This window comes from Phoenix dactylifera, chromosome 2 (assembly GCF_009389715.1).
Source record: "Phoenix dactylifera cultivar Barhee BC4 chromosome 2, palm_55x_up_171113_PBpolish2nd_filt_p, whole genome shotgun sequence".
In the NCBI taxonomy this organism is placed as follows: domain Eukaryota; kingdom Viridiplantae; phylum Streptophyta; class Magnoliopsida; order Arecales; family Arecaceae; genus Phoenix; species Phoenix dactylifera.
Window position 1 is genome coordinate 398673 of NC_052393.1, and position 116711 is coordinate 515383.

Genomic DNA, 116711 nt, shown 5'->3' on the forward strand with positions numbered 1-116711 from the left:
AGATTAATCAACTGAAGGAGTCGATCAGGTTAATATTGGCACTAGTATGGCGCATCTAAAGTAAAAAAAAAATGTAAGGAACTGCAGTAAAAATAGCAGAAGGGTCGGCCCCTGAAGAGTTAGGATCGATCCCTGAAGAGCTGGGTCGATCTCTGAAATCGGGCAGAGAAGCAACTTTCTGGAAAGCCTGAGAGAGTGGACTTGAGCTAAGCAGGGGTCGACTTGTGTTATTAAGGGGTCGAGTCATGGATTACAAGAGTCGACCCCAGGTCGGGCCGGTGATACAGAGAGAGAGCGGGAGTTGACTCGAGCTGTGCCAGAGTCGACCCCAGGCTTGCGACAGATTTAAGTAGGGACAGAAATTGGTCTCCTACTTGTTTAAGGTTTAGGTATTTTGAGTCTTAAGGCAGCTAAACATTATTTGGGCTAGGTTTAGGCTCAAGGAAGAGAGAGCATGCAAGTCATGGGTGTATATGGGCTTGGGTTGAGTGCTTTCTCATATGGTTTAACCTAGGAGAGTTTTTGGATTTGGGTCATATTTGACCACATATATATATACTCTTGTAATTTGTGTATGAGTGGAATGAAATCATTGAAAACTCTTTCTCCCTGAAACCCTAATCTCGTTTCTCTCTCCCTCTCACACCATCATCCCTAAGAAAAGTTAGGGCACGCTACCATTATTGAAGAAGAGCCAAATTCCGCTTAGCTCTTGTCCTCCTTCACCATTAAATCAAGGGCCAACGCCTCTTGCAGTATAGGGGACGCCCTAGGTGCTGTGGTTTGATGCGCACGTATCCCACAGTTAAACCTTCCTAATAATTGTGCTCGTTAGAAGAGGATCGAATTGAGCCGAATTATTGTACTTTGGGGATGGAATCACCACAAATCCTCATGTAGGGGGCGAATCATGTTCTTAGGTCAGTGTATATCACACATCTCGATGCAGACAAGTTCTTTTCAATCTTCTGAATTTATAAAATAATAATATGGCAATTTTTAGGCAATAGTTTTTCAATAGTCTAAGAACGTAATCTTGGTTGTACTAGAAATTGCTATTTGATCGTTTATCAAATTTAGTTCCATTGTATATGAGTAAATTTGGTTTTAATTATATAGAATTAGAAAGCTATAAAAGTTTTTTTTTTCTCTCCTTACAAAAATCAGTCCTTTTAAGAAAGTTATATTGCTATGAAAATTATGCAAACAGATTTCTGTAACTTTAAAAACCATATAGAAAATTTTCTGCATCTTTGAAAATAGTGCAGACATTTTCTGCATAATAAAAATCTATGTAAAAAATTATTACAACTTTAAACTCTGTGCAGTTTTTCTACAATTTTAAATTCTATGCAATTTATTTTCTACAATCTTTAATTTCTGTGTAGACTTTTCTGCATCTTTAAGATTCATGCAGAAAACTCCTGCACTTTAAAAGCAGTATAAAAATTATTACCGCTTTAAAAACTGTGCATATATATGTCAGCTATTTTCAAATTATATATTGCTACTTTGAACAATGTGCAGAAATTACAAAATTATATCACTTGTTATATTTTTTTAATGTGGTTATTTAATTTGATTGATATTATTGCTCTTTATTGTATTTATTCCGAAACCTAGAATCTAGCATAAAACCTTATGAATTGAAAGAATACTAACAAAAAAAAGAACCGACATACCCGGATTCGTCATAAATTTATAGGATAACTCAAAAAGAATAATGTTATTTTCTTGAAATTTGTCATGTCTAAAAAAAACTTGGCAGATTATTTAATCAAAGGTTTATCTAGGAGTGGAGTCCTAGATTCATCAAAGATGATGGGGCTTGAGCACACTATTTGGTCACCGATAGTGGATACCCAACCTCTATGATTGAAGATCCCATGAAGGAGGTTCAATGTGGTAGAAAAGAAGCCGAAGGAGTGATCGTGTCAGAATACATTTTTCAGAGTATATCTCCTCCCATCTCTATGATGAGTGCTTTTATCAGTGACAAAAATATATATTAGAAAGGTTGAGTTGTACTCTTAATAAGTCCAAGATAGGAATTCTGCATGATATGATGTCACAAATATCCTTAGAGGACTTACCAATGTGAAAAGTGTCGTATAGGCGGCGACTAGGAGTTTGGGCTAACCCTAATAAACTTCTTATAAAAAATTAAGGTACTTAGCGCAAGGCCTTTAAATGGCGCTAACCACATAAAGATCCAATTGATCTTTACTGTGTGTGTGATAAGTAGAAATCTAAGTTAAAGGACCTAGTTCAAGGTCTAATCCACTATGATTCCCTCAGATAGATACTATCAACATTAAGTGGGGTTTAAATCCATAGGACACCTCACCCATTGCGCAGTATAAGTTGCCTAGATATTCTACTATATAATTTTCAAAAAAAATTAAGTCTTTTGTGAGGGATTGTTGGAGTCTTAATTAAACAAAGATTTACATTTTTTTTTAATCCCTAACCTTTAGTTATTTTAAATGTTTTAAAATACTCTTTTGTGAGACGTCTCTTTCAGAAGAATTGCGACTCTTTGGAAGAGAACGTCGACTTTCGATAAGATACGGTGTTTTCGAAACACTACCTATCTTCAGAACCATCGCATCTCTTTGGTCTTCGAGTAGAGTCTATAAATAGACTCCTCCAGGATTAATCCTAATCGAATCCAATCTCTCTTTCATTGATACTTTATCTTCCAAGAGTTTCTTCCACAGACATAGTTCTTTTAGTTTCCCACTTTCCACTTTCTATATTCTTTTATTTTTCAGGGGCAATTGAAAGAGTCGATTGGGTTAAGCCTCTCGAATGATCGTGCTCGTTAGAGAAGGATTAGACTAAGCCGGATTGTTGTACCTTGGAGATGAGATCGCTACAAACCTGCATGTAGAGGGCGAATCATATTCTTAGGTCAGTGTATATCACACATCTCGATCCAGGCAAGCTCTTTTCAATCTTCTGAATTTATTTTAGTAAATTATTTTTTTATAAAATAATAATATAACAAGTTCTAGGCAATAGTTTTCCAATAGATTCTTGTGATCTTCCCCAAGTTTTCTAGTTGTTTGCTATAAAAGAGGCATGGTAGAGGTTTAAGCAAATTAAGGTAGAGGTATTTTAGTGATAAAAAGAGCCAAACAAGATGAAGAAACTTCAAGAATTGAAATGCCTTATCTTCGTAACTTCAATTCTTGATATACTTGAAGGTCTTGAAGGTGATCGGGGAGAGCAACTGCTTGGCCCCACTGGATTGACAACAATATTGATTTCCTTTCGGGCTCGTTTGGTTCGCGAGAAAAGAAGGAGAAAAAGTGTGGTAAACAAGAAAATAATGGATGCCTCTTGTCTGGTTGGAGTTTTCAAAGGAGAGAGATTGAAAAGTTATATTCTCATAGGAATATGATTCTCACATTTCATGAGAAAGTCTTTTCCATGAGAAACATAAAAAAGTTATTTTTCCATGAACCGAAAATCACTCTATTTTTATTTTTTCTTAAAAAATCCTTCAGCATTAAAGAGGCATTAAAGACCTAATTTTTATTAAGGGTATAATAAGAATTATACATAACTTTTTCCGAAAAGTGAATGGTCAACCAAACATAAGCACTTTATAAATTTGTCACTTTTCTATGGTCAACCAAATATGCTAAGAGTATTTTTTCAGGCATTCCCTTCCTAAGAATCTGCTTCTCCGGAATCATATTCCTAGAAGAAAAAATGCTTTCCGCGAACCAAACGAGCCCTTCGTTCCTTCAGCATTTTCATTACATCTGGCATCAAGCCATTATATCACCTTTCCACTGCTCATTCAGCTTGTTTTAGATTCATTCAGTTAAAATATTAGGTTTTAGCTTCAGTTTTCCATGCCAGTTGAAAAAAATGTTTTCCATAATCAAATAGCACCGGTAATTTGTTTCACTGTTGATCCCATGCTGCCATTGCCAAATTGTTAGAATCATTCGATTATGTAACTGTCTGAATCACCGAGGTGATCTCCGACAGAATCACCGAGGTGATCTCCGACAGAGTCACCTTATCGAGATTTGAACTAGAAAACATCTTCCCATTATGATGAGCTGAAGGTCGATAACAATTTTAGCATTTTAATAACAAGTCCACAACTTTGACAATTCACCGCAGCAAGCCATGAACAATTACATTCTCACCAGTGCCCACTGGACTTTCTAACCTGGAATCACAGCAAAGCTATACAATTGTCATCGCACGCAATCTGCAAGTAAAATTATATCCACAGGATCGCTGGTAAAAACAATCACCAGCAGGTGGAATTAAATGATTTCTCAATCCTGAAGAGCCTCAATATTTTATGAGACATATTCTCAGAAGATGAACAGGGATGGTGGAGAACTGCATGCTCATGCTGCAAGACGTTGTGACAGTACCGGTTTCAAGTCCATTAACAAGTGATTTCAGAGCTGGGAACTAATAACAAAATAAAAAAAAGCCGGTAATTGAAAACCATTGTCCACCAGATCCAAATGATTTTGAAAATCAGAGCACTTAGCAACTTGGAATAATTTTCTTTCTACTGTATTAATATTCAATATCCTCAACCCGAGTTACTGTCTATACATATGACAGGTCACAGGGTCTTCTTTAGTGATTTACAAACACACAAAAAAGATAATATGGATCAAACTGCTAGGTGCAATTAATAAAAAGAAAAATGTCTCTTTTCTTCTCATCGAGATGCTAGTGACCAAAAATTCAATAGAAAACTTGGGAAGACAGCAAACCAGCATAGGTAGGCCATTGCCGTGGCAGTCTCAAAGCTTGTGCAGTGGTTCCCAGCACATTTGTTGATATCATTACTGATAAAAACTGTGATGCCAGCAGATGCACAGGCTGCTGTAAATGTCAGTGTGGAAGTGATCTGCATCAGAAGACAGGATCAATGAATGGAATAAGGGCAACAAAGCACGACAGTTTCAATGAAGACATGATTTTCCCAACAAAGCTAAGGACAACTTCATTCTGAGACAGCATATCTCATGATCACATTTTCAAATGAAGAAGTAATAATCTTATCGTACTACCAACAAGGAATTATATAAGGGTCGCTATACCAATCTATCTTTATCCATGTAGGACAATCTTCTTTATCTTCTTTTATCATAATGCAGTATGGGTTATGACCATATCCTCAAATGAACAACCATATTTTCAAATGAAAATAGTGGTAATATTGCTGGATCACCAAAAGAGAATTTGATAAGGATCGTGACTACGGGTAATAATTTATAATTTAAAGATCTTCCACATTCTGTACCTTAAAAAAGATCTTCTATGCTAGTGCAAGCGTCTACATGTACGCCCGCATGCATGGATGGATGCAAGCATGCATGCTCAGATACACATGTTGGTGGTAAATGAAAAAGTGGTGAATCAGTCAAGCACGACCAATCAATTTAATGTTCAATTTCCTTCTATTTCTTGACTTCATTATAAAGATTTAAAGAGATAAACTGATGTCCCAAAATGGACTCACCTTGGTACTAACAGGGAGCTGGCTATTTTAAATAAGGACGAGTTTGACTGAGAAAAAGAGTAGCAAGGAAGGGGGAAAAATTCATATGACTGGTCTTTTCCTCTCGATATGTTCCCACTTCTCTTTCCTGCACTGTCTTTCCCACTTTCTTTTCTTTCCTTTACTACTATACTCTTTCCTCTATTTTCTTTTCTATTAAACGCCGTAATTATTGAAGCTGAAAACCCTGATCTGAATACAGACCCAACCAATATCTGGAAATATGCCATAGATACTCCCAAAAAGGTCAAACTATTAGAAACCTCAGAAATTCTTAAACCCTTTTTTTTTAATGTCATACAGCAGAATTGTCCTATTCTGTCCAAAACAGAATCCAACACAGCAGGCCATCAAGCAATTATCAATCATCTCCCGATTCTCTTCTCTATACCCTAGCACACCACCACATTTATCTATCGCGAAGGACTACCAATTTGACTCCAACAAGGGTGTCTTGTCAGGTGCATTTGAAATATCGAAGGTTTCCGCCCATATTATGCAGCATATAGGATTCAACGTTTTGCTTGACCAACTTTCTTTAGTTTTGAGCCTTTTTCTTATGTGCATGCACATGTGTGCATTGTACAGAGTTTATCAGACATCAACTAGGCTTAGAGTAACTGGGTAAGTTTGTTCCTATATGCATGACCATGCAAACAGAGACCAATATCCAGATCTAAGCATAGATTTAAGATAATTTGAGACAAAATACCTTAAGCAGCATGAAGGATATATAAAGATGAAATCAATTCATTAATAGTACTCAACACTATATATATATATATATATATATATATATATAATTTCTTAATCTCCTATCATGTATTAAGTATACTCAAGAATCTTTTTACCCCATCACCGATGGTGAACAAGAAAAGCACGGAGGAGTTCCGCAAGCAACGTTTGACTAGAAGAGCATATAAATCCACAAAAGCTAATAAAAGACTCCACGAGCATTGCAAGATGACTGCTGCCACAAAGTAGCTGCACCAAATAATATAGGTTAATTCAGAAGTACATAAAATTCATTTATGATCATCTTCCTATTAAAAATTGCAATTGCTAGCAGATCTGCACATAGTGAGAGTCTTATACAACAAGAGATGCTAAAGAAATTTTAATATCCCAGAAAATGACAGATAAAAGTTAGGATGAAGACAAAAGAGTAAAAGAACTAGTAACTTTTTGAATGTTTGAAACATGAATCAAAAACTTAGAATGAGAAAAATGATTCATCAAACCAAGTTAGCCTACCATGGAGCTTCCAATGCATGTTAAATAATGCCAAAGAAATTCTGGGGGTCATAAGCAAAAGAAGATAATTTGAAATAAACTGAATTACCCAGACTTTTTGGTATGTAGTCTACTCTCTACCTACATATAAAGCCACTCAATTTTTTTTTGTTTTTTATAGCTCTATTTCTCAAAAGAGAAGGTATCTAGTAATGGCACCTCCAATGGGAAAATGAGACTCCTAAATCAACTTGAATACTAACTAAAATATCACTCAACTTAGCTCTTGAATCCTACAAAATGCACCATTCCTACACATTTTCGTGATGTATTGAGACTCTGCTAGTAGTATCTATTCACAGGGCTGTCTAACAATAGCTACCTAACCAAATAAAAATTCTATAAGCTGCACAGAACCTTCCTTCTTTTTTTTTGATTTCTTAAGGCTAATCCTATAAGATGGATGGCTGGCAGCACTAGTAAACAATGTTAGTAGTCATCATTTTTATTTGTTTCTAAGACCAAAGTGGAATAATCTGCCGCCTCCACAAATGCATTTAATTATCTCATGGCCCCTGCATGGGCAACAAACCAGTGTGCCCATGCCTGGTTTTAAATTTAATTAAACTAAAAAGTACTTAAGAGAAAAAAGGAACCTGGAAAAAGGTCTAAAAAAATATTTCCCCGCTAAGTCATTTTGAACTTAACTATTAGAATGAGTTTGAAGGAAAATCATGGACACATCGATTCTTTTTGCTGTTGAAGAGCATCCATCTAGTAATATTTCAACTGGCAAAAGAAAAGGAAAGAAAGAATAAAACAAACTAGATATAGTTTGTACTATCCCGATAATCATATTATTGAAGATATGCATGCTCTATGCAACCATGGAGGTTCTCTGCATGGGTACAAAATTATATTTTAATACACTTATGCATTGTACAAATCAAGATTCGCCATTCATCCATACAAACCAGTACAAACCAAGGTACGTTTTCTTGGTGCCCGACTCTATATCGGTGCTATCCTACTGCTATTTCGGAATGCTTGGTACGGGGGCGGTTCGGCATACCGAGTGTCGGTACACTCCCTATACCGCAAATCAGTACGGTACGCTTTGTACTGTCTAGTTCAGTACGATATAACGTACCTTGGTACCAACCATACCATACCATATAGGTAAGGTACTGTATGGTAACAAGATTCAGTTCGGTATATGAATCAAATCGGTCTATACTAGTCCGAGCCAAGTGGAACTACCTTATACCACCTGGCATCATCTGAAACCAAGGTATGCATTGTACTTTCTGACTTGTACGCTCAGTTTCGAGCAGTACAATAATAAAAGTGAGAACAAAGGGATCGAGTGCTATCGCAGCACGGTGTGCATACCGTACCATATTGGTCGTATTATACCGAACTAGTAATGTACCGGTGTGTTGTCCAATACCGAGATTGCAGATATTGGTATAAACATATATTGCTAAATGTTTTCATTATTATGCACCCTTCCAAGTTGAGGTGTATATTATCGGATTTTTTTTGTTGGTTTCATGAGATTAAGCTAGGAACTATAGTAAAAGTCCCTTTAAATGGTAACATATTGGGCAAAAAACCTTGAGATAAGAAATTTTAACTGGCAGTCTCATGTTTAGAACAGAATTCTCCAAAATCAGTAGAGTTTTCTAACAAATGGATAGGGTTCTTTGGGTAATATGACAAGAATTCTTTTCTAAAAGAGTATCTAGTGGGGTATCCTGGCTTTGACTTCCTAATTCCTTAGTTTCTTCAGTATTGATTTAGAGAAAGATGTCTGTGTTGTTCATAGTGGAATGGGAGTGACTAGTAACCTAAGATTAGGATAATGTGCCAGAAGATACTGAAAGCATGTTGACTTGTATGGATCAAATAGCAATGCAAAATATTAGAGTCGCAGATTTTTGGAAGGCGGAAGCAAACATGGAAGAAGTCTAGGTTTTTAACTATCGAAGTTCTTTACTGATTCTTTTAGCCAACCACATTTTTACTGGGAGAATGTCTAGATAATGGTGTCTTTATTGATCTCGTAATTCAAGGGGATTGATTTCTAGTTTCATGAAAGGTCTCTGGTCATTTTTTGCACCTCCAAAGATGAGTGAGATGTGTTAGTTGAAGGGTGATCTCCGATGCATCCTCTTATATGGGTTAGTAAAAAAGATGGTCTTGTTTGGTTCCACTTCAGAAGATGTAACAATTCTTTGAAGTACAGAGGATTGTTCAGAAAGGGAGAAAAAGAAATTGAAAGATGTTCTTCCATGGAACCAATGCTGATGAACATCCTTAGATTGCTGATGTCCTAGAAATGATCCAGTGTTTCTCTATAGAACCCTCTTTTGCGGTCCATGCTATACAATACTTGTTATCTTGATACCTAAACTAGCTTTCGGATGCCAACGCCAACTCTCTTTTTTGGAGCTTTCCCGTTCTTGGTTCGGATTTTCTCCCTCGTCCCTAATAGTGCAAATTGGTGGAATCAATTTAAATACAGCTTCAGAATTGCCCCTTTTTTTAATGCCAATCTGGACATACATATCAAAACAATCTCGACTTGGCAGTTGCAAGTCTAAATATCTCCAATAATGATTACAAATTAGAAGGTTCTGACTGAGTCCATTATCATACGTACAGATGAGGAAATCAAACTTTAAAAAGCAGAGCTGAATCCAAAGAAAGTTAGCATGCTCAAAAAAAAAAAGAGAGAGAGAGAAAATAATAGAAAAGGAAAGAGAAAAAAACAGAAAAAAGGCATTTGGAGGAAGAAAGGGCAAGGGATACCAGAAGGCGGTGACGGAGGCGAAATCGGCGGTGGTGAGCATGAGACAGAGGGCGGCGGCGGCGAAGGAGGACTGGGAAAGGCGGAGGGCGAGGCCACCGGGGGTCCCTGGCGAGCCTTGGACGTCCTTCATCCGCACCCTCAGGGGGTTCCCCGCAGCCTCTGCCTCCACCGGGTGCACCGCCGGGCGGCTCCCGTTCATCTCCTCTTCTTCCTCCGGCAGAGACTTCGGATCGATCATAGATCCACGCCCATCAAATGAAATCAAGAATTATTTCGTGGACTAATGGATCCAATTCGCTCTCAGAGCTCTTAAGTTCAAGTAAAGAGCCGAGCAAGGAAAGAGCCGAGCAAGGATAGGGGAGAGCAACTACGGCCGGGCCCTTTCATGAACAGGAAACAGATTTTTTTGATCGCCTGATTGAGATCAACGACGTCAATTGAAGCGGGTCCCACTAAAAACGGGCGTATTAGAGGGGTTCGGGTCGTACCTTGGGTACGAAAGACTAATTGATCTTCTTTCGCGATGTGGACCGTTGGATAGCGCTACACACAGCTCTCAAAGCATGAGTCGACCGCTGCACAGCTTTGAAAGCACCCATTACGAAATCTAACGGTCGATGCGCCCGAAAGAATGTAAATCATTCCTTCGCGCCAACGATACAACCCGCGTCATATTGAAGTTGTCATGTCATCATTTGAGCATGACTCCTCCGGCAGAGTGATGTACAGCATATGATAAACTAAGATCAAAAGGCGAACGATTATCAAACATAACTACCTTACACCATATACATGATGCATTTTATTTAATCCACGTCCATCTCTTGATGACATGATACTCTGAGGTAAAAATAGCACACCTTAGAAAATCCTAGATCAAGTTTTTTAAATGTTGAGAGGCTATTTTATGCTTAGGGTTCGAGTTGTATCTTTCATGATAACAATAAAAAAAATTAATTTTCTATCTTGATGTCGATTATTAAATCATATTCTGTATTGATCTCAAAGCACTTAACTTCTTAATTTATCTACATACACAGATCTTAAAGTAGCTTTGTGCAGTTCAATAGTGAATTATGTAAAGGAAAGAGAATTCTTTTTTCACATGAAAGATAACAACTTTACCCTATGCTTGGAGTGGGAATAATTTTAGAGCACAAATCCTCTTTGTGGTGCATGCACGACATCGCAAAATGCTGTTTAGTCGTGGATGGCCACTGTCAAGAGATGGACAGACATCGACCAAAGGTGGTTCGCATGTGCCATGGGATACACAATGTATGTTCTTTGATGGTCATCCATCTTTTGACAGTAGCCATCTAGGGATGCACAACACTTTATGATGCATGGGTCACACTGTAGAAGATCGTATTAAAGCCCCATCTCTTCCTCAACTCCTTGCAACGACGTCCACCACTCCATCGATGCTCTAGCAAAGCTAGCAAAACCAACAACACCTTTGCATGGGTACCTCTCTCTCTCTCTCTCCTCCCCACGATCCTTCTTTTCCTTCATGATTGAGTCTCCTCCCTTTCTGTCTTTCTATAAAGGCGTGTCTGGTTTGCGACCGGAATCCGAATCAGAATGAATCAGAATAACTATATCTCTGATGTGTTTTGTTTGTAACCGGAATTAGAATGCAATTTGAATACTAAGGACGAGTAAGGATTGTATTTTGGATGATTAAGATAATTCTCGTTCCTCTATGGAATCGGAATATAAATGAAACTTTTTCAAACAAATAGCTGAAATAGAGGTCACTCATTCATATTCCAAAGTCTAATTATTTCCAACCAAATATGTTCTAAATTCCTCTCAAATTCTTGGCATCTCCTTTTCTTCTGTTTTGAGAAATAAATACAGAGGAATGGAGGGAGCAGCGTGCTTGACTCGGACTCAAACTTCGATTGTGACAATCAATCCGCCAATATCATTTTCATAAAAACAAATTTGTGGATATTGTGTACAAATTTATTTATTTATCTATTCTTTATTTTTTGGTACATTGGCGGCTCATATGTAACGGATCTGAATGCGACCAACAAAATAGCAAAATATTACACTGGTACCGGCCCGTGGTCTGCCTAAGTGAAGCCTTTCGAGTGGTGAGCTGCATAGGAGGCCACCTAGTCTGCATCATCATTGCCTTCCGGTAGACGTATGCAAATTTGTTTAGTGGGAAAGCCTTCTGAATTAATTTTGTAATTTTTCGGTGGATATTGGTTGGTAAGAAATTTTTCATATTTATTGGCGCAGCCTTCTGAATTAAATTCGGTAATTTGTATATTAGTATTGGTTTGCAAAAATTTTCTTCCATTGAATGTCCTATAGATTTTGGTGTTACTTATTTTTATCTTATTTTTTATTATTGTTTTAGTAGTGTGAGGTAAATGTCCGAAGGTTAAGATTTTATGTGATGCGGACAAGTCTTGCCGTAATGGTTGTAACTATTTTACACGCAACCGCTTCAGTGCTATTTTTTTTTCCAACGGACGGCTCGCACGTTCCTCCAACTAAATTTAGGGTTTTGATAGGGTTTTCCTTCTCCTCCTCCTCCTCCTCCTCCCCTCCCTCGGCTTCCGCTGCTTCTAGGGTTTCACCTCCTTCCTCTCTCTTCCTTCTTCTCTCTACATCCTCAGATGGCCCGTGGCTCTCCGCCTCCCTAAGGTTCTCGGAACCAAGAACTGGCCGACCTGAGGCTCCTTTTTTCCGCCAACCTCGTCGCTCTTCCGCTGTTAGTGCAAACCATTTACGACCCGTTTTTCCTTTCTTTCAATTTTATTATCTTTTAGCTGCTTCTAATTTAAAGCGGGCACTACCAGCTTCTCCCAAGCATCTCTTTCCTGGAATCTTCATGGCAGTTTTTTTACTATTCCCTTCAAAGTTAATACTTCCAATCGATTTGTTCCTTTTAATATTCATATCTTATCATTTGTTGCATATGGTCGCTAATTTGTGGATTTGTTGATTGGATAGTCTACATGGATTAGTGGTCTGTGGTTTTTCTCCATTTTTTTGAAACTTTTTGCATAATGTCAGTGGCTAATTCGCCAAAATCTCCCCTTTTTTCTTGGCAGTGTTTCAGTCATTACCATCAAGACGCGTGCTTCTTGCTAGTTAAAGAGCAAGGTATGGGCTTTATCCCTCCTTTCTTGTTTTAGCCATATTCCTTTTCAGTTTAGGTGTAATATCAAGATCTTTCATTTCAAAGATTATTATTACTGGCACTTGAATGCTTAATGGGCAACGCTATTGTCCAGGCCTTGACATATGGAAGTACTAAGGGTTTTTTTAGCGTGCAGGGGTAGTCGAAAGGAATTGAAGGATTCTTGAAAATGAGAGATTTGCAGCTGCCACTGAACCAAACCCAGAGAGTAAGGCTGCAAGCAGCTCTCCAGCAGCTTCAGGACCTTGCTTCTCAAGCTTCTGCTTCTTCCTTGGTCACCGTTGCGGACACAATCCCTGTCAACAATGAAGATGGTATTCTCAAGTAAGATAAGAAGCAACAGTTTTCTTTTTCCTCCTTACACCCCATGGTAAATTTTCATCCTTTTTCTAATTGCATGTTCAACATCTCGAGTTTTAAACAAAAATTCTTTTAATTAGAGTTTCTAATTTCATTCTATATGCATCTCTTGCTCTCTTTCTGTCTGTCATGATTTGTTTGGACATTTTGTGGTTCTTTTTATTATTCTTTTATACCATCTAATGGAAACTGAGCAGAGAATATTTTCCCTCTTGTTAGGTTTCTCGCATATGATCATTCTCTATATTGTTTGTTTTCTTTTCTGGTGTCTTTGTGTGATTATTTGTTATATCATTTTCTCTTTGCCCTGTACTTTCTGTCTTAATTCATTCTTGCAATGAACTGACACAAAATATGGATATTTTCCTATTAAATTAATATCTTTATTATGGGAAACCTGAATGGTATTTTCTTTCAATATCTTTAAACTTTTTTCCTGACTATAGTGATTTCCTTTATACTTCCACCTTGGTAATGTTTTCAGATTCATACTATTTTTTCTTAACATATTGACTTGTAATCTCATCCTTTCTTCATCTCCATGATGTGGGCAGGGGACATGGGACGTCGGAACTTGATGGTCAAGTGGTTGCCACTTTGTGTGGTGTGGTTGAGCGAGTAAACAAACTGGTTTATGTACGCTCTCTAAGAGCCAGGTACAAATACATCCACACCCTTCGAAATCAGCTTCAAATTTATTATTTCTAGGTTTTCTAAAATTGGGTTTTAGGTTTTAAAATATGGAATGATGCACCAATCTCTGTGGTCAGCATGTTTGAGAAAGGGATGAAATTTTTCTTCTTGAATGCTCCCTATGCCTGAAGCTGATTTCTTATGTGAATCTAATAATACACGCTGAACCATTTCATAGAGCTTCAAGATGCAATGACTTTGAGAGTTTCAACTCAAAATTCTCTCAACATCTTTGCTGAGATACACCCATTTTCATTTTGTCGACTAAATTAATTTCTTTCTCCTAATTTGTGGTCAGACATGGTGTTCAAATTTCCCTTTCAACCAAATACTTTCAAGAATTCTAGTTCTATCCTAACTTTCATTTTGAGTCATATACTTTGGGAACTATTTGAACCATCTTTCCCTTTCCCTCTACAAAAAATATACACTATTTTAACTCTGAACCTTGAAATTTAATTAAGCAAAATTTTCATGAGACTGATGCCTGTGTTTGCAGGTACAAGCCAGAGGTTGGAGATATTATTGTTGGTCGTGTCATTGAGGTCTGCCTTTTATGCTATTTCTAGTTCCCTCCTCTCTTAATAAATTGAAACCATGTGCTATTGATTTTTGTGTTATTGGTGGTAATTGATGCAAATTCATCATGTTTTTCTGTTAATGCTTTGATGGTCTGTTTCACTTTTTGCTTTTTTGAAGATTGCTCCTAAACGTTGGAGATTGGAGATTAATTTCAGTCAAGATGCAGTATTGATGCTTTCATCTATGAATCTGCCAGATGGTATCCAGGTAAGATTGACATCTTATTTTCTTTTTCAAACTGTTCTTGTCTTGGAATTAAAAAGACAAAGCTTTTCTAAGAACGCCAATAGACACAAATTGGAATATAGATCCTTTATGACAAGAAACTTGGAAACTATTAGCTAAAAGTTTGATTGCATTTTGACATGTCTGAGAAATCAACAACTAAATGATAAAGAAAGTTCTTTCATCATGCTGAACTTTTAGTATTCCATTTTAGTTTGTCTATGTCACTGGAGCTCTTGAATTGTTTAATAGCATGACCTAGGAAAAATTCCAAATACATATTTTGAATACTGAAGCTGGAGGTTGTGGAAAATACTAATAAAGAAAAAAACATGCAGATTATAATTGTTAGATAAAAAGGAAGATTAAAATAAAGTTGAGCATCATATTTTGAGTTTATTCTTTAAAAGATCATCGAAGGTTGAGCTATTTCATAGCTTTTAGCCCGTGGTTAGAAAAATCAGGCGTCCAGGCAGTTCAAATGCATAGCCATGAAAACGAAACACACCTCTGAACCTGTAACAAAGCTTATATAATTAAAACATAAATTGTTATCTGACGCGGAGACTTATGCTTCAGTGTTGCTATTATTATTATCTTATCTTTTGGAGAAAAGGGGTAGAATCAAGGAAGTGAGAGAATTTTAAGAATACTTTAGGAATGTGAGAATACATTTCAATATAATGCCCTGATGATTAAGGGAATTTTAGCTCTTTGGGCTAAGTTGATGGAGCTAACAATTTCCATACTTGCGAAGTCTTGCTCATGATCAAACTATGTTTGCTCATTGGTAATGTAAGCAAATTGTATCTCCGATGTCATTGCATTAAAGAGATCATCAGTTATTCCAATTTTTATTTTACCTTATGCTATTGCTTTCGATGGTTTCTTTCCAAGTCACTTAATATTTTCTATTACTTTGTGAGGTTAATTAGTCTTGTTGGTTACTCTGGAATTATTTCAGTCTCTTATGATTGCCCCGAGCTGATTTTATTGTATTTTCTTGTGCAACTTTTAGAGGCGGAGAACTGCTGTTGATGAACTCAACATGCGCAGTATCTTTGAAGAAAATGATGTAGTTTGCGTAAGTATTGATGTCCTTCGCTTTCTATACAAATTTTGCAAATTTGTTTCTTTTAATCTATCATACTGCATATGTATACAAAATTGTTCCATATGCTGGAAGAGAAGAAGCACACTTAACTAGATCTGAAAAAAGATGATATTTTTCATTGGTTTAAGATGGTATTCTTAGTGTTAATGTTGCTGTAAGACTAGCATTTTATTGTGCTTCTGCTTTGTTTAGTAATTGATACAAATCATTTTTCCTGTTGGGATACTAATGTCTTAAACAGAGTTTACTAGGATTGACTTTTATATGATTCCATAATTTAATTTTAATGCAAATGCACTCCAAATTTGACACAAGGCGTTGCAATAATTGAGTCATAATGGTTCTTCAGAGTCATGCTGCTTTGATTATAGAGCAATATCAAATACACTCAACTATCCCAAAACACTCTAGTAGCACTATTCCATGCGTCCCATCCTGCTATAATTATATATTTCTTCATCTTGATAGGTCCATGATAACAAAATGATCATATTAAGAATTTTTATGCCCATTAATTTTGACTAAGATCTCATTTTCCATTGTATTTCTATGAAATTTACATACCGTATACTTCCTTTCATTTATACAGAATTTAGTATGTTCTATTCTTTGAAGGATTTATTGCGATAGCAAATGTCGCATTCCATTCGATTCTAACATTATCTATCAAAATTATACACACCATAGCACCTTCTTTTGCATGGCGACAAAGCCTTGCAATATTACAAACATAAGGTTGAGCTTTATGGGTCATAAAACTAAAACTGTGGGAGTGAACTAACCTGATCTCATCGTTTAGTAGGTTACTATGTCTACATTCTGGTCCTGGATGTGAACGAGTTCATACCTATAGTGCTAGATCCTAAGCAAACCACAAAAACTGCAACCATATGCAGGGTCATATTACAGACATTTCATTGCAGGAATATCATTGGACTGCTAGTCAGGATATTTTGTTAGGATTTCCTATGAGCTACTGATGTCGCTTATAATCAGTATAATCAGGGTAGTTGATTATCTGCTTTTTCTTTTCCTTGTTCATACATAACTCTCAGGCTGAAGTTCGTGGATTCCAGCATGATGGAAGTCTGCACCTTCAGGCAAGAAGCCAAAAGTATGGAAAGGTATCTTCTCCTTTTATGTTCCTGTTTTCCTTTTTCAAGCTCAAAACTTTTCCACAGTATAAATTCTGAATATGGTCTAACTCTTTTGAGAAATAAAGCCACAACATTAAAAGAATGGCGCATTCTTATTTAATCTGCGCAGAATGACTTACTAGGTTCACATGTATTATGGGAAACATGGTAACAATACACATATTAAACAGGGATGGGATATTGTTTATATTATATACAATTTTCTTTGATGGAGGAACATTTGTTGTAATTTTTTCCTTGATATAAATTTATGGAGGATTCATTGAGCTTGTCCTGTATAGTTATGGGGTGGCTGTTAATTATATCTTTAATTATATTTCTCTTAATTAGGATGGGGATTTTCAGTTGTGCTAAGTTTTAGGTGGTGTTTCAAACATTTATGCTTCACTCAATCAGTAACACAAGGAATGCTTCATGAAGTTGCTTTCTAATGTATCTATGTAAGCTCCCAAAGCATATACTTTTCCTAGAGAAAATTTGTTCTTAACGGAGCATTTCATGTCCGTTTAAGAATGCAATATGATTTTTCATATTATTTGTTTGGACAAAGAAGGATTTGATGAAGAATGTGGAGTGAGAGATCACTAAAATGGAACAGAAATGATTTAGTAATCAGAAGTCTTGAAAAAACCAGTGTGCAATGCCACACTTTCCTGTTGCTCCTTTTTAATGGACAGACAACGTGCCAAATAGTGTAGCAATAGGAAACTGCCATATTGACTGAAAACCGAAGGGGGCTAGGTGTCTAGGTAAGTAACTTAAACTTCACTGTTTTCTTAAGCTTCAAATAGGGATTAAGACTCGCACAAATATGTACAGAAAGTTTATAGCAATATAATCAAATTACTGGACTATTTTAACAAAACCTAATTTTTTCTTAAATTCAAATTTGCACCTGTGCTATATAACAATAATGAAAAGAAAAAGGGTGTGGCACTTCACTATATCTGTTTCAACTAATAATTGAGCACTAGAATTAAGTACCAATTCTTTCACTAGAGTGTTCTTAGATAGGATGCTCCAATAAGCCAGGCCAAATGCCAAAACTTCTTGGGGATATGTGAAGGATACTTCATTTTTGGGGAACCAATAATTTTTGTGCTTTGTCCCGTCCACGTGTCTAGAAGTGTCATCAGTCCAAACATCCTAAAAACTGAAGCTTCTTACATAACAAACATTGAATTCCATTAGGAGTATTGGTGGTTAAACAAGTAAATTATTAGTTACAACATGCTTGCAGCAAGAGCCAGCACTAAACTCATAGATTTTTGTAGTAGTAATAAATGAAATCGCCACCACTCAGGATTCCTTGCCAGATGTCTTGTCTGCATATATAGTACTAATTAGCGAGAAGGGTATAATTTTAGATGGCAAGGAGAGAGCTTTAGCGGATAACAGCCTGAATATCATTTGAATGATAACATCCATGTTTTTCGATAACGGATTCCATTATATTTTTTCAAAGCTTACATCACTATTATCATCCCATAAGGAGGATCAAATCTTCATAGATAAACCTTTTGGTTATATCCATGACCAAACAAGATAACAGCTTAAATTAATTGCAATTTCAGTGGAGGCAAAAATGTAAGGGCTCTAGTCAAAACTTAGACAAGAGGACCTGCTCTGTTACTTGGATTGGTTAGGTAGGGCTCGTGGATGGAGAGAGGGGCTTCCTGGGGGTTATATTTGCTGTTGCATTTCTTGGGAATTTAAGGGGGAACTTTGTAAGACAGCAATGGGGTTTGCAATATTTATGGCCAGAATAATCAGCAAGAAGGTCCAAGAAAATAAGATGAATGTGGTGAAAATGAGAATGATTTGTGTGTGATGGAACTAGGGATGATTAAAAAAAGGGTCAGGAATTAGTATATAGGGAGGTGCATGTCAAGAAAGATTTCGAGAAGGCTCTGACTTGGAGAGTGAGAAAGTATGCTCAAACCTGTCAAAGGGATAGAAAGCAGAGGGGAAGATGTAATCTAACATGGATCAAAGTTGTGAGATTGGGTTTGGAAAAGCTCATAATTGGTGAAGGATTTATAAAGCCAAGCTCAAATAGGTGGTACCAGGCGTGATATCTATGTTTAGGTTTTGTATGCATATCTCTATTTTTTTTTCTCTCCATGATGAGGGGTATGACTTAACAATTCAGTGGATTTTTCTGCTACATCACTTGTGCTTCAGGTGTTGAAAATCATGCTTAAGGGAACTGCATTTGCCTGGGATCAAAAAAATTCACAGTTCCCACCTGCTTGACCTGAGCTTGAGATAACTGCAGTTTCTAACTGTGGTGGAGAGGTTGATTACTTTATGGAAACATGATCAAGACGGTTGTGCTAAAGACAAGTACATAATAATTGTGCATACCAAGACTATCATTTCCAATGCATCTTGGTTTATTTTCAAGTCTTCTGCTTCTAGCATTGAAAACTATGCACTTCCTTTATTATTGGCAATCTCTGGAAATACTAGCATCATTATGGATACATGACATTTACTATCTGTCTTTGGATGCATGAAGCTCTTGCACCATGTTTAGACCACATTGTAGTGAGTTTGCTGAAAAATTATTAATTTTACCTTAAGTTTGAGTAATCCATGATATTTCTAGTAATTGTTTCTTTATCAGTTCTTTTTTCTTTTGGTTGAGAACTCTATGTGCTGGTGATGGAACTTTCTTGGGAAGTAAAATCTAAAATCCAATGATTTGGTGATCACATTTGTTGCAGCTTGAGAGGGGTCAATTGCTTACAGTCCCAGCATACCTGGTGAAACGGCGTAAGCAACACTTCCACCGTTTAGAGCAATACTGTGTCGACTTGATTCTCGGATGCAATGGCTTCATCTGGGTGGGCGAGCACTTAGAAACCGGAGAAAATGACATGCTTGAAGACCGAGAAAAGAGACCAGAAATTAGCAAAACCAATATGATCCATGAAGAGCAAGAGAGAACTTTCACTCCACTGGAAGTAAGGCGGCACATATGTCGGATTGCCAATGCTGTCCGTTTGCTTTCTGCGCTGGGCTTCATTCTTACAGTCGAATCAATCATAGACACAGTTGAAGCAAGTGCCTCTTCAAATATCGAGATAAAAGACATGCTAGGACCAGAATTTTATGTCCAGACTGTGGAGAGAGAAGTCCAACGCAGAATATTGCTGTCAAGGAAAAAGGGCTAAAATGAGTGCAGGTTGAGACTAATGCACTACGTTTCATCTGTTGTCCTGATTGCTCCTGTAGAAAGGAAAAATACTCCTTTAATTTGAAGCTTTCTGCTTTATATGGAGTTCTATAGGTGAGAAGCGCTCGATGAATTAGAGAGAACTGGATAATTTTCTTTTCACTATGGGAAATAGCATTCCCATATGCATACTGGGGAAGGCGGGAGGCTGATGTTGTGTAGCATTAAATTCAAGCTGAAAACTAGCAAGGCTGACAGGTTAAGTGATCAAATCAGCTCAAGCGAACAGATGGATTTATTCTCAGAACTGTTGCTGGATTCATTTTCGATGTACCATTTCTTTCTCAGCTATGAGCCACTGTCTATCAGCTAACACATGCGTTTAATTCTTATCAAAAGAAAAGAGAGCGCATTTGACGTTGGGATCTTTTTCAGCTCTGTTATTTTATTGCAACAATAACCCCAGTGGCGCTGGTGGACGTTTGTCCCAGGCTTGGTGGGTGCTGAGGCATTGTGTCACATTAACCTGCCATGCGGCTCTCTTACTTTCAAAAGTTTAACCCTTCTATGTTCACCTGCTGATATAAAAGGACGTCCCCGAGGCTCCCACCATTATAGAATGATCAGATATATGCAGGAATCAAGAAGGTTAAACATGCATCATTTTTTCTAACAAAGAAATCAGGACTTCATCATTTCTAACCCCAGCTAAACATGCATCACTTCTATTTTTCAAGAAGGTTAAAAGCCAAGCCGGGGCCACCAGTGAATCGAGAGAGAGAGAGAGAGAGAGAGTAGGGGGGCCCAAGAAAGGGAGAAAAACGAGTTCCCGCCAGAGGAACAAGTTCGTCATGATTCAATGCGATTCGGCCGCTGCAAGAGGCGGAGATGCCGTCGTCGGGGTGCGTCATCATTTCTTTCTCTCTCTCTCATCCTCGCCCATATCGCATACTTCCTCATTTCCCTGTCACAAAGAAAAGAAGAAAAAATCGAAGCCCGTTCATTCAAATTGCATGGGGTATCAATTAGATTAGATCGGTCGGATTAGTCAACTGGAATTTCAAGATTTCATTTTGTTTCTTTTTTTCTCGTTCTTGATTTTTCTTCCTGTTTGACATCGGCTAGAAAATGGAATTGCTGGTGGTTGGATCGTTTTTATTTTTATCTATTTTCCTTTCCTCGAAATGATTTCTTTTCCAGTCGGGTATCGATTAGATTGCTCGAGTTCCTTTTCTTTTCTTGTTTTTTTTTTGTGGTTGAGATAAGCTGGAATTCTTGGATCTTTTGTCAGCATTCGCTGGATTACTTGAATGTCTGCTTTCTTGTGATTGGGCTGAAGATAATTATGCTGCCAAGGGTTGAAGGAAATCATGTATTTAGACTTCTATTATCTGTGGCCCGAGTTAGTTCGTCAGATTTATGCTGTCGTGTTTTATTGGATATTCTTCTGTTTGGAGTAGTGAGGGTGATCGAGAGCTCGGGTTTTGGGGGGTTGCTGCCTTTAGGTAAACCTGCCCTTTTCTGCCCTTCAATTTTTGATTTTCCATTGGCCCTTTTTTCAGGCTTCCAAAGCTGATCTTTATGCTCATGCGATCGACCGATGGGAGTGAGTAGACTTGTAAGATCGAGAGGAGTCATGATATGGAACGCTCCCTCTTACTTAGTTGAAACCAAAGTATGGTGTCTGCTGGGTCCTGGGAGCTTAATGTCAGAGAGAGATCCCCTCTTACTCTTGGAAATTAGAAAATAAAACCATCAGAGCAGAGGAGACTTGCCATCCGAGCATCGGAGAGTCGGAAAAAGGGTAAGCCCTCCACCTTCCAATTCCTGTCTCTCCTTTAATTCTATTTTCTTCACAGTTTCTTTTTCTTTAAATCCTCCTTGCCATGTTCACTGAAAATTCTCTGACCTCTGTTTTGCTGCTACCTTTCTACACGAAATGCTCTTTTTTTCCCACTTTTTGAGGATCTAATAATTTTTATTATTTTTAATTCAAGGGCTTGTTCACTAATATTTTTATCAGAACAATGAATGACATGGAAATATAGAGTTGTCAATAGGCTGGGCTCTGGTTGTACTTTCGCAAAAGGATGATTGATCATCTTCTGCGATGATTGATTGCATCCTACACAGCTTTCAAAGCACTTGAACTCCGTCTATCGGCCTACATAGATCTCGAAGTAAATATTGCACAATCCAATGCTGGAATCATGCGGAGAAAGATGAATCCAAAGACATGAATCCTTTTCCTAATGGGCTGCCCACTACAGATTAATGGACTGACTAATTTGCTGACTGATTCAAGGAGTTATGTTCCTCCTCATATCAACAAATTTGATTGTTTAGGGGGGATCTACTGACCTGACGAAGCTGACGTAATTCTATCCATCCATAGCTGTCTGTACCACTACCTCTATCCAGCAGATCCAGCGCCAACCGATCTATATCTAGCTTTGGCCGGCCGGGCCAGATGATTCACTCTAAACAGGGTGCAAGAGAGAACAGCTTACGGGTGGAGCATATTCTGCAAAATATGGTCTATTTGATCTTGGCTGTCCAACCAGTGAGAAATTTGTTAGATACATTATGAATGCATATAAATGATAATATATATATATATATATATTGGGTTGCTGGGGTTCTTTCAAGCTAAATTTGTTCTGCAAGTTGACGATATACTAATTTATAGGCTTTTGTCGAACAAAAATTTAATTAGGAAAAAAATAATATACAAAATTGGGTTGAGCTGGGCTAGTGTTAGACTTGAATAGCGCAGAATGATATTTACCTTAACAAGGTTTTTGAGTATAGCAATATGACTAGTTATGTTTTATGGTACAAAATATTGAGCATTAAAAAATACCATGCGCACAAGATAGAATATAATCCAAATAAGAAGGTTGAGGTGAACATGTGATAATACAACAAAAGAGAATAAGAAATGAAATGGAAATAGTATTAATTATGGACAAATTGAGAGGAATGATTTAAATAATTTTAATATATATAATGTAGATTGAAAGATGTAAGTAAAAATGATTTGATACATATAGAAAGAGGGTAGAAATAAACTGAAAATCACATAGAATGTAGTAATAAGAAGACCTCGACATCTCAGCAGCTCCCAGAAATATTAACCCTAAATCAAGCTAAGAGAAGGAAAAGGATTTATATATCCGACGCCAACTAGTTTGCGACTAAGAATTAAAGCTGTAGTGCCAACCCAAGCTCAGTTTGTTGGCCCAGAAAACTAGAAAGCATGGTCTGCATCCAACCTGTTTTTAAGAGGCTTGGGCTAAATTTAACATCCTTGCCCATGGTTGACTCTTCTACAGCTTCGCTATGAGCAACATCATATAGTCAAAGAAGCTTTGATGAGGTGAAGATGATTGTTTCTCAGCAATATGCCAACTAATCTGATGTGACATTACCATGTTTTACCCTCTATACCCTCCAGGCCTCTATAGTTAAAACACAAGCATTTTGTATTGCTTGCACTAAGGTTCACCCATGTAACCAAAAAACTCAGGTAACAAGGCTTCATTCCCATCTGAACATTATCTTGTTTTGTACAAGAAGCAATCATGTAGCAAACACATGTTATTGAGCCTTCTCACAAGAATAAGGGGAAACAAATTCTCGCAGCTTGCCATATCAGGGTGTAGAGACAAAATGGCATTGTTCTGGTAAGGTCTTACTGTTGCACAAACTTGTGAAGGGCCGATGTGTCCAGAGCTGCAAACTCTTTCACGGCAGCCAGAACAGCAAGCCCCAACTTCACAGCATCCTCATTGCTTGGAGCCTATAAAAACATGTTTAGATGGTGAGCATTCTCAAGAGTGATAGTCCATCATTGGTAAGTCCGGAAAAAGTAAGAGCTTGCCTCAATGTTCAGGGGCAGAACTGGATCATGAAGTGAAAGCCTCAGCAGGAACCAGCCACCATGGCCCGAGACCCTAACCTGTATAAGCATCATGAACAGATTAAATTTTTCTTTCACATATGTATGTTTAGAACCTGATGAATGTAAAGCAACCTTGAGCTGGTTGAATTTGCAGCTGAATGTTTTCATGATCAACTCAAGATTGCTAACGAAGAATACCATAACATTGCTGAATGAGGCTGTGGAAGCTAAAGGTTGGCTGTTCTTGCAGATCATCGAGCATGAATCAATCCCCAAAAAGCATCAACATGAAACTCCTAAATTTCCCATCTTAACATCCAGCAAGAATTGCTAATCTCATTTAAGGGCCGCTATTAGAGCTATCTACAATGTGAATGCTTGTGAATGGTCCATAAGTCCCAAATTGTTAGAACATTCTCTGTGTTTCCGAACCAGAAGGAAACCATAAATTTGAAAGATGCAACACATCAGGGTTCTAAACAAATGCTTACATGTTATGCTTAAAGTTTGGTAATAATTCTGACCAGAAAAAAGCTTGGTAATAATTTAACGAGGTTCTTAAGATCATCACCATGAGAAATGAATATATAAACACAAGGGATTACTACAAAACTAACTTATGCAACCCATGTGAACGGCAAGTGGTCTATGTTCATGTGACCAAGAGAACAAGGCAGTTATGATGGTTCTAGGCATCGACTAACTCTTAATTTACTACAGATAATAGCATCCGGTATTTCTTAAAAGCAGAAACTAAAAGATACGACATACGCCTTCATAGTTGATGGGTGCTTTTTTCAGCTTCGGATCTGAGCTAGTTGTGTTCTCCAAATGTTTTAGCACTGCTTCTCCATAATCACGGAAAGATCTGGAACAAGCACCAAAACAAGAAACTTCAGATTGTTCACTCTATTCTCAAGATAAAACACATTAGGGGCTATAGAATTATAGACTGAACTATTTGTTATATTTTCAAAAGCATGTTTAGCAAAACAGTACTAAGGTCTTTTAGTTTGAAAAGTCCACGCCTTTCAAACATTATGCTGCTACACTCGAAGGATAAGATTTTGATAAATCGAAATTGCAAATATTTAATTACTAAGCATTATATTATCCTTGTTCAGCTTCTTCAGCAAAGAGATTAAGTGTCAATGTTCAGAAAAAGCACTGGCATTCTTCTAAATTCTAGCAAGAGAGACCGGAATAAAAAGAAACATACCAAAAGCACTAGTAAGAATCTTGGGGTCCAATGGAAAAACGGACTTCCAGAATACAAGGTTTCAGCCATTTCCTATCAAGGAAAGGAGGAAGAAAAATGCATCAGAAATTACTGTCTGACGTACCCTCCTTTCAGGTCTGCATGGTTCTGATCAATCTTCAATCTTAGTTCCACTGCCACAGCAGCTTCCTCCAGGCCCTCTATCAAGTCAGTCAGAACTTTGCTACCACTACCTGAACCAGAATTTCTGGCAGAGGCAAGTTTGTTTAAGAGTTTGACCTGCAGAAAATGGTAAATCTTACAAAAGAGAAGGGAAACTGGCCATTCCGTTTGTTTCGAAAATCGTCGAACTCGATTTTGATGAACCTCGTTTTGAGGAATTCGTGGAATAATGAATTAAGGAAGAAAAAATATGACTATACCGGCTACAAATTCGTTGTATGATGATTGGGTTCCATGCAGGAGGAGACATCTAGAAATCATTCAAATAATTGATACAAGAAATGTAGAACGGACATGATAGATTATGCTTATACATGGCGGGAGTGCACGTCTATGAGGAAATAATAGTAGAAACAGTTACTGGAAAATGAAGTCTAATTGGCTGGCCTTATTTCATGGATATTGCTCATTTTAATAGATTAATTATGAAGCAACAAGTTGAAATAATTTTTTATGACCAGTTCTCAGTCTGATGCCAACCCGTCTGTGAGAGGATACTAGCCAACAAAGTTCTGGCAAAAGAAGGGCCTGAAAATAATAACCAGGCCCTATTGATGGGAAGGAGACATGCAGCTTAAGCTCAAAAACCAGCAAGCAAATCAAGCAGAATTTAATGAAGAGATGTCAATATGTGGATGTATAGGTACCATATATCAAGTAATCACAAGGCATAGTTAAAAATTCCCCAGTAAATAGTGAGATACCCACCATGAGGTATGCTCCATCATCAAGCCAGTGATTCTCCTTCAAAGCTCCATGACCACTAGTTTCAATGGCCAAATGTGACTCTTCACCAATAGAATTCTGCCATTGTTTTACAATTAGTTAGATCATTCTGCTGTTGTAGTGATGGTTTAATGGGCTTCGATTCTTTTAGGGGAAAAAAACAAATGACAGTCAAATTTCAAAGTGAAATGAATTGGGTGCTGACACAAGAAAACATAATAAGGAAAGTTGTTTAATGTGATCTGAATCGTCATTGAAGTACAATCATTTCAATAATCCTCTATTCCACTTTATGAGATATAAATTTAGTTCAACAATGGTGAAAAGAAAACAAAAGGAGCTCATGATCTTGACAATATCGTATACCTTTCTCATTGAAAAACTATATATTGGGATGCTAATAAGTGCATGCATGCATGTAAAGTAGCTTTTACCAAGGTAAGGTAGACCAGGGAATTTAAGGCCCAACTTGCTTGGCCTGATGTTGGGAAGGCCCAGAAATAGGTTTTGGGGTTAAGTCATTTTGCTGCGCTCAAACTTTGTGATCTGACAGAATTTTGATCCAGATCCAAGCAGACTAAAAACTACAGTGGTCGGAGTTGGCCTGTTATTTAACATCATAAACAATCATAAACATAAAATACTATTATGTTAATATATTATATACTTATTACATATAAAATATATAGGTCTATAACACAAATTTCTCACCCCTTTCTCATCTTCTCCCCCTTCTCACTCCAGTCCTCCCCCCCCATCCGCTGACCTCCCTAACCTCACCATCCCCTCGTCTCCATGCCCGCTCCACTATCTCTAACCTCCTTTGAAGATCTATGAACGTTGTCATGTGACAAATTAGCTATATTGTCCTCCAAAAGGTTTTAAATTATCAGCACCAGACCTCATATACTTTTTTTCATTGGAATGTTACAGTATCGATATGGTACCAGTACCGATGATATGGAATAAAACTAAAAACACTAAAAGAATATAAATTTGTTGATACCAGTTGGTAGTCAGCATTGTACCTCTGATACCATCTGTACGGACTGGTATGGCTGGTTTATTGGTGCTTGGACTTTTTTGGTGCCCTAGCACCCCTACAAGTGTGTTTTGCATCAAAATGATATGGTACCCACAGTACTGTCTCACCTTACCACTTTCCCCATCCATCATCACCTTCGATACCTAACCATTCTCACTTGGTCATCAACACTGTCACACCCATGCCATCCATTCAAGAACTTCTCCCATTCTTTTTTCTACAACAACCTTGGTAGGGAGATTGATCATGCCCTAGATGTTTTTAGATTATGCCGGGCCATTACCAAGCTTGGGGTCAAATCAATCTCAAGCTAGTATATTTAGGCCCGAAGCTGGGTTAGGCTTGGCTTGGGCTACAGTATAGGATTGGCTCAAACCAGTCAATGCCTAGGTTTAGTCTAGACAAGGTTTTAGCTTTATAATCTAGGGTCTACAGGTCTAAGGGCCCTATGGTCAAAAGACTCAAAACCCATTGAATAATAAAGATGATTTTATATTTGCCTCGTTAGGACTAAACTAGTCTAATAGCAAGTATATGAAACATAATTTATCGATTTATCTTGAAATATGTACCATAATTCTTTATCCAAGACATCCTTCCCTAACTTATTTTACACGTTCTACTTATGTGTTAAAAACATTCAGTTAATCCTTTTAAGCACAAGGCCAAACCTGAGTTTGCTTAATTTTTTTAAAGACCAAATTGGTCTAGACCAAACATATGAAACAAGTCAACTTAATTTTTCAAAGATCAGATTGGTCTAGACCAAATTTATGAAACAACCACTTAAACATGTAAGTGGTTGCTCAAATAGCTATGCACTATCAACATGTCAAGCCAGTGTTTTCTTAATTGACTTGACCATTTAAGCATCACTTGATATGTACAAGTGATGGGTTAGTTTGCTTAACTACAAATCAATGTTTTGTAACCTAGAATAGAAACCTACCTGTTTTGTATTATGGATAGATGTGGTAATGAATCGAGTCTAGTTGCCTCGCTATGAGACCTTGGTCCACACTCAACATCAACTCAAGATCCTTCAACTTAAGGTTGCCCATATGTTGAACCCAAAATGAAACCGAGCCAACACTTGACACTCTCAATGCCTCAATTCCAAGGTGCACAAAACAAGTGGCATTAAAAAGAGATCAACCACTCTTGGGGGCTCGTCTGTGGCAAATCACTCTGGGAGAGTTCTCTGGATTGGTGAGAGAGAGCTGCCTAGAGCGTTCCAAGACTTGTTACTTTTTGACTCTTTTTGGAGGTATTCACACTAGACTTGTATGAGTTATCCGTTGTAGCAAAAAAAAAAAAGAAGAAAAGAGATCAACCACTATCAAAGTCTTTACCCCAAGATCATGACTTGACCAAGTGTTCTAAAATGTGGTGCATACTACTGCAGCGATTGCATATGCATGCGGTTCCTTGACCCCATTGTATTTTCTAATATACAATACTATATGCAGTTATACTACATATGGACCAAAAGGTTGTCCACTTAGATTTGCACATTGCATATGTGACCAGCTGAGTAACATATAATTGCATATCTGAGCTCACCTAGCATTTCAAAGCTACAAATACAGTTCACTCTTATGTGGGCCCATATAGGTGAAGTGGGTTCAAGCTGATGGTTAGGTTTGATATGGGCTCTAGGTGGCTAATATGGTTGTGTGGGTACTAATAGAGCTAAAATGTTGATTATGTTATAGGTATTACTACTAGATATTAGAAATTAAATAACAAACATTAATTCTTAGTTGTCTTTGTTATTAATATTGTCATTATCCATCTATCAAAAAAAATATTATCATTATTGCTCTCTTATTGAGTATTTTCAACTAGTTCAAAAATTACGCAGTCCCTTGGCCGCCTGAATACCACAACCGCTTTTAAAACATTGACTTGACCTAACTAAGCCTAGCCCAACCCAAGGAAAACTCTATCCTCATGAGCCAAGATAAGTCAAAGCTCTAAACCGTATTGAGCCCGTTAAAGCCCGATCAAAACAATTGACTTATAGTCCAACCTACCATAAAGAGAAAAAAGAACAAAAAATCTTGACCCAAGTCCAATTTAAACACAGTTAGGTGGGTTGGATTGGATAATGGATCCATGTTTACCACCCAAAGTCATGTGTCCATTGTTCAACCTTGGGTTCAACCATTAAACCATGACATCATTAATAAAAATTACACATGCTCCAACCAATAAAATATCACAAAAAAATAATTCTCCCTTTGGTGGACAAAGTCTTCCTCTTTAGCAAAAAGGAGAAATTTCATTAGCTACGATAAGGGGGGTTGGCTCCTTAGTTGCTGGAAATGGAAGCAAGTGCAAAGGTGGATTTGGATGTGGAAATTGGTCTCCAACTCTTTCTTTCTTGGCTTGAGAATTTGAAGGTCCAATTTACACATCGAATATGGTAATGACAAGAGATTGTTCTATATAGATTAATGTCTTGTTTGGATGGTAGGCAGAGGACAGAGAAGAAAAGAAGGGAAGAGAGAGGAGAGACTGAGAAGGTGGGTTTGGAGAAATCAGGGATACCAACTGACAGAAATGAGGGATGTTATTCTCTCACTCTCTTCCCTCCTCTCCAATTCTCTCAGTCCGAATCTAAACAGTGCTAAGGTTTGAAGTCAAGTAACCTGTAATATAGAACTTTCTCACAACACTACCACTATATAAACTTCACACGACACTAGCAGCATGAGCAAACATATATTTTGCGTGTGAAGTAAGAAAACGGTTGTTCCCCGTACTTCTTTATCATGAACTTTGAGTTATTTGTCTCATTAGTGTCAAAACAAGGCTATGCAACAAGGAATACAGAACCGTCCGGTTTGAGGCATACCGAGCCATGCCGGCGGCAGATCAGGACGGTTCCGGCATTCAAAACAGCAAACCGATAGGTGGGGGGAGAGGGTGAAGGAAAGAAAGGAAGGGGGGGGGGGAGGAAAAGAGAGGGAGAAGGAGGAAGGGCCACCAGAGGCCTCTAGAGGGTGTCGAAGGAGCCCCGAAGAGCCGGAGCATCGGTTCCGCCCTTCAGACCTCTGTTTCGTTTGGGGCCCCTTTTTTTATTTTGAAAATTTTAAGTGAAGTCGCCCATTGCCGACTTCACTTAAAATTTGGGCCTATTTTTTTATTTTGAAAATTTTAAGTTAAGTCAGCAAACCCTAAAGCCGACTTCACTTAAAATTTTTAAAATAAAAAAATAGGCCCCAACGGGCCTGTTTCGTTCGAAACCGGGGTCTGAAGGGGCCCCTGCTCCAGCCCTTCGGGGCCCCTCAAGCGGCCCTTGCTCACTCTCCCTCTCCCCCCCCCCTCTTTCTCTTCCTCTCTCGTTCTCCTCCCGTTCTCTTGCCCTCTCTGCTATGTCGATACGGGCCCGACATGAGCATATCGAACCGTGCCGCCAGCTGACCGGTACGGGCTCCGGTACCGGCACAACAGACCTTGCTATGCAATGTTAGTTTATATGACAATTTACTTCAATCAATCTACACAAATATATAGGACAATTTATGAAACTATATATTTTTAAGTTTATTAAAAAACCAAGCTCATAGGTTTATAACATAACCTGCGCTAATATAAAGCAACTAACATTGATCTATGTCGAAAGAATTGGATAACACAGTGTATTTTAGCATGTTTGTTGCAGAACCTTTTCAAGGCTAGCATATCCTTCTGCATCAATGTGTGCCAAATTGCCAATTGTTGTCCCATAATGGCAAAATACTCCTACATTGCGGACCCCGCAAACAGGAGCAAGCATAATTCATGATACTATAATCCTATCAAGATTAGAGTAGGATAATTGCTACTAACATTTTAGAAACTTGCCAAAACAAACATATGGCCATACGTTCACTATATGTTTAAGGTTTATTAAATAAAGTTTGTGCTAGGAGAAGAAATGTGGTTAGTGGTTACATCAAAAAAAGGGACCAAGCCTTGCACCAAAACAAACATATGGCACACTTTTTTTTTTAAAAAAAAAAACATGAATAATGCTTAACAAGTTAAAGTCTTACCAAGCGAACTGCTTCATCAATGACATTTTTGTACCCTCTTTTGAACCGGTGATGCTTTCCTCCTGTACGATAACAAAAGAAATCAGTACATTACCATATTCACTATCTGAAGTCCTTATATAACACTGATTACTTACCAAGTTTCTTTTCAATAAATGCAGTCAAGCCATCTGAAGTTGCGCTGTCAGTAACAATACTAGTTCCTGGATGCTACTTGCAAGATGACAAGTACAGAGAAGTAAATGCCTACTGTCATAAACATTATTCAGCATATGAAATGCACAAGAGAAAAGGTTTCTAATTCTCGATATATCAGTTATCACAGTGACTGGCCAAGACTGGATGAATTGGGACCTTGGTTTATCTCTGCCAATATGGGAAGTGGGAAATTTTGGAGGGAACCGAGATTTTCCCAGAGAGCCAATATTTTTGGGCCGAGATATCGAAATCTCGTTCGATATGATAAAAATCCAGGATTAGGAACAACATCTAAACACTGATTTCGAGATTTATTTATTAGGAAAGTCTATTTAAGCAAAATAGTAACTGAAAAATATTGGCCAATACGGACATATTGTCTCAGCCGATATCTCAAGTTTTATCGGTTCAGCCAAGATAATAGGACCAAGATTTATACATAGATCGAATTGGGAGGTGCCCAATACCGATACAAACTAATATCTTGGATGAGATAAAATGTTTGAGAGAGAGAGACCTACTTCTTCAAGTACCAAAGCCGACATTAAAGCAATAAGTCGATTACGGTTGAACTCACGACCAGTGGAATCTACTGCAGCAGATCTGTAGGAACTATTTTATTAATGACCAAGTTTGCATTATGACAAACAGCAAGATCAAGATATGCATCACCACCTGTCAACGTCCGTATCAAATATGATACCTAAATCCGCCTTATTCTCCTGGACTGCCTGGGTTATTGCTTTCATTGCAGCTTTATCCTCAGGGTTGGGAATATGGTTTGGAAACATACCTAATACCCCAAAAAATAAAATGATACATTCAAACCATTGCACCATGAGAAACAGTATATTCAGACAAATGCAGTCAACTGTTTACCATCTGGCTCCAAAAACTGACTGCCAGTAGTAACTGCGCCCAAAGGTTCAAGTACCTTTCCCTGATAAAACATTAACATGAGCATACAAAACTAGCAATGTACAATCACATGCCTAAGTTGCCCATGAATGAGCTGATGATAGTTTGAAGCCATCAATGGGACTGTTTGATACTATGGCACAGAACATATAAACATACCATTGAGAATTAAGAACACACAGGTGAGAATGAAGTGACTATATGCTCCTAAAAATGTATAATATGCATCTGTCCATATATCAGATATAGTTTGAGGCGAGACTGCATAATATGTTAACACATTTTGGTTCATTTTGACTAAGGAAACTGCCATCTGGTTAGTTTCTTGAGCAGTAATTTAGTATCATGATTGTAGTAATGGTTAGACGTAACTTAGATGCATTTTGTTTTGTGGTGATAGCACCAATGTTGGATGAAAAGAAGCTGCATTACATTGGATGCCACACATACCACATTTGTTCATTGCATTAGTATCTCACATGTATGATAAATTGGAATCACTAATTAAGAAATCTTCGACAAAGAGTCATTTGATTGAACAGATTTATTTACACTTTTCTGTATGTGTTAAATATGATAAGAGAGTATACACAACAAAGAAAGCTGATTAGACCAGTCATATAACTTGATTCACAGCATTATTCCTCACATTACCATGGATTTACAGGTGGAAGAAAAAAATGAATTCAAGTATCATTAAGTGATTGACTAGTGGACATGCAAAGGAAGCAATGTGTAACTTCGTGTTATAAGTTGCTAGTGTTTGGCACGTGCCTTGCACATGCTTTAATCAGGAGCTGCAATAGTAACTCTACACAGAAGCATCTGGAATATAGTTATAGAAAATAATTTATAAAAGAAAACATGGGAAGGTCTCAAATTCCAACAAGCATGCTGGAGTCTGAGCTTTCCTTCTATATATAGAAAGATTATTATCAACCTGATATTTCTTTTTTCCTTTTTTTCTTCCTTGCACAAGAGATGTGTATGGCAACTGGTGATAGAGCTAAAGATACCTATCAAGAAGACAGAGAAATTGAAGAGTACATGAATATCTTAGATACAATGTGAGACTACCAACTTCATCCTCTGCATGTAGCAGGTTATTACTTAAACCTGGTGGTATGATGACACAAATTTAGAGCTTTGCATAGGGACTGTATACTTGCATTAAAATAACAGTTCCAAGCATTGAATCAAATTTGATGATAATTAATAATTGTCAAATGAGTCTAACTCTGTAGATGCTTTTTAACACTGCCTTCAATTTTTTCATCCGTCTCATATGCCATCAAACATTATTTGCAGTAGTAATGATGTCTCCAAATAAAGTGGGTATGTACGTCCTGGCAGATTTTTTAACCTTTGCAAGGCTATTCTTGATGTAAGACTACCCCCAACTTTCAATCCAACTATCTTAAAAGATAACACCTTTTGCTTTTGCTGTAGCAGCAGACAGTTTGTACAGGTTTCAACTGCCTATGTCAGAGGACTATAACACCCCTAAAGCTAATTATAAGTGCATGTTTACAACAAATACATTTTCCTCTTGGTATTATTCTGAAGAATGATTTGTTGGATTTCTTACAACTCATTCCACACAAAAGATTCTTTGCCATCTTCCCTAATGCATTCCTGTCCTGAGTAGTGGTCTCATTGCCCACAAACTTAACTTCATTCTTGCATTCTAATGACCTAATTAAGCCTACAACGTAGAAGAATTATTAACAACGAAAAGGCAAAATTAGGTAGATTCATGATATGACAAACCTACAAATGACCTAAAAGTTTCAGTGTCGATGATAGTAATATGGATTCTTGACTTGAAATGACTGTCCTGAAAACTTGAGGTCATTCCTGAGTATGTCAACTCATGAATCTGCTCTTCCTCATTCTGCCAATGATTTTTTCTGCATCACAAGCTATTTTCAACCAAAAGATGAAAAGCAGTAGTTAATATTGAGGCTAATGAGCTTGTTACTTAGGTCAAAAATGCTTTGGATATATGAGACTGGTGTAGAATGATGTTGAAGAAAGCACTCTATCAAATGCAACAAAGGCAAAATATATCCATCATATATAGAGCTAGTCATCAATTTTGGGGATGCTACAAAGGCCTACAAGTCACTCTCATAGGCACTAGAAACCTTGTAAAGGTTGCGAGCTGCCAATCGCAGAAACAAAAGGTGTTTCTTCAGAAAGTTGCTTTGGAGCATAAAGGTAGCCTTACAAATTCTGACGTACCACTATGCAAGGGTTTGAAAAGCTATTGCACATATGTACTTATACACCACTAACCATTCAGTTGTATGTATGAAAAACATCAACCCACTTTATGAAGATATCACATACTTTGCATAGAATGTATCACAAAATATGAGATAATCTTTCCAAGAAAAATGATGGTAGTCTTAGAGGGTCCACGAAGTTAATATCACTGAGTTTTTCAGAGAATCAAGTCGATAAATTCAATATTTATGTCTCACTAGACACTATGGTGATAATGACCGGAGATAGCATGAGGGAAAAATAGCATATGTGATGTATATCTTGTGTTATTTAACTTTTATGTTATTTAGCACTTTCAATTCATAAGGGCACTAAAAGTTTCTGTAATAATACTAGGCAATGCAAGCAACACTAATATAATAACAACGATTTTGAGTGATAAATTTACCATGAATAGAGAACTTTGGGAATCTGCATATCAACTAAAAGTTAAGATTTATGTATGTACCCCTTCAAAATTGAAAACCACGCATGTAACCTCCAAAAAAAGGAAATATGCAGCAATATCCTTCTAGTTTAAGAAACATTTGCCAGTGTCAAAATTCAAGAACTGAATTGTTTACCAGAATACCCTTTCCATCATTGTCTTCCAACTTCAAAATCCATCTTCTCTAGGGATGCCCCTGCATCCCTCTAGTTTGGGGCTATAGAGTTATTCCACGTTATGTTTTTCACATTGACAAAATCTTTTGCTCCCATCCAAGGTTTCCTATGATTAGATCGTTACATCATCATGTGTAATAACTTAATATCTTGTCCATCTGACTTTTTTTCTTTTTGGTGGATCTACTTTCATTATCAAACATCTATGATTGGTGAAAAGTTTTGCTCATTGGAAATATTTTACTCAAAATCACTCTATTTTTGTGTTGTTGATAAAAGAAATTAATACAATAGCTCAATAATTTCTTGTCATTCATCATCAAACCATATCTCAAAATACTTCTAGTGATAGCGAGTTTTCGCTGTCATCATTTTGAACTTCTTATAGCTAGAATCCTATTGTTATTCTCATGGATTTTGTCTGGATGCATGTTTTCTTTGGATTCATTACATCTTCAGTGCTACATTTCCATAACTACAGGAAGAAGAAGAACTTACCGCAAAAAATCCACCTGCTCCATTCCCTGCATCCACAATTATATGAAATCCCTCCAGTGGCTTCTCTGAAATTAACGATTTAAAAAGATCAGTAAATCAGTGGCAAATGCTAAGAGGAGATTTTTTCCATATGAGTTTGACTGTGGGTAACAAGTCCTTAATATGTGATCCAACACATGTAGAGAAGCTCCCCCTCTAACGAAAAATCGATATTTTATGAGAATGGGAGTAAAAAGAAATTAGCCTACAATAGCTGTAATAGATTATCATCTCTGCGCCCCCCCCCCCCCCCCCCCCCCTGACGGGAAAAAAAAACCATAATTCCAAATTCCAAATTGTTGTCTGAGAATCAAACAAACAAAGCAATTTTTATGAGAAGCATACCTATGTTCCCTGCAGCTTTACGAACTGCAGCTACAAGATCAGAAGTGTAAACTGCCATATAATCCACCTTTCTAACAGCTGCATTTGTGGCTTGTTCTGATTTCTTCAGACTTTCATCTGTGAACTTCTCATATATATATGCAGCACGCTCCAAGATGTCTTTAATGTCAGCTTTTCCAAGTCCACCAGCATTAGTAAAAAACTTAAAGCCATTGCGATTATAGGGAAGATGGCTGGCTGCACACAAGAAAATCATCTCCATAAACCTGAGTAAGCTGATTGACGTTGCATAGCAAGATCTCAGGGAATAAGTTAATTATCAAATAATAAAATATTATGAAATGAGATGACGAAAATCCTTGAGATGGCATCATTTTGAAAAAAGGTTAGAGACTTTTAAATGGATTTCAATTAAACAGGTTTCAAAGAGGAGAAAGACAAGAAAACTAGATAGAAATGATAAAAAAATGATTTGATGAAACTCAGAGATAATGAAATGCCCTTGATGGGACTAGGTGGAGAAGCAAAACATAAAAAAAAACACACAAATAATGCTTCTTAACAATGATTATGACAAGGTTCTCGACAAAATCCAAAAAAAAAAAAATCTAATAGCTGCGCCTGGAATGCAGGTAGATAAACTTATTTCAGCTGGTCTTCAGCAATATAATTCCTGAAAATACCCATGTGACAAGTTGTAAGATACTTATGTGCAGCTATGTGTCACAAACCTAATTTATTCAAGTTCTGAATCTGTGCGGCACTCTCTATCATGCCCCTTAATGCACGAGTCAGCTATACCCAGTTTGCACTTTCTAAGCCTTGACAAGATGCAATGTTGTCAGAAACTAAGGTTCAACCTATGGAGAATACGACATCACATAAATCCAAAAGATAGTCAATGACTAAAGCTCTCTATAAGCAAACCACCCATGCTTGATACACAACATGGACTATATTATATTGTCAGATGTCAGAGACAGCCCATGGTCTCTTGAATTAGTCAAATGAAATCCGGTTTCAGTTTAATAATTTTGGTGGCTTCAGTAGTTTTTTGGCAATTCAGCTAAAACACAAAAAGAAAAGAGAAAGAAAAAAAAGAAAGCATTAGAAGAGGATAATTTAACATGTTAAGAAAACAAAGTATAATATATCAGGCAAGGTCCGCCGTACCGGTACCGGTCGGCGTGCCGGTGGCCAGCCGGACCGGTACGGTACCGGTCCGATCCGGTACTTACCGGCCGGTACAGCGAGCCAGAAATTTGAATTTTTTTTTAAAATGTTGTCTCGCGCCTCGTGCTGTGGTTCCAAAAAAAAAAATTCGTACCGGTGCGAACCGGCCGGTACCAAGCGGTCCGTACCGGCCGGTTCGGCTAAATAAACGGAAAAATACCGGTTTTCATGTGGTTCTGGTACCGGTCTAGGACCGGACCGATACGGCATTCCATGATATCAGGGTTTCAAAAAATGGCTGCAGTAAGTAGACGATCAAGGGACTGCATAGCACATATCCAGTATGTCAGCAACACATGCAGTTACTAATTTTGAACCATTTAAATATATATATACAAGTACAAATAAAAACAACAATGGTAATATTTTAGTGGATGGATAATAGCAATATTAATAACAATAACAACTAATAATTAGTGCTTGTAAATTAGTATATAATATTCAATAGCGATTATTATGCCATAATCAACATTTTAGTACTATTGATACCTGTATAGCCATATTGGGCTCACCCTAACAGTCAGTTTGAACATGCTTCACCTTTGTGAGCCCACATAAGAATGGGATGCATATGTAGCTCCAGAATACTAAGTGGGTTCACATATTGCAGCGGCAATATCAAGGAAGCAGTATGGAAGAGTTTTATTCGAGAGAAGGTAAAAGTTTCTATTTGGTTATCAATCAACAATAGATTACTGACAGCTGATAACTTGAAGAAGAGGAAATGGAACTGTAATGCTGTTTGTGTTGTCGTGGACAAGATGAGGAGAAGATAGATCATCTCTTTCTGAACTGCCCCCTATAGCTGGTATTGGAGGCATTTTTGGCACTCCTTGAAAAAGCTCTCTCAGAAGCCATCAGCTATTCAGCTTGTTCAGATTTATGGGGACATGGGAGATTAAAGAAGATAAAAAAACCATAGTGAAATGTTTCAGATATGCAGATAGCAGCAGTATGCCAGAATGTTTGGTTAGAATGCAAACATAGAATATTCTGAGGCTGCTCTACTTCAACCCTCAAACTTATCCGGAAGATAAAAAACACTATGGAATCCTGGTGTGTGTTGATCCCTGAGAAGAAGCTAAAGGCTGTGTCTCACTTCTTCAAGTTGCTTAGAGTAAGGGGAGGGGTAAGGGGTATATGAGAGTTGTACTGCATTGCTGATGGGAGGAGATACTGTCTTTGTAGTGGTGTAATCCTTTCTTTTCCTCTTCTTGTGCCTACCTTCTTAATATCATCTAATAAAATCCTTTAGGCAATCAGTGCCTATTGTTATCACAAAAATAATATAATAATAACTAAATAAATTCTAACATTATTCTGATTTTCCCATTACTATCATGGGCTCAATGTTGTTTTACCACTTTCTGCCATACGGCTGCAATATCTAGATTCATAACAAGCTCGAACAACAGAAAAACAGAAAGCATTTGTTCATGTCAATTATGTCAGAATACATGATACCAATCAGTGACTTTACATTGTGTAGGTCTTCTTTTTAACATTAGAAGATACCTGTTATCATTATGGATCCATCAACTGGACAAAGGATACTTTCATTTTCTGTAAGTGTGCTGCTGAACATTGCTGGCGTAGATGCCAATCTGCATACAGAATTGACACATATCAGCATAGCCTGTGCCTCATATTTATTCTCTATTATATGTTTCAAGAAACCTAGAGAGAAGACATCAATGTTTTTTAAATGACAAATCAAGTAATAGATCATACATTTTCTTAAGAATCATACTTGATATCTTGGCTTTTCAGGAATTCAGACAGTGAAAGCAGCAGTTGACAATGAATAGTTGACAATGAATAATTGTATTCTATTATGGCTATATGTATGCCATCTAAATGGGAACAGATAATGGAAAGGAAGGATAATATTTCAACTTACCCATACTGAATAACATCAACTCCAGCACTACAAATTCCACGAGAAACTGCATCCTGGAAGTTGACCATTAAATTTCAGTAATCAAATAATTAGCTCAGAATTGATGTGGATTGAGAAGATTAAAATGTTAAATACAATATTAATTTCTTAGCATTGAATAAGTTGAACAATTAAGAGCATCATGCCGACAGGAGCATAAGCTACTTCATCATTATGAACAATTCTTTTCTTACAGTTCATTCTTAATGCCATATAAATGAAATTGAGAAGAACCATATATGCAGCATATGAACTCTGAATTTCCAGTGACTTAATTGTCTGTAACAAATGGATTATGTGCAGAAAACTAACCCAAAAGAAGAGGGTTGAGAAAGATAAATGGCAGGGCAAACAAGGAAGACACACAGATTTAACTAAGAAATGTGTAACAATTAGCAATGCTTCTCCAAAATAGTCAGTGAGTTAAGCCATTGGTGGGATAGCTTGCATGTCTTAGTCTAATTGTAATTATTGTATGTTCAGGATCAAATCTTTTGAACCTAAATATTCAAGTCGAAATTATCTTCTAGAACTGACAACATGCTCAATAGGCATTTTTTTTTAAAAGAAAGACAATAACCTGTAATTTCTGAGCAGATATTCGTGAATCATGTCCAATGGAGACTCTTAGGCGTTTTGATTCAGCTGGTTTCTTTTTAACCAATAACCAATCAGCAAAAGCAGCAGCTATAGCTTCTGCAACAGGTTCAGTAAGACTGACAGGTTCCCCGACAACACCAGCAACAGCAACACCTCGAATATCACTGGAAAAAAAGAATAACAAAAAGATGATCTTAGCTAAACGCCAAAAAGAGATAAAAATAGACTGACAGAAATGGCCATCTATCTGATCAACTGCTAGTAGAAAATGCAACTTATATACAGGTGAAAGAATAGACTATCTGCGGCTGCATCATGTAAGCCTTCCATGACAGACTCAGTGTCAGGCCTGTTTGGTTGCTTAGGAAGTAAAAGAAGTTAGTAAGAAGGGAATCTTACTTCCTATTATTTCTTGAGAACAAAAAGGAGTAAGAATAAGGTGAAAGTAAAGGGCCAAAATTTACTCCAATAGTTCTAAGATGTCGCCTGGAAAACTTGAGAGAAACTTCAAAAGACAATAAAACAGGTCAGGCTAACTCTCCTATATACTGATCACCTTCTCTAAATATTGTGCAGATTTCTTGGTTCAATAAAGCGTCTTTAGCAGAAAATAATTTACCAGATATACTACCATTTATGCAATGCGGATACATGAAGAAACAATCTGAATTAAGAAGAAACCACTTTATCATCTCAACCTATTCCTAGTGTTCAATATCGACACTTAAGTTGAGATAAACTAAACTGTACAAATATTTTACATATTGATCTAAAGATGTAATAATCTAGAGAACACAATAGTATTTCAAAAAAGTCTCAAGATGACGTAATTTCAATACATGAAACAATATATATTGACAACAATGAAAAATCTACACCTCAAAAATATATCCTTTAAAATGGAAACCATCTTTTGGAAACAGTACTAACTTATCTACAACACTACAGAACTTTAACTTGCCTAGCTCACATCATTTGATGTTTGCACAGAGTTACCACCTTTTCATAGTTCAGCACATTTTGGATAACAGATAAAGCTAACTATCCTGCATCCACCCTGCAGGAGTCCAGATCCCCCTTCTGTCTATCTGACAGAAATAGATAAGAAAACAATTTGGATACTATTTCTAGGACCTTGTCATTGTCAGATTCAACAGGTATAACTTAAAGGAAGACAGTTTTCCTAAGAGTTACAATATTCAGCTTAGTTGTATGGTTGGTACCTCGTACCTTGCAGGACATGACACTACAATATAATGATGTCAAAAGAGCTAAAAGTTGTACCTTCCATTTTGAAGCTTGAGAAAGTCAACTTTCTCAGAGGACGAAATAGCACTTGTAAATTGAGCAGCTGCAAGAAAATTTATTAAAAGAAAAAACATGATACAATTAAGTCAAGCATAAGAAACAGGAAATAAACAACGACCAACAAAGATAAATGCTTTTTCACAAAAATTTGTGCTACCGGAGACCTAGCTCAACAACAATTCTCCATATGAATGAAAGAAAATAAAACATATGTTTAAATACAACTAAATGCAAAATAGATCATGAAAGAACACTATTTTGCAGTTGGGAACCTATAGTTACACTTAAGGTCAACCTGAATGTTGAGAGCCTAGAACAGACCATTGCAATAGATACTTGCTCGGTTCCCAAGATCGGTCCTGTGTGCTGCTAAGGTATGCGACCACATGGCTGATTTGTTAGGCCATGCCAATCTCCACGCCTGCAAGGGATGTGTGCTGTGGATGCTAAGAGAACAAGAATCGCTGGGAAATCTGGGGTTTAATTGCCTACTCCGTTGACAATGCTGTGCCAGAAATACATTTTGAGCACAATTCCCTGATACTGCTGCACGAAATTTGAAAATTTATTAGACCCATATGTTATGTCAATCAAACATGTAACATCAAATGAGTGGTTTTTGTTGATAGATTAGACATTAAAGTTTTTTCAGCTGAATCTTTTTGATAACTACAGTTATTTTGTTATTAAAACTTTGCTAATAACAGATAGGAATGGCAATAGAAATAAATTTGGTGAATTAATATGTAGAAGGTAATGACTCCCATAATAAAGACTAAAACAATTCCAACACTCCTTTACCTGTTAATAATGTTACATACCATCATAGAAGGCAATGCCTTAGTCTATGATCCAACATCACTAAAGGGTAGCAGGATAAAAGAAAGATCTGTTAATTTCCAACAATTTCTTACAACGAGTCCAAAAAGTCAGCAGCCAAAATCTCTTTTTTATGTCTAGGCCCTCCTAGGAACCCTTTTTGGATAAACTTCTTTTCATGTAAAGGCTTCTGCTAAAGGCTTAGAAGTTAGAATAAAAACTAAACTTCCTAAGGCTCTCCCATTTAAAAGTTGACTGGGTAAATCCGGCTAGCTGACATTACCTCCCACAATAAAAGCCACAAAAGGTTACCTCTAAAAAACAAAAGCTATATGATGATTTGAATAAAAATTTATCAGAGGGATGCTCTATATACTCTTCCAACGAACAAAATAATAAAAATCTGACTAACCAAGTAATTAGTTCGTCTATTGCTGTAAGATTTAAAAAAGGCCTCAAATTTATTACTCCTTGCTTAGAGATAAAAGGCTTGGTCCGAACTCTTAATTCTCATAATGGAGCAGAAGTTCGCATTCTAATCACTATATTGAATTTACCACAAGATCAAAGCTCAAATATGGACTCCACTTAGAAAACATAACCATAGAATTTTTTTATGTCTGCCAGCAATACCATAAAAGCCTCTGTCATTGTAGGTCTGCTAAAATATCATTTACGCAAAAAATATACTAAATTTTCCCGTGACATAACAACTCGAATTATAACTCCAGTGGAATCCATAGCAACAGAACAACCGCTTTCTTAACTGATCAAAAGCATAAAAACCACGAAAATCAGGAACAATATCCATCCTATATATCATCCACATGCAAAGAAATTTCATTAAACAATCCAATGAACGGAAATTTTGATGATCCTTTTATAGCATGAAGCCTTTGCATCGCTGTAAAAGTCGACAAGGTAGCCATAAGAAACCATAAATGAACAGGTTCTTGTACAGAATGAGGAATTTCTATGGTTTCGAATTAGTTTAAGCAGCCAATATCCAGAATTTCCGGGATTTTCGCACGGCCAAATCAAAATAACTACTACAATATCCCTCATTACAGAATCTTGATACAAAAGAATAAAAATTCGTAAATCCAACAAGAAATAGGGTCCAAATATCCTAGTTGCATCAAGGAAGGACGATCGAGCATCAGAGAGGTGGCTCGGGCAGCCAAGATTGGAAAATCTAAGATGTTAAGCACAAACGGCACAGAGTTACCCTACAAGATGATCCCTTTACAGAGTTTTGCTGAACAAGAATTTCGAAATCCCTGAAACGATCCATAGAAATCGAGTTTTAAGGATTCGCGATTATCGAAAGAGAGTGGAGGAAACGAGAGAGAAACCTGCCATCATATCCAATCGGAAGCGAAGGAATCGACTGGACGGCACTTCCTCGGACGAAGGAGAGGAAGGGAAGGGAACGGCTGACGAAAATAAATAGAGGAGCCGAATATTTTGTAGTTTGTCGGGAGGGTGCCGCTCGTGAGGGTCCAATGTGAGGGTTTATATCTTGAGCATCCGTATAAGTGCGGAACACGTGGGTAAATATTACCCGTAGGATCGCTGAGTCCTTCTCAGAAAAGCGCATGCTCGGTTTCGCGCAAGCAGCAGCGAACTCGGATGCTGGTGACTCGAACGAAATAAATAATTTTTTTTTGCACGTTCTAAAATTTTAAATTTATATAAATATTTTTTTAAAAAATTATTTATTTTTATATTCATAAAATGCTATTTTTTTATCTTTTTTAATAAAAACTATATTTATTTTAATTAAAAATAAAATAGAAATTTGAAATTATTTTTATTTTTTATCGGAATTGTCTTATAAATATTTTTTGCACATCTACCAATATTTTAGTCATGTTAATTTGAAATCATTAATTTTTAATATAAAAACAAGAATAAATAATAAAATAGCAAAATAAGTATTTTATTAGGATATATATATATATATATATCAATTTGAAAGAATATTCATACCATCGAGGTGGTAGCATAGTTGGAACGGGGCTTTGTTTTCAACGGAGTGACTCACGTTCGAAATGCGTAGACGTTGATTAATGCTGGGGTAACGTGCTCACACGTAGGTTCGCTCATGCTGGTAGAGAGGGTATGAGAAACTTTCTACCTGCATCAGATATTCTCTAATGGAAGGAGAGCCCAGTGGAGGCTGCTACGCGGGTGGGGTTAATTTTCCTCCCCTCCTCCCTTTTTCTTGTCTAGCAATAAAAAAAAAACATTTATACAAAATTTGATATTTAGGATGGTATTTATGAAAAAAAACTTAATAAATAATCCTCCTCAGATTTTTGTAGTAGTCACGGCGATTGAAGCGCAGGAACTGGTTTAAAATTTATACGGCACCGTTAGTGCTGGTTAGATTATTCATAGTGTACGAGGTGTTATCCTGGATATTGGAGCTTCCAAAACTTTCTAATGACAAACTAGCTAGCAGCTAACTGGACAATTGCCTGTCTTGCTTAACGCGGTCTGCAACCTTCAAATGAGATGGATGTAGTCCACGGAACGTTCATGGGCTCATGGCTAATTTAATCGCGAATGCAAACCTATATGCTTGTCACCATATGATATATTTATGAAAATGTTCAATAACTTAGCAAATTGTGCTGCTTCCTATGCAACCTAGTATGGTCACATGATGGGATATATCGTGGATAGCTAACCATATATGCCAATGTCCTTGGTCGGTGTGACGTACTCAAAATTATTACTTGACATGCATCCATGAAAGAGTATTGCAATAATTTTTTTAATAAAAAAATCGATAAAATACTGTCCCACCCATTTTAGGAGACCATGGTTCTCTGATATCTAAAAAGAGAGGCATGTGTATCAGAGCTCATTATATCAGAAATAATATGTCACTGTGCACGTTTTGAGCTATAGAAGTTTGACAGCACTGGCAAACTGGATTTTGGAGAGAGAGAGAGAGAGAGAGAGAGAGAGAGAGAGAGAATATGAGTTGGAGTGCTGTTGGCAACAAGATTGAAGGATGAGTTGTATGTTGGTTTTAAACATGTGTTTGATATTAAAATCATATAGAAGTTCTTACTTATTTTAATTCCAATCTCCTTAGTAAATTAGTTATATTGACTCGAGCACAAATTTAATGAGCAATAAAAGTAGCACCTTACTATTACTCATAGGTTATTTATGCCAATTCAGTGATTCTCTTGACAAGACTTGTTTAAAAATCTGGATACTTGCAAAAAAACCCTCGTGAGCTGAAATACAGGGTATTCTCAACTCAAAAGTAATGTTTTGCTAAACGATATCACATATACCTCCTATAAAAGTATTAACGGGGTGATGATCGGTGCTGGGTATCCAACAAATTTTAATATACTAGATCATCATTAAAATCTATTGCTTATATAATAAATATTAAAATATCCGGCCATCATTAAAATTTACTACTTAATTTGAAAGAAAATATAATTATTCAAACATTCTATTTATTATATTATTATATTATATTTTAAAAAGTAAATAAGAAAGGAAGAAAAAAATCGTATCTGTGCATTATCCATCATGCGAACTCCTGTTTCTGTCCAAATACTTCATCATTGGCATAATATAATATCTTACTTTCAACCATATCCCATAAATATAATTTATTATATTACTATATTAAAAGAAGAAAAGAAAAAAGATTAGTAATAATCTCACAAGATAATATTGTAAATCAGAAAAGGCCGTTGGCATGCGACGCCAGCCTCGAACGATCCCTGGTTCTAATTGCCCTGGGACCACGGTCCACACCGAGAGCGATAGGGGCTAGGGCTAGGGTTTGGAAGGGGCCGATAGAAAGAGAGGAGAAGAAGAACGGGGAAGCGAAGGGCGAAGGTCAGCGAAGATGATCGAGGTGGTGCTGAACGATCGGCTGGGGAAGAAGGTGCGGGTGAAGTGCAACGAGGATGACACGATCGGCGATCTCAAGAAGCTGGTGGCGGCGCAGACGGGGACGAGGGCCGACAAGATCCGCATCCAGAAGTGGTACACCATGTACAAGGACCACATCACCCTCCGCGATTACGAGATCCACGACGGCATGGGCCTCGAGCTCTACTACAACTAATCTAAGGTCATCTTGCACGATTCCTCATCTCATCTCTCATCTCCGTGGTTATCTATTTTTTCTCTGAATTTCTGATGATCTATTGTGGGTGGATGACTGGATTTTTGAGAACTGGGGCTTGAGTATCGGAAGGCTGGTTTATTGAATTAAATTGGCAATCCTTCTAGATTGTTTTCGGCTTTTTTTTTCCTCAAGAATCTGCTCTTATCTCGTGCAATCGCATGCTTGGTTGATGGATAGACTGGCTTCGACAGGTGACCAGAAAATTGGGTTCGTGAATTATTTAGCACTTCTTTTAGGGTTTTTTTTTTTTTCATCTGGTTGTTTTGAGGTTGTTTTAGATATTACTTGGTTCTGGTTTTTATCTTCTGGACGGGTGCGCTTATCTGGATGATGACAACTTGACTGGGTTTGTGAAGCGGCTTGAATATGGTGTGAGGAAAAAAGAGTAGGAATTTGGGATCTTTGAAATTAAACAAGCAAAATCCTGAAGTATGATGAATTGTTGTTTCAAGTAATCCCAATCGTGATTTTGTTCTAAAACAAAATCAGGGTGCTCCAAGGTGTATCTAGCAAAGATGAAGAGAGTAATACATAGATGTCCATGCTAAGAGAGATGCAAGGAGCATAGTAATTGGAAGAGTGCTATATAGTTTGATTTGCCTAATTAGTGATAGTTTGAGGGGGGTAAATTATCATTGAAGAAAGTGTAAGGGTTTACATTATCGATCATGTTAGAGATTTCAACAACTAATGGAAGAAAAATGGATTTTTTACTTACAAATTTCTAATTATTAGTATCATTATTTTTCTAACAATTTATTTGTATATTTTGGGATCTTGTCCCTTGTAGTTTCATTACATTATTTGAATGGTGAAACTAAAATGTTTTCATGCTAATTTAATGCACTTAACTGATATTGATTTGGTTTTGGCATGTCGTATTCTGTTAAGTGGAGAAGCCATGAACATTAAAAGATTAATTCACCTGGTTGTTTTCTTAGGCTTCAATAAACTACAAGATTGTCGAATCTTGAAACGTTATTGACTTCATACGGTCTAAAGGATTAATTGAGAGGTTTGGGATGATTTTGCAAGTTGTATGCTGGTCTGCCGCTTGAACTCAATAGTTTTGTCATCGAGTGATTATACTGCGATTGGAATTGTGGTCGGTTTGGTAGCTTGCGGATGCTAGATTAGCCTTATTTTTGTTGCTTTGCTGCTGCCTGCTTCTAAGTTCTTGTGGGTAATTTTTGGCCAAATAGCCGTTTGTTTTGATCTCCTTAACTAGAAACAAAGAAGAAGATTTTATTTTTTTGTGATAGGAGCTTTTGGATTTGAATGACCTTTACCACCTTATAGCTGGTCTTGTTCACATATGAGCCTTGCAATGGTTAATTTGGAATTTATTGCCATTTTTATATGCTTAATTTGTTGTCTTGCATTACTTAGTAGTAATTTTATGTTTTAACAATTTTCCTACCATTGACTTTGGCAATCCCTTCTCCAATTGCATGTGGTTATAGCTATCGCCTTTCCATCAAAAGGAATAAAAAGATTTGACTATGAAAATTGAACTGTTTCAATTCCATCTTCATGCTACCGGTGCTTTCTGTATATAACCTCAATCATTTCTGATATTCCTAATGGTAATCTAGAAAACCATCTATTTTAGGCACCATTTTAGTGTAGGGTAGTGGCTAACAATCCCATCTCTAACTTATGTATGACCAGCAACTCAAGCCCATATTTGCTAGAATGTACTTGAGGAGATTCCGGAGGATCACCCATTGAATGACATGCAACTAGGTGTCCTTTTAGTCTGTGTAAATGTATTGTAAATGAAAGTTATCAGCAAATACATTTCCAAACAGTGGCATGCCATAGTTAACCGTTGATCTTTGGCCCAAATAATTGTGTATAATACGATATCCTGTAGAATCAATACGGCAAATCTTGAGAGCATAGGACGAAATATGGTTGGTATATGATAGTAAGTCATAATCATCATCATCTAACCTTTTTCCAATTGTTTGGGTTCGACTTAAATTTATCAGGGATCGAAAGGGCAGGTTGAGGCCACACAAAATGGAACCCCCAACGTCTTGCTTAGGGGCCAAGAGGCGGTACCATCCGAACTAAGCTTTGGTGGTAATAAGTAGTTCTATGTTTCGCATGCATGTAAAAGGATATCCATAAAGCATGATATGTTATCAAAATAACATAGTTTATACTTCATTCTGTTCAAAACCTTTTTTAAAGATATATGATCCTTAGAGGGTGCCATCTGGAAGAGTTGGTAAAGTCTTGCATTGGTGTAGATGACATGGTTTGACACCATCTTCACCCCAATTTTAGGCTGGCGTCTACCTTTCCTAGTTCTAAATTTTCATACATATGTATATACATACATATATATACAATTATATGTATACATACACATCATAAATGTTATATATATATATATATATATATATATATATATATATATATATATATAAAGTATGCATATATGTACATATGATCCTTAAGATTAGTATCCAACATTTCTTCTAGCCATATATGTTGAAGACTGATACTGCTCGCATTTCATATGCAAATTTGTATCCTAGATTTTGTTACATAATTTACGGTCCTTTTTTATTTGTAGCTTGTGCACTTTCTCCAAAGACTTTTGTTTTTCTAATTATTGTTTGAAAGCCCGAAATCTTCTCCTTAGTAGATTTCATACCTGGTCTTAATTAATCAAGTGGGTTAGTTTTGTTGCTCCAATGGAATTTACCTATCAATCGTATCAAATGTTTTGACAACTTATGTAGGTCTACAAAAGCTCGAAAGGAAATGCTCTCTTAATTTTAAGGACTACCTAACATTGTAATTTTTATGCCTATATTGCTTTGTGATTAATTTTTAGCAAACACCGGGAAGGGCATCATTTCCTTTGAACTTGAATAAAGTATATTATGCTCGATTGGTTTGGATGTATGTGCATGTATTGATTATATAAAAAGGCGGCGGTTATAATGCTCCCGCCTTAGCAACTTTTCAAGTTGCTCCTAGAGGTGTGCACGATTCGGGGTGGGTCGGTTTAGAGTTATTTTTGGATCCGAACTGATTGAAATCGATTTTCTAAAATCGAAACAAAACTGAACCGACCTATTAAAAAAAGGGGTTCAAATCGATCTGAAAAATTTAGTTCGGTTTATTAGGTTGATGTTTAATGGGTTGGGTTACATGGACTGGGCTAAGTCCACTCATAAATATTTTAGTTTATATAATACTGATGTTCGATAGGTTGGATTAAAGAGACTGGACTAAGTTTAAATATATAAAAAAAATTAAAAATTGATATACACACATATGGGTCGGGTTAGGTCGGTTTAAATCAAGGTCAGAGGAACTGGTACCGGACACCGTACCGATTCTCCGGCAGCTCGAGTCGGTACGGGCCATGCTGAGCCTATGCTGACGAGGGCACGATACCGTGGGAGATCCCAAGAGAGAGAGAGAGAGAGAGGGGGGGGGGAGGGTGACGGATGCTGGCGAAACAGAGGTCCGACCGTGGCTAAAAAATTTCGAAATGGGCCCGAACCGGGCGGTTCCGCCGACGTTGGTGTAAATATATATACTTACATATACATATGGGTTGGGTCGGGTTGGTTTGGTTTGAATGTATATATATATATTTATATATATATATATATATAATATATATAATATATATATACATATGGGTTGGTTTGGGTCGGGTTAGGTCGAGTCGGTTTGAATGTACATACCTATATATATATATATATACATATGAGTTGGGTTAGGTCAGGCTGGTCGGGTCGGTTTGAATAAATTTTTTGAAAACTCAAATCAAAACCGAACCAAATTTTTTCGATGCATGACTTTCTCAAATCGACACCAATCAGTTATTTTTTTTTTTAAAAAAATGATACAAATCGAACCGAAGAGACCGGTTTGGGTCGGGTTCGTGGTTTGGCCGGCTTTTTGCACACCCCTAGTTGCTCCTACTGGCAAATGGTAAATCTACCCTTGTCTTATGCTCTATATAACTTTGCATGCATGGATTATTCTTGTCATTTGCTCTATGCCATTGGTGCACATTTTTCAATTTTTATTGCTGCAATGATCGATTCACTTTTCGTGCATTCTTGACATGGGGCAGATGACACAAATATCCTTGTGCATGTATGGTTGTCTAGTGCAATAACTAGGCATAGATGTGAATGTATATAATTATATATATATATATGGGCCGGTTCGGGTCGGGTTGGGTCGATTTGAATGTACACACCTTTATATACATATGGGATGGGTCGGGTCGGGTCGGGTCGGATCGGATTGGATCGGCTTAAATTGGTTTTCTGAAAATTCAAAACGAAACCGAACCAAATTTTTTCGATTCAAGACTCTTAAATAGACACCAAATCGAATTTAAAAAAGAGAGGACATAAACCGAACTGAAGAGACGGGTTCAGGTTAGGTTCATGGTTTGGCCGGTTCTTTGCACTCCCCTAGTTGCTCCTACTGGCAAATGGCAAATCTACCCTTGTCTTATGCATGGAGTATTCTTGTCATTTGCTCTATGCCATCAGTGCACATTTTTCAATTTTTATTGCTGCAATGATTGTTTCACTTTTAGTGCATTCTTGACACGGGCAGATGACACAAATATCCCTATGCATATATGGTTGTCTAGTGCAATAAACTAGGTATAGATTGGTTATTAACCAGTAGGAGCAACTTGCACAATTGCTTTGATTGGAGCATCATAACTGCGGCCTATATAAAAATTTACAAATTAAGTTAAGTGATGCATGCTTCTTAATGAACTACTACGAAAAAAGATGGATTCCATATGAAACATGTAGATCATCTATAACATGATTTGCCAAAATTGACATAATTAATCCTTAAAGGAAGCATATCAATTGATCTATCAAAAAATAAATCCATATTTACCCAAATTACCATAACCATAACCATCAAACCTCATTCCCATGATAGCTACTCGTAATGTTATCGTAGGTTCTATATAATCCTCTCTCTTAACTTCCATCCATGTCACCTTTTATCTTCTCCTCTTCCAGACTATTCCTATAGAGATTTAAATACCTCTCTTTACCAAAGCTAGAACTTCATTTTTCACATGTCCATACCATTTTGATGGTTCTCTATTACTTTGTCTTCAATTGGGGTAATTCTTTCAGCTTCTATAATATTCCTCATTTGTCAAAAAAATCCTCATTTTATCTTTTTTAGTTTGATCACTTGTTTATCTTGAAATTCTTATTTTTGTTACACCCTTTGCTATATATCATCGTAACCTGAATTGACTTCTATATTTTTTTTTTGAAAGTTGCCAGCATATGCATTGACTATATAACAACCCAAAAGCTTCTCTCCACTTCAACAATCCAGCTGTAATTTTATGTATTCCCTCATTTCTCTCTCTCTCTCTCTCTCATATACTAGTTCCTTGATCACAAATCAATCAAAACTCTTTCTATTGTCATTTGCAGCCGTATATACTTTTTTATGCTTGGCTGAGTCTAACCTAAAATCCTTCATTTGGTTAGGGGAGGTGGAAGTTAGTGTCTCTTGTTTGGATGGTTAAATGAGGAGAGGAGTAATGGAGAGAAGAGGTTGCCCTCCTAACCTGCCTTTTATCTCTCTGAGCCATATTTGGGTTGAGAGAATCCTAAGAGAAGGGAGAAAGTAAGAATTCCCATTTTGTTAGGGAGAAGAGAAGAGCTAGTCAGTTTCGCTTGGTTAATTAGGATTAAGGAGAGAAAGAAGGGCATAGAAAATTGGAATCCCTTGTTGGAATATGCAAGTCAGGAGAGTAGAGAAGAGAAATCGAGAGAAGTTGTTTCTTTCCAGACCTTTTAATCTCTCTGAATGCGGAGAGATCTGGAGAAGAGAAGCTCCCTTCTTTTTTCCCCCTCTCATGTGTAGAGTTCTTTTCTCTTCCTTTCTCATCTCTTCTTCTAGGTCCAAAGTTCTCTTCTCTTTCTTTCTCTTCTCTCTCTTTCTTTTTCTCTTCTCTCATTTTCCTTCCTCTCTTTTCTCCAATGTTTGAAGTTCACTTGCTTTCTCTTTTATCCTCTTGTTCCTATATCATCCCCAGATAGTAAATACTATGATGCATCCTCTTGGTCATCAGGAATAAGTGTATATATATGACTAGCATAAAGATTTGAGCTTAATCTTGACCCTCAATATAAGCACCCTGTGTTTGAAAAAGCACATGTTGTAACTACTACTAATGCTTTCCACTTTTCCAACATGAATGTCCTTGATAATTTAAATGTCATAATTCTGCGAATTCAGGTGGTTGACATACTCTAGCAAACATTGCATGTACTAATAATATTGGAGTTTGCACCCTTCATATGCAATTATCTAATCACTTCACTAGCTGTTCTATGAAGAGATTTGAAATCCTTTTACTTTGTTGCATTATGCAACCTCAAAAATTAAAAGAAATATGTTAGAGTCACACAATTGACTTTGTAGGAACCTAATCCAGGATCAACCTTATGCCTGAAACCAGGTATTCTCATCCATAGCACACATCAAGCTTTTTTTCAGGTTACAGTGTCCAACTTATACAGCATACTTCATCTAGTACGTTCTGATGTATTTACAGGTTCTCAAGAAATTGTTCTCTTTAAGGAACTGTCTTTTCATGAAAGCAAATTATTTGCTGAAATAATGGATCTTAGTTTTGACTTTTAGTCTGCCCACAGCTTAACAATGACACTTTAGTTATTTATTTATAGGCCTGTTGTCCTCTAATGTTAAGAGTTCCATCATCCTAAGTTGGCTTATTAGAGAAATGAGTGCTCAATTAATATATTAAGAAGGAACTTCTTTGTGATCATGTTTGTTAAACAAATTGATGACATCTCCAGAACATGAAATACTTTTTGCAAGTATTTGCTAGCATTAAAATGAGAAAATGCTATTCAGTTTGCTAAGGAGAATGTAGGTTTATAACATTATCAAAATCTTGCAATTTTTTTTAATAGCAAGCTCTACCAAAAAGGGAGTCCCAGGACACTATTTTTGTGCTGCTTCACTTTCCTTGCAATTGTCAATAGTCTAAAACTGAAAGATGAATTACCAACTAATGTGTCAAAATTGTTTGCTGGAAGATCTGATATGCATCATCATGTATGGTAAATGATTGCCAGGAAACCATTGTGAACATTATATGTTACAAATGTTGTTATCTCATCTGAAAATAAAAAAAATTACCAATTCTAATTTCTAAATGTTCTTGCAAAGGAGAGTTATATACAATAACGTGTGTGTGTCAATACAATATTGTTCTTGCAAAGGAGACTTATATAGACACAGAAACACACGCCCACAAAGGATTTAAATACCAGAGTTGGTTCCAATATCCATCCATTGACCAGTACAACATGTAGCGTGGTACATGCCATAAAAACAGGGCGTTGGCTGGCACCTGTCTGATCAAATGAGGGGGAAAAGAAGAAACTAAAAAAAGGGTGCACCGAACCATATGGGCCAGTACATGTTCAGCACAAGTGGTTTGCTGCTGGTCACCTAGTAAACAGTGCTGGGGTTATGGGGTCCTTAGTTGGTACTGCTTGGACTGGCCAGGAGTGGTTAACAGGGTGAGAAAGCTGTGTCCAAGGATGGAAGCTGAGAACAAAAACTGCTTGGAGCAGCCCCTCTCATAACATCTAGGTGTTCACTTAATCACTTCTGGTCTTCATGAGGAATTGTGGAATGAAATGCCACCCCCCCCCCCCCCAAGTTCATCTTGCATTCTCACCTTATTTTTGACATGCCTATAGTTCCAGCCATACTGTCCCAAGTGTCTCCAGAGTTGTCATGTCCCGAACTAGCTGGGCGTAAGTTTTGATCATGTCCTCTTTCCAGGAAGATGAAAGGACATCAAAATTTGAACGCTGTCTGGAGATTTTGAAGCTACAGTTCCTTCCAGATCCTCCTAACAAACCTGCACTTAAGAGATAAGCAAGCAGCCATCACCTCTTGCAATCCATGGATGCATTTTGGATGGACTTGAATGTTTCTCTTTGAAAGATTTATCCTTGTTCTGCACCTTGATTCTTCGCAACAATTATGCAATAAAAATTTTGATGATCCTGAGAGCAGTCTTAGCCTTCCAAATAGTTCCAATTGCTTCTCTTACCACCTTCTAGAGCTTAAGGGTTGATGAACATTGAATTTTCTATCATTGAAATCCAGTTGCAAGCATGTTATGATTTCCTTGGAATTTTTGGGTAGCAGAGATTGGCCATGAAATAGCCTGTGTTTGAGCTTTGAGTTCCTAATTAAGTGTTGGATTACACTTGTTGAGAGCAGGGAAAGTAGAAAAGTTTTAAGGAGTGGCCTCTGTCCTGAAGTATTATCTCAGTGAACGCATTCTTATCTGCTAAAGACAAAACCAGTTTGTGGCAGCTCTTGCAGGTACTGACGGATACCTCATTCTGGGTTCAGAACTCCCCCCCTGGAGTTTCTTTGCTGGTTCGAGTTGGATGCCCTTTGTGTCTTGTTTTCCTGTTCTTAATTCCTTTTGGGGCTTGCCCCATTTGTGCTACCCAAAGAGAGAACAAAATCAGTTGGGCATTAATTAATGGGAACCAGTCAGGCTTGATCTAGTGGTTCTGTACCATCCTCATGGAGGATTCAGGATGTCAGATTGAGTGCTTTCATCAACAGCTACTCAAATAAAAACCATGTCTGAGTAGGTCACAGAAAGAGGACTGAATGGCAGAGTGCCTCCATTCACAAACTCCCTCTTGGGGTGTGATGATTAAATATTTCTCAGGATTTCGAGGTTTAGATGATTTGCTCAGCACAGTATGATTTGATGGTTCAGCATAATTTAGATATGTATTTTTGAGATGGTGTTCTGATGAGTTTGAAAATAACCAAGTGGAGCAGCTGGCATTGATGTTGATTTGAATGGTCTAAAGAAGTGTGAGCCGTGGATTGAACATCTAAAAAATCTCCTTGGGCTAGGGAAAGTTGCGTGGCTTGCATCAGTGAAATACCAAGAAAAAAAATTCTGTAGAAAGGGAATTAATTCACCGACCAAGGGGCAGTTAGGAGATTGTTGTGATGATTGCCAATAATCGAGACTAGCGATCTTGGCCCTGTTAGGATATCTCCCTGCTACTTACAAGATGCCAAAGCTTTGAATGTTCACGTTGCTGCTTGTTTTGATTGAATTATCAGCTGTCAATATATAAACAAGGCATTACTATGTCTGCTGCCGGTTGATGGTGTGGTATTGCACTACACATGTAAAATTGTTGCGTATGGTTGGTCTTATTAATTCTTGATCTCCTGCTTGCCATAAGATTCTTATGTCAGGAATCCATAGTGTTCTGTGATCACGACTGCAATAGTGGATGCTCTTTGTCATCATTTGTGCTCTTCTTTCTGCATTAGCTTGAATCTGTTATCATAGAATATGGTCGGTCAGCCTTGGGGCAAGGCCAGCGGCATGATATAGGGCTTGCTGTTGGGAAGCTTCTAATTTCTGGTTTTTAAATTTCTTACTACTTTAAAAGTAAATTGTCTAAGGTTATTGATGTGGTTTCATTTGGCAGGTTGGCTGGTTGATCAAAATGCATGCAGGTGTGGCCTGCGGTACAACAATTAGATATGAATAAATGTGTGTAGTTTAATAAATGACAGAGCTATGATATTAGTAACAGTGACTGATGGGAACTTCAGTGTGTAAATTCAATCTGGAAATATACTGCTGTTAAACATATGATCAATATCTAGTTTGTTTGTGGACATGGAAGTGGATGGTAGTGTTTCTGGACAGTTTTTGAGACATTTTGCTAGTTTGCTTGTGGAAAAACATGGAATAGGTTTCTTTATATATATATATATATATATATATATAAGAAAATGATGCTGTCGACGTAAAGCTGCTATTTTACAGTACAAACAGTAGTAATTTTACAGCTTTACTGTCCCATTCACAATAGAATCAGAAACTATAAATTCCTTGTCGCCAGGTTGGTGTGCTGCTGCCCCTTGACGTGGCTGATGATGAGATCAACAGCTTCGAGTTGAGAAGTCGGACGAAAACTGGTGACCGGTAAACTTCCCTGCCATAATCATTATTGGGTTGAAAGAGGATATGAGTCGCTGGTTACATCAGCTTGTGCTCATGCTTTGAGGTGGCTTCTTTGCGTGATTTCCGGGCTACGTTTCTTCTAAAAGCTATCTTCTTGGTTGGAGGATGGCTCGTTTCCAGGCTACACTACTGCAGGAGCACCTCCGTGGATTAAACTTTGGAGCATTTAGATGGACCTTGCCTATCTTCACTTCGTCTGATTCAATGGTACTTAACCTCATGCAATCGAGACAATCAGGCTCTAGACCTAATTTGATCTAATTCATTTTAGTTTGTAGACTGGAGTAGAATCAGCATGGTTTGTGCATGCAATTTGTTTGAAACTGCAGTCCAGTGGATCATACTTTCCATCACTTCCTGTACTTGTGCCAAGATTTTCCAATCCCTCGTCACCGTTATTACCTTCAGCATGCAGCTTTTTAGTGTAATCTTTGCCCATTGCATTATTGGATATTATACAAGATGCACCTAGCCACGCTCTGAAAACCTGAAGGGAAAATGATGAGCACTAGCACTTGGTGCGATATAAGGCGATCCCTGCTCTATACCGCTAATTTTTCATGAATTGCATCTATCCTGTTTCTAGGATCAATAATATCCTTGTGCCATGAGGAGGGGAAGCTGGTGGAGGAAATCTTTGAGCAGAAATTGTAGGATAATACGGAAAGCTCATAGCAAAACAATATTTTTAGGTAAAGGTTGTTTCACTCTCAGTCAGCCATACGAAGTGTATATGAAAGGAAAATAACGGAGGTGGTTTACACTGAATCTATGAGCCTTTTTGGTTAAAATAAGGAAGCGGCGTTTCTATTTTTACAAAAGATTGTATTGAAGTTGAGCTTTTGCTTGGATGATATCATCTCTTACTACTTAAAGGGTTCGATCAATTCAGCTTTCAAGAACAGGATACGGGATAGAAAAATTATCCCCTCTAAATTTTTAGAACACCAAAAATATTAGCTAGCAGAATGCCAGTGAATCACGTCGGGAAAAAGAGGGCAATCGAGAGCTATAGAACTGCACGAGTACGACGCGTGGCCGGTCACCTCCAAAGCTCTTTTTTCGCTTGGAGGGGGTCACTACAACTGCCGTTTTATTCGCTTCTTCGAGCACTTGTCGCTTGCGCTTTGGACTTTCGCTTGGTGCACCAACCGAACAAAAGTTATATGAGGATGGGCATGAACAAAAAAAAAATCACACTTTCGATTTTGTCATATTTTTTTTTGTGTGCATCTTAAAAAAAATTTATAAATTATAAATTTTTTCTACCAACAAAGTCATTAGTTTTATAATTAAAAAATATAAAAAATTGCAGAGCGTATTATATGGGAATATAATACATACCAAACAAATTAGTTATTTAGCAAGTCAATACACATATCTAGATAAATCGATATATAATTTCTAAAATATGGTGTTCACTAGTATACAATATACGGTCAGATAATGCACACTTAACAAATTAGATATGTAATAATTTAATACACACTTTCAAGTAAATTAATATACAATTTCTAAAATATCATATTTACTAATACACACTACATGGCCGGTTATAAACATTCATTGACTTTCTGATACATACTATAAGCTTATCTAATACACACCTAGCAATGATGCAATACATACTTTCAGATAAATTGATACACAGTTTTCAGAATACGCTTTTTATCAGTACATACTATATGGTCAAACAATACATACCAAGCAATTAATCATCTCGTATTTATTTTTTTTTAAATTTACAAGATTGACTAGTAACAGAAGTTTTATTCTTATTTAACTTTAGAGTTTTCTTCTTGAGATGTGCGCTAAAAAAAATATGGCAAAACAAGAGCCAGAAAATAAAATAATTTTATTCGCAGCAAACATGCATGTAAAGAGGAGGATGGTTACTTTGCTCAAGCTTTGTTACTCATAAAACAACTACATTTATCAAGGGAAATGCAGAATTTTTTTTTTTATTCTAGATTGCTCTTTATACGAACGAAAGAATACCATGAAGGCTCATCGACTAAATGAAAGAAGGAATAGCCGTTCCCATTTCGACAATTCCTTATTCCAAAGCCAGATGCGGTCATCCCTTACGATATGCTCATCCGCAACTCGAGCAAACTGAACCCAAGGCCCATGTCTCGTGAAAGTTGGATCTCATCCAAAATCAGAGTTCTCTCTGTTTTTCTTATTTTTTGTCGCAATAACATAATTATCTTTGTCGGCTGGTCCTTGTTTTCACAACAGATGGCAGATGGATGCGTCAGCCAAATAATATTGGAGTTATCCTGATCATGAAGAGATTTGGTGTTGGTCATCATGCAACTTCCCCAAATAGATGATGAGATCAGTATGGATGGCTCATTTGATCCCTCTTCCCCAAGAAAAGCTGGTGTTGAATACGCCATTAGAGATTAGATAGGAAGATATCTTTGTACAGGAACGTCTTTTTTCTTTTTTCCATTTCTCTTTCTTATAAAAAGAGAGACAAGGAAGCTCTAGCTTTGATAGCCATCACAAATCGAACCACATCTAACGTGATAAGAAGTTTCATCAAGTATGGCTGACACGCTTCACTCGTGCATGCAGACCTTTTTAGCACTTGTAATATTTGATCACGGGCGTAAATATTTTGTAAGGAGCCGGAGGAAAGAGATTAATTATGACTAAAATGGAAAAGGAGAGATTAATAACGAGTCCACGCCATTGGAGCTTCGGCGAAAGAAAAGGTGGGTACTGACTGAGTAGCCTTATTTGCCGCTCATTATTTGAAGGGCTTCATTTGAGCGGACTACGAATCTATGCTGCAGTTTTTATATAATTTTTTGCTTTTTGATCTTATTGGTCATATTCATGACCGTCTAATGTGGGCCGCTGTTTTAAGAAAAAGAATAAAAAAAAAAAAAAAGAAGAAAGAAAAGAATGAGGTGGTGGGCTATTTTTGCGGGCCGGAGCGAGTCAAAGCCCCAAAAAGCGGATCGAGAGGAACCGGACAGCAGCGACGCCACATGCCTTGCCTGATCGGAGTAATTGCTGGGGATGCACAAAATACTTTCCCTTTGAAAAACTATTTCATGTCTTGTCAGCTTGAACAAAAGATTATAGTCTAATGGGTGCTGAAAACAAGGAGTCCTTCTCGCCACTCCACTTCTCGGGAGGGTGGTAAGGTTTTTTCGAGAACATTTATTATGTTGCCCACTCGATTGTTTAATCTCCAAAATTCTCAGTGGTTCGGAAGATACCGAACGCTTTTATGAACCGGAAATGAGCTATATCCACCGTTGGAGCAGCTGAAATAAAAAGTCCGAACTGCTTTGAGATCTATATTAAATGCGATCCGATGATCGGTATTATAAAAGAAGATCAATAATTTTTCCATGAAAATGATACAATCCAAACCCTTATGAATCATCTGTCAATCTCAATACATTCAATGTAAGAGGATGAACCTTTAGGAATCAAAAAAAAAAAAAAAAACAAAGTTACATGTCCAATAGGCTATTTCAAAAACCATGCTTGAGCTTATGCTTATTCTCAACATTTTGCTCTGCAAAATCCAGTACCACTAAGTAGACAATATGGCACCGGGTATGTCCATCTTTAGTTTATTCAGCTTATAAGATTCATGCTCTCCAAAAGTCATGTTTCAAGGTACTCAAGTCCACTCTTTCAAGAATTATATCCGGGTCACACCCAATCCAATGCTTGATTCCATATGGTGCTGCATTGTCTAGCATACCATGTAGGGAATTGCTCTCACTATAGTAGATTAGTATTTTACAAGCTTGTTATTGAGTTTGGTCCAATTATCTGTATCAATCTTAATCTATTTAACTTAAAAGCTTAGGCTCAAGCCATATTTTATCACACTTGAGTCCATTCTTCCGAGGACCATGTCTGAGCCTATACTTAAGCCAAACACCTGCTTTACGTTAGATAGTGTTGCATCGCTTGGCATATCGTGGCCACCAAAACTACTTATCAATCGGAATAGTACCCTTTTTTGCAATAGCTACTGTTACTGGTGGTCCAAACCGAGAACGATTGGCACAGCGGTGTGAACGGGGTTCCGTTTGAGTTGCCTTGGTTGGTGTTGATTGCGCTCCACCTTCCACCGGGAAACCTGCAAGCAAGTCTCGCACCACCACTGGGGTAGTGGGGGCCCTCCGACGATCAAATCAGAGGAGATTGGAGGAGAAGGAGAGATAATAGTAGCAAGTAAGAGAATGCTCTGGAAGTTCTTGCTTACCCTCCCTCCTCCTCCCAGCCGCATATATACCAGGCTGGGGGGTCTTTCAGGGGGGTTCGTCATCGTGGGGCACGATGGAGCTGCCACTGACACGGCCGTTACAGGGCGTCGTGGGGCAGCGCTGGGTACGGCCATGACAGGGCGTAGTGGAGCTTCGCCTTGTACGGCTGTTACAGGGGATCGTGGAGCAGCGCCAGATACAACCGTTGCAGGGAGTAGTGGAGCAGGAGGCTGCGGCGTGCCTCTGGGGAATAGCCTGTCGTTGTCGAGAGATGTCCGACTCGGGGTCGGGCTGCGGAGACGAAGATGTCCGACTCGGGGTCGGATTGCTGGATCAAGGGGCAGCCGACTCGGGGTCGGGCTGCGGAGCCGAAGATGTCCGACTCGGGGTCGGATTGCTGGATCAAGGGGCAGCCGACTCGGGGTCAGGCTGCGGAACCGAAGATGTCCGACTCGGGGTCGGATTGCTGGATCAAGGGGCTGCCGTAGTCTTCCTGGGCGCGCGTGCCGGTCACGTGGGGCATGGTGGCTAAGTTCCCCTGTAACAGCTACAAATTGTGTTATATATTTTTATAACATCGAGAGTTGTCCAAGACTGTCAGCTATCAACTCTAGTCCCACTGGTGGGAGTGAAATGGTAAGCTTGAGTCCAACTAAGATTGATCTTGATATACAAGTTAGAATCTAATTCAACTTTAAAACTTAAGATATTAAGTTTTGGACTGAATCATCTATATCAATCCATCTATCTTCTATTAATTAGACTAAGTCTCATGCAGCATGATTCAATTAAATTTGAAATATCAAACTTAACAATTAATATAGAGGTCTTTTTTTTTCATTCTTTTAGGTATAAGAATAGCTAAAAAAATTACCACTTTATGTTTTATATGAAATTGCAAATACTTTCCAATATTTCGAATTGTTGCAATATCAATCCTGCATTTTGTACATTACTGCAATGTGGAGCACATTCCATCCAATTTCGATTATGGCTCGCCGGATATGCCTACATGTTAGCTTTGTAGAGGTAGTTGTCTGATGTAAACTCTCTCTCTCTCTCTCTCTCTCTCTCTCTCTTTGAGACAAATGAAATCTAATACGATTTCGTTGATAGAACCTTAATAGAAGCCCTCCCCTTCCCTGCTGTCGCCCCTCCTCTACCCCATCTTCATCCTCGGTAACTTAGGCACTACCGCTGGTGGCCTTCCAACACTCTCGCTACTTTATCGCCTTGCTCTCTGATCGATAGTAGTCTCCTAGTCTTGCAAGAGATGGAATCTCACAACTTTCTGTCAAGATCTTTCCTTGATGATCGATGCGGCTGCTCGTTTGACACCCACATTATCGTTTTCTGCCTCCTCCACACCCTCAACTTTGCTAGTGCAATCTGGTCCATTGCCCACACCCAGGAGTTGCTCCTGAGGAGCTCTTCTTCGCCAATTGTGCCTGAGCCTGCATCCGATTTCTCGAGGCCATTCCGTGGATAGAGGAGGAGCAAGAGGGGGTCCTCAGCTTGATTCCCTTTCTCTGTGAAGAAGGCTCACGGAATCTCCCTAATAAGGTTTTACCGAAGGCGGCCGCCATAGATGGGAATAGCACTTTGGTGGAGATGCTCCGCGGCTTTATTGACTTGGCGATCTTGGCAGGTATTTTGGCAACTGAACTCAATTGAGTCCATGTCAAATTCTCTGCTCTTCTTCTTCCTCAAAAAAAAAAAAAAATCATAAAACTACCTCCACGTGGCTGATACATAGGCATTTTCGTCGAGCTATGATCGGAATTAGGTGGAGAGTATAGAGCTTATTGCAACAAGATGCAAAATGCAAGATTAATATTGTAGCAATTGAAAATGCAGATGACATTTGTAATTCCATAAGAGGCTTTTTTTTTTTTTTTTTTAAGCCTATAACAATTTATCATTTCTGTTTTCTTTGGCGGTATACGGCATAAGAATTTGCCCTGGCATATTTAGATATTTGTGGGTGAGGTTGCGATGATTATTTTGAAAAACTTATCCACGTATATTGGAATGCTAGGACAAGCATTTTAGAGTACAATAGAAAAAGTATAAAAACCAAACCAAAGTGCGCGCAAACTTTTTTATTAGCCTACTGGGGAGTAATCTAGATTCAATCAATAATGATGCAAGTAGGCCTCCAGGACCAGCCAAGAAAGCCAAGGAGAAATTGATCGGTTCCTTTTTACCGGGGGTTGCGGTGTCTCGGTCACGGAGTTCCTTTTTTACCGGGGGTTGCGGTGTCCCGGTCACCAACAAGCCGGTGCGGTCCACGAGACGGCGCAGCAACGGCTAACATGTCCCCACACGCACGTGGGGCTCCCCCTCCACTTCCGCATCTCATCATCTCGACACGCGCGACCGGCAGCCGACCCCAGGCTGCCCCGCGCTGACCGCTCTAAATTCCTCCTCGCTCTAGAAAATTATTATCCATTTAATCCCCTCTCTCTCTCGTACTTTGGTTAGTTTAGTAATCCCAGTAAAGAGACATATGCCCACGCTTGCGCCTCGGAGGCGCGGACTTTTCTGCACCACGAGTCTACTGCACGCTTGGGTGCGGTTTATATGCGCTTACTTGGGATGGTTATTCATCCTTTTGCTTTAATTATTTTTCTTCTACCTGGTGGTGAGATGGAAAACTATTATAATTTAGGAGTCTCTTGCTTTATACATTAATAAAATAAATTTAAATAATAATGTTTATCCAACCGCTATTCATAATAATTGTGGTTCTAAAATCGAGATCAACTGGGTCAATGGTGTCCCGAAATTAATTTGAGCCCTGTGGAGTTCCGAGGTGGGAGATCTTCTAGGCGGGCTAAATGAGATGGAGCTGCATTCGACACCGTTTTTAGGGCGATGGCTCGGCTTGAAATAAAGTCCACTTGCTGTAAATTTTTCAGTAAGAGTTTCTCCGATGCTTAAGCTAGTCGAATTTTAGAAGAACAGAAGAGAGTGAGAGAGAGAAAATTTCTAAAGAATATAGAGGTGAAGAAGATTGACTTACTCAAGGATTTCCATTTCTCTCGATAAAAAAGACGAGCTCAATGTCCATTTCCGAAATCAATGGCAGGTGTAATAACCGCGCGGTAATGGCTCTGCCTGTAATTCTTGCAGAATAACAACGGTGTATCAGCTAATAACTGCATAGCAACGACTCATCATGTTAAAGGCAATAATCGTCGTGCAGTTATGGTCCAACTAGCAAAACTGTTGCACTGATCGTGGTCATGTGATAAATAAGCATTAAGCATCCTCCAATGGTTTCTTTGAAAGCGCGTGGCATCCTCTTCCTGGTTCATTTCGATCTATATCGAAGTTCTGCACTTCAAGCAAATTCAAGATCAATATCCTCCACATCAATAATCATTGTATGGTACAAAATAGTATTTTAAACTGAAACTTTATGCTGCGTGTGGCCGCTAAATCTGACCCAATCTCGTCGCCCGAGCAAGCTGAGTGGCTGGTAAAAATCGACGGGTCATTTGTTCGAGTTGGCAAGATCGACCCAAACTAGCTGCCGATCTCTGAGCTTAAATAGAAGAGCTAGATAATGATGGTGGAGCTCGGACAGCGAGCTCCTGCACCGAACTCGATCTGAAATTACAAAAATATGAAAATCCACTGGTCGGAGGGTGTCTGGTAGAAACTCTCTAATGTCTAAGTCAGTTACTGATCTAAAAAAAACAACAGAGGTTTGAAAATAGCAAAGTGGAAGCATAGTAATGGAGCCGAAAAAACTTACTTGAGGATTTTCATGGGTGTACATTATATAGGTGAGGTGAGGGTCAACACTTGTCGTCGAGTAAGGGCACGCTAGGTAGCCCTTTTGGTAATAGTCTGCATATCTCATTCGAGCATCACACTCATACAAATTGCTCGCATATCGCGCACATAAAAAAAACTACATGCGACTGTGAACCGAGCCTTTGCCAATTGAAGCAGAGTTCGAAACTTAAACAACTCTGTAGCAAGCTTTTGTTGATTGGTTTGCTATACTACATCGGTAAAATTTTCTTTAATCGGATAAACAATGAATCACGGGCAAATTGTGCCATTGCTGTCTTTCACTACATATTATCGTAATAACTTACTATTTTATCGTAATGAGTCCGGATAAGAGCCAGCTGAAATGACCAACAGCTGCGTTAAAGGACAAGCTCGTTCACTTGATGGACGGAAGCCCTATGCCCCACGCTGAAATATTATATATATATTATTGGCCGACCAACGAAAGAACCAAGATGGATCCTTTGCAAGACTTGATCGATGATGCAGCTGCAAGGAGCATTTAAATTGTGTCCGGTCGAAATTAATGGACGTGGGTACGGCGAGCACCGAGATGATTGTTACCGACAAATCGACAATGCTTCGGTGGGCGACACCTACCTTTTGAATGCGACGGATGGACAGCACTTTGGCTTCTTCTGCTTCTCCTTCTTCTTTCTTTCTTTTGTTTTTTTTTTGACTTACTTGCTGAAGTAATAAAAGAACCATAATTGTACGCACACCCAAAAGGAAGGGGGACATATGAAGAGTTACGTGGAACATCGTGTCGAATAATGAATACGAAGCTGCACGTCCGGAGCCGTCGGTTGATGGAGAAATAAGAGCAATCAAAAGAGTCTGGGAAGTGATATCATGAGACCAACCGGTCGTGGATCAAAAAGCAGTCCATTAATGACTTGATTTCTAGAGAGAGAGACTGACATGTAGTTCGCTGAACCATCGCATCGTACATAGAATTTACACTCCAGGGAATGGGATCTTTACCTTCCGTCCAAGGTATAAATTAGATTAGGTTAGGTGCAAAACCACGAAAGATATATTAAAAAAAGATAAGCTTCCGTGCCATGGCCCATGGGTACATCAATCTCGATATAAATTAGATTAGGTTAGGTGAAAAAGCACGAAAGATTAAAAAATCTCGATTGATTTATCTTTTATGGACGAAACAGGAGCTCGCATCTTCTGCTCCTCTAAAATAAAATAAAAGCTCCAAATCCTCACGGACTCAGACAGCGGCAAAAAGATAATACCACTCGGCACAACGACGAACGCCTACGTCTGAAAACACCAAAGAATCCGACCTTAGGCAAGTGAAGCGCACGCTTTGCGTGTAAATTGAACTACTTTTATGAGAGGCCAACTTCGTTCAACTGCAAACATCTAGCCGTCCATTGTGCAATAAGATACTCGAGATCAAATCCATCAATCACTTCACTCCGGAGCAGAACTTCCTCTCGATCCTCTCGATCAGTACAATAAGATTACTCTATAGAAGTTTGCATAGGCGAAGACGGGATAAAAGAGGATCCACCGCGACCAAAATCAGCAAAAGGAGCGGCAACTGGGAAAGGCGAGACGTCAAAAGGGCAGCACGGAGCTCTTACGAATGCAGCCTTTGGAAAGGACAAGATATTAGCAAGGCACTAAAGATGTGAATAGATGTCATGGGACCCAAACAGGACCAAGTGCCGGATCGGCTGACACGGCACCAGGGCAGGAGACCTACATGTTCGTCCACCACGGGATACCGGTTTACACTAGGGGGAGGAGCAAAGCTGCCACGTGGAGTTGTTGCATTGAATGATGCAGTAAATATCCCAAAAAAAAAAAAAAAAAAAAAGCAGCAGCCGCCTAACTTGCATCAACAATTTTTAACTTTCTAAACCATGAACATAAGCATAAAGCCCTGTGCCCAACCATTCAGGCAAGCGTTCCTGGAAACAAAAAAAAACGTAATTGATTACATCCATTTTCTTACTAAATAGGATCAAGCGCTTATTGACCAGTCATATGAACATATGGAACAATTTCTGCGAAGGCTTCCAGTAACGCCATACGCGCATTCATGAAACAACTGCATTCCTGTCAAATAGGAAAAAAAAAAGACTTTGAAAGGGCTAATGACATAGATGGCTGCCGGGGCAATTTCCAGGAACAAAAGATAAGACGAATTCTCCCACTAATCTAATAAGATGGTAGATACCAAGTCTAGATCCAAACCCCATTTTGGGAATTGAAATAACACAAAGAACTGCCTCTGGGAACTTGACCAAGTATTCAAAAACAAAAAGGGTCCATGAAGATGGCACTTAACACTTGCTCATTCAACTGTACAATTCCATGAGAGAGCCTTCCTACCTTCCTATGTTGTCGCTGCCCGAATCCGTTAATATCGTCAGCCTCCGTGCTGTCTTGGTGAACTCGCTGCAATGGTAAAAACAATCTATCAGAAAGTTAAATGAACTTCTCAGATGCTCCAAAGCTTTCAATACAAGCCCAATTTAGTCAAACGAATGAATAAAAGAGAGACGATGTAGTGGAAAGCATCCCACAATCACATATAGCAACATAACATCCCGAAATGTAGGATATATTTCAACTATCATACGCATAGCAAACGTGATTCATCAAGTTCAGATATGCCTACGAGCTCTAGTACAGGAAGCAGACTGGCTTTCATATGAATTTGCTTCTCTTAATTTCAAGGCTTGACAGACAGAATAAGATGAATAATGTCAATTCACAACTGAATCTAATAGCAGAGATGCAGTTATCTAAAAAACATCATGTTTTCCCAATTACCTGAGGCCTAACTACAATTGAGAATGCAAGCTCACCAGAAGAGATGAAAGTAACAGGAAGAAACGAAAATGCTACGAAAGGAGGAATGCAAGCTCCTATAGGATCCTGAAAGCTCGCAAAACCAGTTACTATATATTTCTGTCAGCTAGAGAGGCTGGCTCTAGAAATTTCATATGTTTAAAACTCTGATTGTAATCCTCACCTGAAGGGTTCACCTCCAGTTTGCTTAACTGCACCTGCTGCATCTCGGTAAAGCACATGGCTCATCATTTCTGATTTATCAATCCCAAACATGTCAGCTAGCCTCCCATACAGCTCTTCGTATGAACCAAGGACAGAAAGGTCCAGGGTGCGACCTACATCCTCTGATTCCATGAATACCTTGCAATGTCCAGTCTCCAGACCAAGCTCGGATGCTCGGCGATCCCTGTACCATGGAAATCCTTCACATGACGAATTCTCTGCAAGCCCATTTTGATGAACTGAAGAGCCAGAACCATCTGACATGTTTGTGGTCTTTTCAGGATTCCCATCTGATGAACTGTTTCCAGTAACTCCAGGGGAGATTATGTCCCCAGAATTGCTCAAAGATATCTGCTGTTCAGTGAGTATTGGCTGTCCAAAGAGCACTAACTGAGGTGTCTTTCCATTGCATAGTTTCTTTGTGCTCTGAGAAGGATTGCCCACAGTTAGCAAACAAGATACATTGTCATGAATGGCAGGATTGCCAATGAGAAGTCCTGTGGAGATTCTAGAGGGTGGAGTGGCTTGATCAAGCCTTTGAAGCCCAGCATGGAACAGACCCGACTGCAGTTTGTTAAGGTGGAGATCTGATAGAGATATACCAAATTGAGCATGCCTGGCTCCCTGTATGCCTGCAGGAGTGCTGTCTGGAAAGAAGCACAACGGGCTGCTGCCGGGCCCAAGGGGGTTTCCTGGAAACACCGGAGTTGGAAATTGGCCATCAATGGGAAAATCAGAGTGCTGGGGGACGCGAAGCTTCTTCCGTGGTGGGGAGAAGGGTGTTAAATGGATAGCTGGCATGTTAGAAACCAGTTCAACAAGCCACGGGCTCACATGTTTCACATTCTGTAATAAGTCTGGTTCATCCCATGTCACCTGCAAGCAAAACCATTTCAAGGGAAGGTTACCATCTAGCAATGAACTAGAGACATAAATGAAAATGGAAAAAATACAAAGTTTCAGAGGTGTTGATGTTGCCAAGCAAGAGAGACATTTGTAGAGTGCACCAAAAAAGTAAAACATGAAAATATTTGAAAAGGTTTCGAAGAAAGCATCTCTGTCAAATACAAGCCATTAAGTTATTCATGTCTAAAATTTAAATTATCTTTTGTATAGCTGTACAGGTATCATCAGCATGTCAAATATCATATTAAAATTCAGTAAAAAATGTTGATTAAATTAGAGGGGCTTGAAAAATCTCTCATCTATTTTGCCTACATGAAACAGTTGGTATGTGATTAAGCTACATAATTCGTAAGGTTCACATATAATGGAACAATGGTATCACACACACACTTTACCTTTGCATAAAACAGATTATTAAGAGTTAGTTGCCAACAAAAGCACTCTCTTATCTTGAAATCATTACGTACAAGCAGTCACTTACAACATATGAAAGCAAATCATGCCAGGCTTCCACCAGATTGCCCTGTAAATACTTTGTTTATATCTTTTGATATACAATGTTCTCACCCAAAAGCAGGCACAAAAGCCTAAGCAAGGTCTTCAATTATAAAGTTGATACAAAACAAGATATGCTATATGAATATTCATAAGAATCCATTTTTTTGAAAATAGCAGCAGTCATATGATTAGATATTCTAATTTGGCAGGTAAGACCGTTGTTGATGCATGATTCCAGAGGAATCAATCATATCAATCAATCATTGAAGAAAGTAGGCTTTTTTTACAAAAGATAGATAGCACAAGTGGCAAGCACAATGCAAGTTCCAGAAGCAAAATCTCCAGGCAGTGTCTCATTGTAGGTGGAAAGGCAAAATTAAAGCAAAATATAGTACATCTGCATGAGAACCAACAATACACAAAAGCATACATCAGATTTCATAGATAAAACTTTAGTGCAGGTAGAAAAAAGAACATAGATGATCGTGGAAAAAGTTTCCTTTCAGCTCATGTTAGGCAAGTAAGAACACATGCAGGCTACAAAAATGATCCCCATGAATGTTCACACTAAAGCTGTTTCTCTATTGAATAGTTCATCAGTAAAACTCTATATGAAAGAAGCAAGAAATCACAAGAAAAATGAACATGGTAATGGAAGGGGAAAAAGAACTAGATTGACACCCAAAACATAAGGTTTCTTCTTTCCAAAAAAAAAGGCACCCTTGTGCATGAGGCTCCCGCCACTGCAGGGTCATACCAACAATTTTTGTTTTCGATAAAGCATGACAACAAAATTTGCTGATCCAAAACAAAATTAAAGTTAAAAAGAGATTGCGTATAATATCGAGGCCAAATAATACTCAGAAAAAGGAATTACTACATAAATAACACAAAATAATAGAAAGCACAATAAAGCCCACAGTCCATGGATGCTGCATAGAAAGCATACCTGAAGAAGTCTCCAAGGTGAATTAGGCCATCTTATCGGATCTGCAACCTGAACAGAAGATATAGTTCCCATGAACCAGCTAATCCTCGAGGAATCCTCAGTTTCAAAAGCCATCTTAAATCTCATCCCAGGACACCACTGGATCCGCATCGCTACTCTAACAGCTGCAGCTTTCACACAGAACTCAGGCGTACTGGCTCTTGGGTAGTAAATTACCTCAAAAGGCTTGCCATTAGCTGCAAGATTTGCAGCGTCGATAACGGATTCGGCCCTCACTCGACCCCTTCCCCTCATAATAGTCCCACCAGAATTCAAGATACCGCCACTTCCATTGCTTCTCATCAACTTATTTTCTTCTTCCCTCAGGAAGACAGATAAACCCCCATAGGCTGAGAAACAGTTTCCAGTGGGAGGATTCCACCCAGACGGGGACTCATGCCCCCCGCCAACCCCTCTTTTGGCCCGTCTGATCCCCACACAAAGATCCCCATTCTCTGTTCTCAGGAACACAATCGAATCCCCAGCAACAAGCTTCTTCTGGTTCACAAAAGTGCTCCACCCGGTGGTAAGCAAGTGCCGGCGAGGAGTCCCTCTGTATATATGCCTGAACTTCCAGACCTCGCCATGCACATCCTTGGCGAGAACAGTCTGGACTGGAGGGTCGGCCGAGTAGTCCAACCGTGGGAAGATGGTCTCGGCACAGTAGCGAGGAACAGAGAAGCCCCCGCCATTGTTGGCATCCGACTGGGTCAGTGTCTTGGCAAAAGAAGCAGGCTTTTCTTGCACATCAGCCCCGTTGCCACCGAGGCCCATTCCATCATCGTCGCCATAGTCCGGCTCGTCCGACCGAACTGGAATCATCCGGATCTTGGCAAAGACCTCGTCGGTCTCTGGATCTGCCATGAATTTCACAGCAGTCACCCGGCAGAGGAGGAGCGCCGGGACACGGGGGGAGCTCCCGAAGTCCACGATGCCTTGGGCGTGCTCTGCGTGGCCCTGGGGGAAGTAATACACCTTCGAGTTCACCGCCGGCATCTGAACCATCCCGCCGGCGCATGCGTGCCAGAGCTGGGAGTCCAAGCACTTGTCGGAGTCCTTCATCGATTCTTTGACGGGTTCGCTGCTGAATGTGATCATGGTCCAACTAGTTTTTCAGGCGAATGCTGCGAATGAAATAATGATTTCTTTTAGTTTTGGATATAAAATCGGGCAAGAAGTAAGATCCACTTCGCTTGACTCTATAAAAGATCAAATCCAGCAGAGAGAGAGAGAGGAAAAAAAAAACAACTCTCACCTTTTAACAGAGCAAATCCATCGTAACTTCCTTCTTTCTTTCCCAAATTCCTGATGACAACGAATAAAAGCAAATGAGAACGCAAAATGAGTTTTAAAGCATGATCTAGAAGACATCTACAACTATAAAAGTCGCCACGCCCGCCACCTCCAAACAAAGAGAGAGAGAGAGAGAGAGAGAGAGAGAGAGAGAGAGAGAGAGAGAGAGAGAGAGAGTTGCCGACGAAATAGAGGGAAGAAAACCCAATTTTTCAAAATAAGGGAAGAAATTAACGAATCAAACCAATCACTTACCTTTCTTCGAGTAGAAGCACTGCTACCGGAGAATGAACCAAAGAAATACCAATTAAGTTCAGAGCATACGAGAAATCTCACTCCGTGTCCAAGCTTTTTCTAGGAACTCCCTTCACGATGACCTCAAAGCCCAAACCCAGCTCGCCTTCGTCAACACTATGAAACCCTAAGCCGAATGAAAGAAACCTATACCTCCCTGACGAAACTCCAAACCTCTATCAACTCCTCAACAGAAGCCCTAATACTCCCAAACCCTAGAAACCCACTCCACAGCGCGAGGACAAGAGCGGCAGAAACTACAGGCTTCTGACTACAAAACCACAAGTCCAGAACAACGCAATACCATCTTCCAAAATCCCATTTCACCCCCCCTAAAAGAACCCGACTTTGTCAGCAAATGCTCACCATTTCGCTTCTTCCCATCTCCAACTCCAATCCCCAAACCCAAATCGCAGCAGAGACTCCATATTCGGCAGAGAATCCTCACCAAGGTAGAATGTTTCCCCTTCTGATCCCTTTCACCCTCAGATCCTAAGAACTCCAGCACAGATTCAGAGGAAATCGCATCATTCTCAGGTGGTAGCGAGATTCCCCCAAACAGCAAAATAGCAAATAGAGCAAACGAGCAAAGAGGGCCAAAGAGGGGACTCCCTTCACGCTGTTCCTCTCCCCCTCCTTCCCCTCTCTCTCACCTCTTCTCGGATCTCTTATAGCACCTCACTCTCCATCGCACCACATTTTTATTTCCTTTGCCCAGAAAATAATAATAATAATTATTATCATAAAAAGATGAAGCCGTAAAGCTCGGGGGGGCTAGCGGGTCGGATAGTCGGAGCCCAACTCGAACCTGATCCGAAACGAGACCCAAAACTGTCCAAACCCGACCCGACCCATTAAAAATTAAAAAACGTTGAAATTGGCAAAAATAAATAAAAAATATTCACATGACTTTGATCTGCAGTAGTGGCGGTGCGAGAATGCGTGGAGGATCGGCTACGCGTTGCAAAACAGAGAATATGTCACGGAGGCTACACGTGTAGCCATAAACGGGCGTTTCTTTCGCGATAAACTGTACTGGGGTTAGATCGAAGGTTAAGGTGGGTTACGAAAAGAGCGGCGATCTGACCGGCCTCGTGGTTTCCCCCCGATCTTTTGGTCGGGCGACGGGATTCTCGACGCGGCGACATGGCCAATTCCTCGCGAACCCAGCACCAGATCCGTGATTCGTTCCTCTGCCTGCCCTTGCTCTTCCGCTCATTTACAGGAATGCCACTGATTTGCCGTCTCGCCGTTTGATCACGGACATGCCCCCGCCAGTAGCATGGCCTCTTTGACAGCAGAAGGCTCCCAATGAACAGTCGTCGCGCGAGTCATCACAATGACGCTATGATGCTCTCATTCATTATATTTATGACGGTTTTCTAGAATTCCGTTGCATATATGGACATAAAACAGTCATCGTTTAGTGTTTTTTTCCAATGGCAGAAGTCATCGTCTAGTCACATGACACGAACACTAGCATGGAACAAAAACCATGCGTGCAGGAAGAAAATATGAAACGTCCGCTCTATTTTACCGTATTTTAGCTAATGCTCAAAATCTAAAAGTCAAGAACTCCTTCTACCAACCGAGTTGTTAATCCCTTGATTTAAAAAAAATAAAAAAAAATCGCGCACGCCATCATCTTTCTTTCTCGTTTCTAGAATGTGTTTTTTTTATATATACTACATAATTAAGTGATATATACTAAGTAAATTAATATCTAGCAAGCCAATATATACTTCTAAATAAATTGATACACAGTTTTCAAAACATGGTATTTATTAGCATGCAATACACGGCTAGATGATATATATTTAGTAAATTAGTATTTAGCAATCCAATACGCACATTCAAGCAAATTGATACACAATTTATAGAATATCATGTTTACTAGTACCCACTACGTACATAGATATATGATACATACACGTTGATTTCTTGATATATACTGTAAGTCTTTTTAATACACATGAAGCAGTGATCCAATATACACCTACAGATCAATCGATATATAACTTTTAGAACATGCTTTTTACCATTATACACTACATGACTAAGTGATACATATTAAGCAAATTAGTTATTTAGCAAAAGCAAACACACACCTCTAGATAAATCGATACATAGTCTTCAATGCATGATATTTCCTATCTTTGTTTAATATAACAAATTATATACATATCATTTTTTAGATTCTATATACTTTTTGATGCAAAGACTTTGAAAAGAGATAGGGATTTGGAGGAAGAGAGAGCTCTGACAAGAAAGAAAGAGAATGCTATGCACAATTTCTTTTCCTTCTTTAGATTTTTATTTTTTAATCATGGAGCCGACGCCTCCGCTAGTAAGAGTCCCTAACTTCTATATTTCTTCTTTAAGATAAGATAGGTACTAGCGACGATGTGACAAAATAAGAAGTCTACCCTATATTTTCCATATGATTTTTTGTTCCACTTGTATGTAGAGTTCTTGGCCCCTTTACAATCATATCCAAGGCTTTAGGCTGAGTAGAGAAGGGGTTAGGGTGCTATCATCTGTGATGTATATCAAAATTGTGACACGGGCTTCACATTTGTAGCCTAAAATTTGAACCAGATTTTTTTTTTTGAGTGTGGTCACGAGGAGGTTCTAAGGCTCTCCACGGCTTTTATTAAACTTTGAACCACATCATATATTTCTCAGCAATGACCAAGCTAACTTTGTCTTGATTCTATACGTGGCATGAGAAATTGAAGTCAAATAACTTTAAGGTTTTCTAACCAACATGCAGCAACTAAATTCATTGCATGCTAATATCATTGATTTTATGAGTTGATATCAAAATACTTACAAAAGTTTGACTAGTTGCTTGAGCGATCTACATAGGCAATCCAATAACAAAGGACCACTAGATATCAGTTTGCTTGTAGTTTTAAACCACCACTATAACATAATCCATTGGTGAGAAGTTAGTAGGATACTAGAATGGACTGGCCAAATAATGAGAGATTTTGATATCCAAATTTACTGTAAAAAAGAAATCAGAGAATCGCCAACAGGATTTGGTCCAGCAAGTTGGCACTTGGCACCTTCTCTACTTCAAGATTGATCAATTGCCATCATCTTTTTACAAAGAAATTTCATGCTGTTTAGAAAAATTATTGAATATAATAATTCTTTTGTTTAGGACCACCCCAAATTCCTCCTCCTTCATGACCGACTCAGACCCAATCATGAATCGCAATAGTGATGCACCTATAAATCCCACTTCAACAAACTCTCCTATTACTTCTTTGTATTAATGTGGGCCAACCAAAGGTGGTCTCATGAGTATTGCTAAGTATTGCTCGATGGAGAATTCTTCAGAGGTATGTTGGAAGCAACAGGTATACACATCCAAATTAATGATGTCTTATTTTTCTTATTTTATTGACAAATAATCTAAAGACTAATACAACTTTGATAAGGGCTAACATCTAAAACTGACGTTTGAAGTCCCTAGATAATTAAATTCTCCCACTGTTCAAATGCTCGGTGAGCCGCACTCCAGGAAGCAAGGAAATGAGTAGCTTCATTGAATCCACTGCCCGGGAGAGGTGTTTTTTAACATGTAATAGCACTAAACGAATTCCACCAGCAAAGTCATTAATGTCGTCATCCATAAATTTGGGCTGCCTGAGGCACGAATATTTCAAGAAATATTGCATCCAAAGATTTATAAAAATTATTCTCTACTGCATACAAAATGGAATTAATGTGGTTTTCCCTTGTTGGCTTCAGAGAGGTGCTAATATCAGATATTTTCCAGCCATGCGAAACTAGAGTTAAACAATAACAGGCCTTCCTCACTACGTCACAACTTTCATAGATTAACATAAAGACTCCTCTATCTTGCTCAAAAACAAATAGACTTCTCAACAGAAGCTGTGGGTCAGGCCCTGCTTTCCTGATAGAAGACTAACAATAGATGGAGACCATTCAACTACAAGTAATTAATTTAGCTCAGACACAAATCTCCGTTGAAGGGAGGTTAGGATCAATTAAAACAAAAGCATTCAAGTCTTGTCGGGACATCAAACCCTTTAGATCTTTATCGTTTGATAATTTCTTAGAAGAGAAGGCATCACTTCCAACAAGTCCAATATTCACTATAGCCTTGATTTTTGTGGGAGTATTCCTTTGCTATGAGCACTGACAACCAATATGGATGGCTTGGAATCTCAATCATTTCTCCTACCGGACCCATTTCTGTCTTCCTCTCTTCTTCCCAATCTTCTCACACTTTTGAGAACAGCTGTACTAACTCCACAATTGTCTGCCTCCTTCCCTAACCACATGTTAGGTCTCCTCACTGCTCACCGTCTTGGTATTGCCTTTCATGAAGGCCCCTTAATAGTGACTTCTATGGCACACAGTCCTTGTTTTTATTGCGCAAGTGATAGAAGCCTCCGGGCTTAAAAGTTGGATGGATGCATGGACCCTTGTCACGGGATATGAAGTCCCAATGTCCTGAATGGATAAATCACCAAAATCTAAAGCTATGTCCTCCCTCCGTTTCCTCTCTCTCTCTCTCTCTCTCTCTCTCTCTCTCTCTCTCTCTCTCTCTCTCTCTTTTCCATTTCTTCTCTCTTTTTTTTCAAAAAAAAAGTAACCTCCATTCCATCGTCAAAATGGTTGGCTTCTGTCAACTCTCGTTTGGTTCGGCCGGCTGGGTCAAATTTGATGAAGATTAAAAAATGAAAGATAAACCTGACCTGATTACTATCCAGTTGGGAAAAAAAAAAAACAGCACCAAATCGAAGTTTGTATCTTAACCCAACTATTCCAAGCAAGTTAAGGGGTATGATTGCAACGAATCATGTTCAATTTGGATCGCATTGCAGAGCTGTTTAATTATCAGAAACACAAACACCCACTTCTTTTTGATGAATGGGAGGCAAACACAAGCCAGTGACAACAAGGTTGGAAATCCCATATTTGTACAGGACATTTTATCTAAACCTAATTATTTTAGATGTATCCACCGCTTTTCCATCAAAAAAACAGTCAATCCGCAATCGAGCAGACGACATTCTTGTTGGCAGGTTAAGCTAATGAGACCTCTACATAAACTTGAAAGGCTCTTCGTTTATATGAAATGCCAACGCCACTAGGAGTTTCTCAACGATGGAGGCCTGAGATGTCCCAATTCTCTTGTTTTATGGAAGCTGCTGACTCCGTGAAAGATCAAGATATTCCTATGGCTAAGTCTCAAGAATCGCCTAAACACCAAGAACAATGTGAAACGGCAGATGGGGAAAGATTTTGGAGGATACAATACGGTGGAGACTTGATTGGATTCATTGATGACTTTTATTCATTGGTAGTCTTTTATTAAAGGTATTTGGACAGAAGTATATTAAATACCATCAATTTACAGCATCATCCCCACGCACTTGGTACTTTTTTTTTTTTTGAGGATAAAGAAGGCTCAAAAGGACTCCCTGAAATTTATTGAAAAGAGAAAAAAAAAGGGTAGAATTTACGCTAGATGGCCCGCTCTTATGAATGAGCAGTTAGCAAATGACAGTGTTCAGAACACGAGAGGAAAGTAAGGAAACAGAAACCAAGCTCCAAAAAATCAGACAAAGGTGCTCCTAAGAAAAAAAAGATTAATGTAGGAAACAAAATATTCAGAAGGTCGCCAACTTGGCTTTCCCAGTAAATTAGAGGTGGCAACGCCATGGTCCCGCTGGAAGCAAAGAAACTCGCGAATTTTAGCAATCAAAAGCAATCATTAAGTCTGCTGTCTCAAACAAACTTGAAGTTGGTCAACGAATGGTCCATCCTTTGATCTTTTAGACAATTTTCTTCTATCTGTTTCTAGGTTACGGAGCCTCATTAGGGAAATATTATTAATTTTGTGCATTTCCTTGTCTTTTTTTTCTTTTTGATCGTTTTTTCTCTCATCTCTAGTATTGGGGCGGCTTTGCCTCTCTCTCTCTCTCTCCTTTAAAATAAAATGCAAACATGTAGGTCAAATATTGCAGCTAGCCTTTAAGATAAGCTTAGAAGAGTGTAGCCTTTATGAAAATCCTTCCATCTCATTTGCAGGGCGGAGGATGGATTAGACGTTGTCTTGTTGTTTTCGGAACTGGAATAGGGGCTTCACGGTATAAGCAGTATGCTTATTTTAGAGTTAGCTTAAGGTCTCTTCTCTCTTGACATGTACATTCGCTGCAGCCAAGTCAAATTCTCTGGTTGCACGGAATTCAGATAAGATTATAATGTTATAACCATGCCACCTGCATGCAAATTTAATAATATAGCTTGTAGTTGCTTTCAATCCCCTGTCGTCTCTTGGGGCAGCTAATGACCGAGTGCTGTACTACACCTAGCTGATAAGGCGTTCATAGGTTAAGAGGGGAATCGTGTGGGTTGGCCTCTCCACGTCACAAGTAACATGAACAAGAACATACAAAGAAACATGGGGTCTACAGCTGCAAGGTCCCAAAGTTTATCGTCATGCATTATTGATATCAAGGACTCATTTGCTTTCTTGAAAGAATTTTTTTTATTAAAAACTGATGTCTGGAAAAATGATCTTTAGTTGGCCATAAGAAAGTAATACATTTCAAAATGACTTATGTTAGGTTAAACATATACTTTTCTATAAAAATTATTTAAAATATATGTTATATTCTTAATAAAGAGAAATACCTTATTCTATTAGCATTTTTTTTAAAAAAAATATCCTAATTTTTGATTGGCTGAATTTGGACTTTTCCATAGATTTTTTTATTATAAAATATAAAAAACTTATTTTCATAAAATTGACGAAACTACTTTAACCAAATATTAGATGTCTCTCCTTTTTCTTGCCGACCCTATTTGTTCTCCTCTTCCTCCTACAAACCAAACTAGTCCGAAGTGTACTTGGCAGATGCCCCCTCATCCAAGAATGAGACGAATTCAACGAGGGGATGCTTGCTAAACACCGGAACACTACGAGCACATTAGAGTATGACGAATTTGCTATCATGTTTTAATTCGAGTCGTTATCATGGATATTGTTAATCTGGCCTGCATTATACCAAGTGCTCTCTGATTGGTCGCGTAGGAATGACCACCATTTCCTGACAATGGACTTCTGCCTGCTCGGCCCTGGCTTAGTTGGTCGACAAGGATGTTTCTTATCTTTAGGCTCCATGAAAGGATAAAAGTGATAGATTTAAAATTATAATGATATATTTTTAGTGCTGTCTGTGTTTGTTTTTATTATTATCAAGACTATAACGGTCTCCAATACTGTCTGGCATTCGTTGACATCTTTGGGACATGACGGAAGCGTCCAAAGGACAGCTAAAATTATGAGTGAAGCCGGAAAGCTCCCCTCTTGTTTGGTATGTATGACATTGCAAATGAGTTGAGTTGACCCATAATCCGACGACTCAAACCAATCTATTTAGATCCGATCCAATCTGATTTAAAAGTCCCATAGAATCGGGTTGGGTTCTAAAATTAGACTCGTTTCATTTTCTGAGTCAGATCTGAGTTTACTAAATTCTGACCTGACCCAACCTATTCAATTTTTGGGGCAATTTTAGATTTCCTACTCTATGACACAACTTGAACCCAATACACTATTAGGGCCCTGCAGGGGTGCTTAAGAGTCTTTACTCTATATTCATCTAATCTCTTCTTATATTTAATGATGAAAGGAATGGAAGAGACTATTTTTGTGTATTGTCGAGTAACATGAATTTTACTTTGAGGCTTAGATTGGTTATATTAAATAGAAACACTATTTTTCTAAAAAGGAAGTTCAAACTAATGAAGGCAAAATAGAGTATAATTTTGCTATGTGAAAGAAGATGGGTTCATGATGAGTCCTTTACAACTGTTGAATTTTACTATATATTATTATCAAAACCATATTCCTCATCTTTGCCTATGAATGTTTTTCTAGTGGTATGTTTAAAAAATGGTAGTAGATGTATTCTAACAAATTCGGGGGATATCACTGTCGAGCAAAAAAGATTAGCATTGATGCAATTCTTTTCTACTCAAAAAAAAAAATTGTATACATGAACAGAAATTTTTTTATAGCTAACAAGGTTGAGCCTATCATTATTATGTTAGTTTATAATGATATCAATCATTGATGCTTAGGCGCTTTCACTTGTATGGTCTTGTATAACTTATTTTCTGTAGTTTTCATTTATTGCAAAAGAAACCAAGCATAAGGAATGACAAGTATAGGAATTCAACTTGGACTCGATCTAGACCTGATCCAAATCTGATCTAAATTTTTGGGGTTGGAACTGGGTTATACATAGACCCGACCCGACCCGACCCGACTTGAATGATCCATTGGGTTAGAAATTTGAGCCACGGACCCGACCTGACCCAACCTGATCTTCTATTAGGTTGGGTTTGGATGCAGCATTGAAATACAAATAAGAAACTAGGTTCGGTCGGGATCACTCATGACTCGGTCCGATCCGACCCATTTGCACCCTTAGGTATATAGCACTAGAGATCAAAGGGTGTATGCCCATCAAAGGGCCACAAAATAGATAACTTATTAAGTGGACCGTATCTACAGTAAACCTACGATGAAATCATCCTAAATAAGTGGACGATAAATAGGGTGATTACATCCTTATTCCAGTCCAGACCCGGTCCACCTAATAATTTCTCCACCGATCATCCTTGACGCTTTCGTAACTCGGAGTCCGAAGGGATCACAGCGGTCTATTTATTTATCCGTGGATCCGGGGCATTGAGCGAGCCATCAATTGGCATGTATAATAATTTTGACCGAGCCCGAAGACGACTCTTCCGTGAAGGGGTAAAAGCGTCATTGGGAAGAGGCTCGCTTCGTGCTGCTCTGGCGATTAGTTTGGAAAACTCGGCGATTAAATCTGGGTCAGGTGTGGATCCCGTGGCCGAGGCGTCGGGAAGGGAAAGCGACAACCGAACTCCGATGCCGCATCCATAAGCCCAATCCCCCGATCATCTAGCTCCGCTTGATACTCATGTCCATGGAACATGAATACGCATGAACTACCGTCATCTAGCCGTTATCACGTCCCGTACGCTTCTCGATCATCGGATTCCATTGCTCATGTCCTCATTAGTATTATTTACAAGAAGAGAACTAAGCTCGGTCCATAAGTTGTTTGGAAAGAGAGGCGGATGATGGCCCTCGTGCTCGAAAAATATTTAGTTGGATGATAACGGCGTTACCGAAAAGTTTTCCCACGGACCGCGGCGCGCCCGCGGGTTGTTTCATGTTCTGAAAATATTTCAGATTTTCAGTTGGAGGATAACGGCGTTATCGGAAAGGTTTTGCATGGACCACGGCGCGCCTGCGGGTTGTTTTAATTTATTTTTCTTTGACAGCTACGAGACAATGCGTCAGCAACAGTGGCCGTACACGTCGGACATGTCACGGGAACGTGTCAGCTTGCTGGAGACGCCACGTCGTGCTGCGGGTGGGTGGCTCGTCACGCGCGTGGGGGCAATTTTGTCGCGTCGGACGGACGTGACAACGGTGGTGGGCTCCCACCCACGAGAATCTGTGTCCCTCGGTCTTCCCCTACTCCGCCGGGATACATGTAATTTGATGCGCACGCACGCACCTTAGGTTGGAATTATGTGACCTTGCATCTAATTTAAGGCCCCAGAAGTAGAACACCTTGCGGGAGTGTTTTTTTCGCAGAAGAAAAATGAACAGTTACATTTTTGGATGGATGCAGAGTTAGATCCTTTAAAGATGCGTGTAGATTTAAAAGATTCGTAACAAACAAGACATTCTTGGATGCCACCATTTTCTAGCTGTTTGACCATCTAGTGGAAATGCGGGAATTTCTGTAGACAAAACTGATTTGCTTTCCTCCTTCTCTCAAGCATCTCTGTGCGAGTTTACAATAAAAGCAGGGATCGATAGATTAATCGTGACTTCGTTGTTTAAGATCAAACCATTTAAGCAATTGTTGAGAAAGTTCTTTTTGCAATTTTATAATTCAACCGAATACAACAAAAGTTTTAAATTTTCTTTCTTCTTTCTCTCTTTTTTTTTTTTCTTTCATTGGCTATGTCTTCTATTAGACAGCCGGACAGAACCTAAATATATTTTTAAGAAAATCTTTCAGTTTCGTATAAAAAAGTAGAATATGTTGAAAATATCAATTTCGGAGAATGCGAGAGAAGTGGATTAGTATTGCTTAATGCTCAGCTAAGAGTTAGGAGTAGACGTGTCGTCGGACTCTTTCATGTATTCGATGGTTGCTCGCTTGTTTGTGATCAAGTTCTCCGTGACATTAGATAATAAATGTTGGTCTTTATACAGGAGCGATGCATATGTTCATCCATCCCTAACCAAAGACAGGCAGACAACTGAACGAGACTGCCATGTGGTGTTTATTAGACCAAATGGTCTAGCTGTGTCCCATCATGTCCCTCCCAAAGATAAGCTATCTTTTAGCCTTTTAGACCAAGAAAACTCGTAAAGGACACGGGCATAGTGAAAACACGAGCATGGTTACTCCCCACATCCACCAAAAGCCGCAAGTTGTCGGCCCCATCTTGGTTGTTGTGCGTTGGGTTAAATGCCCGGTTTGTGATGGTTCAAGGCCAGCCCACGTCCGTAATCAAAGTGGCACAGGACAAATACAATATTGGCTTGGTTGAAGCAGTGATTAGCGTGGAGTGTTTCTACACTCAAATTGAGATAGTTCTACCATCGCTGGCTACATCTATATTTGTGTGGAGTTTGGCGTGATGATGCGTCTCGAGATATATCCACCTCTTTTGGCTGACCACTTTGGTGGAGTGCTTTAGATCGATATGACACTAGCTTCATCTTGACCATCATCTAGCTGTTTATGAAGTATTGGAACAAAACAATATATCTTTTGGTTATAACTACTGGATCAGAACAAAATATCTATCGTTTGTTATATGGTTGTAACCAATATGATCATAACGCTTTTCTATCTTAAAGAAAGAATGATTTTATGGGTATAACTATCGAGCAGAAGAATTATATCGCTGTAACCATGTGCTTTTGTACACCCTATATATATATATATATATATATATATATATATATATATATATATATATATATATATATATATATATATATATATATATATATATATATATATATATATATATATATATATATATATATATATATATTATTATTATTATTATTGGGAATGATAATCTCAGCAGTCGAATCATTTACCTCGTCCTTCTTTTCCTGCAATACAAAAACATTTTTGTCTGGACAAAAACAAACGAAAAAAAGATTCTTCTTTTCTCCACCTCTACCGACCGGCATCATCTTCCCATTTCCCCTCCCGCCGACCGATCCCCGCCTTCTCTGTTCTCGCCCCTGCGGCCCCTCTCATTGCTGATCCTCTGCCGGCCGTAGCTCTTCGTCGGAAGATCCTAGTGCCTTTTTTTGATCTCAACGTCCTATTCTTGACCAGTAGATCCGGTATTCCCAGGGTACGTACGCGTTTTTTTTTCTTCATTGTGCTTCTCTTCCTCCTCCATGACCGTGCCTGTCATCCTCTTCCATGCATGTGGCATTCTTGTGCACGCCCATCTTGCCACATGGCATTCTATGGGTGCGTCTCTCTTGCGCTCTCAACCACCTGGATATAGCGTGCTCCATTCATCTTTAGATGAACACATCCAATCAAGCATCTTTTTCGTTTACCCAGATCACAGTGTCCTGAGAAATTAACCTCCATAGATCCAGGCACGTTCAGTCTCAGTCTGGGCGCGGTTTGGCCTCGAAGCCAGTAGCGTGGGCCTTGTTCTGACGGCCCTCCTCCTTCTCCTCACTAGTAGTATCTTCTCCGAGTGCCAATGGTCTCTCACTCAGTACATTACAGCATAACTCATCCGGTCTCTTTTTTTCATCATGGCTGCTCCCTCTCACAACTACTCTCCTGCCGCTCAACTAGACGATCCGTTCTTTCTACACTCCTCCGACAACCTAGGTACAATTCTTGGCACTGGAAGCCAAAAACAAAATGGGTTTTGTTGTTGGTTCTCTTCCCAAGCCTGAGCCAACCGACCCATTGTTCTACGCCTGGAAATGTACCAATAATATGGTCCTTTCTTGGCTTCTCAACTCAATCCATATGGATCTCGCTCTGTCAGTACTTTACGCTAACTCTGCAGCCGATGTTTGGATGGAGCTGCACGCTAGGTATTCCCCTAGCAACGACCCTCGGGTCTTCATGCTCGAACGTGCCATCGCCGCACATCAACAAAATTCCGACTTCATCTCAAAATACTACAACTTGCTCAAAAGTTATTAGGACAAGTTGGCCACCTATGATCCCCAAATACTTTTTCTTAACCATTGTTGATGACTATACTCAATACATATGGACCTTTTTAATTAATGCATTTCAAATTTGAAACTCTTTTCGTCTTCTAGCATTATCATGCATTTGTCCACCTTCTTATGACCATATCTAGGTACTTGGATGTCTTTGTTTCGCTTCTACTGGTCATTTAGTCACTGATAGATTTACTCAAAGAGCCAAGAAGTGCATTTTTTTGGAATATCCTAATCATCAAAAAGGTTATCGTCTTTATGATCTTGAGCACCAAACTTACTTTATTGAGATGTTGTATTTCATGAATCTCATTGTCTTTTTCTTTCTTGTCCAGCCTCACCATCTTTCTCTTCCCATGTACTTCCCCATTCTATTCTTGATTTCTCAACTCCCAATTTCGCACAAGAGGAACCTCATGATGATAGGACCTTACATAGGCATGTTCCACCTTCTACTTTCACCATACTACAGCCGAACATCGCTCCTGCATGCTCATCATCTAGCCCTGCACCCATACCCGCAACCACCAACCTTCATACTACCTCCTCAAATCACTCATCTCCCACACCTTCTCAACCTCCATTACATCATTCTGATAGGCCTAAGAAACAACCTGCCTATCTCAACGATTTCTATTGTGATGCAATTCTACCCAACCACTCATCTTCCACCTTATTTGCTTCTAGCACCCACCACCTCATCTTTTCTCACCTGACTTATGACCACTTCTCCACCAAATATAAAGCCTCTCTTACCTTTATATCCAGTGAGACCGAGCTTACTTGTTTCACCCAAGCTAATATACAATCCAAATGGCAGGAAGCCATGACAACAGAAATCCAAGTTCTAGAGGCCAATAATACCTGGACAATAACTAATTTGCCCCTCGGTAAGAAATCTAATGGTTGCAAATGGGTTTACAATATCAACTATTGTTCTGATGGCAATATTGAGAGATACAAAGCCAGACTTGTTGCAAAGGGCTTTACACAAATTGAGGGCCTAGATTATAATGAGACTTTCACACCCATTGCTAAACTTGTGACTGTTCATTGCTTACTCGTGATTGCTTCAGTTAGAGGCTAGCCTTTAGATGAGGAGGTTTGCATAAAACTTCCTCTTGAATTTGCCAAACAAGGTGATTCACGAGTTTGCCGTCTTCATAAGTCACTTTATGGGCTCAAGCAGGCCTTTCGCAACTAGTTTGCAAAATTCTCATCTATGCTTCTTACTGCTGGTTTTCTCCAATCAAAGGCCGACTACTCCCTTTTCACATCTACAAGGGACACCCTCTTCACTGTTGTTCTCGTACATGTGGATGATATTATCATAACTGGGGATGATTCTCTTGTCATTACTTTTGTTGAAAGGCTCCTTGATTCCAAATTTCATATAAAGAACTTAGGACCTCTCAAATATTTTTTTGAGATTGAAGTTGCCCGATCTGTTCAATATATATATCTCTCACAATGAAAATATGCATTAGACATTTTAGCTGATGTGGGTGCTCTTGGTTGCCGTCCATGTGTTTCACCTATGGAGTCCAATCTAAAACTATTTTCAAATGGCAACCCCATTTTTTTTGAACCTTCTCCTAATCGGAGACTTGTAGGCCGCTTACTTTATCTGACCATTACAAGACCTGGCATTCTTTATCATGTCAATATTCTTAGCCAGTCAATGCATGCCCCATGTCAGTTCCATTGGAATGCTGCACTTCGAGTGGTTCGCTACATCAAACCATCACCGAGAGCAGGTCTTTTCTTCTCTTCTTCCAGCCCATTATTACTTTCTGTTTATTCAAATTTGGATTAGGCTTACTGTCCCACTTCTTGGAGGTCTGTCAGAATATATTGTACCTTCCTTGGCACCTGTCCTATATCCTGAAAGTCTAAGAAACAAGATATTGTTTCTCGTTCATCTGCTGAAGCAAAATATTGAGCTATGGCATCATCTGCATGTAAAAATCAATGGTTAAACTACTGGCTTCATGATTTGCAAGTCCCGCAACATACAACCACTCTGATAACCAATCAACTCTACATATTTCATGCAATCATGTCTTTCATAAGTACACCAAGCATATCAAACTTGATTGCTATTTTATTTGCGAGAAGATCCAACGTCATCCCATCAAGATAGCTTATATCCGGTCCAATAAGTAAATTACAAATCTATTCACCAAGTCCCTTAACCGAGAGCAATTCCAGCATTTAGTTGTCAAGTTGGCTCGTAATCTCCACCCTCCAATGACGTCTTGACCATCATCTGGTTGGTCATCAAGTATTGGATAAGAACAACATATCGTATTGGATAAGAATAACTACTGGATCATAACAAAAAGCCATATTGTTTGTTATATGGTTGTAGCCAATATGATCATAACGCTTTCCTATTTTAGAGACAAAATGATTCAACGGGAGTAACTATCGAATAAAAGGATCCTATTGTTGTAACCATGTGCCTTTGTACAACTTATATATATTTCTTTTTATAGCGCTCTTTGGGACTTGCTGCTTTCTAACTCTCTAGGATATATTCAAACAAAAATGGTATCGAACATCCGTCTTAGCAAAAAAGAAAAAGAAAAAAAAAGATCCGTTATCAATACGGATAAAAATGCGGCTTAGTTCTTTTTAAAAAAATATATACAGCTGAAAACATAGCTTAACACAAAGGAAAACCTCATGTGTGCTGGTGAGTGATGACACATCAACCACCATTTGATTAGGTCCTCATTTCTCAAACTATATATTATATCCTTCCCCCACTCCATTGCCACCGTATTTCCAATTCCCGGAGACCCCACCCTTGTGCCGCAAGCGTGGGAAATCCTGACATTGGGATCCACGTAAAAGTGGCATTTCTGTACCTTTTCTAATGGGATCATGGGGGTTGAGATATTTATTATTGCTCGATGACTAATAATGTGAATGTAGGAAAGACGCAAGCGTAGGAACGTGGATTAATTTAAAGGCAGCGTGGGCTGGGTCATGTGACACGGTCTGTCGTCTTAAGAACAAAGATTCCGGGGTCAGAGTAGGAGCACATTCCGCCCCACGTGACCACGCGGCACGCACACGTGATGCCCGCATCGCATCGTGCGGCTCCCGTGCCGCCTCAGCGGGCGCACCCGGTGCACCCGGGCGGCGCACCCGTTCGTAGGTCCCACCGGGACTCTCTTGCCCACGAATAGAATATAATACTCGAACTCGATGTATATAATAAATTAAGATATCTCTTACGTATTTCTAAATTACTAATATATTTTGTGTAAAAATGTACGTAGGCTATGTTCTGATGCAGCGGTAACACGCGAGGTTCCACGTAAAAAAGACGCACGACAATTGAGGCATGCGGTGTTGGTTGCAGCTCTTGCTCTCTCTTTCAATAATTCATGAGCTGATGTATTGAGGCCCAATACATCATGGTTTTTGGCAGAGTTTGAAATTACATATTTGTACTCTAGCATGGTTTTTGGCAGAGTTTTGATACACCAATTCATAAAATTGTATGGATTCATGATTCCAACAAGTTTCAGGCAAATTTGCACCCATAAATGGTAGTTTCAGGCAAATTTTTTTTAAAAAATAATTAATTTTTTTAGGACTCGTTTGATTTACGGGAATTTTTTTTTCATATAATTTTTTTTCTAAAAAACTGATTTCTAAAAATATAATGTATAAAAAATGGTACATTACAGAATGTCTTATGTGTTTGATTGAATATTTACTTTTCTAAAAAGGTTGTGTGAAATATCTATTATATCTTTAATAAAGAAAAAAATATTATCTAGAAATTTTGATAGCTTAAGAATAGCTTTATAAAAAAAACATTTCCAACTGATGGAAAAGTAGTTTTTTATATTCCTCATAATTTTTTTTATCATGATATATGAGAATCTTATTTTCATAAAAATATTATTTTTTATTTTTTTTTTAAAACTCTAACTCAATGAGAAGTCTTTCATCATTTTTTTAGTTGACCAACTTTTTCTCTTCTTTTTCCGCAAGCCGGTTCCTTGCCATAGTTAGAAATACCTTATTTTTTATTCTTCAACAGCAGCAACATCAATTTTTTTTATATATTTTTATTTGTCTAATCAAATAGACGTTAAGTTGGCAACCCCCAAAGTCATTCAATAGAGCCAAAAAAAAAAAAAAAGCTTTATTATTTGCCGATGTCTGGTCATGTACTATATTGCCACCGGCGGCCATTTGCTTAACAACTCAGTTTGGATGATTAGCTAGAATATTTGGATCTTTGTGAATCCAATTTGCGATGATATTCATTAAATTAAATATGTCCAGCATTGTATGCGATCCGTCAGAAAATAACAGGGCGACTCTTTGTGACTTTTATTACACAAGCAGGCCTTTTTTTTTTTAAACAATAGCAAGAAAAGTAACAAGAAATAACAAGAAAAGTAATAAGGGCCTCAACAAGAAAAGTAATATAGTAATCCATCAGAAAAGTAATAAGGCGACTATTATATATTGTTAACTTTATAAATTATTACAATTTGCAATAACAAGAAAAGTTATCTCAACAAGACATGAGAAGAAATAAAAGTTAAGAAATAGAAAATCAATAGGTCCAACGCGATCTATAGCCAAACCTAAGAAAACATTATTTCAACCCCCTAGACATGGAATGAATTGGGCCTCTAGTTTGTCTCCAAATAAAAGCCCACCGGGACATGAACGACTATGAATCTCATTCTTTATTTAATCCTAAATCTAAACAGCGAAGTCTTCTATTGGGTTGCAAAGACCAAACCGCAGCACCCCCACATTGACAAAGGTTTTCTCCATGCAGATGTAGGCTGACTGAATTGCGCCGCAGATGGCAACAACACCAAACGAAAGTCTCGCCTTCCTTTGTGGCGCCAAACTAGCTTATTAATTGTGTTATTTAAGATGCCCATTAAGGATAAGACAGAGGGCCATTAGAAAAGACATGGTTCCAAAGTTAAAAGTGGATTTCGATCTTGGGTTTTCCAAGTTTGACCTGACCAAGCCAATGGACCAGATTTTATTTGATTTCATATAAAGTAATGGATTAATATAATGGGAAACATATGCGTCCATGGAGACATTGGACAAGCTTTGGTTGTAGAAGCTTAGGGCACCCCTATGTGAAATGTTTAGGGTTCCCATTAATAGGGTTTGTTGGCTTGATTAGTTTTTTTATTTCTTTTGCTACGAAGTATTTTAGCTCAGCTGTTGGGATCCGCGCAGTGTGTTAAGTTTGACCTGCACATTACTTAAATCAGTAGCTGTGACCTACCGACCAACTACAAAGACAATACGGAGCATGGACCGGTTGGGGATCACACGGGCCAGGCTGGGCTTGGCCGATGGTTACTATTGTCCTGCGTCTCTCTGAAAGCTAGCTGAGCCGCATGATTGTTTTTTTTTTTTGGTTGGCACAACGGCAGCTCATATCGTATCTTATGGGTGTGAATACAGCCAACAAAATTAGAAAACAAAAGACTAAAAAAAACTCCAGCGTAGACTCATGATCCACCCAGATGAACCTTTCAAAGGATGAGCAGAGGTAACCCAATCACAAAATTCCACCTCATCCTGCCGCGCACCCGCTCTATATCGAGTTTGATTGAAATTTTTCACTAGGAGCCTTCTATAAGATAACTCGACTCGACCATGCTAGACCTAGACTAAGGTTGGCAACTCGGCTGAGTCGCACCCTCGAAGGAAATTATTCTCTCGAGGAAATCTTGAAAAGGGGCTTCCATTACCAGCTAATCATGATTCGAGCAAAATTGATCAGGGTCCAGGTTCTATAATGGTCCTCCATTACCGTCCAAATACGGAAAGCATGGATCTTCCAGCGAAAGCTGTATCATATTTTCTACCAACATGATTTCTAGCTTTGTTTGCCTCCATGTCCAGAATTCTAGCCTATGCTTTACACTGATTAGAGCTTATTAATAATAAGAAATTAAAATGAATGATGAGAATTAACTATAAAGTGATATCTTTACAGATTTTCATAGGGCCTCTCAAGAAAAGCTAAAAAATATACAACTTTGCTTCATGGTCGGAATTTCGATCAGATGAAAGAATGGCAAGTCAAAATTAATCTGCAAGAGAAAGGAGAAACAAAAGGACGGACTTGAGTAACTGATGTGCTCGAATCCCATTGGCCAAGGTCAGAAGGGCACAAGATTCACCTCGATATCACCATGGGTTAATTGAAACTGATTTGGAGGCATCAAGATGGTTCAAACGGCAGGTTCCAAGAAGGAGCTCTGGGAGCTCTTCTTGTGTATTGCCCTGCATGGCATTCAATTCAAATGGATTTGTTAAGATTGTATGGATGCAGAGGCAGGAGTAATAATATCCTGAAAGATAAAGCAAGTGAATATTTTCTATAGGTCTTGCATAAGATGTTCAAACTGAGCTACTTTGTCTCGAAACTCAGAATTAAATCAAATAGACCTTTTGCTGTTTCCATTGGAAGTTATGTGGTCGTGTCAGTATTCGAGAAAAGGAAATTCCAACTGATCCAGGATATGTACGCTAAAATAAAAGTTTTGTTACATAATTACAACCAAAGAATCATAAATTTCATTACCTGTATTAGAAATGCCAATTCTATCACTAGATTGTTCAAGTAACCAAGCACAAGACTCACAACTCCCCTAGCAACTGTTGATGAGCCAGCATCGATTCCAACCTGAAAATTCACATTTGTACGAAGCCATTATAACTCAGCCATGTCAAAACTTATGAAGTTTTAAGAAGCAACTCAAACATAAATCCTTGCATGTATATACACAATAAATATAAAAGCATGCAACACATGGTGCACTATGCATGACTGCATGCTTTATCGGCACACTTGGTTGCCATTGATAGCACTATACCTATCAATATTTTCACCACAAAAGGAAATAGAACATCTTCATTTACATGTGCAAGGACATTTCGTCCAAAATCTGATACGACCCCAAGTCCATATAGGCAATTCCATTGATCCCTTTCTGACAATCAGCACACCACCATGTTTCACTACACCCACCACCTAATGTCACCAGCGCCACCACCTCTTGAGGCAATAGATGAGGGAAACTGGGGCTAAATGCAGCAGTAAGAGAGCAACCTTGATGAGAGTGTGATGACAGAGAAGAGGGTGGAAGAGGGAGGCCTGGAAGGTATGAAGCTGTAGAGGGTTGGGGTCGAAGGAGGCAATGACAAGGTGTAGATGATAATGAAGAGGTGAGGTGGAGGAAGCAACAATGGTAAGTTGACATGGTGACAGGCAAGTTGATGGCTGGTCAATGAGGGGGAAGGTAAAAGAGGGGATGAACAAGGATGAACATGCATACCATGATGGGACTAAGATCATGCTCTAGGAAGGAGAGGCCAGTTGGAGGGCTAAGTAGAATCATGGATTTAAGTAGGCATGAGAAGTGTGGGGATAAGTATGATCAAGATTGAGAGGAAAAAAAAGAAGGGGGGGGGGGGGGGGGGGGGGGTACAGAGAAATGCACTGCATATGTATTTTTAATTTGTTTGGAATCGCAACAGGTTGATTAAAAGAGGGCATCAATCCTAATGGATATCAATATGGCCAGTATTGCTGCATGCTTCAAAATTTTGGGCAATAAAGAGGGGCAAAAAATGACAAATGCAGTAAAGATGAAAATTTTGAAATATATGCAGCAAAAACTAGGGGAAAAATGAGGAATATGAACAATAGAAAAAGTACAAGTGTTGCACTTATCGAGCATGATGTGATGGACCAATCAAGATGGTTTGGTACATACAAAGTAAAGATCTACGAGGAGGCCATGATAATGAGAGATGCTTGAATTTCTATTTGAAGATCAGGAAAGAGGGATAGATAGACATATCACATAACCAGGACTGATGAAATTATTAGAAAGGAATGGAAAAGATTCAAGTAACACCACAAGTAGCCCTTGATGGGAGTAACCATGAAGTAGACTCACTGGTTTCCACAAGTGGTTGGAGCCATAGTTGATGGTTACCTATAGCACATCATGTATATTAAGATTTATGTAACTTGTCCTCCTTACTAACTTCTATTTTATACTAAAATGTTGGATGGATAGAAAAGATATATGCCATTCTATATTATCTATCTACTCTTAGTTCATCCTTTCATCCTGAAATACACCCACATTTTTTTAAAAAAAATTCTGTCTTTCCTGGTAGAAAGAGGCTTGTTAGCAATGGCCATTTACTGGGGCAAGCCTCAAATACCCCAAACCGTCAAACAATGGTAAAAGCAGACCCAAACCCATGTCTCGGGTAAACTACCAAGAGACTTTACCAGCAAGGTAAACCAGCACCTTTGTAGTTCTTCCATCCTAGTTTTGCAACCATAACAGACAACATATACTTGGTACTAATTTTTGTTAACTACTGGACTATCAAGTATGCACAGAAAACATGCACATCATGCATTCTGTAGAAAAGAAGTTTCATATGTACATAACATTTAATAACATTTGAACAGCTCCCAACCATAATCGTAAAATGCAAAGATGGATGGTTTGCAATCCATATATATAATGGCCATGTAATTTATATATAGATGATCTACATAGGGCCCAGAAGTCTCAGTCCAGTTATCGAGCCAACTAGGGGGCTACATGCCAAAAATTTTGATATATAAGCTCATGGTCGAGGATTTAACTACTGGGCCATACTGGGTCATACCAGAATGGTGCGGGCACCAGAATCCGGAAAAGACTCCAATTAATTAACTCAAGGTCACTATGGCTAATTTAAATTTGATCGAGTCCTGTAAATAAAATCATTGAGTCAGAAAGCAAGCCAAGTCAGGTTTCTACCACCACCTTTGCACAACCTTGGAGCACCACCTCGGCATCCACATCAACATCAGCTAGCCACCTCACCACTACTCCAACCAATGGAAGCACGCCAACCAGGATGAAGTCAAGCATAAGGAGCCGACCACATCATGCCATCTCATCAAAGGAACCAATGCAACGTCACGCCACCTCATCAGAAGAACCAATCCCTATGCAACATGCTATGTGCCACCTATTGGGACGCCACCTCATACAAGTTGACACGTCACCCAAATTCAAAGTCCAAGAGGTCGGCCACAATTCAAATGCAAGAAAATTTCAAATGGGAGTCAACAACTCTTCAAACCTTCCCCTTAAAGCTGGCCAACTTTCCTTCCTTTTCTCTAGCAATCAAGCCTTCAAATGTGGGGCGCCATTCATTATGTGTTTAAATTTCAAATCATGAGGAAAATCTATAAATACCTCCTCATGACATCTTGTAATGTCAATTGATGAATGAATAAAAAGTGCTTCTTTCTTCCTTAGCAATCTTGCTTCGTCACCTTGAGAGAAGGTTGGGCGTGAGGCCCTTGTTCCAGGTTGGGCGTGAGGCCCTAAAGCCACTACCACATCCACCATTGCCCTACCTCCTCTCGCCTCCTTTTTCTTTTGTGATTTCCATTCCCCTCTTACGCCAAAGTTCTAATCCCTGTTTCTTTGCAGGTCCTTAAAGTACTCCATGTCATTGGGTCAATTATCCTTCCAAACCAATAGCAAAAGGGCCCTGTTGCAACGGAAGATGAAGCTTGGTCATCCAATCATCAACCTTCGAGAGTGAGATCAAGGATCCTCCTCCAAAAAAAAATTCCAGAAGTTCAATGTTTGGTAAACCTCAACTCTAGGTCTGATTTATTGAAGGAAGTGTCCTAATCAAGTGGTTTCTCAACCACAACGGTCCATTCTTCTAAGTCCTAAATTAATTAGTACATGCGGGTAACTAGTCTTGAAATTACTATGCTCATGTTAATGTTTTCTTATCCCATATGTGACTGAATTTCCTGCTGCTATTAGGCTAGTTAATCAACATAACTTACTGATAATCCTTATGTTTAAATCCCTCGCATTCATCCCGCATCATTTTTGGTATCAGAGCATGATTAATTAGGACACACATTGATTATGCTGAAATTCTGCACTTGCTGAAATTTCTGCACTTTCCTGAAGTCCATTGATGCCAAAATCCTAGTTTGCATGCCTTATTAAGTTTATGAATTAAATCTGAATATTTCAAATTTTAATTCCGAATTTTAGTTATTAAAGTTGATATCTGATCTCCACAAATTTAGGATTTGAAGTTAACAATTTCAAAGTTAAATTTGAAATTCTAGGTTTGGGCTCCAAATCTGAAATTTCCAAATCTAAAATTTCCAAATCTGAAATTTTCAATATGAATTTTGCATTCGAATTTCAAAACTTGAAATTTTAAAACATTAGATCTGAAATTCAAATTTGAAATTCAAAATTCAAAATTAAAAGTGGGAACTTAAATTGAAACCAAAAAAAAAATTGAGATTCAAAATTTAAATTTGAAATTTAAACTTGAAATTTGAAATTTGAAATTCAAAAGCTGAAAACTAAAATTCAAATCTGAAATTCAAAATTCAAAAGTTTAAATTCGAAATTTGAAATTTGAAATTTTAAATCTCAACTTGTGTGGACATTTAAAATAGTTGCATCCATCATAAATCATATTAAGGGCACTCTAATTGCAACATAAGGGAAGGATTTCATCACCTTTCCTTAGCCCAAAACAACCACCCTCATAAATCTAGAACCCAAGCCTAATTTAAAACTCAACGAGCCAACTTAACTTAGAAACCACAACGAGTCTTTAGGCTAATTGAATTTGGCTAATTCCTTGCTGTCTAGAAAAGTTTCGATCAGGGTCGTGGCTACCATCTTATTTGCCCAGCCCCGTTAAGCGATTGGTGTCAGCTAAGTATGGTTAATGGCGGTTACACGAACTCTTGGTCCAACTGGCCTGGGCAAATGGTGAACCAATTTTGATTAGATAAGTCTTTGATTTAGATTTAGCAAACCCTAGCATAGGCTAGTCATTTTGTTTTGTCTTGAGCCTTGTATGACAACTAGATCAGGATCACCCTACAACCCATCACATACACAACCCATTGAAGCCATGGACCCCAATCTTGAGACCATCCTAAGGACTATGACTGAGCAGTTCAAACAATTGAACAATAGGTTTGATCAAGTTGAGGAGAGGCTAGGAACCCTAGAGGAAAATCAACAGACCCACGTGGAACCTGAATTGACACCCCAACCCCATCGCCACCTTTTCACTCCTGAACATAATCAGCGACGACCACATCAGGATCATGTAGACCAGGATGAACGAGCCCTTAGGAGTATCAGACTTGATGCACCCTCCTTCGAAGAAAGTCTAGACCCTAAGGTATACATTGATTGGGAAAATGACATGGATCAATATTTTGAGTGGTATGAAATGTCGGAAGAAAGAAAATTCAAATTTGCCAAGCTTAGGTTGACACGACATGCAAGGTTATACTGGGGAAATATTGAGAGGATCACTAGGCAAAGAGAAGAACTACCTATCAATACATGGAGACAGATGAAAATTAAGCTAAGAGAGAAATACGTCCCATTATCCTACGATCAGAGATTACTAGATCAATGGCAAAGATTAAATCAAGGAGGGAAAATTGTATCTGAGTACATTGCCAAATTTGATGAGTTCGCTATGAGGTGCAACATAATTGAGTCAGAAGCTGTAACCCTATCTAGGTTTAGAGCTGGTCTTAAGGAGGACATTCAAAGGGAATTGTTCTTAAGAGAAATTCATGATTTAGACCAAGCCTACCAGATTGCCAGAGACTGCGAACGATTCCAGAGGGGACCCATTTTTCGACGACCTGAACCCAATAGGATTAGCAACCCTGGAAGCAGGCCAAACCCAAGTTCAAACCCATTACACAGACCCAATCGTATCACTCCACAGGCTCGTAGGGACGACAAAGGAAAAGCCCCTGAAGGTAGAAAGGAAAACAATGTCCCTTGTTTTAGGTGTCATAAAGTAGGACATTATGCAAGCCAATGCCCCACTAGAGCATTACACATAGGAGAAGTAGAAGAAGAAGATCCTGAGACCCTAGAGAATTATGGAGAAGAAGTCTACGAAGCAGAGACCAATTTGGTAGATGAATATGAAGAAGAGGAAGAAATCATTGAGGCGTCTGAATTTCTAGGAGTTGTGAGATGTATATTGACCCAGGCTAAAGAACAAGAAGATTGGCGTAGGACCAACATCCTACAAACCTTTATCAAAATAGGAGAAAAAGCCTGCAAAATCATCTTAGATAGTGGAAGTTGTGTCAATGCCATATCAACCAACACCATCAAGAGTTTAGGGTTGCCTACCGTACCCCATCCCCATCCCTATAAAGTATCTTGGATAAATTCGACTTCACTACCCATTAAACTTAGATGCCAAGTCCAGATACAATTCCAATCCTATCAGGAGAAGGTATGGTGTGATGTCCTTCCTATGGGAGTAAGTAGCATTATCCTAGGCAGACCATGGCTATACGATCATGATGCTACCCTGTTTGGACGATCAAATTCATGTTCCTTCAATCATAATGGAAAGAAAATTGTAGTTCACCCTACCCCACCTAAGGACAACGTTAAGAGGGGAGCTAGTAGTAGTCTGAAGGAAACGAAACCTGGATTGAACCTAATCAATGCTAAGGAATTAGAGCAAGAGATCAATAAGGGTTCACCCATTTGGATGTTGACTGTTAAGGAGACCCAATACCAAATCCCAGTAGCACACCCTCAAGAAGTGGTTGAAATCTTAGAAGAGTTCAAAGATGTATTTCCTAAAGACCTTCCTGACAACCTACCACCTTTAAGGGACATTCAGCATGCCATAGATCTAGTTCCAGGAGCCACCTTGCCCAATCTACCCCATTATAGGATGAATCCTTCGGAGCACCAAGAATTGCAAAAGCAAGTTGGCGAGTTACTTAGGAAAGGATTCATTAGGAAGAATTTAAGTCCTTGTGCAGTACCTGCCCTTCTGACCCCTAAGAAAGATGGCACTTGGAGAATGTGTGTAGATAGTCGTGCCATCAATAAGATTACCGTCAAATACCGTTTTCCTATTCTCCGTCTAGACGACATGTTAGATATGATGGCCGGAGCCACAGTATTCTCCAAAATCGATCTTAAGAGTAGCTATCATCAAGTAAGAATTAGGCCAGGGGATGAATGGAAAACTGCCTTTAAGACTAAAGACGGCTTATTTGAATGGGTAGTGATGCCTTTCGGTTTATCCAACGCACCTAGTACCTTTATGAGGATCATGACCCAAATTTTAAGGACATTCATTGGAAAGTTTGTAGTAGTCTATTTTGATGACATTCTTATATATAGCAAGACAAAAGATGACCACTTGAATCACCTTAGACAAGTTTGTCAATCACTTAGACAAGATAGCCTCTATGCTAATCGAAAGAAATGTGAATTCATGACACCTAGGATTATCTTTTTAGGATTTGTCGTGACCACTGAAGGAGTATCTGCCGATCCCGAAAAGGTCAAATCCATAGTTGAGTGGCCAGTACCTAAAAACATTCATGACGTTCGTAGCTTTCATGGTCTAGCCACATTCTACAGGAGATTCATTAGAGGATTCAGCACAATTGTCGCCCCCATTACTGATTGCCTTAAGAGAGAAAATTTTGAGTGGACCAAGGCAGCTGAGAAAGCCTCTAGAGAGATTAAAGACAAGATGACACAAGCACCTATATTGAGATTACCCGACTTTTTCAAAGTTTTCGAGGTTGCCTGTGACGCATCAGGAGTCGGGATTGGAGGCGTTCTAAGTCAGGAAAACCACCCAGTAGCATTCTTTAGTGAGAAATTAAACAACGTCAAGCTAAGGTATTCTACCTACGATAGAGAGTTGTATGCAGTGGTCCAAGCCCTAAGGTACTGGAGACACTACCTTCTGCCACTAGAGTTTGTCCTATACTTCGATCATGAATCCCTACGTTTCCTCAACTCTCAGAAAAAGTTGAACCCTAGACATGCGAAATGGGTAGAGTACATCCAGGCCTATACCTTCGTCCTGAAACATAAGGCTGGAAAAGAAAATTGTGTTGCCGCCGCCCTTAGTAGACGATCTATGCTCCTCACTTCTGTTAGTACCGAAGCCATAGGTTTTGAAAGGCTCAAGGAGGAGTATGAACATTGCCCCGACTTTAAGGAAACCTACCAATCAATCCGTCAAGGACCCTCGAGCCAATTTTCCGATTTTACCATTCACGATGGATTCCTCTTCAAAGAAAATAAGTTGTGCATTCCCCGCACCTCCACCCGAGACTTTCTAGTTTGGGAAATCCACGCAGGAGGCCTAGCTGGTCATTTTGGTAGGAACAAAACCATCTTAGAAGTCGAAGACCAGTTCTTTTGGCCAGGTCTAAAGAAAAACGTTGCCCAAATAGTAGCCCGATGTCGAACCTGCACCACAGCAAAGCAACAACGACAAAACACCGGTCTATACACTCCCCTACCAGTCCCCGAATGCCCTTAGCAAGATATTAGCATGGACTTTGTGTTAGGATTACCCAAAACCCTGAGAAAACATGATTCAGTATATGTCGTGGTAGACCGATTCTCCAAAATGGCACACTTCATACCTTGTTCCCAGACTTATGATGCCTCAAAAATAGCTAAACTTTTTCTAAATGAAGTGGTTAGGCTACATGGTTTACCCAAGACCATCGTATCAGATAGAGACGTTAAGTTCACTAGCTATTTCTGGAAGACCCTTTGGCATATGCTAGGAACCATAAGTACAAGGCATCTCCACTGCCTACCACCCTCAAACTGATGGTCAGACCGAAGTCGTTAATCGGAGTCTAGGGAACTTATTGAGATGCCTTGTCGGTGACAACCTAGGAAACTGGGATCTCCTATTATCACGCGCTGAATTCGCTTATAACAGCTCAGTCAATAGATCCACAGGAAAGAGTCCTTTTGAGATTGTCCATGGATATAAACCTAGGAAACCTGTAGATCTTATTCCATTACCATCACATGCACGAGTCTCAGAGACAGCAGAATCATATGCACAACATGTCAGGGATTTACATAAGAAAATCAGTAAGAAAATTGACATGAGTAACAAAGCTTATGCGCAAGCAGCTAGTCGTCACAAACGGGCTAAGGAATTTATTGAAGGAGACTATGTAATGATTAGACTAAAACCTGAAAGGTTTCCCCCGGGAACTATGAAAAAATTGCATGCCCGCAGTGCAGGTCCATTTAGGATACTAAAGAAAATTGAACCTAACGCTTATGTGGTTGACTTACCCCTTGATTTTGGTATTAGCTCGACCTTCAACATCTCAGACCTTATAGAGTATAAGGGACCAACATTGATACCTAGTGAACCTTTTGATCATGTTCCCATTGAGAGTGAACCCACACCTGAATGCCCTCCAGCCACATTTCCAGAACCGAGAGATAGGGTTGAACATGTCTTGGATGATCAAGCTATCACCACCCGGAACAAAGGGTACCAACGCTATTTGGTTCACTGGGAGGGTCGACCAGAATCTGATGATTCATGGATTACTCGAGAGGACCTACAGAGACTCAACCCAGATCTACTAGAAAAGTACCACAGCCAAACCAACCCCTGTTCGACAGAGTCGAATTCTTCCCACCCCGGGAGAATTGGTGCGGGCACCAGAATTTGATCGAGTCCTGTAAATAAAATCATTAAGTCAGAAAGCAAGCCAAGTCAGGTTTCTACTACCACCTTTGCACACCCTTGGAGCACCACCTCGGCATCCACATCAACATCAGCTAGCCACCTCACCACTACTCCAACCAATGGAAGCACGCCAACCAGGATGAAGTCAAGCATAAGGAGCCGACCACATCATGCCATCTCATCAAAGGAACCAATGCAACGTCACGCCACCTCATCAGAAGAACCAATCCCTATGCAACATGCTATGTGCCACCTATTGGGACGCCACCTCATACAAGTTGACACGTCACCCAAATTCAAAGTCCAAGAGGTCGGCCACAATTCAAATGCAAGAAAATTTCAAATGGGAGTCAACAACTCTTCAAACCTTCCCCTTAAAGCTGGCCAACTTTCCTTCCTTTTCTCTAGCAATCAAGCCTTCAAATGTGGGGCGCCATTCATTATGTGTTTAAATTTCAAATCATGAGGAAAATCTATAAATACCTCCTCATGACATCTTGTAATGTCAATTGATGAATGAATAAAAAGTGCTTCTTTCTTCCTTAGCAATCTTGCTTCGTCACCTTGAGAGAAAGTTGGGCGTGAGGCCCTTGTTCCAGGTTGGGCGTGAGGCCCTAAAGCCACTACCACATCCACCATTGCCCTACCTCCTCTCGCCTCCTTTTTCTTTTGTGATTTCCATTCCCCTCTTACGCCAAAGTTCTAATCCCTGTTTCTTTGCAGGTCCTTAAAGTACTCCATGTCATTGGGTCAATTATCCTTCCAAACCAATAGCAAAAGGGCCCTGTTGCAACGGAAGATGAAGCTTGATCATCCAATCATCAACCTTCGAGAGTGAGATCAAGGATCCTCCTCCAAAAAAAAATTCCAGAAGTTCAATGTTTGGTAAACCTCAACTCTAGGTCTGATTTATTGAAGGAAGTGTCCTAATCAAGTGGTTTCTCAACCACAACGGTCCATTCTTCTAAGTCCTAAATGAATTAGTACATGCGGGTAACTAGTCTTAAAATTACTATGCTCATGTTAATGTTTTCTTATCCCATATGTGACTGAATTTCCTGCTGCTATTAGGCTAGTTAATCAACATAACTTACTGATAATCCTTATGTTTAAATCCCTCGCATTCATCCCGCATCACAGAAGGTACCAGTACTAGCACAACACCCATAGTGGTACTATGGAGATTTATGGTACTTCACCTCTATTTTGCTGTACCAACACAAAGAACGGTACTATGTGTTGGTATAGCACATACAGTACAAGGTATTGCTTGCATCACTGTGCATGCAAGAAAGTATATATAGAATCACCACTTTCATCATACAATTTCCACATATATTACATCCATTAATGTACTCTGTCATGTTTACAGATGAAAGTTAATTGTTGAAGATGCTAATGATGCATTACATGATTTGAGAGGTGACAGAAAGCACTTCAGCACTCCATATATGGCATGACCTTATATAGAATATCTTAGTTGTTTAAATGTGTGCTATTATAGTGATTATCTAAATTTTACCTCCAAGTAGTTGCTCCCACGAAAATAATGACTTGCCAGTGCTTGACCCACCAAACATGCTTTTTTGCCCACACTTTGCTTCACTATCCAAGATCCCTACAAGAAGATCAAAAGAACGGGAAAAAAGAAAAAATAATCATGCATGATGGCAAGGCTTCAGCATACACTAGTTTAGATGCTATTGTACTGCATACACATACCTTTGATATATATGGGATGAGTTTAAACCTCGAATTCCTGAACGCATCATCTCCTTTGACAAAACTTTCAAGGAGGGGAACATTTTCCAATGGAGTATCCATCATATAATATAAAGCGAGACTATATGTAGATGAACCTGGGATCTGTTTCATAGACAAAGATAAGATATTTGGATGTTGAGGGTCTAGATTTATTAGAGAAGATTGGTGTCTCCTCTTTGCACCTAAAAGGACAAAGAAGATTACTCACTTGTATGTTTACTATGAAGAAAAACTCGCTGCCACCTTGTGCTGCATATTTCTGCAAGATTCAAAACCTTTTCCTATGAAGCTGAAAAAGAAAGAAGATTACTTGTGCAGCATAAAGTATTTGTGATTACAAAGAGACCTGTACAACGCCCCCAGGCCGGCCACCAAGATCATCTTCACGCTTATCAGAATTTAGCCAATCAGCAGCTACCATTTGCATCAAGGTGCTATTGGCTTTAATCTGTTAATCCAACAAATCGATGAAATAAACAACAGAATTATCAATTTTAGCAAAACTATGAAAGACCGATCTATAATTCAGTATTCAAGAATTCATATATTAAAACTAAAACTATTTCACAATTAGGCACATCTGGAAGTTCATTTAAATGAAAAATTGTAGGACAAAGTGGTGATATTAGGATATGTAAATATCTAAGATTTACAGCTAAACAAAGTGATCCTCCCTCCTAGCCAGAAAGAGATGTTTATGACACTGTGAAATCGAAGATCTGATATTAAGGGAAAACTATGAAAGCTTCACCGTATTGTCTGGATATAAGAACACTATGAGTCTATAAATATATGCTAATTTTGCCTTCTCAAAAGTTAGTAAACATACATTTTTACAAGAGAAGAAGCAAAATCTAAGCAGGAGATTGCACCTTCTGTTGGTCTCGTAGGTAAGATTCACCGCGAATTAAGAATGATGTAGGGTCTGCCATTGCCCAACTGCAAGTCATAGTACAACTTGGGTCTTTTGGAAGAGTGGTTCCATAGCTGCAAGGTGCCATATCTCCCATCGAGGCCTCCTGTAAATCAATGTAGCCTTTCTTTTGAACTGCATAAGTACAAGAGAAACAAGTGATCATTTTAAGTATGGTAGCATCCCTGACATAAATATTATATTAATTGAAAGAAACCTCGCCAAACTACCTGCAAAATCATGCAACTTCTTCACAAAAACTGCAGCTGTTGATAGCTTGTGCTGGCGTTGTTCCTGTACCAACTGATTTTAACAACCAAAAAATGACATGCTAAAATTTAAGCTCAGTTTCTGTTTTACATATATAAGTTCATCTATTTGACAATGCAGATTGTGTTTCAATCAATATATGAAGGATACAGCAACCAAAGAGGAAAAGAAAAATTTAAGCTAAATGAAGCCTGAGAGGGAATGCCGATCTTTTGAGAGCTTCAGTAAAACAATAAGATTAACAAATGCTCAGGCTTCTAGGTGCCTTTTAGAATATTTCGAACAGCTAAACACCACATAAAAAATGGAAGTATCCAACTTCTGAACAATGCAATCTAAGATTCATAGCATGACGGCCTTAGAAAGTATCTGAGGCATGTTTTTAATATTCGCCATCTTGGTACCGGACCCCGTACCAGTGCCACACTAGCACAATATCCGTACCGTACGGTACAAAATTTTTTTGGCGTACTGAGTGTCGGTACGCCACCCGTACTGGATACCGGTACCGTAAAGGTATAGTACACCCCATACCGCGCGGTTCCCAACTTTGAGATGGTTTCAAGAAAAAACAGACACAACATGTTAGCATTGACAAAGGTGTTGTTGGTATTCAATATACTGAACACACGGATACAGCTCTCAAAGGGAGCAAACGTGCTTCAAAGACTGGAAACATTCTTCGTTTTCTTTATCTCAAAACAAAGATTTTGCAATTCAGTTTTCATTTCTAGTTCAAGTTCATTACTTCCACATGTTTATCCATACATTTTACGGCTTGTTTCTTTTCACTTGCTCTCCATGATCTCTCAGCAATATCATCTTTGTAGATTTTTTTTTTTTGATTATTCATATGATTTTTCTTCAGCTTCGTGATGAGTTATGCGCATTTACCAGTGATGGGTTCTTCTAATGCCCGTTATGTTCCCTTACATTGCATGTTATTTACAAGTTCCATAAATTCCCATTGGACATGCATAGCTGTTGTTTTCAACCTGTCTTCAGCTACGATCACACCATGACATTTACTGGGCCAACATATGGTTTTTGGAGGGCCAACATGCAAGACATCCTTCCTTGCTCCTTGGCTAAACCCAATCTACTTTGGAGATACAGGGCCCTGATAGCTTCAGACCGACAACCACATGATTTTTTTATTAGTTTAAGACCTGCTCACTCTCCTCATCTTTCTTTTCTCTATGCCTCAGATGAGACCTCTTTACAATATCTCACATTTATCCAGTGCTTCTCTTTTGGTCCATATATTCTTCTTATACAAGCCACTATGAATTTGGTTGAGAGCATGTTAGATGCACCTTTATTTATTTTCCATCTTCATCTAAAATCTTCAAATTGTATGTTTCTTACCTAATATTTGTTATCACTACCAAGGCTATGCTTTGGAATATGCACATGTTCTTCAACTTATCTAGGTTGTGGTGTTCATTTCATTAACATCATTTTCTTCATTTTGTTAAATTGATGGTTATCATTATCAAAATTGCTGTCTTAGGATCTAATAAACAAAAGAACGGAGAAATTGATAAAGACTTGTTTAGTAGAATTAGAACAAGATGAATGAAGTGAATAAGTGCTTAAAGTGTCCTACATGGCCAACGCACTCTATGACAATTTAGGAGGGGAAAATTTTGATGGCAATAGGTTAAATGTGGCTAAAATGTTTCTGTAACAAGGGTCCAAGAAAATAGGTTAAATGTAACAAAACCGAGAATGCTAAGATGGATGAATACTAAAACTACAAAGTAAGGTTCGCCGTCTCGGTACTGAACCCCATACTAGCACCATCCTATTACTGTATTGGTACATCCGGTACAAAGGGCAGTTTGGAGTACCAACACTCGGTATGCCTCCTGTACCACATACCAGTTTGGTACCGATACAGTACGGTCCGTATGCACCAATACCGACCGGTAAAGCAAGCTATGCTACAAAGGATAGAGTCATGAATGACTATATTGGAGGAGCAGTAGAAGTTGCATCAATAAAAGACAAGTGACAATGAACCAAACTAGAGGGTATCAGCATACAAAATAAAAGTCCAAGGAGGCTTACGTAAGAAGAGGCATTCCAATTTTTGTCGAAGGATTTAGAAAGGAAAAGGAAAACTAAGGTAATAGGAATGGAAGTTGCACGAAAGGATATGAAAAAGTTTGCAATAACATTAGGGGCAATTCTAAAATTAAATAGCAATAATTCGAGAATGAGGATTCATAAAGAAGACCAAAATACTTGGGATAAGGCTTGATAGCTCTGGTTATGGTTTAATGTCATTACTGCTATTTTCACCATCTACAGTGATGGCAGTTGTTTCTGTTCTTGTTATGCGATAATGGATGCAGTGTGCACACTAAGCTATCTGGGGACCAACATTAATGGAACACAATAAGGGAGCAGTAGACCAAAACTTAATGGATGACAGTCTTGAAGTGAATTTTGCAAGCATTTCATGTCGGAGGGGCATGGCAATTCTCATTCTAATAAGTAAAGATCAAAAAATTAAACAGAATAGTATGGTTACATGGCATCGGGGAGAAAAAAAAAATCATGTCACAGAAGCATAATGGAAAAAGAGTGAAAATGACACTAGGCACTCACCTGAGAGTGCATGCCTTCATCAGAAGGCCACAGAGCTTCTGTTTGGTCATTATCAGACTCATCAATAACATCAAAGAATTCATCAGCTGCATCATTTAGTTGAAGAAATGACCCACTTGTGTTTGCATGGCCGGAAGGAGACTGTTGTGGCGCTTCTGCAGAATCTGCACTCTTACTATTCTCACCTGTTGTCTGCACTTCTACCTTTATGTGTTCTTTTTCACTATACGGCAATCCTATCTCCCTTGTCAATTCACCTGATGAGTAATCAGAGCATGTGCAATTACCAAGTTTTGCTCGGAAGAACTCCCGCAAAGCTGCAAAGTAAATGTTGAAATGAGATATTCGATCATGAGCTCCTTAGATTGCTATAATCATAAGGATTGTGATTATAAAAAAACAAACAGGATTCTCATGCCATAAATCCTACCTGCAACTCTCCCAAGCATCCGGATTGTAACATACTTTGCAGATGATGTAAACATATAAGACCTCCAGAATTTCCAATCAATTGCAAGCATGTGCTTCACAACTGATTGTTTTCCTTGGTTCACAGGAGATATTACATATCCCCCACCTACAGAACATAAAGAACATAAAATACTGCATGAACATGCATGTCAGTTAAATGGCTGGCATTTGCCAGCACAACTAGGAAGTCTTTAGAAAATTTTCAACGCAAAATATTAAGCTACATTACTTTTAAGGCAAGCACGAATATAGCCTCTTTCAGGTCGACAGTTTTGATGGAAAACAGAATGGTAAAGAATTACTGCAACGAATTACAAATAGAGTTAGTCCATGGCTTTGCTCTACGAGCTAACAGTTGCCAGGATCTCATTAATGGCATTACCATATGTTCCATCATCTTCCCTCCTCCAGTAACGCCGTAACAATAAATCTCTTTTGTTCATTCCCCTGAAAATTAAATAAAATCCCTTCAGAAAAGAGACAGATAATTGATGAGACAATTAATAAATTTTCTGAAGGTTTAGAGGTTTGGGATCTGACCATGGTAACCAATCACCATGCAATTTCTTGTGGATTATATCAGTGTGACCATCCAGGTGTTCAACCACTCTGCCTTCTAATAAAGAGAAATCCCATCTACAATAAATTTCAAGGCCTTACTTTTAGAATATAGAAATTCCAGAATATATTATTGCCTAGTAAAAATGTCAGATTTATCTGCATGTGCCTAGTCTCTTTTATTTCCATATCTATTTTGTGAATAACAGTTATCTATTTTCTTATTTATTGAAATAACTGATACAAAATTGCAAGATATCATGCTTATCCTATATGCGCTACTATGTTTTTTACATCTACTATAATTCAGAAGAATATAATGCTCCAACGTAATTGGTCATGAATGCAGCAGTGACCTTGGTTCTATACGTTGCTACATGGTCATGTACTTGGCATCAACTGCGATTATTGTCTTTTTACATAGGACAAAAGCAGAATATGATGTCAAAAATTTAAAACTGTATGCACAGCAGACTGTGGCACTCTTACTCTGATCTTGATGGACCAAGGGACATTACTGTCCGGAAGATGGCCTCAGAAGTTGCATCAACCACACCTACTGCCATTATTGCTGGATGATCGTCCCAGTGCTGAGCAAAGGAGCATATTTAATAATACTTACTGGACTCGAGATAATGGATATTTGTTGATCAAATTAAATAGATACCTTCCCAAGAAAATCACCCTCATTTGACTCTTTAAAAAGTCGTAAACCTGCAAGGAAAATGTCCATGGATTTAATATAGAAGTTTTGCTACGAATAGAAAGATGAAATAAGAAACTATTACCATTTTTACAGCCAAATATCATCCATGGGGAAGGAGCAATAACATCAGACGCCATCGGATCAGCGTGCACAGATGAATAAACAGTCCAGTCTAGCAACATTTTCATTGTCAGATACTTCAGTAAAAACAAAATCTAGGAAAAAGGTAACACTATAGCAATGACAGATCCTTTACAAAATTCTGTAACAATCAGATTATTTGCGATTAAATACATTGTTGCAGAAGCAATATTGACATGTTTGAATTTTTCCAAGGGATGAACGAAAAAGATATCTTGGAAAAAGATAGTTGAGCTACAACTTTTAGGAAGTCTAAATTCTGAAATAAATAAAAAAAAATATAGCCTACCAATAGAGTGCATAAGACTTCTTGCCCTTGTGCGACTCAACCTGATTCAAAAAAAGTCAATAAAAAGGGCATAAATAACAAAAATATTCAGCTGAACAGATATTCTTATTTTACATAGCAAAGGAAAGAATGACTTATTAATCTGCACCACAAATCATGGAACTACAGACATGCATGTCATAGCTCTCATCAAGCAGGCTTGCAAAAACATCTGGCGAGTAGGCAAGGATGTCAAAAGGGAACCATATACTTCATAGATCAGCTAGTGGCACATTAGACTGGTACACTACAGACATAAACCCTGATATAAACTAACCTCTAAAGGACATCGTATTTCTTCCCATGAGTACATAGAATAAGGAAAAAAGAGGCCAGCACGATATAATTGTTTCTTTTACAGATGAACAGAAAAATTTAATAAAAGTATAACACAGACTGATTTTCTTGAATGCTAATTGTTTGAGTATCCCCAGATAGCAAGGAAATGTGCAGAGAACACAGACAAACGAATCAATAATGACATGCAAGTAAAAAAGTGAACAAGCATCCAAGATTTAAAGTGCACATGGTTCGCCCAGGGCCAATGAGAAATTAGTCTCAAATCCCTCCTTATCACAAATTAACATGGCAATTGGTAAGGTTTAACTTTTCTCCAAAGCATAGCTATCTACTTCCCTCAAATTAGACTACATAGCAAAGAAGAAAAGGATGGATCTAGGTCTTATTTATCCCCAAACAGCCTCCTTGACCAGATTCCTCCAAAGGATAGCAAAGATCTTGGTAAACTGATTTTCATAATCAAAACAAAACTGACCTACTAAGAATTTCAAAGTGTCTGTTGTATTCAAATTTAGCCTTGAAACCCGCATCAATTTCTAGTATCACTTGGGAAGGTAAATAAGGACTTTATGTGATGGTTCCATTTGACCCTTTTCTCTAACATCTCTTGCATTCCCTACTAAACAGAGGAGTGTTAGGGTGGATGATAAAGATCTGTGATTCCTCAGCAACCCAGCCTTGACAGGATTTCTAGAGGATTGAGCATCAAAACAGCTAATTCGCTGTCATCTCACAGCAGCACTAAATGACAACTTCCAAAATAATAGACAAAGATGGGGAAATACAACACAAGCAAGTCCAGCAAAAGATTAAAGATTTAAAGTTAAATAAATCATAGTGTAAATTAATGGAATTACACCTTTTGATATATTATCGTGCTGATATATGCCTATCGTCAAAGATGAAGATAACTATAATCAAAGTGACATAGTTTGAATATATTAAACAAGCTAAGCTGTCCTGCTATTATCTAAATGAAATAACAAGGAAGATATTTGCGAATAGTTGATAACTAATTTGTGTAATGGAAAGGGAGCTTCTTCTGACCTTAAAGAATGCCGTCTTCTTTTGGAACAAGCCACAAATTTCTCATCTTTGTTTGGGCACTCCTGCAAGTAACAAAATAATGATATATCACATTTTTAGGCAATACAGTCAATTTAAAAAGTCAGCATCAAAACCTTCAACGCTGCTTCCATTAAGGATCGGATCCAGCTAGCTGCTTCTTCTGAGCTTCGAGCACCCAACTGCAGAGTCAGATTATTCTTAGTCTCCATTCATCATGAATGTAAATCAGAACCAGCAAATCACAACTAACAAACAGGTTTTTGTAACGGTAAGCAATTATCCTCCCGTACCTTAAGTTGATCATTGTGATTAGAAGAACTATAAAGCGTAAATATATAGAAAACCTGCAAAATGCCACCAAAATTCACAAGTAATTAGCTCACATGCGGTAAACCTGGAAATTATTGAACCAAATAGATGACATATGGGAGGGCAAGAAATAAAGCTCTTATGGAAAATCTGGTCCAGGCTTGTCTCTTACACTTCTATGCATGCTCGCTCTCCCATTGTCTGTGACACGTATGCAGGAATTGATCAGAGCACTTCTTATAGGATCCTGAGAATGTTAAGCACGTAGAATATTTGAGTTTCACCACTTGAAGAAAAACAGATATCATTAGCAATCTCACATTGATTACCTGAAACTTGAAATGGTTAGCATGCTAGTTTTTAATCATGAATAAGTTTCTTAGTTTCCTTTCAACCAAATAGAATTGTGTGAGACATCAAACGACAAGTTATTCACCAACCACATGGATGTCATCATTCAAATTCAAATCTTTCGACAGATTTTTTTTTTCCCCTTAACATTCGTGTTCAAATTGTGCCACCCAAAACCAGATTGCCACTAAAGATTCCTAATAAGAAATATATTATCATACAAGACAATTTTCGGTCAAACTGGCTCATATTGATCTTTGAAAAATGAATTTCCGCACTAATAACAAACATGTTCCCTTCATAAAGAAAACCCCATATATTTTTGCCAAAGTTTTTTTTTTTTTTCTTTCTTTGTCGCCTGAATACTTTAGTTTCAAAAAACCAAAAGAAGATACCGAGCAATGGAAATCCAATTTCCAATCTGTTTTTGCGCAAGAATTCGATCCAATACAAACGAATAAAACCAAGACTCCGAAAAGAGTTGCTCTCATCATCCAAACGAACCAACAATAAAGATCATCTTTTCCCAAAAGAAGAAACAAAACCAAATAAACCAAACACCTATTTCTCTTTCTTTACATATCAAAGGAAAAGCCCAAAAATACAAAGAAAAGAAGAAGCATCAAGAATCGATCCGATATACCTCTCTTCTTGATGCGGGCACGGCCTTGTAGCAATTGAGGGCGTTGTCCTCGAGGACGAAGTAGCGCTTCCGGGAGTACTGCAGCCCGAGTCGATTGGACCGGATGAGGTAGAGCCACCCCTCCATCCTTCGATCCTCCTCCGTGATACCCATTGAAAATCTCCCTCTCCTCTCTCACTCTCTCTCGTTGCCTCTTTCTTCTCTCTCTCCCTCCCCCCCTTTTAGAGTTCAAATTCCATTCAAGGATTCGAGCTTCGGACGTCCCTTCTTCCGCCGAGAAGAAGCGGGGGAGGCCTCAGCTCAGGGGCAGAAGAGAAAAGAGGAGTTTGGAAAACGATGGCAACGAATCTAATAAATGAAATCCTCCCACCGAGGAATTTGAACGAGAGTGAAAGAGGAAAAGAGACTTTACCAGGGAGAAAGACAGAGCCCCTCCCAGCCTCTGAAACCCCCCTCGTGAGGGAATCAGATGGCAGAAAATTCCCGACCCCTCCTAACCTCTCCCTCTCCCCTCCTTGAAATTTCCAAAAGGACACCTCTCTCTCTCCTCTCTGTCTTTTTTTTTTTTATCCAAACGAAAAAGTGATGAATTTAGGGACACGCGAGACAAATGATGGGCAGGGGTTAAAGTTTATTTAAGGTAAAATGGCTTTGCTGGCCTCAAGCTTTTGGAGAAATTGGTTTTCCAGTTCTAAGGGAATTGAAAATGGCCTGCCTTTTTTTCGTTGTTCCCCATTGCTAAATTGGGTTTGGTGGTTATTAACTTCTTAAATTTACTCGCTTTCTTCTGGGTAGAAATTAGAAAGAATTCTATGGGTGATTGGTTGCAAAACGTAATGAGCCTCCCCACATGAGCACTCAAAGCTAAAAGTCTTTAAGATCCTGTTTCGCAGAGCTTTTGGTAGTACAGAAAGCATTTTATGATCCTCTTTTGATAGAAAAGAGATGTTTAGTGAAAAAATCAGAAAATTATTTTAACTTTCTAGTAAAGCTGAAATGGCTTCTTAGAAAAAACTTCAAAATGAAACTTTTTATAGCTCAAAATCCTTCATAAAATATTGGGTCAGGCTATTGTTATCTATTCTTGCTGGAAATGAAATTGTGATGTTTATTTTACACTATTCGAAATATTTTGATGCAAAAGTATTATCTCTCTATCAAATAATTACTTTACTTTTTCTAGATTCTTATCAAATCGAGTTATTAATCAGCGGTCGCATCGCACGGGCAAAGCAGTTGAACCACCTATTCCGTTGTTTTCCAATCTGAATTTGAGAACATTTGTTCAAACGTGCATCACGGCCGCACCTCATATCTCGAACAAGTATTTATAATGCCTTTAGAGACATCAGAAAAGGTATGGATATGATTAAACTCGAGAGTTAAATTAACCCAAGACCAATGAACTAAGATTGACAGAGATGTCAATGACAAGGTTCAAAAAAAAAAGAAAAAGTGGGGGGTGAAAATGGAAGAATGTGGTCCTGTCTATGTTTAACTTGGTGGGCCCAGTGCTTACAAATTAATATTGAGATGGCCATTGCCTACAAGCCTTGACCAAGTTGAAGTAAGTAGCCTCCTTGAAGCCATGAGTTGGTTCGAAATTTGCAAGTGTTTGGTGAGCTCAGTGATTACAAATTAATATTCAGATGACCATTACCTACAAACCTTGACCAAGTTGAAGTAGCCTCCTTGAAGCCATGAGTTGGTTCGAAAACTGCATTAAGTGTTTGATATGGGAGTCCATAAGCGATTAAATATTAGCAGATGGAGCCAACTGGTTTGCTAGTATTAAATATTTTAGCAAAGGAGCCTTTCACATCATCAATGGATTTTCTTAAAACAGAAAAGTCTTGAGAGAACTAGTAGAAAACTAGTCAAGTGACCTGATCTAAGTCAACGTGAACTGGGATGCACTTAACTTGAATTCATTGAGGTAATCTTTTTCTGAAATGGTCATGCAAGCAAAATATTGATGTACAGAATCTTATCGCTTTGAATTTTTACTTCTTACAAAAATAGTTTCTAAACAACTACTTTCCTTTGAGACTGGGCATCTTTGAAATAAAAATCAGTAGAATATTTATTTAGAGTTCCATATGAAAGCGCCTAAGCATTAACACTAGCGGATGGAGTCGATGATAGCAGATTTGCTAGTATAGTGCACCTGTTTTCTCTTTGTTTTAGATCATGTGAGGAGATAAGTTCTCTACAAATAAAAAGCATGAATGTGAGGAACAACATAGCAATGCTCGCAACTTATTGAGGTGCAACTAAAAAGGTTATAGGTGGAGATGAATGGGTTTTATATCCAAAAGTTTGCATTATATATAGAAAGATTATAAATTGAAAGATTGGGCATACCAATATTTGAGTATATACAGTCGGAGACTAAATTCTCCAACTATTTCTAACCAACTAAATTTGTCTTAATTATTTGGTATCCGTCTCCTCAATTCATGCTGACTCCAACTTATGACTGATGGCATATTTAGTGCTATTCTCCAAATAGACAAACATATCCAAAAAAATGAAAAACAAAAAAAAAATCTAGGTTACTAGCTTTAGTTTGCTCGGGTTAGGTTTTACTCGGTCGTATCTCAATTTAACTCGAGTCTAATATTTGTTTGAACTATTTTTCTCTCTCTTTTTTATTTTTTAACGTCACCATAAATCAATATTTTTTTGTCTAAGAAAATAAATAGATATCATACCAATTAACTGCTATGGGAGCAAAGCAAGCAAAACATTTTCCGTTGATTTGTGCAACTAACAACTAGAATAGACAACTTATGGCGATGGCATATCCATTGCTATTCTCTAAATAGACAAACATATCCAAAAAAATAAATAAAAAAATCTAGGTTGCTAGTTGAGTTTGCTTGGATTAAATTTTATTCGGCCATATCTCGTATCTGATACAAATGGTTGTGTTTTGATTTGACTTGAGTGTAATATATGTATGAATTATTTTTTTTTCTTCTTTATTTTTTATATCACCTTAAATTGATGATTTTTGTCTTAAAAAAATAAATAGATACCATACAAATTAACTATTCAAGGAGCAAAGGTGGCAAAACTTTTTCAGTTGATTCGTGCAACTAACTACTAAAATTTTATCATTTCAATATTTTCTCTCCAGGAACAGAACTTATATGTATTGGAAAAATAATTAATATTATTCCAACTTAGAATTTGGTTCATCTGCTTATTGTAGATCAAACCAGACATTTAAGATGAGATCCGACCTCCTCATTGGCCGCGAGCCTCATTTACCAGAAAAGAAAAAAAAAAGAAGAAAAAAAAAAAAAGAAGAAAAAAAAACAGCTTCGCCCCCCCTGCGTCCATACTAGAGGGGTAGTTTGGGTAAGATCAAATTAGCTATCTCATCTTTCCAGGGTAATTTTGTAAACTTGTCCATCCTGGGTCCCACTCTCCGGAGAGGATCCAAGCTGCTGAGGAATTATTCTAAAATTATATCATTTATTATCTGTAAAGTAAAGTGAAACAACTGACAGGTTTTACGGTTACCATACGAATAGGAAGGAAAGGCCTCTGAGTTGACTGGGCCCTCAGGCTCGGTGGGAAACAGGGAGGAGGAGGGGCTGCTTGTCTTTCGGTGCGGTCGCTGAAAGCCAAAGTGGTCGGTCGCAGCCATGGAATCGGACCCCCATCCGGTAGTCCCTGGTTGGCCTAGTCTCGCCTCTGCATTTTTCTGCCATATCATGGCTCATATAAAAAAAATATAAAATATATAAATAAATTTATCTAATTCTATTAGCTTAAGCTTTTTAACATGGTATCAGAATAGAAGTTCTGAGTTCGAACTCTATCTCCACACTCTTTAACTCCATTATTAAAAATTTTCACATGTTGAGCTCACTCATTAAAAAAAAAAATCCAGCCTATATATGAGAGAAAGAGCGTAAAAAAATATAAAATATGTAAATAAATCTACTTCATCCTATTAGCTTAAGTTTTTGGAACAAATAGCGATTTTAATAGCCCAGCCATGCTAATATCAAACTCGGGCTTTTCCAATTTTTGGGTGCGTGACCGTTCGCATTTTGTCACTCCAGCCATGCTAATATCAAACTCGGGCTTTTCCAATTTTTGGGTGCGTGACCGCCCCCAAGGTCCGCATTTTGTCACTCCTCCGTGCCTTTGACATCTTTCATATGCCATCAATCTTTTGCACGAATCTCTCAGCCGGTTGACATATGTTCTTCATCCGCACTTTGTGGAGAAATTATATCATGGCCGTAGATGCTGCCCATCATAACTGCTTGTTCATGCAATGATGTGCCGAGATGAATGCTCGATGAATAGAGCTCATGGAATGAACTGCTGTGCTGGTAATATGCTCGGCCATGTAGTGCATGTCATATAAAATATAATTTTTTTATTTTCACATCGTTCCTATCAGTTAATTGAATATATCATTTATTTTTATATTATTCTTTTAGTTATCCACTAGAGGCATGTAATATGATCACACTACAAAAAAAATTGATATATTCCGGCGTTTTGTTAAAGCGTCGGAGGATCTCTGCCGATGCTCCCAAAAGTGTGGGTAAAGCATCGGGCAGGTGGGGGTGGGCATAGTTTGCGCCGATGCTTCCAAAAAGCGTCGGCCAAAAATGGAATCCATGCTGACGCTTTTAAGCGTCGTTTTACTTAGAGTTAACTGACGCTTAAGACCATATGTTTGTTTTAAAAGCGTTGGTCTATCTTCGACATTGCTCGACGCTTTAAAGCGTCGATAAAGGCGTGCCAGTTTTCTGTACCATTTGCTATTGTCAACGTTTAAAAGCATCGGCAATAGTGATTTTTTTTTAAAAAAAAAATAAAAGCTATTTTTAATACTGTATATATTAGATTTCAACAAAACAAATACACTAAATCACATAGATAACAAAATGCACGCCACAAACAAGAACTTTTCATTCGAAATGTTCATATTATCATATTTGATTATATTGTACTTCAAAAATATTAAAAACATACATATCAAATTCCTAAATAAACAATCTACGATGTATCAAGTGTCGTTGGCATCATCATCTCTACGAGTAGATGAAGTATCAGCAACCTACAAGAAAAAAAAAAGACACTTTAGAAACTAAGAATACGAAAGTTATCATGCTCATACAAGAATACATTACAATTACGTAAAATATTCATATAGATTTAGTTATTTACCGGAGAGGCAAATCTCTGCAAAAAAGATGAAATATGGTCAAGCTGATTCTGCAAAGATTGTATCTTCAATTCTTGGCTTTGCTTCAACTCCGCCATATCGGTCATATGACTCTGCCTCATCTCCTCTATCTTTGTCTCATATGACTGTTTTATCTGTGCCATCTCTGTCTTCAGACTACAAACCTCTGCAGTGCTAGTACCTTGTCCGACATCTTGGGTATATCAGCTCACTGCAGACAACTGAGTGGGTGTAACTCCAACGCTATAACCCCTCACTCGACTATAACATTCTGGGCCCATCAATTTGGCATAGATCTGAGCTTCGACGGGACTGGCTGCTTCGAATGATGATAACTCTCCGACGCGCTCCGAAATAAGAGTTATAGCTCTTTTCTATATCTTTCTAAAAAAAACAGTCACATTAATATTTAAAAAAAGTAAAATTAATAAAAACATCGTCCTAGGTTCAGTTTCCACGCTTTCCAGCAACACTTTTGTTTGAGGACTACGACGATGCTTGTAAGAGTCGTTGGTTCTTTCAAATTGCGGCAAAATTTGGCGACGCTTTTTTCTAGCGTCGGCATTCAAGAGTCGGCTTTGCTTCTTTTTTTTGTAGTGCCAGTTTGGATGGTTTGCCGACTAGATGAAGAAAATGGTCCAACATCTACGGGGTGGGTTCTTGATGCTGAAGATATCGTTTTGTTTTTGTGTTATAATTATGTATGATGAAAAAATCTTGATTTGAATACAAGCTACAATGGCCGGGTCGCGGGATTCCCCTTCATAGTTTAATGATGCAAGTCTGCAACATCGCCCCTCGAGGTTCATATATATATATATATATATATATATATATATATGAAGCTAGTTGCCCTCATAAGGTCTCCTACGGATAAATTGAGTGCATGCACGGAACCTCATCATCAACACCACAAGGTCCACAGCCCATCTCTTCATCATCTTTTGTAACTTTGTTCGTTGCGAACTTCCAGGTTTTCTCGTGTTTATGCTACAGAAAACTGCATGATTAGGCTCCAGGACTTGTCTTAAAATATTGATTAAAATAATAGTTAGGTCATCTCTATGAAAATAAGGCTACGACGAACATTCATAGTGTCAATTGTCGGGAGGGAGGAAATTTACGTTGTTGGAAACAAGAGACAAAAATGTCGCATCTTTCGAGGGATTTTATATGATCGCTTGTTGGGCTTTACCCATCAACAGCCACCTACTTGCTTATATATAATATAACACCCTTTTGATTATTGAGTTCCTAAAAGTGAAACCACTTTGTTATCTTGTAAGATTTTTGCAATTATTTAGCTCCTAAGTGGTTCGGCATGACCGGGTCCTGAAGGAAATTAGCTTCGATGTAGAAGGCCAAACCTGATTTTGGGTCAAGTCTTTAGCATCTTTGTTTTTGTTTTTGTATTTTTTAATCAAATATTCGACTAAAACTATTCTGGCCAGTTTAGGTCAGTCCCGAACGAGTTATGTCGTATCTCCATTACAAACTGGCTTAGATTTCGATTTCGTGCCTAACTTAGCGCGTCCAACTTCCCAATTCATTTATCTACACAAATCTCAAAGGAATCATTGTACAATCCAACAGTGGATTCGGAAGATAAATCCTCATTTCGCATGAAAGCTACATCATCCATCCTTATTTATGTTGGATATAATGTGAGCTATGTGGTATGCTTCATCTTTTAATTGGCCGTGAGC

At 38.5% G+C, this 116711-nt stretch overlaps 6 protein-coding genes across 14 annotated transcripts; 2 read left to right on the forward strand and 4 right to left on the reverse strand.

Moving 5' to 3' along the window:
• Positions 1–4524: 4524 nt before the first annotated feature.
• LOC103708412 (CASP-like protein 5A1) lies at positions 4525–9986 on the reverse strand. Its single transcript, XM_008793321.3, has 3 exons — positions 9599–9986; positions 6403–6535; positions 4525–4897 (listed from the first exon to the last, which is right to left on the reverse strand). The coding sequence occupies exons 1-3, from the start codon at positions 9835–9837 to the stop codon at positions 4706–4708; spliced, it is 564 nt and encodes a 187-aa protein (XP_008791543.2). The 5' UTR covers positions 9838–9986; the 3' UTR covers positions 4525–4705.
• A 2097-nt stretch (positions 9987–12083) lies between these two features.
• Positions 12084–20505, forward strand: LOC103708413 (exosome complex component RRP4 homolog). 5 transcript variants are annotated; one of them, XM_039116348.1, is made up of 10 exons: positions 12085–12333; positions 12422–12482; positions 12677–12728; positions 12895–13089; positions 13680–13781; positions 14318–14363; positions 14518–14607; positions 15644–15709; positions 16795–16863; positions 19626–20505. In XM_039116348.1, exons 4-10 carry the CDS (start codon positions 12935–12937, stop codon positions 20073–20075), a joined length of 978 nt encoding a protein of 325 aa, XP_038972276.1. In that variant the 5' UTR covers positions 12085–12333; positions 12422–12482; positions 12677–12728; positions 12895–12934; the 3' UTR covers positions 20076–20505. The 5 variants fall into 5 exon arrangements, with proteins under 5 accessions (XP_008791547.1, XP_038972276.1, XP_008791546.2 ...); XM_008793323.4 differs by having other exon boundaries at positions 12086–12333; positions 12902–13089; XM_008793325.4 differs by lacking the exon at positions 12422–12482 and having other exon boundaries at positions 12084–12333; positions 12902–13135.
• Positions 20506–23588: 3083 nt separating this feature from the next.
• LOC103708415 (phosphoglucomutase-like) lies at positions 23589–43508 on the reverse strand. 3 transcript variants are annotated; one of them, XM_008793326.4, is made up of 18 exons: positions 43381–43508; positions 41528–41752; positions 41183–41249; positions 39879–40062; positions 39260–39312; positions 38875–38963; positions 36127–36363; positions 35743–35807; positions 32314–32374; positions 32110–32227; positions 31956–32037; positions 31374–31446; positions 31237–31298; positions 26131–26226; positions 25325–25479; positions 24753–24849; positions 23961–24038; positions 23589–23879 (listed from the first exon to the last, which is right to left on the reverse strand). In XM_008793326.4, exons 1-18 carry the CDS (start codon positions 43388–43390, stop codon positions 23772–23774), a joined length of 1860 nt encoding a protein of 619 aa, XP_008791548.1. In that variant the 5' UTR covers positions 43391–43508; the 3' UTR covers positions 23589–23771. The 3 variants fall into 3 exon arrangements, 2 of the variants coding, with proteins under 2 accessions (XP_008791548.1, XP_008791549.1); XM_008793327.4 differs by having other exon boundaries at positions 41528–41749; positions 43381–43499; XR_604295.2 differs by having other exon boundaries at positions 23591–23879; positions 25201–25479.
• A 2268-nt stretch (positions 43509–45776) lies between these two features.
• Positions 45777–55985, forward strand: LOC103708417 (ubiquitin-like protein 5). Its single transcript, XM_008793331.4, has 2 exons — positions 45777–46142; positions 55763–55985. The coding sequence occupies exon 1, from the start codon at positions 45915–45917 to the stop codon at positions 46134–46136; it is 222 nt and encodes a 73-aa protein (XP_008791553.1). The 5' UTR covers positions 45777–45914; the 3' UTR covers positions 46137–46142; positions 55763–55985.
• Positions 55986–66290: 10305 nt separating this feature from the next.
• Positions 66291–72077, reverse strand: LOC103708418 (auxin response factor 18). Of its 2 annotated transcripts, XR_003385945.2 has the most exons (7): positions 71341–72077; positions 71048–71097; positions 69754–70916; positions 67360–68276; positions 67193–67262; positions 66714–66779; positions 66291–66437 (listed from the first exon to the last, which is right to left on the reverse strand). XR_003385945.2 is itself a non-coding variant. In XM_008793332.4 (6 exons), exons 3-6 carry the CDS (start codon positions 70888–70890, stop codon positions 66419–66421), a joined length of 2139 nt encoding a protein of 712 aa, XP_008791554.1. In that variant the 5' UTR covers positions 70891–70916; positions 71048–71097; positions 71341–72075; the 3' UTR covers positions 66291–66418. The 2 variants fall into 2 exon arrangements, 1 of the variants encoding a protein (XP_008791554.1); XM_008793332.4 differs by lacking the exon at positions 67193–67262 and having other exon boundaries at positions 71341–72075.
• A 17591-nt stretch (positions 72078–89668) lies between these two features.
• LOC103708419 (protein ENHANCED DISEASE RESISTANCE 2-like) lies at positions 89669–110267 on the reverse strand. Of its 2 annotated transcripts, none has more exons than XM_039116377.1 (23): positions 109785–110267; positions 108963–109037; positions 108772–108825; positions 108595–108660; positions 108461–108522; positions 107075–107115; positions 106727–106816; positions 106606–106652; positions 106428–106528; positions 105921–106016; positions 105763–105827; positions 105610–105681; positions 105340–105486; positions 104910–105226; positions 102254–102326; positions 101983–102158; positions 101457–101558; positions 101319–101369; positions 101069–101212; positions 100869–100964; positions 90315–90416; positions 89911–90013; positions 89669–89820 (listed from the first exon to the last, which is right to left on the reverse strand). In XM_039116377.1, the coding sequence occupies exons 1-22, from the start codon at positions 109935–109937 to the stop codon at positions 89918–89920; spliced, it is 2226 nt and encodes a 741-aa protein (XP_038972305.1). In that variant the 5' UTR covers positions 109938–110267; the 3' UTR covers positions 89669–89820; positions 89911–89917. The 2 variants fall into 2 exon arrangements, with proteins under 2 accessions (XP_038972305.1, XP_038972308.1); XM_039116380.1 differs by having other exon boundaries at positions 102254–102317; positions 109785–110266.
• Positions 110268–116711: the final 6444 nt, after the last annotated feature.

Excerpts from the sequence above, each read along its gene's own strand:
- LOC103708412 (XM_008793321.3), bottom strand. The coding sequence starts at position 9,837 with ATGATCGATCCGAAGTCTCTGCCGGAGGAAGAAGAGGAGATGAACGGG. Across the intron at positions 6,536-9,598 it reads GCCTCCGTCACCGCCTTCTG|CTACTTTGTGGCAGCAGTCA; the intron begins GTATCCCTTGCC and ends TATTTGGTGCAG. Across the intron at positions 4,898-6,402 it reads TGTTCACCATCGGTGATGGG|ATCACTTCCACACTGACATT; the intron begins GTAAAAAGATTC and ends CTTCTGATGCAG.
- LOC103708413 (XM_039116348.1), top strand. The coding sequence starts at position 12,935 with ATGAGAGATTTGCAGCTGCCACTGAACCAAACCCAGAGAGTAAGGCTG. Across the intron at positions 13,782-14,317 it reads GTACGCTCTCTAAGAGCCAG|GTACAAGCCAGAGGTTGGAG; the intron begins GTACAAATACAT and ends CTGTGTTTGCAG. Across the intron at positions 14,364-14,517 it reads TTGTTGGTCGTGTCATTGAG|ATTGCTCCTAAACGTTGGAG; the intron begins GTCTGCCTTTTA and ends GCTTTTTTGAAG.
- LOC103708415 (XM_008793326.4), bottom strand. Across the intron at positions 39,313-39,878 it reads TATCTGCTCAGAAATTACAG|GATGCAGTTTCTCGTGGAAT; the intron begins GTTATTGTCTTT and ends GTCAACTTCCAG. Across the intron at positions 32,375-35,742 it reads GAGCAGGTGGATTTTTTGCG|GGAAAGGTACTTGAACCTTT; the intron begins GTAAGTTCTTCT and ends ATGTTTTATCAG.
- LOC103708417 (XM_008793331.4), top strand. The coding sequence starts at position 45,915 with ATGATCGAGGTGGTGCTGAACGATCGGCTGGGGAAGAAGGTGCGGGTG.
- LOC103708418 (XM_008793332.4), bottom strand. The coding sequence starts at position 70,890 with ATGATCACATTCAGCAGCGAACCCGTCAAAGAATCGATGAAGGACTCC. Across the intron at positions 68,277-69,753 it reads CACCTTGGAGACTTCTTCAG|GTGACATGGGATGAACCAGA; the intron begins GTATGCTTTCTA and ends TTTTGCTTGCAG. Across the intron at positions 66,780-67,359 it reads ACTGGAGGTGAACCCTTCAG|CGAGTTCACCAAGACAGCAC; the intron begins GTGAGGATTACA and ends TTACCATTGCAG.
- LOC103708419 (XM_039116377.1), bottom strand. The coding sequence starts at position 109,937 with ATGGGTATCACGGAGGAGGATCGAAGGATGGAGGGGTGGCTCTACCTC. Across the intron at positions 102,159-102,253 it reads GAAGTTGCATGATTTTGCAG|TTCAAAAGAAAGGCTACATT; the intron begins GTAGTTTGGCGA and ends GTACTTATGCAG. Across the intron at positions 90,417-100,868 it reads GTGGGAGCAACTACTTGGAG|GTTGGAATCGATGCTGGCTC; the intron begins GTAAAATTTAGA and ends GTGAATTTTCAG.